At 39.3% G+C, this 116,072-nt stretch overlaps 2 long non-coding RNA genes across 2 annotated transcripts; both read left to right on the top strand.

The window, feature by feature from the left end:
• The first annotated feature begins 3,843 nt into the window (after nucleotides 1-3,843).
• Nucleotides 3,844-16,212, top strand: LOC132695059 (uncharacterized). The gene is made up of 4 exons (XR_009617665.3): nucleotides 3,844-3,935; nucleotides 8,604-8,666; nucleotides 10,981-11,070; nucleotides 15,815-16,212. It is a non-coding gene; the product is annotated as an uncharacterized LOC132695059 (long non-coding RNA).
• Nucleotides 16,213-25,747: 9,535 nt separating this feature from the next.
• Nucleotides 25,748-77,344, top strand: LOC132695060 (uncharacterized). The gene is made up of 2 exons (XR_009617667.3): nucleotides 25,748-25,916; nucleotides 76,901-77,344. It is a non-coding gene; the product is annotated as an uncharacterized LOC132695060 (long non-coding RNA).
• Nucleotides 77,345-116,072: the final 38,728 nt, after the last annotated feature.

The following is a 116,072-nucleotide window of genomic DNA, read 5'->3' as shown; positions in this document are numbered from 1 at the left end:
CCCCAGACCCCAGGTCTCTGTAGAAAAGCCTGGAACATGGAGGCTTTAGTAGCTATTGTAGCTTCCTCCAAGGATAACGGATCAGAGGGGCTGCACTGGCAGTTTGGTATCTTGAACAGGATTTGGATAATCATTCCGAACGCAAAGCGACTTTGGGTTGATTTGTCCATTGTTTCATGTCCCTGGACCTGAGGTTTCTCATCCTTACCAGCAGAGTCTGGACGCTTGAAGTGGCCCTACGCTTCAGTGTCAACTGGCTTAGGGAAAGTGAGTGCACCTGTCGACCAAACCTAGTGCTGGGAACAGTCGCGGCGATACAGGATGATACCCTTAGGTATTACACTGTATTCAATTAATTTTGTCCTGAATTCTGGGGAAAAGAGGATGAGTACTCAGATGGCAAGAATCTCCAGGTGTCGTTTGGAAGGAAGGTAAACATTTAATAATTAACGATAATAATACTTCCTGAAGCCAATTCTCCTCCTCTAGGTACTGTGTGTAGGTTATCTTGCTTAATTTTTTAGAACAGCCTACATGTGGTGGAATCGTTTTCTCTTCCAATTACGGATAAGAAAACAGATCCCGAAAGAGAAGTCCCTTGTCCCAGGCCAGGGCTAGAACGTGCTTTGGTCGATGTCACTACACCACACCTTCCTGGTAGAGAACAGGGCACTTTGGTAAGACGCTAGGTACTAAACTGATATATTTCAGTCAGAAAAAGAAGAGAAAAGGAAATGAAGGTGTGTGTGTGTGTGTGTGTGTGTGTGTGTGTGTTTGTGTTTTAAGGAGGTTAAAACTATAAGTTGGTTGGTAAAGGACAGGCAGGGGGACAAGACTGAAGGAGAGCAATGTTCCTTAAGGAGGTGGCTGCTTAAATCCTAGGAACAGGGAAGGGAATAAAAATAGGGCCCAAGAGTGAGAGACATAAGAATAAATGTAGAGGTTAAGAACTCCAGAGGAAAGAGTATTGAGAGAGTTCAATATCACTAGGGATGACTGGGGCTCACACGGAGATTGTATAGTGAATAGATGGATGGAGGGAAGCTTCTAGAGAGATTTCAGTGCTGGCTACCCCTTTGATTGCCCGTGCTGCAACCATGAAGCCATATAAATGTGTACCTGACAATGGCTGTTAAAGAGAGGACTAAAAGTCCATCATTTATAATGCTTTGCATCTTACTAGTCTATGCTGCCAGAAGTGAAATTATACACAAGATTCATGTTAAAAAATGACGTCAGCTTTTCTTTATGGAAGTTGCTAAATCCTGCACCACCCACACTGCACCCATTGTACAAGGTTTGTGACGGATTTCACATGCAGGCTCTCACTTGTATGGCTTTACTCCCTAAAGACGGTGTTAAAGAGAAAGTAGTGTAGATTTTATTTCTCTTTGAAAGAAATCGCTTCAAGGAAGCTTCCAATTAATACGTAGAAGTCTTATATTGGGAATTTTATCCAACTATTGTGAGCACATCTGTTTGAACAAAGGGAGAGAAATCCACAGCAATCCAGTGTGCAACAGTGAAAAACGTTGATGTCATCCACTATTTGAGTATATACTGTACGATTCCATTTCACATCATAGGTGATTTAAGCAGTACTGGTGGTGAAGCAGCAAATGCTGTCTTACTGAAAAATAATTAAAATTGTCCCGTGCTGGCCCCCCAAATCCGCTAGCCCTGAGGACAGGCAGGCAAGAATGGATGAAAGGGGTCCTGTATGGTGTTATGCTGTCCAAAATGATAATGTTATCAAGCCGTGTGCCCAACTTCATTTTTCAGCCTTTCCTCCTGGAAAAGCTTAACTTGGAGATAGTTTTTGAAACCTAGAACATCAATGTACTGCCATAGCTTGTGATGAAATAGCTGAGTTAAAAATCATATTATTAAGGAACCAAAGGTTTCCAAATCAATCTGTCAGAGAAGGGTTTAGTTCAAACGTGCTCTCATATCCACAGTACCTGCTTTTCATTTTCATGGTATCTTTGAAGTTTGGTAGTACTTGTACTCAGAAACCCTAAATTGGCAGAGAGAATGAAATCAAAACCAAACATCCAAACCCCTCGCTGGTTGGATTAAACTTCTGGAAAGCACTCAGGTTTTCGTCACCTTAGTTAGTTGTTTTAAATATTTACACAAAAATTGTCCAAAGGGAAAAAGAAAAAAAAAAAACCCAAAGAGGTAAATATAAAGTAAGCCAGATAATTATCGGATGAGCAGCAGAAAAAAAAAAGCACAGCCAATGATATCAGTTTGTAAATGGTGTGGCTGTCGGGTTTTAACTGTTAATTGGAAGTTCAAGTTGACAGTGCTACAGAGATTTTCTTGGTTTAATTTTTAGTCATGGTGTGATAAACTAGTCCCATCATTTCCAGGAGATCTATTAGATACCAATGTCACAAGAGGGCTAGGACAGAACTTTCATCACACATTTTTCTATCAAATTCCTATTCTTTATACCTCCCAGAGAACACAAGTAATTACTCAGTATATTTTGGTACTTCATTTAGAGGCAAAGGAAGAATGAAATCAAAACTTTTCTAGTTCTTAAAGAGCTAAATTGAAAACACATAATCCCCCAATTCCAGAGACTTTTTAATGGAGACTCTCCCTTTACAAATCAGCCTTTACAACCTTTTGTAGAAGCCAATGATAAGTTGGTCTTTGGAACTGTTACGACTTTACAGCCACTGTGAAACACAGTAGAACAGTTCCTCAAAAATTATTAAGCATGGAATTAACAAACGATCCAGCAACTCCACGTCTGGGTGTATATCCAAAAAAGGTGAAAGCAGGGACGTGAACAGGTATTTGCACACCCAGGCTGGTAACGACCCAAGTGTCCATTGGTGGATGAATGCATAAACAAAATGTGCTCTGTGCATCCAGTGGAACGTTGAAGACGTTATGCTACGTGAAATAAGTCAGACGCTAAAGGACAAATATTGGTTGCTTTCACTTCCAGCGGTCAAATTCATGAAGACAGAATGTAGAATGGTGGTTCTCCGAGGCTGGAGGGAGGGGCAAGGAGGAGTTCGTGTTTAATGGGTACAGAGTTTCGGTTTGGGAAGCTGAAAAAAATGGAGGTGGAGCGTGGTGACAGTAGACCAACAGTGTGAGCCTACTTAATGCTGTTGAACCGCACACTTAAAGATGTTAAATTTCACGTTGTGAGTATTTTCCCATAATAAAAAATTTTGACCCTGAGACAGCTGTTTGTAAGTACCTTGTAAAAAGATGACGTGAATTTAGAACACCTGTTACTCTCACTAGATTTGCTACTATAAATAAAAGGTCATAAGGTTCAATTTTATCGTCATTAATTTCAAAAAAATCATTTATTTATTTATTTATTTATTTATTTATTTATTTAGAGACACACACAGAGCGTCAGTAGGGGAGGGGCAGGGAGAGAGGGAGACACAGAATCCGAAGCAGGCTCCAGGCTCTGAGCTGTCAGCACAGAGCCTGACACAGGCCTCGAACTTACAAACCATGAGACCATGACCTAAGCCGAAGTCGATGCTTAACTGACTGGGCCACCGAGGTACCCCCCCCCCCAAAAAAAAAAACCCTTTTAAATTGAATTTCCTTTTGTTTTTTTTTTCCTCTTACCTAACAATTTCTTTTGGTGTTTATGACAGACTCAATTTTATTCAGTGGCTAGGTGCTCACTAAAGTCATGTCCTCCTTCTCCTGGGCAGGTAGCTATACTACATTTCCCAGCCTCCTTTGCGGTTAGGGGAGGTCTTGCCACTGGGTGCCAGCCAATGGGATGTAGTGGAAGTGGCAACCAGAAGCAGCCCCTGGAAAAAACCCCCACCCACCCTGCATCCTCCATTTTTTCTCCAGTGAAAAGTGTACTAAGCCATGGAGATGTGGGGATCATTTGTTACAGAAGATAGTCGACCCTGATTAATATAGTGTTTGTCCCGGTAAGAGAATTGGGCGGTTCTATATGCAAATTAAAAAACCACTCTCCCTTAGCCAGCTAGTATTAATGACTAATATTAGATGGCTTCCATTATGGCTTCCCAAATCCTTGAGAGAATTATTTAAGTGTTAGAGGCATCTGTTAGCACACAATAATGTGATTATTGATCTCTAATAAATACGGTGTTGAGAGCTAAGTTGAACAGAATGAAATTAAATCCAAAAAACCCAGCAGGAAGCTATTCATTAACTGTAAGTCCAGGCATGCGTGTCTGTGAAGAATACCAAATAGTAGTTGTCTCAGTCTTGAAAAACAAAACAATGTGGACTTGAAGCAAATGTTAAAGAGATGGCTTGAATTTATGATTCAAATAATTCGACTTCTTTTCCTTTACATAAGATGAAGAATTTCTTTGTTTTCATTTCAGGATCTTTTTTGATTGTGCGATTTTTTTTTTTTTTTTTTTTTTTTTTTTTTTTTTTTTGCTATGGAATTAGTTTAAATTGCTATTCAGAAGCCTTGTTGAAATCATGGTTTGATATATTTTGTACTATGGGAAGACAACCTTTGCAACTTTAGTCCTTGAATTCTTCTGTGTGAGTTGTTGGCCAGATTGTGTCACTTAGTAAATATTGACAGAAGTGACAATATACTGGGATGTCTGAAAACACAGTAGGGCATATAACTACCCTAAAATAACTGAAGAGAAGAGTTTGCTTCAATCTTCAGGTAGAATATGGCGGGAAATCGGGGACAAATCGCCTGTCAGAGAGTGCTGGAAGCAGCTATGCTCTCAGTGAACAGTGTGGTGGGGAGGCACCAGTGACAAGTACCTTCAGACGTAGCTCCAGAGTCTGAAAGGCCTGACTTCAGTTCCTGGCTCCTTGTCTTTCTTACTGTGCAACCTCTTAATTTCCCTTAGTTGTGGTGCCCTCTATAAAACGAAAATCCTAATACCTCTCTCTGGCAGCTTGCTGGCTGTCCTGAAGATCCGTTCTGACTTTCTTTCACCCTAATAATTCAGCAGCGTTCGTGGCCACCCTGTTTTTGTTTTTGTTTAACTTTATTTCTTTATTTTGAGAGAGACAGAGACAGTGCAAGTGGGGGAGAGGGAGAGAGAGAAAATCCCAAGCAGGCTCCACACTGCCGGTGCATGAACCGTGAGATCGTGACCTGAGCCGAAACCCCGAAGTCACCCAGCGCCCCCATGGCCACCCTGTTAGAGGTACGCTTTGCAGCCTCTCTTGTGGCTGGCCACGGCCAGGTGACTTTGCGGGTTTGATATGTGCCTTATCTGGCTGGGAGATGATGGGAGCTGTAGGGGCAATCTTGGGACCAGAGATGGAATCTGCGTGTTGAGGATGGCAGAGATCCTGTACCTCCATAGGTTTGTATGAAGTCCCCATAAGCATTAGGGCTATGAGAGTGTCTTATCTGGAGTCTCGAGAACAATATTGGGGGGCTTTGCTAGGCAGGTGGCATAAGGAGGCTTTAAGTACAGAGAAGTCAGACACAGCAAATGGAACAAAGGAAACAGTGTGAAAGTGTAGATGGGCCTCAGGGTACAGCCCTCTGGGGAATCCCCCATGTGAGAAGCCCAGGGTCAACAGGTCAGAAGGGATCTGACACCCAGGCTGGACGTAAGAAAATCAAGCGTCAGAGTCACCAGTGAGGAGCCTAGGAGCAAGGGTTCAGGAGTAGTGGTCTGGCAGTATTTTTCACTGGCAATAATGTTAATAGTAACAAAAATAACACTAACAATAACAAAAATAGCAAAAACAACGTCGACATTTATGGCGGTCCGTGTGCCAGCCTCTCTATTCTCGTAGCCCTTTGTAAACACTTTTAAGATTTTATATTTACGTAATCCCCATTTTACAGATGTGGAAACTGAGGCTAACACATGTGAATTCTTTTTGCTCAAGGTCTCATAGCTGATAAAGGGCTGACCTGAGATGTCAATCTAGGACTAGCTGACCCCAAAACCCAAATGCTAAGAACTAACGACCCAGTAATCCAAGTTAAGTGCTTAGCACAGGGCATAGCAAAGGGATCAAGAAATGTTAGCTGTTGTTACCTGGACAAGGGAAGGAGTCTGTGGCACACATCAGCAAAAGCAACATTAGACTGGAGCTGAAGACTGTGAGGCCAGGCTCCCCATACATATTCTGTGTGTGTGTGTGTGTGTGTGTGTGTGTGTGTGTGTGAAGTGAAGTCAGGGAGCAAAATAATTCCTAATTCCATGCTTCTTTTTCTTTAATTGTCCTAAGAAGGAACCAGATGCTCTGAGAACAGGGAAGCTGGAAAGGCAACCTAACACGTTCCTGGATTGTCACAGGATCAGATTTTTAGAGCCAGAAGAAGATCTTAAAAACAATCTAGTATCCAACTCTCTTCTCTCGGAAAGAGGCAAAGGACATTCACTGGGATTTTAAAAAGTCACCGACCGCAGAGAAATAAGCAAACTCGAAAGGGCTTTTAACTCAAACAATCTAAAGTCCCAGAGAAAGGTTTTAACTTCAGAGAAACAGAGTGAGTGAGTCAGAAAGCACTCTACAATCATGGCATATGTGTGAGATTAAGGTTAGAATGTGTTAATAGTAACAGATGTAATAGGAAAACATCTATATTTGATCTTGGCATTCTTTTTCTTAAATTCCCTTAAAATAGAGCATTTCATTATTCTGATGTTTACATGGTAATAGGATGTGAGGATGATGTGGTCGTTTTAATACAGAACTATCTTTTTTAACCTAAGGTGCATAAATGTGTGGAAGCTTTAAGAGTCCTGTTAGAATATCAGGCACATGACATTTTTAATTGATAGAGAAGAACATATTCAATAAACCTTATGGAAGTTATAAAGCCTTGTAATAAACATCTATGAACCCACCACTCAACATTACCAATACCATAGATGCCCAGTGCATACTCCTCTCTGGTCTCAATTACCCTCTGCTTTCACCCCCACTCCCCCCACCCCAGGGGCAGCCACTCTTCTCTGGTCTCAATTACCCTCTGCTTTCACCCCCACTCCCCCCGCCCCAGGGGCAGCCACTCTTCTATACCTAGGCATCCAATATTTCAATATTTCAGGTACCTTCACCACACCATAGCCTGGATGCAGGATTCCAAAGAGTAGGGAAAGTATTACTGTTATAAATCAGGGTTGCAAACTGACAGCAAACGCCATATTTCTTAACACAGGTTTGCCAAATTTAGCTTGTCTTGAAAATTAACTAATGATACTCCTTCTCCGAGACATAGCAGATAAGGTAGAAGTGACTTATAAAAGTTCTTTCACAATAGAATTAAGCACACAGGATGCTAGTTAAATTCCACAACACATGAGTAAACTTGACTTGGCCTCAGCCTTGTAATAAAGGATTATAATTCCCCAAGGAATAATGTCCACACTAGGTATATATTGAGAAGGCTATTTTAACATTAATACTCAAAATCCTATAATGTTCAAAACATGCAAATTCTGTATTTGTGAGAAAGACGGTTCTGTACTCGGCAGATTTGGGGTGAAGAGGCTCACTCCTCTTCTTAAAGATCTGAAGCTTTTCCTGGTAACACACTGTGACGCTTCTCACAAAGACCCCCTTTTTATCGGTGTGGTGCGGGGTGAGGTCGTTATGTGGGGAGGATGCTAAGTTGATGGCAGCCATTCTGGCCTCACTGGCTTCCCTGCTAGAAGTAGGACGGGCAGATCCGGAGAGCCCGAGCTTGGACAGGCACCCAGAAGGACTCAGTTCCAAGGCAGGTCATAGGTCATGCTGGACCTTGGTCAACTCCATGGTGTCCCACGATGGGATGGGTTCCATCTCCCTTCTGCTCAGCCTCTCCCTACTAGACCCAGTCATTAAACAGAAAGAAACTTGATAACTAACTAAGAGCCCTGGGGCCAATGAAAAAAAGGGGGTTCAGTCTGTTAAGCGTCCGACTTTAGCTCAGGTCATGATCTCATAGTTTGTGGGTTCGAGCTCTGCGTCGGGCTCTGTGCTGACAGCTCGGAGCCTGAAGCCTGCTTCGGATTCTGTGTCTCCTTCTCTCTCTGCCCCTCCCCAGCTTGAGCTCTGTCTCTCTGTGTCTCTCAAAAAATAAATAAATGTAAAAAAAAAATATGTAAAAAAGCAGCTGTGTGCTATTGAGAATGTGCCATACAATTCCTCCATTTGATCAGCAGAATGGATAGAAGTCCCTTTGCCTCATCCGGGATTTGTTTCTTGCCTGCGAATTGCATGAAAACCTATTCTGGGTCTTCATTGCTCACACCTGACTTTGCAGATGTACCCACCCTGAGTCATTCCTGTGGCTCAGATTCATGATTCTAAACCAGCCTTACATGAAGGTGACTTTGTAATAGGTTGGGGATAGACAGAAAAGTAAAGAGGAAAAAAGGTGGAAAATACAGGTTTTGAAATTAATCAGGGATTTATTTAAAAGGACAAGCTACTGTTACGTCACTGATTATGGCAATAGAAAACAACATCATATTTTTTAACATGGGGCAAATTCAGTATTTTAAAATAAATCCTGTAGGAATAAAATATCACTTAGACTCCTCAGAGGTGGGATTATTACTTTCCTTCTGGCATGGGTGAAAGTCATGGGAATGTTTATTTCCCTAAATTTTTTTTGCTTGCCTTCTTTCCTCTTTCAGATAACAGGACAGTCTGACTTATCAGCATAGAAAATATTTCTGTCAGCATTCGGAGAACGTGGGGTAAGTGTAAAAGGAGAGTGGTTATGTCAGGCTGCACTTTTAACCTAAGCCTAGACACCAAGAGCTGTGCTACATTTAAAAAAAGAAAAAACTTGCTAGGCTGTCACTCTAATTAACAGTTGATAAAGTACAAACATCTTAGCACATCACATAATAGGCAGATTGTGCCCTTTGATGGGCAGCAGAAACCTCACAAGAAAATATTACATTGAGGGGGCGTGTGAGTGGCTCAGTCGGTTAAGTGTCTGACTCTTGATTTTGACTCAGGTCACCGTCTTACAGTTCGTGGGATCAAGCCCCTCGTCGCGTTCTGTGCTGACAGCTTGGATTCTCTCTCTCCCTCTCTCCCTGCCCCTCCCCCTCACAGACACACAGACACACACACACACACACTCTCTCTCTCTCTCTCTCTCTCAAAATAAATAAAATCACTTAAAAAATATTTCATTGAATGTGAGGATTAAGGTGGAAAACATGACTTTAAGTGGGAAGGAGGAGATAAAACCCTCTTGCTATGGCAAGACACCTTTTTCCTTCAGCTGGAAAACGATACCGTTCAAAGTAACAGTCCACTCATGTATCATGTCTTCCTTGAATTATGGTTCTGACATGATATGCTCATCTCCCAAAATAGAGCGCCTGTCACCACCTTCGAACTATATTCAGCTCTAATGAGAGGCAACGCACAAAAGTTGCTCTTAGGTTCAGTCGAATCCCCAATCATTTGACATGTTTGAGCACTTTAATTTTAAAATAAGAATGGTGTTTATGTATGAATTCAAAAGCCTTGACTGAAACTTCACTTTTCAGTAGAAATCAATATCTCCTGTAGTAGAAAGTAACATCCCTAGGAGCTGAATCTAAAACTCTCAGCACAAGAATACATACAAAATACAGAATTAAAAATTGGGTTTTTTTTTTCCTAACTATTCCAGATACACACTTTTAACCAATGCCCTTGTTTTTTTGTTTTTTTTTTTCTATATCTCTTTTTAAAAAATTTAATTCCAGTGTAGTTAGGATACAGTGTTGTATTTGTCTCAGGTGTACAATATAGTGATTCAACACTTCCATACACCATCAGGTTGCTGATCGCAGATGTACTCCTTAGGTACTTAGGTACCTCACCTACTTCACCCATCCCCCCACCCACCTCCCCTCTGGTAACCATCAGTGTGTTCTCTCTAGTTAAGCATCTGTTTCCTGATTTGTCTCCTTTTCTCCCCGCTTTGTTCCTTTATTTTGTTTCTTAAATTCTACATATGAGTGAAACCGTACAAACAGTGTGTGATTTTGAGCAATGATTTTTCAAAACGTGAAATGGGGGGATGCCCGGGAGGCTCCGTCAGTTGAGGGTCAGACTCTTGATTTCTGCTCAGGTCGTGCATGACCTCATGATTCCTCAGATCGAGCCCTGCTCAGAGCCTGCTTGGGATTCTCTCTCTCTCTCTCTCTCTCTCTCTCTCTCTCTCTCTCTCCCTCTCCCTCTGCCCCTTCCCCTCTCACGCACTCTCTCTCCCAAAATAAATAAATAAATAAACTTAACAAGAGAGTGACATGAACCCATTTTCCGTAAAAGAAAGGAGGCGTTCAAATGCGTCTGGCGTTCGCAGTGTTGGAGGGTCACGGTATATTATTGCATGTTGGGCATTAACTTTGTGTTGCTGGAGGCCTCCGCCGTTTTGCACAGTGCCACTGTGCCCCTTATGTTTGAGTGCAGAAAGAATTCCATTTGGAAGACTTTGAAACAGGGGTGGCTATCATGGCTGGCTGCCACTGGAAATTGAAATCGTGACCTTTTTCTCTTGGTAAAGGTAGTCCGAACCAAAGGATTTCCACGAACAAAATGTCGCTGTAATGTCTCTCTCCATTTTCCCTGTTCGCTTCCATTCTGGTCTGTTTGGAGATTCTCCCACCTTGTCTGGACTCCACATCGTGCACCCTGGCCTCACTGGGAGAGGGGTAGTAGTAACTCTTAGTGTGCTGCACCTAAGTCCACCTGCCAGACACTAGCCCTCACCCCTGCCAGCCCCCTCTAGGTAACACTCATTCTCTTTCCTTCACGCCCAAACATAAATCCCTTCTTGCTGCAAGTTTCTGTTCTCTGGAGCTCCTGAGTTGGATGTGGTTGGGGGCGGGGAGGTAGGGAGCCATGCTCAAGTATTCATGAATGATAATGAGTTCATGAGTTGTCCATCTTGCTGGGACATTTGCATACTCTTATGGATCATCTGGGAAAGATGCATTTTCTCGTCTTAGAAAAACCTGAAAGTTTAATAAGGTACATTGTTTTTGTTTTTTTTTTTTTAAAAAGGGTGTCCTATGGCCAATCACATTTGGAAAAACTACCCATTTATGCCCGTTATTGGAGATTCATAAGACTTTGTAGTTTTTCCAAGCCCGGGTAAGTTCTACAGTAAAGACAGCTGTTCGTTTAAACTTGGGATTTCCCCACATTTATGAACATTAGTGAAAATATCTGTCTGTGTGCATTTTTTTTCTTAGTATAACGACTATTAATGCTCCCTGGAGAACACACTTAGAGATATACTTCATTATTACAAAGTTGTGATTTGTCTGTTGGTGTGAATTTCAGATACCGCAGTGGCACCTTGAGTAAGCATTTTGGAATTAGATTTTCTTTCAATTTCTCTCTCTTTTTAAAAAGTTTTTATTGATTTATTTGAGAGAGAGAGAAAGAGACAAAACGAGCAGGGTTGGGGCAGAGAGGGGGACAGAGGATCCAAAGTGGGCTCTGTGTTGATAGCAGGGCTCAAACTCAGGAACGGTCAGATCATGACCTGAGCCGGATGCTTAAAAGACTGGATCACCCAGTCAGTTCAGTCTTTCACTTCTTCTAACATCACTCTATCCACACAGCTGTCTCCTCTGCCTCTGAGTATTTGGCTTTCTTATCCAGTTTACTATGTGATCAGTTCCGGTTTTACGTTTATGTAGACAAATCATTCACCTGTTATTGATATCATCACTGTACTTAAAGTTCTCTTCAGCAGCCCATTTAGGAAGAGGAGTGTGTATTTAGACAAAGAAAGCGTCTATTTTCTGCCTACAGACAAAGGCCTTACCTTGTTTCCTCTTGCCAAGTTTCACCCATTTCTCTTCACGTGGAAAAGGGGGTCTGTGATGTCCAGGGTTGTTGCCTCGAGCATGTAAACACCCCCAGATCGAATCCTGCAGGACCAGCGATGGTGGCTGTACTGTAGAAAAATGAGGCAGACCACATTTTCCTGGCTGAGAGTCCCCACTGTTGGAAAGCTGGGTGGGGGGTGCCATGGTTGCTTCTGATGGGATCAAGTTGCCATTTCAAAGCTGAGCTGGTCAAACCTGCTGGCCTCCGAAACCACTTGCTTTGATTGAGGGCAGTTTCTCTGCATTGTTTGGGGACAGAACAGAAGGGCCCCATGCAGGACATCACATCTTTCTCAGTGCTTCTGACCTAGCAATGGCAGTGCCACTTTTCACTTAGGATCTTTTTGACCAGTCCATCAGCGACCCAGTCTGGACTGTGCACCTCCTCTTGACCTTGGGGGTTAGTGTCACCTGGTGAATATGAGCCTTCTTGGAGAGGTCATCAGGAATTTTATTCCTCTGTAAATTAGGCTGGAAAGAGGTTGGAAAGAGGAACATGAATAGAAGCATAAATGTGGGGCGCCTGGGTGGCTCAGTCAGTTAAGTGTCTGACTCTTGATTTCGGCTCAGGTCGTGATCTCACAGTTGTAAGTTCGAGCCCCACATGGGGCTCTGAGCTGAGTGTGGAGCTTGCTAGGGATTCTCTCTCCTTCTCTGTCTGGCCCTGCCCCACTCACATGCTCTCTCACTCTCTCTCTCTCTCTCAAAATAAATAACCATTAAAAAAATAAAAGCGTAAATGCTATCAGTTGAAACTAGGATGTATAATTTCTTGTGTAAAAGTAAGTAGTGTGTCCTGCTTCATAAAGAAAATAATGCTCTAATAATTTACTGAAAAAAGGTAGTTTTGTCCATCAAACCATCATTTGAGAATATACAGGGGAAGGTATTATTTTCCAAAACTAAACCAAAGCTAAAACAAATTAAAAACGCAGGAATTAGAGAAAAAAAAACACACATTAGAATCTTAATGTTTGTCCTAAAACGATGAAAAAGGTAGATCTGTGTACATTTTTTTTTTAGCTTTAACACAATTTTTAAAAAATATTGCATAGGGGCACCTGAGTGGCTCAGTCAGTTAAGCATCTGACTCTTGGTTTCGGCTCAGGTCATGATCTCACATTTTGTGACTTCGAACCCCACGTCCAGGTCTGTGCTGACAGCACTGAACCTGCTTGGGATTTCTCTCTCCTTCTCTCTCTCTGCCCCTCCCTGGCTAGCTCTCTCTCTCTCTCTCAAAAAAAAAAAATAAACGTAAAAATGTTTTTAAAAAGTATTGCTCAGAGATTTCAAACATTACTCGTAAAAGCAGATTAGAGACAATGCTTAATTTCTAAAAGTGTAGCTTAAAAAATTTTTAATTTTAAATATAAATTTAAAAATGTATAGTATTTAACTAACTGAAAGTTCTGATGAACTCCACTGAGTCTCAATTTGCTCCTCTGTAAAAGAGAATGTAGACTGGGCATAGAGTAAGTTTCATAGTTTGTAATAATGTGAAAGCATTTTATAACAGAAAAAAATAAGCAGATAAAGTTACTATTATTATAATTCAATTTGTTTTTAAGGGTAAGTTCTAAGAAAGCAAGCTATTCTACTTAGAAAAACATGACAAGACAAAACAAAACACATCCCCATATCAGTACATCATCAATCCATCCAATGCCTTCTACATATAGTCTAGGTGCTTTTCCACCTGCTGTTTTTTCACTGGGTCTCAAGGTAAGTGAGATGTCACTTGAGCCCTTTAAAGGGTGAATCTTAGGGATGCCTGGGTGGCTCAGTTGGTTAAGCATTAACTCTTGATTTCAGCTCAGGTCATGATCTCACTGTTGTAAGTCCCAGGCCCAAATCGGGCTCCATATTGACAGTGAGGAGCCTAGCTGGGATTCTCTCTCCCTCTCTTTCTGCCCACCCGCCCCTCCTGCCTCTCTCTCTCTCTCTCTCTCTCTCTCAAAATAAATAAAAAAACTTAAAAAAAAAATTAAAAAGTGAAAGGGGAGTCTTCGTTTTCTACTACATTTTGGGTCCTTTGGACATTAGTCCCATTGGTTTTCCAAGCCAGACATTTTGGGCGCTCATGTCTCCAATGTAGATCCCAGGGGTGGGGGTGCCTGATGAGATCCTTCGCTGTTGTGGGTTGCCACTCTGGGGCCGGGGTGTTGATGAGACCATGTCTCTCTGCCTCTCCTACCCATCTGGACATGGTCTTTTTATCCTTTGTTGTGGAGAAGCAATTCATCTAGTTTTCAGATCCTTTTCAGAGCTGTAGCTATAGATTTGGTGAGTCCGTAGAAGGCCGTGAGTTCAGGATCTTCCTACGCTGCTGACTTGCAGGAGTTTCCCCCCAACCCCCACTCCCACCCTGGAGCATTCTTTATAAGAACCAAGACACGGAAATAGCCTAAGTGTCCACCACCAACAGATAAATGGATAAAGAAAATGTGGTATGTATAAAATGAAATGTTTCTCAGCTGCACAAAAGAAGGAAATCTGGCCATTTGCAATGACATGGCTGGAATTTGAGGTCATTAAGCTCAGTGAAACAAGATAGACAAATACCACATGATCTCCCTTATATGTGGAACCAAAAAAATAAAATGAGCTCGTAAGTATAGATTGGTGGTTGCTAGAGGCAGTGGTGTTGGGGGGTGGGCAAGATGGGTGAAGGTGGTCAAAAAAGCCAGATTTCCACTTCTAAAATAAATAAGTTGTGGGGATGTCATGTACAGCATGTGTACTATAATTAATAATACTCTATTGCATAACTTGAAAGTTGCTAAGAGAGTAGATCTCAAAATTTCTTATCACAGGAAAAAATTTCCTAACCGTGTGTGGTTATGAGTGTTCACTCGAATTATTGTGGTGATTATTTCATACTGTCTACAAATATCGAATCGTTACATAGTATGCACGAAACTAATGTGATGTTTATGTCAATTATACCTCAATTCAAGAAAAGAAAATAATAGATTTTACACTCTTGCTCTTCTCCATCTTCCCTGCATAAATTTGCTGAAATCTAGCTTCTAAGTGCTCCTATTATTTCCACTTTTCCTCCTCTGTATTTTTTTTTTAATTCTGTTCATGCGAACCAAGAGTATTCTTGGTAAACTCATCCAATACAGCGCACAAGCTCACTTTCTTTGTATATTTTCCCAAGGTTACTAGATGACTGTGTTGATCATCTGGGTGCTTGTTAAAGCAAAGATTCCTGGACCCTTCTGTAGTCCTTCTGTATCAGTGTTTCTGAGTGTGGCCTCAGAATTTAAATTTCTAGAAGATTCTTGCACATACTAAAGTTTGAGAGCTACTACAAAGTTTTTTTTTAACTTACTTTTCTCAATAGTTTCTTTTGCTAAAATGGGAAAAGAAAATTTTGCAATCCACCAAGAGCTTGTTTTCTAGATGACAGAAAACAGAACAAGTACTTAAGAGTATCCACATACATTATAAAATCAAGTCCTTGTATTTTTTTTCTAAAAATCAAGACCTGTGGTCACTTTGAAGTGAGTCTGGACACAGTCTCTTTTTTAGTATCTTGATGAATTATTCCTGAAGAAAAGAGAAGGTACAAGAGAAGGGCAAGAGGGTGAACCCTTCTTTCTTTTGAGGAGGTGAGAGCTAGATGCCCAAAGACCTGACTGTTCTGTAACCTTAGATGGATCCCTTTGTTTACCGGAAGTGGGGTCGGGGGGCAGTTTCAGGTACCTTATGTACGGTTGAGCAAAAGAATCTCTAGTTTCCTTTGAGCGCTAACAAACAATGTATCATTCTGGGGCACCTGGGTGGCTCAGTTGGTTAAGTGTCTGACTCGATTTCCACTCAGGTTATGGTCTCACAGTTGGTGAGATCAAGCCCTGCCTTGGGCTCTGTGCTGAGAGCATGGAGACTACTTGGTATTCTCTCTCCTTCTCTCTGCCCCTCCCTGCCCCTCAAAATAAATGAAAAACGTTAGAAAAAAATTTAAAACCCAGTATATCATTCTTCTTCTCTAGGGGAAGTATAAAGCTGAACCAAACACTAAAATGGAAATGAAGATAGAAGTTCTCTTAAACAACAAATACTGAAGATGTATGCTTATAGCCAACTTTCCTCCTTACATTTTCTTTAAAAATAAATGATGTAAAATTACCATACAGCAGTGAAAAAGAATAAAATACACATCACGTTGGATACATCTCGGGAAATAATACTGAGTGAAAAAAAAATCAAGTTTCAGAAGAATTCAGCAATTCCATTTATATCAACTCAACACATTCAAGACTAAACTATGCATTGTTTGAAGATATCAACATATATGCCAGACTACAAAGCAAAACAAGGGGATGATAAACCAAAATTCAGAGTAGCGGTTTTCTCCAGGGAGAAGCCCCACAACATTATGGAGCGGCACATAGGCCCCCTCAAAGGGGTGGGCATGGGGGGGCACTCTATTCCTTATCCTGGGTGGTGGTTTCATGGTCCTCAATTTTAGTGTAATTCATCATGCCTTATACACACATCACAATTATTCCCTTGTATCCAATCAGTTTTTCATAAAAACAATTAAAAACCAGTCAGGAACATATAATATTTTGATACATGGCAAATTTTGCTCCTCTATTGTGTGTGTTTCCATGCCGTTTCTTTCTTTCTTCACAGACTTTCATATTTAAGTAAATAGGCATTTCATGAGAAACATGAAACAGAACCCTGTACCTCGGGAGTTCTTAATGTAAAAACAAAACAGCATCAACAACACAAGGTAAGAGAACATCAACAAATATGTAACAGGTACCTTTGCTAAAGTAAACTAGAACTGTATAAACAGGGATTGTGTAAGGCATGCATTTCTGCAAACAGAGAAATTTGGTGCCAGGTTTCCAAGTCATCATCCTGTACCACTATTATTAGCTCCTTCCATTTGAATAGCAAAAGTTCTTTTATTCACAAATATTAAAAATTATGCCTTATTCTTCCCCATCCCCTTGGTCACAAATGCAATGATTCATTTTTTAAATATCATTATCCAGGCACTGCTCTGCAGGAACTATTCTCCAAAAGAACACCAGGTTACGTGGATGTTGAGGCTGGATTTCTTGGCCACACTGTTGAGCCCAGGAGTCTCCCACTGGTAGATCAGTGATTTTGCAGCTTTGGAAAATGTTAAATTAGTCATCAGGCACCTTTACTGCAGTTGGCCAGGCTTCCCGGCTCATAGGAGATAAAATGCCTAGTGAGGTAGGGAAAACAAAACAGTGAGGTCCAAGATTTTAGAACTTGTGAACTTTCTCCCAAAGCTAAACACCACCAACAATGACCACCCTGTTCCCCAACAGACAAACACACTCTACCTCGCTCCCTCCTTCACTAAATCCCAGCCATGATTCAGATCCTGGAGATCACACAGCTGTGTGTGTTGGGGGGTAGACAGAAGGAGAGGGCAAGGGCAAGGGAGAGAGATCGGCTTCCTTAAGCATGTCTAACTTCTCCATTCCCCGGATTATACATGAAGTAAATCATTTCGTATGTCATGTAAGTGCACAGTGCAAGAATTTTGCTTCCCTGAAATTCGGCATCTAGCAGAGGTCACAATTAAAGTTGTAGTTACAAAATAGAATTTACTCAGTTCGTTTTGAGAGACGTGCAATAAATTTTGGGATTTGTTCTCTCTGCGAATGCGATGGAAATGCATTTAAAAGGCAAAAATCAAAGTAGCTCATAGGCGTTTATCCTAGAAAATGCAAAAGAAAGCCACATCCTTTCTTGTATCTTGTTGCTATGGAAAGCTTCACAGTCTGGATATGCACCCTAAACTGTCTTCAAAAATGGAATAGACAATCCAATAAAAGTGAAACTCATTGTTGGCCGAAGCATTTAAAACAGAGGCGGCATCTGATGATAAAATTCAAAAGTTTGCTCTTCTATTAAGATGGAAAATAAGTTTTTCCATTCATAATTTTTATAAAGGCAAGGTCTCTTTTGTAGTTGTTCGAAAATAGAGTGACAAAACTGGATACAACAGGGCTAACATACATGATGCCTAAAAATGGATGTGGAGACATTCAGAGCAACTAAAGACGCATGGCTGAAAAGATGTGCACGGAATAGCGACTTGAGGAATCTCATCATTCGGTGGCTTGTTACCAGATGCACATTTGTTGACACTGAAATGAAAGCAGAGAAACAGTTAAGTGCGTAAAGAAGGAAGACAATATCTTGTAGGAGCCCAGCCTTATATACAAGTCCAATTAGAGGACCCCATCATTAACATGATCAAAAGCAGCTGACATTTCTAACACAAGTTAAGATCTGAAAATCTGGGTGGAATTGCTTATGCTTCTATTCAGACTCCCAAAGAAAGACCCTATTAAGCCCAACTAAATTGCACCAAGTGGCTTAAAGAGGTGCCTGTCCGTTTTAATTTTCCTGACACTCCTCTCTGAGGCTTGGTCTAATAGTGATTGTATAGCACTATTAGGGATGCCTCTGCTAGGAAAACACAGTTGTCAGCGACCTGCTTTATTATTTTGATGGTATGCAATAATTTCTCTCAGGGCTGGTGCTCCAGAAAAGGATATATGGGCCTGCTCTCTCAGCTCCTAATTAAGCAACGGTGAAATTTTATACTAATACCGGACTTAAAGGGAAGATTGGAAAAGCATTTATCTTCCAAACTGACCTAATTATCATTAGTGTACTATTCTAAACATAAAGAAATCAATCCATTTTAGAAATGGATTTAATAATGCAATGCACTTTGTATTATGTTTCTGAAATCTCATTCTTGTTGGGTATTTAATACTTGCTTTCCCTTTTAAAATCTACACTGGAGTGACTTTACGTGGGACTGTGACATTTTCAGGCACTTTTTTTTTTTTTTGCATGAATTGCAAAAGTAGGTGCTATACAAATGTCATATTTCATCAGTAGCATGTTTTGATTTTGAGGTGAGGAGCCACTTGGAGAAACACTGAACGGGTATAAATTAATCTCAAGGAAATCGGGAGTTCTTTTAGAAACAGGGGACCATTTCAAAATTAGCAAGACAACCAATGTGAGAGAAGTAGCTGGGGAGTGAAATACAATGAAACAAACGCACAAACAAAATGGATTGATCACCGATCTGCCCTTTGGGGTATTTGTGTCAAATGTAGGCACAGGTCAGTGTTCTCTCTCAACACCAGCTATTTTTATTCCCGTCTTTGTTTGCCGAAATTTGGTGTTTTCCTGGCCCTGACCACTAACCTGTTGCAAATGCCCAGGGTAATCTGATTCCTCCCTATTTCTCCTGACCGCCCCGTCCTTCCCAGTACTGCTGACTTTGATTCTTATCCTAGTTGATCAACTACCATTTCAGTTCCCACTGACCTCCTGTCGTTACCCTCAGATCGTTTCTTCGGTGCCTAAGCAATGTGTTTCTAACTTTCCAAGCTACTCTGAAACAAGAACCTCCAGACGCTGACAGGGGCTCTCCGTACAATAGTTAATCAGCACCTTTGCTGTAGAGTGGACCTCACAGCTGCCAAGTGGCAGAGGCAGGATTTGAACCCAGGGCCAGCAAACTGCAAGGAGTCCTCTTTCTCCCTTTTGAGGCCACAGTCTCTAGGGAAAGACCTCAAATCGGTTTGGTGGAGTTATCCGCCCAGTCCCTAAGAAAGCGAAGTGGTCTGCGTAGGGACCATCTACGGGAAATAAAGGGTCAGTCGCTAAGGATGGAATGAATTAACACATTTAGAGGTGAGGCCTGAGATACGTGAGAAGTTGGTGATGATGTCACAAGAGTCTTTTTTTTTTCTTTTAATTTTTCATGTTTATTTGTTTTCGAGAGAGTGCGCGTGGGGCAGGGGCAGAGAGAGAGAGAGAGAGAGAGACACACACACACAGAATCCGAAGCAGGCTCCAGGCTCCACCCAAGGTGTCAGCACAGAGTCCAACGAGAGGCTCTAACTCGTCCAACTGTGAGATCACGACCTGAGCCAAAGTCAGACGCCTGACTGAGCCACCCAGTTGCCCCGGTGTCAGATGAGCCTTATCCGGTATCTGAGTGGACAGCAGACTCTGGATCAATGAAAAGCCGAGCAGAGTTTAGGGCAGCGCTTCTCTACTGGGGGTGATTTTCATTCAGCCCTCCCCCACCTGGGACCATTTGACAATGTCTTAGAGACGTTTTTGGTTGTCACGACGCGGAGGTGGTGATACCAGCATCTAGGGGTTAGAGGCCAGGGTGCAGCCAAACCTGCTACAATGCACAGGACAGCACCCTCTGCCGCCGACAAAAAATGATCCGGCTCCAAATGTCAATAGCTAGAAAGCCCAGGCCAGGGTGAGCTGAAGGTATCAGAGGGGGAGAATATTGCCTCAATATGGTGCATTGCATCACACTGATCTTTCTTTGCAGGGCCACGTGTTTTCACTTCATTACGTTCAGGGGGGTTGCATTTCAATGATCTCAAAATGAATGAAGTGATTTTCAGCTTGTTCACTTCTGACGGGATGACAGCCGATTCGCTGTTCCGCTACAGACGGAAAGTCTTGGGTAATCTATCTTCGCTCGATGTCCTTTGACCCCGATGACTTTGAAGTAACGCCTCACTTACAAAGAGCACTCAGCTTTGTCTGTGATGGACGGAACACCTCCACCCTCTCCGTTGTTTTTAAAGCAGAAGTAAAACAGTGCTTCTTGGCATCCCCTCTTCTGTTTGTGTCGAATCCTATAGAACCTGGGATGCTGTTTTGGCTGGTGACAGGAGACAACTTCTCAGAACCTGGTATCACGCTCGCCAGACTTATCCTTTTCATCCTCTGTGGGTTTCCTTTCAAAACACCACAATGAAATCATTCCTTTTCCCTCCAAGATGGAATCTCAGATATAGAAGAGTATTAGCGGCTCATATATTCATCAGGCTTTTTTTTTTTTTGAAGATAAGGCTTCTTCTGTGTCGAATATGAAAAGGCATTTTAATGCTATCTCTCTGACTTATTCTCCCGTGCTTTTCCCTTCACACATTCACATTATTCATAGCAACACCCGCTCTTATTTCTTTTTAAATAGTGTGGCTTTTAAGCCGGGCAGACCCTGGTGGAAATGATCAGGGAGGATTTCGCAGAAATATTGCTTCTTCGGGAGAGCATTAGCTCCCCATCCTAACAGATTGAAGGAAAGCAGTGTTTGTCCTCACTCAGCTCCACGGCGCGGAGCATGTTTGCCCCTCTTCCTTATCAAAATCCCCTCCTCTGGAGTTCTTGAAAGATGAAACAGAAATAAAGTTGCGTTTTGTTTTCCTTTTCAGCCACTGATAGCCATTCAGTGCTAAAGGATATCGGTTCTGATCTGGGGTAGAGAATGCAGCAGGGTGGAGAGGGCCGTTCTGGGCTGCCCTGCTCGTCTTCCCTCTGACACGCTGGTGCCTTCACGGAGCAAAGTCACCCGGTGGCATCTCACCGGGGGCCTCCGGGTCCTCATCCGCCAGATGAGGCCCCTCTGGCCTCCTCCATCGCTCTGGCAGGTGCTTGACACGCCACAGATGAGGGCGCGGATTAGCTACAGGATTGTCAGGAAGATGAGCTAGCCCTTCAGTAAACGTTGATCAAGCCCTCACTAATAAGCAGAGTAACGAAGGTGGTGCCCAACTGTTCACGTGCAAAGGATGTGGTTTGCTCCAGGTCTACACCCGCCATCGCTGCCGTTGTAATTAAGCTCAAAAGGCCAGACGGGGTGAGAAATATTGTAAGGCTCCGAGATCAAGAGGAGGTACATCGCGCTGAAGTGAGAAAACTTTTCATTTCCGGGTGACCCCGTGAACCAAAGCTGATAGGAGGGAGCCAGACCTGTTAGCGAGGTTTTCTCCATTGTTCTTCTGCTACCAACTCCCTCCTACCCACCTCTTCCCCAAAGATTGGCTCCAGTCCAAACAGGCGAGCTCTCTCCGTAGAACATTCTCCCTTGGCTTGAGTTTTCGCTAGCAATGTCTTACCTTTCTTCCTCTATTTAGTAAGCGTCAGTTGCATACGAGGCTTCAACATTATGACATGTTGACAAAGGAAATACTTTTATTAGCTTTCATTTCATGGGTAAGAGACTTTGATTTGGATGGTCAACCATGTGCCCAGGATCACACAGGGAGGAAGTGGACGCACCAAACTCGGAAGCCCTGTGGGTTAACTTCAGACTCGGTTGTGTCTACTCGGACAGACTGGCTTTCTTCTTCCACCACCACCAGAGCAATGAACCGGTACTTGGTGGACATCTTGCTCTCAGCACCATCCTGGTCCTTATCACTATGGGGACCTGGAAATGGTATGAGCCACATCCCTACCCTCCCTGAGTGTTGAAGGTCATGCTACTTAAACAATACTGAACAGGTAATCATTTTCTTAGTAAAAAGAGCTGAGCCCTGACTCACAGTAAGGAGTCACGGAACTGGAATTAAATTAAAATTTTAGGAAAATGTTGAGCTCTTTTCAAAAACAAAGTGCACCAGGAAGAAATTAGGGATGATTCCATTCATTTACGGACTCATACTTAACATTAAGTAAAAGCAGAACACAGGGGCTCCTGACTGGAGCCTGGCTTCCTTGCCAGTCCCGTCTCTTGAGAGAATGAGGTAGCTTTCTTCTCCACTTCCCGACATGCCTTGCAGTGGCTTCCACATTTTACTTTCTGGGATTTTGCGGTGGAGGGTGGGAGTGGCCCCGGGTTTCTGTCTCTTGCGTCTTACATATGCTTGTTTTCCTACGCGCTTAAGTGGAGTGACTTTTTTTTCCCCCGTCTTTGGTCCCTGGTTAAACCTTCATTTTGCTTAGAGAAAATTAAAGGCTCCTGTTGCTAAAAATAAGAGAGATGAATTGATAGTTAAACGTATTAAATAAAAACATTATACTTGGCTGAATGTGAGAATAGCAAAAAAGTACCATTATAATATATTCTACTTCTCTTAATTTGACACTAAGCTGCTTGCTTGCCTTTATACATAGTCAACATCGGTTCACCAGAAGGATGGTAGTTAAGAAACAAGCTGTTAAATATTAAAGCTGAATCTATGTAATTGAATGTTTTGGGTATGGCTGTGTTCTAAATATATGCTATTAAGATACTGTTCCAAAAAGATATTTAATTACTGACATCTAATCATGTTATTGCTGTTTCTTTAACCAAGCAAAAATATGAAGTGCTGGAAAGAAAACAGTTTCATTTTAAACAGAAACATTTTATTAATTTCAGCAATAAAACCGAACTCCAATCTCCAAATGAAATCATCCCATTTTTAAAGATAGCACTTCTCTGTTTGGTAAGCCTTGTGTAATGCTGAGATAGATGGTCCTACTTAACGTGTTCAAACATTCCCACAAATAATGCACGCAATAAAAGTTAATTATGCTCGTTTATTACATCAAAATAAAATCCAAACCATGGAATTCACAAAGGAGAATTTCATAGTCAACTGTGGAGCATTATTATGGATGTTTATGACCGTAACATTTTTAATACCAGAGACAATTTGGGAAGATGTTAAGGCGACAATCAGAAAATCATAGTATCTTTCACTGGTATAGTGCCTGCACAAATTCACAAACATCGCCACATTTTATCATAACAGCAGCACTATGAATTAGGCAAGGAAGATATTGTAATAATAATTTCACATATGGGGAAATCGAGGCCACAGAAATGTATGTGACTTGTAGCTCACCTAGCAAGTTCAGTGGCAAAACTGGAATTGAGACCTGAGGCTCTTAATTGCCATTCCTGGGAATTAGAAGACAAGTTAAATGTAAGTGGTTTCATAATAGTAGTTTCCATTTTTTTTTTAATTAAAAGGACATTGTTTAAAATGACGTGGCTAAACTGATTTGACCAAGAATTATTTTCTCCTGGACCAAACATACTAAACGTTCTGAGTTTATGCAAATACCAAAATAGTGGCGCTTTTTTTCCTGTTTTTTTTTTTTTAATTTTTGATTTTTTTTTAACTTAAAGCTATCTTTGTTAAAAGGCAATATTTCAGGGTTTTTTTTTTTTTTTTTACTTCCTGACTCTTCTTCTCTTCCTCATTTTATTTTCTCTTACAAATAGGTCAGTTTCTACTAGGAGAATCGAAAGGCTATTTCTCTCTAGTGTCTGTGAACGCATTCAGAGAGGCAAGCCAAAAGTAAAAATGAGGCATCTTAGCTGCCGACATAATTTTCTAGGGATGCTACCTATGTTAAGCAGTGACAAGACGACTCAGTCCACGTTCATAAGGAAGGAGTCAGGAAATTTTAAATTTAATTTTTTTCAATTGTTTTTTTTTTTTTTTTTTTTGAGAGAGAGACAGCATGTGCAAGCGGGAGAGGGGCAGAGGGAGAGGAAAGGAGAGAACCTTAAGCAGGCTTCACATTGTCAGCACAGAGCCCGACTCAGGGCTCTTATCTCACGACCCTGGGATCACGACCTGAGCCAAAATCAAGGGTCGGACACTTCCCTGCCTAAGCCACCCAGTCGCCCCGGGAAATTTGAAATTTGATAATTGCATAAAAGATTGGGTACACCACTGTCATATCTCAGTTCTCAGACATTCAAAATAAGTCAGCTGACCAGCTTTATTGTTTCATAACTGGATTCGAATATCAGCCTACTCATCTAATAAGTAAGAGGGAGCCCAGCTAGACAGTTGGGTGTTCAACTGCCATGATGGGTGAATGTGTGAATTCCTCTTTCAGAATGGTTGGTCCAACCTGTCTGGAGCAAAATTCTGATTTAATCATTTTCATTTTCTAGACCAGGAGTCAGCAAACGTTTTATGTAAAGAGCCAAATAGGACATATTTTAGGCTTGCGGGGCATATAGTCTCTGTTCCGACTATTCAACTGTGCCACTGAAACACAAAGACAGATACAACCAATATGTAAACACACGGATACGACTGTGTGCTGATGAAGTTTTATTTACAAAAACTGGGGGCCACAGGCTGTAGTTTGCTAACCCCTGATCTAGACCAGTTGGATGTCATTGTTCTGCGATTATCTATGAAACGTTATGTCAAAATGCTGATTTTGATTGTTTTCCCAACCATTTGTTTTGGCATCCATGTAGATGCAAAACTTCATTTACTATATTTTATTGTCAAATAATAACCTTAAAGTTAAATCATCTTTGCTGGTTTTTTGGTTTTTTTTTCCTGAGTTTCTTTCCCACAAACATTCCATCCGATTTCTTGAACAGCTGCAGAGTAATAAGCAAAATTCTTGGCATTGGAGAAATAACTTAAAGACCCAAAAGTATCTTCTTCTGGGAGACAATAGCCTGTTAAGGTGACTGTCATATACAAAATACACCTGAGTGTGATGCAGCTAGCGTGGACATTTGACAAAGGAGGGTGGGACTTCAAAAGGAGGTGTGGTTGACAGAATAACACATCCCTGACCAAAGCAGTCTAAGTCCTGATCCCCAGAACTGGGAATATGTTACCTTACATGCAAAAGGGACTTTGCAGATACGATTAATTTAAGGCTCTTGGGATAGGGAGCTTACTTGGGATTACCAGGTGGAGCCAATGTCATCAGAAAGGCCCTGAAGAGGGAAAGAGGGAGGCGGGGGGGTGGGTCTGTGAAGAAGAGGGAAGCAGAGGTCACAGTGATTTGAGGGAGAGGTCATGAGCCAGGAAATGCAGGCAGCCTCCAGATAAATGGAAAAAGCAAGGAAACCAAGTGTCCCCTGGGGCCTCCAGAAGGAATACAGTCCTACTGGTGCCTTGATTTTAGGACTTCTGACCTCAGAATGGTAAGATGGTGTTTGGGTTTGTTATGCCCAGAATTCATGATCCCCAAAGACCACCAGGGAGCCGAGTCCGATGCAAAAGCAAAAGAGCCTTTATTCGAGCTAGCTCGAGCTCAATCCCCTACCTGCACCGATGCAGCAGTGAGATACCGGGGAGAGAGAGTGAGATTCCAAAGGACAAAGGTTTTATTGGGGCCTAGGGGCAGTTGGTGAGGTAATGGCTGTGGCCTCAGCCGATTGGCTGGGGAAGGGTCGGAGTCCTGTTACGCAGGTCGCCGGGCGTGTTTTGATTGGGAAGTTACTCAAGGTGGAGGACACAGAACAAGATGGAGTCAGCCGGCCTAGGTCCGCCCTTTCAGGTTGTCATAAGTCACTAAATGTATGGTAATTTGTTACAGCTGCAATGGGAAGTTAACTGGGGCAAGGGTTCATTCCTCTGACGTGGGGGCGGACACAGAAAGGATCCTGGGGCGGTGGTTCCTGCCCTGGCTTTTGAAAGATCACTTTAGTGTTCTGGAGGCAGGAGAGGGTTGGGGAAGGAAAGGCCATTCCAGGTCGAGTGAGCAGTGCAAACACAGACCTGAGGAACAAAGGGCTTGGTATGTCTGGGCTGTTGGGGGAGATTTGCCAACTGACTGGCTAATTCACCATCCAGGTTCTATGCAAGCAGCGCTATGGAGAAAGAATGAGGTAGGATGTGTGTGGCGGGGCAGGGGATACATTTACAGACTATTGTGGTGATAAAGCAAGAATGCCTTCTCTCACATGCCCGGAAGCCCTCAATGTCACAGCTGCAAAAGGGGACCAACCCAGCACCTCTGCTCATTGTTGCTGAAATTCAGTAGCTGGAGGCTATACTGTGACCCTTCATCTTCCCAACTTGGTCCTCTCTCAAGGGCAGCTTGTAGCAGCAGGGATGGAGAGAAATGTTACAGAAAGTGTATTCTGATCTTAGGCCCAAGTTACCGAGTAAACTCTTTCGGACCAAACTAAACTCTTGGAGCCCTACTTGAAAACAAAAGATAGCCAGGTGTCAGGAGAGTGTTCACACGCTGAACTATTACTTTGCTTAGAGCAGATCTCGGACACTTAAGCAGAAAAGGTGAAAAAGGGGTTAATGTTATTAATTGAGGACATTATCAGGTATTTACTAAAAAATAACTGTATACCTGACACTGTGCTCATGTGAGATACATCCTGCCATAAAAAGGCAATCTAAAGTTTTGGTCATGTGTGTGGAGATAATTTTGTTTTCAGAAATGTATGCCTCTCTGCTCATTGGGTATTTCTGCATCCATGATAAAAAATGAGTTAAAGTCTAATTGATCATTTGGGAAATGACTTTTTGCTGATGATGCTATTTAAGAAATGAAAGTGGATTTGAATTTTTGCATTTCCAACCAGGGACCTGGTCCCAGGAAAACATTTTCAAGTGGGCACAGCTCTGATTTAGGCATATACCATGAAAATAGACGAAGCAAAATATAATTTATCAGTGTTTAGTTTGGACATATGCTCACTTTTCCTTTTATAAAGATGGAGTTATGGTCCCCAGAGTTTAACAAAGTTCCAGGATACTGTATTTGAGTGTATACTACTTGAAGGTGAGAATCCTATTCTTCATGGTTTATCTTTCACAGTTCCTAGTACAGTATCTTATACACTGAAGATATTTGACAGTAAATGAATGAATGAAGAAATAAATTAAGAATAGATGAAGGAGGGGGAGACTGGCTGACTCAGTCGGTGGAGCATGCAACTCTTGATCCCGGGGTGGTGAGTTGGAGCCCCACGTTGGGTGTAGAGATTACTTAAAAATAAAATCTTTTTTTAAAAAAGGAGTGAGTGAATGGTATATACTAGTAGAGTTGAAATGGAGAAAAGAACATCAATGATGGTAGCATTTTAGCCCTACTGCTTATTGCCATATTATCTTTTCCAAATTGTCTTGTTGGATTGGATTTCTTTTTTCCTTTTGCTTACTCCCTTCTTAGGAGACTAGCATGGTCTTTTCCAGGGATAGGTGAAAAAAATATCATGAGGTTCGCACCAGGTTTATAGGACTTTAAACAGGAATTCAAACCAACTCTAGCAAACCATTGAAATTCTGATCTCTTTCCCCATGCATGTCTGTGCTGTATGAGAAGATCTCATATTGCTGCACTTTTAATAAGATTCAGTCATTCTGATAAATATAAATTATTTATCACTTACTTCCCATTTTATGGCCTTGATGGTATTTAGAATTATATTACCCGGCATCATAATGCTCCCTTTTCCACTTCTTACAGTGCTGAGCCCCTCCGCTAAAGGGACAAGTTGGCAAATGCAGCATTAGAGTGACAGCCTTTGGAACAGATAGATGACGTGATTGTATAATTTAATCCTGGCCACTTACTGCATAGAAGCCTTTATGAAGGAGAGAATCACATTAGCCATTTCTCTGCTTCAAGGATATAAGCAAAGGGACATTAATCTCGTATGACTGAGGCACTGGTTTGATTACTTGGCAAGAATGCAGCACCCTTCACCAAAAGTGGAGTACACAGCATGAGCTATGTGGGTTGTTAGTCTCCCATAACAGCTTGATGGGGAGCCCTTAGATAGTTCAAATCAGAGACTGTCTGGGAAGAGGTCCCCTGGCAGATAGCTGAGCATCTAATTGCAGGGAGAGAAATATGAGTGCACGAGGAGACTAGAGATCAATGCATAGTGGCTTGCCGAGGTTATTAACTCAAACACCCTCCCAGTTGACCTCCGGAGCCCAACTCTGTTCCTGTAGGTGAACAGAAACGAACAGAAACCAGAAATAAAAGCAGAGAGAAAGTAGGGAGTTGATCTGATGATGTATGACTCTCAGAGCTAAAGCCAGATGCCTGTGGGCAATGAAGAGATAGTCTACCTTAGAAGATACAAATGTAAACTGGAATTGAGATTTGGCAAGTTCTTTGAAGTTTTTCTAAAGCGAGGTAAACAGAGCCAGTGTTCAAGAAGATCGTTTTGTCAGAGATAGGAAATAGCACCTGTATGACTTAAGCAGCTGAATGTGTGGTTCAGGTGGACAGTATGGTCTCAGGAACATCAAAGACGTACGTGCTGATAGCACCAACCATAAATTAATTGGAAAGGAGATTCTGGCCAAAAGACAAGAAAAATGAAATAATCAATATGTCAAGGGGAACTTGTTTGCGGTGATGGATGTAACATCTGGTAGGTGGTGACCTCTGTGAAGAAGTCAATATTGATAGACTTAGATGGTCACTTGGGGATGTTTAAAAGGAGGATGGGGCCAGAAAACGTGCTGTCTAAATGGACAGATTGCAATGCTTTGGAGAAGTTGCTGAAATCTTAATATGAAATAGACTCCATTGATAAGCAATCTTCGGGTTTGTTTCGACTGAAAAGTGTTCATTCAAATAAGTCCTTCTTGGCACAATTAGGCTTCCTTTTCACTCCTCATGGTTTCTTTCACTTTTTCCTCTGTTCTCATAGCAAGAGAAAATTGCCAAAACTCCTCTCGTGTCTTCTAATAGTACACTTCTATTAGTATAAGCTCTGTGAGGACAGAGGTTGGGGTTGGTTTTCTTCCCCTGCCACATCTCCAGCACCTAGAAGAGTTTGGCACTGAGTATGTGCTTCATATGCTTTCAATGAGTGTCTGTAAATCCTTTTTGTTTTTCCCTTCTGCTCCTAGTTGCTCTCTGCACATTCTTCTGCTTCGGTTTGCTGCTAGAACCCTGAGCTAGCTGAGATAGAACAAATCACAGAAACTTTTCTTTGGAGTTGAAAGCATTTCAGATTTATCACTCTGCTCTCCAAACAATTTCAGTAGAAAGAACCTATTTTGTAGCAATTGGGACTGAGTCGTTACTTAGTGTTTGATTACCTTTACAATGGGGAGCTCACTTTCATTCTCAATTCTCCATTGCATTTTTGGAGCTATTTAACTGTTCCTTGTCTTATAGTTAACTAATTATGCCTTCTTACAACTTTCACATACTCAGCGTTTTGCCCAGTTCCAACAATGTAAGTCTACAGACAACCCGTTATCTAAAGAAAGGTCCTTTCCCCACCGCCCTCCAAACTATCATAGGAAGTATATGTTAGTTTGTAGACACCTCACCATAATAGCTATATATCCCTTTTTTGGCTGCATGGTAGTTTGAGGATTTCTTCTCTTAAAATGTCATGCTCAGAATATATATGGTTTGACCAGCACAGAATAGAGTAGAACTATTGTCCTCCAAGAATTGAAAAAAAATGTACACATGAGTGGCAGTAACAGTATTAAACAGAATTTTATTGTTGGTTCAAACAAAACTTGTACCAATGATATCTTGTGGAAACAGTTCTGATGTTTTTCTTTTCATGCATGCTTCCATAGACTCCATGATCCTTTTTGTCCTTGATTCTCATTCCAACCTGTTGGCATTACTTTGTTGCTTGACTGTTATCCTTTTCTGGGCATTTATTCCTTCCATGTTTTGTATAATCTGCATATTTGTAAGCATGCTTCCTAGGTTTCCATCCAAGTTAACAATGACAAGGTTGACCAGGACAGAGCCAGAGAGCAAGCATTTTGTCACTGGAAGCTTTGTTTTAAGCTTTCAGGAGCTAAGCCACCTTCTCTGGGAGGATTGTATCCCTCTGTACAGTAGATCCACATTTTAGCTAGTGTTAAACTACCTTATCCCCAGGTGTGTAAAGAGATACCTTATCTTGATGAAATCGCAATAAAAGTGATATCTGTGTCTGAATAGCATGCTCTTTATCTATAATTATAGTAGACCTATCAAGTACGAAAATGCACAAATCAGATACTCACCTCTAACTGTGGAAGGGAAGGATTATAGAGAATTGGTCCACTTCTGAGCCAGGCAGGAACATAGGTGGAATCCTGAGAAATACCCCATCACTTCCTCCCTGTTCAGTTGTAAGCAGGGGTTCCTAAACTAAACGGAATTCAGAATCACCTGGATGGGGTAGCTTATTTATAAAACAGAATCCTGGGTGCTACCTCCAGATGCCCTGATTTAGTGGGCTGGCATAAGGTGGAGGAAATTGTGCTTTCACTGAGGCTCCTGAGGTGGTTCTACTGTAGATGGATGGCAAGCAAAATTTGGACAGTGTCCTACTGAGTCCCTGGAGAGTGGCATTCTTGAATCTTGTTCTTTATCTCCCCCAAACCCTCCAGGAGCCCTCCCCTTGGGATGCTTGCAGATGGCATCCTTTGCTCTTGACTTTCACACTCGTTCTTTGACATTGAAGTTGACCCATCCTGCGATGCATTTGCTTAGGGCCTAACTTTCTAATATACCAAATCTGGTTACACATTTAATATTAAGGTTGTAGCCAAATGTGTTGCTAGAGGTTGGTGCACGCATCTCACCAGGCTTCAGCATGGCATATTGTAAGAAGGGTTGACCTCTGTATAACCTGCCAGCAACACCATTATGTAGGAGCCTTCTCTGCATTTACTTAATGCTAGATCCAAGCATATGGCCCGTGAGTCTGGTGAAAATGATACCATTTATTGGACCGTTGCTATGGGCTATTTATTTATTTTTTTTATTCTCCTGTTTAATCATTGTACAAGGATAGATCCAAGATTTGTGGGGCCTGAGGTTGAGAAGCTCTGTTTAAGGAAAGGAATAACACGTGCAAATACAGTAAGAGGTACAGGGCCTGGGAGACATGCATGCCAGGGAGCAGCTCTGAAGATGAAGCTTCCTCAGCTCCATTGCACAGCCACCTGGGTCTCTGACAATGCTAAAGGACAGATGTGTATAATCGATGGCACCGTTATGGACACTGAGACTCCGCTAGTTTGAACACCTCGCCAGAGACCACACAGCCAAATACAGGAGAACGGGGATTTGAACCCAGATCTGCCTCACTCCGGAGGTCGTGGCCCCCACGTAACAACAGGCCTCTTCACATGAAAGGTGCCCATGGTTCTCAGTTGCTGTTAGTTTTGGTAGCAACTTGTTTTAGGATGTCCCTGTACACCCTCAATTGAAGATAAAGAAGGATGAAAGAAATTTGGAAGAAGAAAGGACATGTGGTCGTTCTGGAAGAAAGCTTTGTCTGTGATGAGGTTTAGAGATGGGTATGTTCTGCTTCCGTCCCAAAGTGAATTTGGTGAATTCCCAAAGATTCACCACATTATGGGTCCAAGGATTTAAAAACGATTTCTTTTGTACGTTGTATTCATGAAATAACAGAAAGAACTAAAATGGAATTGTATTATTTAAGGACACTTAATATCAAGTTGGGACAAAAAGATTGTTAGTGACTAGGAAAGAGCGGTAACTCATATTTTTTGAGAAACTATTACACACTGAGCATGGAACCCTTACTGTGAACCCATGGGATAAACACACAAATCTCAGTTTCTTCGATGATTGGGAAAACAGAATCAGAGATTAATAGGTTAAAATCCATACTACTATCCCAGGAAAGAAGAGGCTGCTCTTTATTTTAAATGGCAGCAGTTTAAAATAAAGATAATTTCTACAAAACGCCATATCAAACCCACACTTGTTTTAATGCAAATTAATTTAACATAAGATAGTGGTTTTCTGAAAAGGAAAAAAAATGATGAATTTTATTTTCACAGAAAAGGGATATGATTTATCCTATATGGTACAGCATGGTTGAAATTCTTTAATTGCAGTCTATTTAAGGGGTTGGCTAAAAAGAGTTTGAAGGACCTATTAACACCCGGTACAAAAAATGTGACAGAAAAGTAAGAGAACAGACCATTCTAATTGTGAAATCATTTGGCGTTCGGGTTCAGTGTGATTTGCAGTAAGCTCATTAAAGTCCTGTGAGGGACCATCTCTCTGCCCAGAACTGATTGCATGCAGCTCCCCCCGGCCCCCCAAGAAACAGTCTGACTGCTTGTCCACGTCTTTCTGTCATATGGGGCTACATGTCAAGCCTCTGACCTTAGAAGGGTGGGACCTGTCCACGAGGGCTTAGAAAATATATTTCCCCCGTGATTGTCTATAGAGAACTGTCCCTAGATTATTCTCAACACTAAAAGTCACGCTTGTGAGTACTTGCTTTGGAGGCCTTTGAATGTGCAGAGTAATAAAGAGAAGTATGTATGTGCCTTACAACGCATACATTAACTTCTGCCGAGAACAATTTTATCCCAGCTTTGTACAGCGTGAGTGCACCAACTTCACACATGAGTGGAAAACTAGATTTTTGGTCTTGTTGGGCACGTTGGGCATTTATCATGCGACAGAGATTATGCAATGCAGAAATATATGTTCTTTTTTTTATTAAAAGATTTTTGATGTTTAATTTATTTTTGAGAGAGACACGGAGACAGTGAGAGCAGGGGTGGGGCAGAGAGAGAGAGAGAGACACAAAATCTGAAGCAGGTTCTAGGCTTTGAGCTGTCAGCACAGAGCCCGATGCGGGGCTCGAGCTCACAAACCGGGAGATCACGACCAGAGCCGAAGTCGGACACTTAACCAACTGAGCCACCCAGGCACCCCCAGAAATATATTTTCTTGTGTGTTTCCTTTCCTCATCTATTATTTCTATAATTCTAATTCTTTTCAGAGGATGTCCTAGAGAAAAGTCCCAAACCTATTTTGGGGCAACGTAGAAGAAAAAGTACTTAGAGTTCCTCCGTTAGTAGTTAGAGTCTCGACAAAAGGATTATAAAAATCTAACAGTTTACCATTACAGGTAGGCTCGCATTAGTTTCTCTACCAGTTTCATGGGCTCATGTTTCCTGGATTGTCCCCCTCTTGTATTGCTAGCGAAGTGGTTTACTGATTTCAGTCCCGTGGTGTTTCTGCAGGTATCCATCGGTCCCCTTTCCTGGGACTGAGTAGGTCTTACTCACAGAATCCTGACCCAGACCACCTGAGCAGAGGCATGCTCAGAAGCTGGCACGTTTTCCCTACTGGGTCTCCAACCATATGCCTCGTTCCACACTCTGGCACGGGCCCCGCATGTGTGTGTAGAGCAGCCTAATGGGCAACAGCAGCCCCTCTAAAGAGACAGCCCTTCTGAGATAATCAGATAAGCTTCCTCTACGGCCATGTGGATTTTACCTTGCCCCCGGATAGGGTGAGAGCCTCTGATTATTGCCATGGTGATCAATTTGTCGCCCGGGAACCAGCCGGAGGCCATCAAACTGACTCTATGCAGCCCATTAGGTAATGCCGAGAATCTTGGAGAGAATTGCATTTTTGTATGAAAGGAATCCCTGTGGACAACCAGCACTAGGTTTAATTGGACTGTGTAGTTAATACTGACTGAGAGGGGACAAAGGGTCTGCAGAAATAGTCTCAGAAGTGACCTGACTGATGGGTTAGTCATATTCTGCTCCATTGTCCTTTTCCTCCCTTTTTAGATATTTAGCAGGAAGGAGGTGAATCTCCATGTTTTAGGGCCAAAAGCTATAGGCTATTTTCAACTAATGGATTTGCAGATAACAAATAGTTGGGAAATTTTTCGAGTACAGAATGTATGCCGGTCTTCATTGACAGGACACCTGAAAAGTAATTGTTGCTTCTTAGAGACCAATTACCAGACATCAGCCCAGCTGGAGACCACATTCCCTCCCTCCTCAGTTCTGGCTGAGATTCTGCCAGAGAGAACTAGCCATTCCTGAGGACCATTCTGGACTTGAGGAACCTCACCCCCATCTTTGCAGATAGTACTTAGTCAGCCCTGTTCTGCCAGAAAGTCCATTGTGGATTTGACTACCATGGCCCTCTGGGAGCTCCTACTCAGTCTTTGGTGATTTCTGGATGGATCCTTAGGCTGCTAATGAGAGCTTCGGTGGATACACAGACTTGATGCTCGGTTAGCTTCTCTGCCGTTCCATGTATGCTGTTCCAGGCTGTGTTTTGTTCGAGGCCCTGAGGAAAAAGTCAGTGACTTGCCCTGACTGGTCATACAGCCAATTGGAGAAGGACTTGAAGATTACTATTAAAGTCTTTGGGCTTAAGCCAGATGTCCTTGAGGGTCATAGGTTGCATGTGCCTTGGTTGCTATTCTTTTCTGTTTAGATATTCCAACTTCATTGTGGGCCAGGCTAGCCTAAAATAGTCCCAATTATGCTGACCCCTAAATTCAAATGCTTTTTTTCAAATGCGGGGATTTCCATGCCACAAGAAAATAAGATTGTCAGCAGAGAAGAAGAGCATCACATTCGGGAAGATTCTAAGCCGCAGTGCCAAAGCCCGTCCTCCCATGTGGATATTGCAGTTGAGGTAGTGTTACCTCCATCTTCTCATGCCCCAGCAACGGCCGCCACTTACCTCAGGCAGCTGCATGGAGGGTCAGGTCTGTCATTAACACACCTACTTCAGTTGGCTGAAGCCCTGTCTTGAGCTCTCCACTCCCCCGGGAAACGATGTTGTTTCTCTTTCACCCAATCACTAAAATGCCCTTGCATTTCTTCCTCTCATCAGGCCTCCCAGAGATAAACATAGAGTTCACCATTTCCCCTCACAGCGAGCGTGTTAAACTTAGTGGCTACCTTGCCTGATGCTGTCCTGATTACTTATGCCTTCATTTATGTTTCCAAGATGCGTCATTTGAGTAACTATTCAGTGATATATTTTGGGCCATTTCTGGTTATTTTTTTTTTCTTATTCTATATTCCTACACGTGATAATCTTTGTCAGTCTAACAAAACAGCTAGCAAACTATTGTGCATTTAATGTGTACCAAAGTGACATGCTAGGTAAAAACTAAGAATATGAAATTTTCTTGGAAAAAACCCAATACCTCGCCAGCCATGCTAAACTGACATTTACTAGATGCTTCCGGAAGATGATGGTGATGGTTTATGACATTCGGTTAGCAAATCACACCTGTTCAAATATGATTGAAAAAATACCTAATTTTAGTTGATGGCCTCAAAACTCTTTAAATTGTGGATGTCATTCCTATGACTTATTCTGTGTTATCCAGAAATTTCTCTCATTTTGTTTAATGTCCGTAAAGTTTTATTCTTTCTCCTGAAGGCCCAGCTTTCTTGAGTTCTTTTCTCTCCTTGGATTTTACCTTTATTGTTGCCTTCCTAAGACTTAAATTCTATGTGGTACTCATTTTCCCATAGCCTCAGTACTTCCTGCAAAATGCTTTTGTAATCACTCAGCCACATCCTGCCACATCTCTGTATTCTGGTTGCTATAGCATTCTCCCTTGGTGCTGACAGTATAAGTCGCAGAGGAAGAAAAAATTCTTGACTCGTTAATCATTTGCTCAGTCTCCAAGTCCACTGAACCCATAGCAGAGGTTAATCATGAAGCAGATGTCCATCCATACGGGACAGTGCTCATGGACAGCAGTCAACAGTGAGTCACTTCTGAACCGGGAACTTCTGTAAATTATTATTTACTTTTCATGTAAAGGTCAACCATTTGGTCTGGGTTACATCACTGGTGGAGTCTAGTTACAGAAAGTAGTGTACAGGTCAAAAAATGGATGAGCCGTGTAGTAAAAATGGCTTTAAAGCGGTCCTTGACTGTTGCACCCCTCAGTAAATATTTTCTTTGAATGTACCTTCCTACTTCTTTGCCGAAGGATTCTTTGGACTAAGGGTAGTTTCAAATAACCCCGAAGTTTTGCTTCTAATAATTCATCGAATCATACTTCAGTTTGTTTTATACCTTATGAGAATCTCCACTTAATGAAAATTTCATCACTTTTTAAAGTTAATTCCATTAATTTCCAAGTCATTCCTTGATCTTAGGAGATATTAACTATTGTTATGAGTTCTTCTCTGTGGAGAAATATGTTTATATCTCTTTAAATTCCTTGTTAATTTCTATTGAAATATGCTTCAAATGTGAGGATACAGAAAAAAAGTTTCTCTCTCTCTCTTTTTTAAAGGCACTCTATATCAGATGAAGCTAGATTGGTTTTGATAAATAGGTTGGCACACTGTACTCACGTTAAAAATTACAAAAATAATAATTTGAATGGGTAAACAATTGAAATAGAAATGGAGTTAATGGAGGGAAGCTCTTCGAGTGCGACATCGAAGACACAGGTATGTCCTGCAAGCCAAAAGTGACAGATCAGAATGAGCTCTGAAATCTCGCATAGTCAGGCATCTCAGTTAAGTCACTTACTAGCTATGTGACTTTGGGCAAGAAAAGCAGCTACTCTGTCCTTCTTGCCTGTGAAATGAAGGTGATAATAACACTTTATAAGATGGTTCTGAGAATAAATGAATAGAGCTTGACACACAGCATTACTAAATATTTTCTTTGAGGGAGGGTTATTATTCATGCTCTGCTTTTGTTTATGTTTAAAATCTAGATAAAAGTCTCTTGATTGTTTACAATGCTTATTAGGAGTCAAAAGATATGACTCAAGATCTTCCCACCTTCAGGGGAAGACAGTAATAGATAAAATTCAGTCCTGACTACCCAGGAATTAGCAGTTTTCTTTGACCCTAAGTTAAGCTTAACCTAAGCTAAATACCGATTAGCCTTGAATAAAGAAGTTTTGGAGTAAATGAAGGAATGGTTTCCTAAGTCTGGAAATATAAGCAGGGTCAATATAAGCAGAAATTGATAACAATCCGAAAGGATATTTTTAAATTTATTTAAATCTTAGCTGAATAATAAATCATATCAGATAGTGCCTTCCACATAAGCTTCATTGTAGGAGAGTTGATATTCAAAAAGATCTTATATTAGCTTTGTTGAGCTGTTTGGAACATGGTGTCACAAGCTGGGCATTATCACCCACCTGAGAGTAACATTACTGAATTTCAGGGGTAATGACAATGAAAAGTAATGGCTTCTGGGTAATATCCTTGAAAACTCAAATATATGGAGTGATTAAAAACATTCACTGTTTTTTTCTGGAAATGTATGTATTGGTTGAATTGTGTTGTTTCAGTTGAGACGGGAACCTGGGGAGTTATTTCCTGAGTTCCACCTATAAGCATTACATCATACGTTAAACATGCAACATACACCATTGTTATTGTAAAGAAAATTATTTTGTATGATCCAATAACAATCTCACAGGATGGGTCACTGTTGTTTCAGCCAACAGCCCAATTTGGCCAGGTAATTTGTTTTTTCAGCTTTATCGAGGTATGATTGACAAAAATTGTATATATTTAGGTCGTACCAAGTAGTCTTTTAAAATGTTTATTTGTTTATTTATTATTTATTTTTGAGAGAGAGAAAGAGACAGAGTGTGTATGTATGCAAGCAAGTGAGGGGTAAAGAGAGAGGGAGACTGAGACTCCCAGGTAGGCTCTAAGCGTGCCATCAGAGCAGCCATGAGATCATGTCCTGAGCCGAAATCAAGAGTCAGGTGCTCAACCAACTAAGCCACCCAGGGGCTCCTCAAGTGTCTTTTTAAATGTATATGATTTGATGATTTCATAAATGTGTACATTGTGAAACGCTTACCACAGTCAAGTTAATTACATATCCATCCCCTCACATAGTTACCATTTGTGTGTGTGTGTGTGTGTGCTGAGAACACATAGAATTTACACTAAAATGTTTGCAGTTGAATGCCTTTAGATAGGAATGATCTTCCTAGTTGGTTACAGGCTCCACCATTGCTACTGTGTTACCCTTCTCCTTCTTCCCATATTTCTCCAATCCTTTCTCCTTAATACAAAAACAGGTTGTGTATTTAGTGAACCCAATTAGTTTAAACTTTTTTGGTGTGTACATGGGTAGGGTTGTAGTGAGGCTGTAGTTAAATTCTAGCCCTGAACTTTAGGGGACCCCGTGTAATCCCAAATACCTACCACAAATAAATGCTGGTGCTCAGCACCCAGTACAGCTACCTCCATAATCCTGAACATCTGCTGCGGTGACTACCACCCTTCAGGTTCCAGAGAAAGTTTATCCATTTTTCATATTCTTGGACCTTAAAACAAAAGGTGATTGCACTTGAGTGCCCTCAGGGTTTTGTGGGTTTGCTGACTTTGGAATGCTGGGTTGCAGAAAGGGCTGGCAGCTGGGCTGGGTTTTGAATAGAAAGGTTACATTAAGGGAAAGACAAATTAATTGTTACCAAATTTTTCTTCTACGATGGCATGAATTTAATAGATTCTCACATAAATGTAATTTCCCTGTAGAACCTTCAGTGCAGTTTTCAGCTTTCCTTCCTAATCCACAGTTTTGGATATACTCACAAAGTTTTATAATATTCGCAGTAGTTACAGGTGTTGGCAGAGGAATATTTTGTGATGTTAAATAGTTCCTGCCACTCTTAAATTTGTATCTGTGTAAGTCTATGTGTGCAAAGCATGATAGCAGTTCTTTACAATGGCAATTAGATGAACAGTGAGCCCTAGATTATAAGTAGTTTTGTTTTTTATAAATATATTTAATGAGATTTACATTTTTCAAAAAATAAATAAATATTGAATTTTGCTTAAACATTTCAGTTAAATTGATCTAATTAAAAATGTTGCTGTGCATTAAATGTATTTTATATTTTCCCTCTATTTTAATTAATCTGTTAGAGAAAAATATATTTTAAAATATACAAACAATGCTTTTGGATATTTTACATTTACATTAATTTGCATTTCAGATGAAAATGTATTCAAATTGTGTCACTGAAAATCACTACAGTAAACAATTCTTAAGGTGATTAGACAAACAAAAATTAGATCAATATCTTCATTATAGCCACATAATTATTGATTTTTTTAATGTTTATTTATTTTTGATAGAGAGAGAGAGAGACAGAGAGAGACAGCATGAACAGGGGAAGGGCAGGGAGAGAGGGAGACACAGCATCTGAAGCAGGCTCCAGGCTCTGAGCTGTCAGCACAGAGCCCCACACAGGGCTTGAACTCACAGATCGTGAGATCATGACCTGAGCCGAAGTTGGATGCTCAACCGACTGAGCCACCCAGGCAACCCACATAATTATTGATTTTGTAGAAAGGAATATAAGAAAAATTTTATGCAATTATTTATAATTTATATGTAATTTGTTTTCGTCTTATTACCAACTGGTGCATCAACAAAATATCCTGACATATACAGAAATAAATTTAGTCATTTGCTATTTTACTGATTTTCAGTGTCATCAAAGCCAGCGCTTTATATGCATTTTCCATTTTATTACTATGCACGTGTATTTCTTAAGGTGGGAGAACCTATTTTATTTCCTCGTTATTAACCTGATTTTTTAATATGTAAATATGTAGACAAATAGATGTCTCCATGTGTTACCTTCTTCCCCATCCTGCAAATGTTAGGGTAGGTCTCGCCTGAAACAGAGCAGAGCATCCACAGGGAAATGGTAAATTTCACTCCCTTTCTGAGCTCTAGAGATGACTTCTAGACCTGACCCTTATGGACACATGACAAAAATCGCTTCCTCTGCACTGCCGTAGAAGCTGACTCATGCGCCCCTCTACGTCACTTAATTGTGCTTCCATAGTCAAGCTCCTTGATCTTAGAAATTTCTATAGCTACCCCTCCTTATTTCCCAGGCTTTGTCCATGGAAACAGATCCTTTCCTAGTAGAAGTGTGTCAAACCCAGATCTAGAGAAATTAGAGCATGGAATTAATAATAGCCCTCTTCTAAAAGAATTGATGTCTTATTGTGGGGAAAATTAGAAACATTTAAAAAATGTCATTTTACCTAAAATCGTGCTTACAGTTTGTGTCATTTTGGTGATGAACATATTTATGGACTATTCCTATACAAGAACGTTATGCATCTACTTACTGTGGTATTTAAATGAAAAAGGAGGCATTGTAGATGCATTAGTAACTGTCTCCTCATATGAGGTATGCATCATACTGTTATTACGTGAATTCAAGATAAAAATAAATTCAAAGTGCATTCTTTACAGAATTTATGTTATAATTTCAGTTCTGTTTTTTTCCTGTTGAATACTTTAAACAGAGTTTTCGGTACTACCAAAAAAATACATCTGTGAAAATGTGACTGCGTCTGTGCTGATGTTGGATTTTGCTGACTTTTTCTCACCTTACTCTATTTTGTCAGTGAAATTAATCTGGAGAGTCCTTAAGTGCAGACCGTGTGACTTGCCATTAGGGAAAAGTCTGGAACTTTTCTGCCTAGCACCTGAGAGCAAGTGCCCTTCCTTGTCTCCTCCTTCTTGGCCTCTCTCATTCTATGGAAAGTCTCAGATTGAAGAAGGGAGCAGTTGAAATACTCGGGGAAGTGAGTTGACTCCTCTTAGTTATTCCTAGACACCCCACTTCCCCCGGCAAAAATAAGTAAAGGATGACTGAGCAAAACTGATTGCATACACCCAACAGCTGCTGCCTTTCTGGGATGACATCCCTGCCCATGACTATCTGATGACTGTATCATCTTATCTCTTCAACAGTTGAATAGCTTGACTTTGCTGATTTCTCATGTTTCTTGTGATCTTCAGGGCTGCTCTCCAGGAAGTGTCAAGGGTAAGGACCTGAATCGCAAGCTCCTTAACTCCCAGAGGGTATGCTCCTTCTCTCAGAGAAGAAGGAGCCTAATTTTATGTTTCCAATACCCAGCTTCCATACTTGAATTTTCTAATAGTCCTTGAAATGCCTTTTGCCTGTAGTGTTGGTTTCTTCAGATACCCAGGAAACATGCATCATAAATATTCAGTGTTTTTTGGGGCTCCTGGGTGGCTCAGTTGGTTAAGCGACCGACTTCGGCTCAGGTCGTGATCTTGCAGTTTGTGAGTTCGAGCCCTGCGTTGGGCTCTGTGCTGACAGCTCAGAGCCTGGAGCCTGCTTCTGATGCTGTGCCTCCCTCTCTGCCCCTTCTGGGCTCTCTCTCTCTCTCTCTTTCAAAAATAAATAAACATTAAAAAAAAAAAGTCTCTTCGATGTCCTGAAAACCACTCCATTCTTGGTCGCTTTGGTCTTAAGGTGATAACCCTCTGGGTTACTGTACTTTCCCTTGCAGTTTTTTTTTTTCTCTATATTCTGCTCATGTCTTGCAAATAAGTTATTTTATTTAATAATAAATTCTCTTATTAAAATGCCTGAATATTGTCTAATTTGAGTGTGTCACATCATTTGCTGGACTCCTGATATGGAGTTCAAAATATCCATCTAAAATTTACAGAATCTCTTTGTTCCAGGAGATAGCCCATTGCTATGTATCATTTACACTGAGTTTATTTAGAATGAGTTCTCTTTCTGCATATGCTTGTAGCTAGTGATTTTTTTTTTTAATTTTGACTTTTGACATAAAATTTATTGTACCCATTTTAAGCATACGGTTTGAGTATTGAGAAAAGTATCTACCTGTATAATTACCCCAACGATTAAGTTAAAGAACATTTCAGTCACACCAGAAAGTTCTCTGTGTCCCTTTCCAGTTTATTTCTTCTCTACTCCAACTCCAGGCAAAAGCTGATCTACCTTTTGTCACTAAAGATTAGTTTGCCTTCAAGAATTTTATATAAATGGAAATAAACAGGATATAATCTCATGTCTGTTTTTCCACGCAAAATGCTTTCAGGAGGCATCCATGTTTTTGTGTCTGTCAGTGGTTTGTTCTCTTTTTATTGCTAAGTAATATTTTATTTTATTTTTATTTTATTTTTATTTTTAATTTATATCCAAATTAGTGAATCCAGTGATTCATCCCCTATGTATAACCCTCAGTGCTCATGCCAACAAATGTACTCCCTAATGCCCCTTACCCATTTTGCCCATTCATCTACCCACAAGCCCTCCAGCAACCCTCAGTTTGTTCTCTGTATTTAAGAATCTAATGTTTTGTCCCCCCCTTGTTTTTATATTCTTTTTGCCCCCCTTATTTATGTTCATCTGTTTTGTATCTTAAATTCCTCATACGAGTGAAGTCATATGATACTTGTCTTTCTCTGACTAATTTTGCTTAGCATAATACCCTCTAGTTCCATCCACATAGTTGCAAATGGTAAGATTTCATTCTTTTTGATCGCCAAGTAATACTCCATTGTATATATATATACCACATCTTCTTTATCTATTCATCCATCGATGGACATTTGGGCTCTTTCCATACTTTGGCTATTGTTGATGGTGCTGCTATAAACATGGGGGTGCATGTGCCCCTTTGAAATAACATACCTATATCCCTTGGATAAATACCTAGTAGTGCAATTGCTAGGTCGTAGGGTAGTTCTATTTTTAATTTTTTGAGGAACCTCCATACTGTTTTCCAGAGTGGCTGCACCAGTTTGCACTCCCACCAGCAGTACAAAAGAGACCCTCTTTCTCTGCATCCTCACCTACATCTGTCATTGCCTGAGTTGTTAATGTTAGCCATTCTGACTGGAGTAAGGTGGTATCTCATTGTGGTTTTGATTTGTATTTCCCTGATGATGAGTGATGTGGAGCATTTTTTCATGTGTCGGTTGGCCATCTGGATGTCTTCTTTGGAGAAGTGTCTATTCATGTCTTTTGCCCATTTCTTCACTGGATTATTTGTTTTTTTGGGTGTTGAATTTGATAAGTTCTTGATAGATTTTGGATACTAATCCTTTATCTGATATGTCCATTTGCAAATATCTTCTCCCATTCCATCGGTTGCCTTTTAGTTTTGCTGATTATTTCTTTTGCTGTGCAGAAGATTTTTATTTTGATGAGGTCCCCATAGCTCATTTTTGCTTTTGTTTCCCTTGCCTCCAGAGACATGTTGAGTAAGAAGTTGCTGTGGGCAAGATCAAAGAGGTTTTGCCTGCTTTCTTCTCAAGGATTTTGATGGCTTCCTGTCTTATGTTTAGGTCTTTCATCCATTTTGAGTTTATTTTTGTGTACGGTGTAAGAAAGTGGTCCAGGTTCGTTCTTCTGCATGTCACTGTCCAGTTTTCCCAGCACCATTTGCTGAAGAGACGGTCTTTATTCCATTGGATAGTCTTTCCTGCTTTGTCAAAGATTAGTTGGCCATACATTTGTGGGTCCATTTCTGGGTTCTCTATGCTATTTCATTGATCTGAGTGTCTCTTTTTGTGCCAGTACCATACTGTCTTGATGATTACAGCTTTGTAATACATCTTGAAGTCTGGGATTGTGATGCCTCCAGCTTTGGTTTACTTTTTCAAGATTTCTTTGGCTATTTGGGGTCTTTTCTGGTTCCATACAAATTTCAGGATTGTTTGTTCTAGCTCTGTGAAGAATTCTGGTGTTATTTTTTAAAAACACTTTTTTAACATTCATTTTTGAGAGACAGAGTGCAAGTGGGGGTGGGGCAGAGAGAGAGGGAGACACAGAATCCCAAGCAGGCTGCAGCCTCTAAGCTGTCAGCCCAGAGTCTGATGTGGGTCTCAAACCCACAAGCTGTGAGATCATGACCTGAGCTGAAGTTGGGTGCTCAACTGACTGAGCCATCCAGGCACTCCACTGGTGTTATTTTGATAGGGATTCCATTGAGTATGTAGATTGCTTTGGGTATTATCAACAGCTAAGCAATATTTTAATATATAAGCATATCACAATTTGTTTATCCATTCTGCTATCAGTGGAAATTTGAGTTATTTCTAATTTTTGGCTATTATGAATAAAGATGTTATGAACATAGGTGGATGTCTTTGTGGATATTTTCATTTCTCTTGAGTAAATACCTGAGAGTGGAGTTGTGAGATCATAGGGTAGATAGATGTTCAGCTTTACTATCTGACATCTTTTTAATATTGCTTTTATAATTCATAAATGGAATATTTTATCCATTTATTTAATTCTTGTTTAATTTCTCCCTGTAATGTCTCAAAGTCTTCAGAGTAGAAATCTTGCATATCCTTGCATACATTTAACCCCAACTTATTTTGTGTTTGGTGATGCTGTTGTAAATGGTATAATTTATAAAATTCGATTTTTTGGTGCTAGTCTTTAGAAATCTTTTAAAATAGTGACCTTGGAACCAGCAACTTTACTGAATTTACTGACTAATTCTAATAGCTTTATTTTCTTTTGCATTTTTATGTGCAAAAATCGTGTTAATTATAAATAATGAACACTTATTTCTTGCTTTCTAATTCTTAGGCTTTTTTTTTTTCTTGCCTTATCACACTGGCTAGAACTATATAATTTTTTTTTAAATGTTTATTTATTTTTGACACAGAGAGAGAGAGAGAGACAGAGCATGATGGGGGAGGGACAGAGAGAGAGGGAGACACAGAATCCGAAGTGGGCTCCAGGCTCTGAGCTGTCAGCACAGAGCCCGACCCGGGGCTCGAACTCACGGACCGTGAGATCATGACCTGAGCCGAAGTCAGACACTTAACCAACTGAGCCACCCAGGCACCCCTAGAACTATATAATTTTAAGTAGAAATATTAACAGGCATCCTTGTCTTTATTTCAATTTGAGAAAAACTTGAATATTTCATAATTAAATATGGATTTGGGAGAAACATTCTTTATCAGGTTAGATAAGTCACTTCTATGTTCACTTTTTATATGTTTCTTTGTTGTCTTAAATAAGTACTACATTTTCACATATGCTTTGTTGGAACTATTTAGGTGATTATATTTCTGTTACTTTTTATAAATTTGTTATTTGCAGACTCATTAATTTTTAAAGAACTTGCTTTTATTTTCTGTCTCTACTGTCACTTGGATAGCTTAGTCTGATGCTTTTCTTAAATTTATTTGTGTATTTCTCCCAAACCTCTGGAAAACCCTTATCTTAGTATTATGAGTAAAAACAAAAAAAAAGTATGTTTATTCAATTCACATTTTATAATTCTTATAAGCTGATTAAAGCCACTTGCACTTTTTATGGGAAATACCCTAAAACATATATTTATACTCTCAAACCTACTTACATTTTTAATCTGCTACAATCTGCATGAGTTGTTTTATTTCCTGTGAACCTACAACTCAAATAATGATTGTACTAATTTTATTTTGTTTTATTTTATTTTTAAAGTTTATTTATTTTGAGAGAGAGAGAGAGAGAGAGAGAGAGAGAGAGAGAGAGACAGCATGAGTGGGGGATGGGAAGAGAGAGAGAGAGAATCCCAAGAAGTCTTTGTGCTGCCAGCACAGAGCCTGACGCAAAGCTCAAATTCAGGAAACCATGAGATCATGATCTAAGCCAAAACCAAGAGTCAGATGTTCAATGGAATGAGCCACCCAGGTGCCCCTGTACCTAATTTTAGAATAAATAAAGCTAACAAAATAAGTGTGAACTATATGTGACTGAAAGTAGGGAGATAATAATATGTAAAAATGATTTTATATCTACATAGTTCTTATACACTCAAAATGCAAAATTGTTGATGACTTTTGGGATCAATTGGATACTTATGTCATTGGTTACATTCCCTTGTAAACAGGCCTTGAAATGGAGATTAGATTGCATGAAGTTTATTAATAATCTTATCTGCAAAGGAGTGAGGGAAACCAAACTGGATCAATGGAGAAGTCCAACTGCAATGCGGTTACAACAGAGACCTCGGTGTTTTTCTTTTCTTGTATTATTGAAGTATAGTTGACCTACAATCTTACATTAGTTTCAGGTGTACAATATAATTATGTGATAAGTATTTATAATTATGCTATGCTTCCCACAAGTGTAGCTACCATCTGTCATTATACAACACTTTTGATACAATACCATTGACTGGATTTCCTATGCTGTACCTTTCATTCCTGTGACTTATTCATTCCATAATTTCACCTATTTTTTGATTATCCCCTTACCTTTCCTCCTCTCTGGTAATCACCAGTTTATTCTCTGTGTTTATGGACCTGTTTTTGCCTATGTTGTTTGTTTTGTTTTTTAGATGCCACACATAAATGAAATCATACAGTATTTATCTTTCTCTGACTTATTTCACTTAGCATAGTACCCACTAGGTCCATCCATGTTGTTGCAAATGACAAGATCTCATTCTTTTTTATGGTTGAGTAACTTTCCATATCTTGGCTATTGTAAATAATAATAACCGTATCTTCTTTATCTGTGTATCTATCTATGGGTGCTTAAATTGCTTCCATATCTTGGCTATTGTAAATAATGCTGCAATAAACATAGGGATGCATATATCTTTTCAAATTAGTATTTTTGCTTTCTTTGAGTATATACCTAGTAGTGGAGTTACTGGATCATATGGTATTTCTATTTTTAACTTTTAAGGAAATTCCATACTGTTTTCCACAGTGGCTGTACCAATTTACATTCCCACCAACAGTGCATGAGCTTTCCTTTTTCTCCACCTCCTGGCCAACACTTGATATTTCTTTTGAGGAAATTTTTGATAATAGCCATTCTGACAGGTGTGAGGAGATACCTCATTGTAGTTTTTATTTGCATTTCCCTGATGATGAGTGATATTGAGTATCTTTTCATGTGTTTGTTGACCATCTGTATGCCTTCTTTGGAGAAATGTCTACTCAGATCCTATGCCCATTTTTTAATTGAATTGTTTTTTGGTGTTGAGTTATATAAGTTCTTGATGTATGTGGATATTAACCCCTTGTTGCATATATCATTGACAAATAGCTTCTTCCAGGGGCACCTGGATGGCTCAGTCGGTTAAGTGTCCGACTTTGGCTCAGGTCATGACCTCACTGTTCGTGAGTTCAAGCCCCGTGTCAGGCTCTATGCTGACAGCTCAGAGCCTGGAGCCTGTTTCAGATTCTGTGTCTCCCTCTTTCTCTCTCCTCTCCCATTTGTGCTCTGTCTCTCTCTTCTCAAAAATAAACGTTAAAAAAATTTAAAAACAAATAGCTTCTTTCATTCACTAGATTACTTCTTTGTTTTCTTGGTGGCTTCCCTCACTGTGAAAAAGCCTTTTATTTTGGTACAGTCCTAATTTTTTATTTTTCCTTTTGTTCCCTTCTCCTGAAGAGACACAATGAGAAAAATGTTGCTATGGCTGATGTCAAAGAGATTGCTACCTATGTTTTCTTCTAAGAGCTTTATGGCTTAATGTTTTACATTTGGGTCTTCAATCCATTTTGAGTTTATTTTTGTGTATGGTGTAATAAAGTGCTCCAGATTCATTCTTTTGTATCTAGCTGTCCATTTTCCCAAGCACCATTTATTGAAAAGGTTGTCTTTTCATCATTGTTTAGTCTTGCTTCCTTAGTTGTAGATTGATTATATAAACATGGTTTTATTTATGGGCTCTCTATCTTGTTCTCTTGATCTATGTATCTATTTTTCTGCCCATCCCATAGTGTTTTGACTGTTATAGCTTTGTACTATATCTTGAAATAGGGGATTGTAATAATTTTAGTTTTGTTGTTTCTCTAGATTGCTTTGGCCCTTCAGGGTTTTTGTAGTTCCATATAAGTTTTCAGATTCTTTTTTTCTAGTCTGTGAAAAATGCTACTGGTGTTTTGATAAAGATTGCATTGAACCTGTAGATTGCTTTGGGTAGTATGAACATTTTAACAATATTCTTTTAATCCCTGAGCATGGAATATCTTTCCATTTGTTCATGTCATTTCTGAGACTTCAATGATTTCCACAGGGACTTCTACAACTGAAATGGAATCTTCTCACCTTGAGGCAAGTGGTTAACTTTATTTATTTATTTTTCTTCAAAGTTTTAAAATTTATTTTTAGAGAGAGAGAGAGAGAGAAAGCATGTGGAATAGGGGCAGAGAAATAGGGAGAGAGAGAGAATCCCAAGCAGGTTCCATACTGTCAGTGTAGAGTCTGACTCAGGGCTCTATCTCATGAACCTTTAAAATCATGACCTGAGCCAAAATCAAGACTCCACACTTAACCAGTTGAGCAGCCCAGGCACCCCAAGTGGTTGACTTTATAATTCATTTCTGAGTCAGTCTTTGGATATGGGCTGCTCTCTGGAAGGGCATGTGACCTTGGACTAATGGTAGTTCTTAGAGAGGGACTGACCTAATAATGCAGTCACCAATACTTCCAGAATTTGGGGAATCAAGGCCTCCTCAGTCCTTGAATAAGACCTGGATAACATACCACAGTATCCTCTGTGCTTCTGTGTTTAAGAAAATATAATATTGGGGCACCTGGGTGGCTCAGTTGGTTAAGTGTCTGACTCTCAGTTTCAGGTCAGGTCATGATCTCGTGGTATCATGAGTTCGAGCCCACAATGGGCTCTGAGCTGATAGCAGGGAGCCTTTTGGGGACTCTCTCTCTCTTTCCCTCTCTCTGTCCTCCCCCTCACCCCCATTCGCTGTCTCTGTCTCTCTCAAAATAAATAAGTAAACTTAAAACTATGTATAATATTAAACCAACTGATTTATAATTGGGTCAGTCCATCCACCTTCCTTGATAATGTTTTTGTTTTGTTTATATAGTGCCCTGCAACACAGATTCAACTGTGCTATGATGTGCTATGACAGAAGGAGGTGGAATTTGAAGGTGGAAGGCTGTTGTTTGAGTTTAGGTTCTGCCATTTTGCAGCTTTTTGTATACTTATACGTAGGGTCACACAAGGAATCTGCCTCTCAGTTTCCTATTGTGTTCAATGAAAAGCATATTATAGTTGACTCTTGAACGACATAAGTTAGAATGTGTAGGTCCACTTATATGCAGATCTTTTTCGATAAACACAGTTCAGTACTGTAAATGTAACTTTTCTTCTTTTTTATTTTCTTAATCACATTTTCTTTTTTTTCTTTATTAAAATTTTTTAAGTTCATTTATTCATTTGGAGAGAGACAGAGAGAGCAAGTGGGGGAGGAGCAGAGAGAGAGGGAGAGAGAGAGAGTCCCAAGCAGGCTCTGTCCTGTCAGCACAGAGCCCAATGCAGGACTCAAACTCACGAAACACGAGACCATGGCCTGAACCCAAACCAAGAGTCAGACGCTTAACCGACTAAGCCATGCAGGCACCCCTTAATAACATTTTCTTTTCTCTACCTTACTTTATTGTAAGAATAGGGTATATAATATATATAAAATATGCATATATTTTTATGTATATATAATATATACAAAATATGTGTCTACCAACTTTATTTTTTTGATAAGGTTTCTGGCCAACAGTAGGCTATTAGTTTAAGTTTTGGGGGAGTCAAAAATTATACATGGATTTTTGACTGTGTGGGAGGTGGGTGCCCTTAACTCCTGTTGCTCTGGGGTTAACTATATATCTCTTTTTTTTTTTTTTTTTAATATATGAAATTTACTGTCAAATTGGTTTCCATACAACACCCAGTGCTCATCCCAAAAGGTGCCCTCCTCAATACCCATCACCCACCCTGCCCTCCCTCCCACCCCCCATCAACCCTCAGTTTGTTCTCAGTTTTTAACAGTCTCTTATGCTTTGGCTCTCTCCCACTCTAACCTCTTTTTTTTTTTTTTTTTTTTTTCCTTCCCCTCCCCCATGGGTTTCTGTTATGTTTCTCAGGATCCACATAAGAGTGAAACCATATGGTATCTGTCTTTCTCTGTATGGCTTATTTCACTTAGCATCACACTCTCCAGTTCCATCCATGTTGCTACAAAAGGCCATATTTCATTTTTTCTCATTGCCACGTAGTATTCCATTGTGTATATAAACCACAATTTCTTTATCCATTCATCAGTTGATGGACATTTAGGCTCTTTCCATAATTTGGCTATTGTTGAGAGTGCCGCTATAAACATTGGGGTACAGGTGCCCCTATGCATCAGTACTCCTGTATCCCTTGGATAAATTCCTAGCAGCGCTATTGCTGGGTCATAGGGTAGGTCTATTTTTAATTTTCTGAGGAACCTCCACACTGCTTTCCAGAGCGGCTGCACCAATTTGCATTCCCACCAACAGTGCAAGAGGGTTCCTGTTTCTCCACATCCTCTCCAGCATCTATAGTCTCCTGATTTGTTCATTTTGGCCACTCTGACTGGCGTGAGGTGGTATCTGAGTGTGGTTTTGATTTGTATTTCCCTGATAAGGAGCGACGTTGAACATCTTTTCATGTGCCTGTTGGCCATCCGGATGTCTTCTTTAGAGAAGTGTCTATTCATGTTTTCTGCCCATTTCTTCACTGGGTTATTTGTTTTTCTGGTGTGGAGTTTGATGAGCTCTTTATAGATTTTGGATACTAGCCCTTTGTCCGATGTGTCATTTGCAAATATCTTTTCCCATTCCGTTGGTTGCCTTTTAGTTTTGTTGGTTGTTTCCTTTGCTGTGCAGAAGCTTTTTATCTTCATAAGGTCCCAGTAATTCACTTTTGCTTTTAATTCCCTTGCCTTTGGGGATGTGCCGAGTAAGAGATTGCTACGGCTGAGGTCAGAGAGGTCTTTTCCTGCTTTCTCCTCTAAGGTTTTGATGGTTTCCTGTCTCACATTCAGGTCCTTTATCCATTTTGAGTTTATTTTTGTGAATGGTGTGAGAAAGTGGTCTAGTTTCAACCTTCTGCATGTTGCTGTCCAGTTCTCCCAGCACCATTTGTTAAAGAGACTGTCTTTTTTCCATTGGATGTTCTTTCCTGCTTTGTCAAAGATGAGTTGGCCATACGTTTGTGGGTCTAGTTCTGGGGTTTCTATTCTATTCCATTGGTCTATGTGTCTGTTTTTATGCCAATACCATGCTGTCTTGATGATGACAGCTTTGTAGTAGAGGCTAAAGTCTGGGATTGTGATGCCTCCTGCTTTGGTCTTCTTCTTCAAAATTACTTTGGCTATTCGGGGCCTTTTGTGGTTCCATATGAATTTTAGGATTGCTTGTTCTAGTTTCGAGAAGAATGCTGGTGCAATTTTGATTGGGATTGCATTGAATGTGTAGATAGCTTTGGGTAGTATTGACATTTTGACAGTATTTATTCTTCCAATCCATGAGCAGGGAATGTCTTTCCATCTCTTTATATCTTCTTCAATTACCTGCATAAGCTTTCTATAGTTTTCAGCATACAGATCTTTTACATCTTTGGTTAGATTTATTCCTAGGTATTTTATGCTAGTTGGTGCAATTGTGAATGGGATCAGTTTCTTCATTTGTCTTTCTGTTGCTTCATTGTTAGTGTATAAGAATGCAACTGATTTCTGCACATTGATTTTGTATCCTGCAACTTTGCTGAATTCATGTATCAGTTCTAGCAGACTTTTGGTGGAGTCTATCGGATTTTCCATGTATAATATCATGTCATCTGCAAAAAGCGAAAGCTTGACTTCATCTTTGCCAATTTTGATGCCTTTGATTTCCTTTTGTTGTCTGATTGCTGATGCTAGAACTTCCAGCACTATATTAAACAGCAGCGGTGACAGTGGGCATCCCTGTCGTGTTCCTGATCTCAGGGAAAAAGCTCTCAGTTTTTCCCCGTTGAGGATGATGTTAGCTGTGGGCTTTTCATAAATGGCCTTTATGATCTTTAAGTATGTTCCTTCTATCCCGACTTTCTCAAGGGTTTTTATTAAGAAAGGTGCTGGATTTTGTCAAAGGCCTTTTCTGCATCGATTGACAGGATCATATGGTTCTTCTCTTTTTTTTTGTTAATGTGATGTATCACGTTGATCGATTTGCGAATGTTGAACCAGCCCTGCATCCCAGGAATGAATCCCACTTGATCATGGTGAATAATTCTTTTGATATGCTGTTGAATTCGATTTGCTAGTATCTTATTAAGAATTTTTGCATCCATATTCATCAGGGATATTGGCCTGTAGTTCTCTTTTTTTACTGGGTCTCTGTCTGGTTTAGGAATCAAAGTAATACTGGCTTCATAGAATGAGTCTGGAAGTTTTCCTTCCCTTTCTATTTCTTGGAATAGCTTGAGAAGGATAGGTATTATCTCTGCTTTAAATGTCTGGTAGAACTCCCCTGGGAAGCCATCTGGTCCTGGACTCTTATTTGTTGGGAGATTTTTGATAACCGATTCAATTTCTTCGCTGGTTATGGGTCTGTTCAAGCTTTCTATTTCCTCCTGATTGAGTTTTGGAAGAGTGTGGGTGTTTAGAAATTTGTCCATTTCTTCCAGGTTGTCCAATTTGCTGGCATATAATTTTTCATAGTATTCCCTGATAATTGTTTGTATCTCTGAGGGATTGGTTGTAATCATTCCATTTTCTTTCATGATTTTATCTATTTGGGTCATCTCCCTTTTCTTTTTGAGAAGCCTGGCTAGAGGTTTGTCAATTTTGTTTATTTTTTCAAAAAACCAACTCTTGGTTTCGTTGATCTGCTCTACAGTTTTTTTAGATTCTATATTGTTTATTTCTGCTCTGATCTTTATTATTTCTCTTCTTCTGCTGGGTTTAGGCTGCCTTTGCTGTTCTGCTTCTATTTCCTTTAGGTGTGCTGTTAGATTTTGTATTTGGGATTTTTCTTGTTTCTTGAGATAGGCCTGGATTGCAATGTATTTTCCTCTCAGGACTGCCTTCGCTGCGTCCCAAAGCGTTTGGATTGTTGTATTTTCATTTTCGTTTGTTTCCATATATGTTTTAATTTCTTCTCTAATTGCCTGGTTGACCCACTCATTCGTTAGTAGGGTGTTCTTTAACCTCCATGCTTTTGGAGGTTTTCCAGACTTTTTCCTGTGGTTGATTTCAAGCTTCATAGCATTGTGGTCTGAAAGTATGCATGGTATAATTTCAATTCTTGTAAACTTATGAAGGGCTGTTTTGTGACCCAGTATATGATCTATCTTGGAGAATGTTCCATGTGCACTCGAGAAGAAAGTATATTCTGTTGCTTTGGGATGCAGAGTTCTAAATATATCTGTCAAGTCCATCTGATCCAATGTATCATTCAGGGCCCTTGTTTCTTTATTGACTGTGTGTCTAGATGATCTATCCATTTCTGTAAGTGGGGTGTTAAAGTCCCCTGCAATGACCACATTCTTATCAATAAGGTTGCTTATGTTTACGAGTAATTGTTTTATATATCTGGGGGCTCGGGTATTTGGCGCATAGACATTTATAATAGTTAGCTCTTCCTGGTGGATAGACCCTGTGATTATTATATAATGCCCTTCTTCATCTCTTGTTACAGCCTTTAATTTAAAGTCTAGTTTGTCTGATATAAGTATGGCTACTCCAGCTTTCTTTTGGCTTCCAGGAGCATGATAAATAGTTCTCCATCCCCTCACTCTCAATCTAAAGGTGTCCTCAGATCTAAAATGAGTCTCTTGTAGACAGCAAATAGATGGGTCTTGTTTTTTTATCCATTCTGATACCCTATGTCTTTTAGTTGGCGCATTTAATCCATTTACATTCAGTGTTATTATAGAAAGATATGGGTTTAGAGTCATTGTGATGTCTGTATGTTTTATGCTTGTAGTGATGTCTCTGGTACTTTGTCTCACAGGATCCCCCTTAGGATCTCTTGTAGGGCTGGTTTCATGGTGACAAATTCCTTCAGTTTTTGTTTGTTTGGGAAGACCTTTATCTCTCCTTCTATTCTAAATGACAGACTTGCTGGATAAAGGATTCTCGGCTGCATATTTTTTCTGTTTAGCACACTGTAGATATCGTGCCAAGCCTTTCTGGCCTGCCAAGTTTCAAAGGAGAGATCAGTCACGAGTCTTATAGGTCTCCCTTTATATGTGAGGGCACGTTTATCCCTTGCTGCTTTCAGAATTTTCTCTTTATCCTTGTATTTTGCCAGTTTCACTATGATATGTCGTGCAGAAGATCGATTCAAGTTACGTCTGAAGGGAGTTCTCTGTGCCTCTTGGATTTCAATGCCTTTTTCCTTCCCCAGTTCAGGGAAGTTCTCAGCTATAATTTGTTCAAGTACCCCTTCAGCACCCTTCCCTCTCTCTTCCTCCTCTGGGATACCAATTATGCGTATATTATTTTTTTTTAGTGTATCACTTAGTTCTCTAATTTTCCCCTCATACTCCTGGATTTTTTTATCTCTCTTTCTTTCAGCTTCCTCTTTCTCCATAACTTTATCTTCTAGTTCACCTATTCTCTCCTCTGCCTCTTCAAGCCGAGCCATCGTGGATTCCATTTTGTTTTGCAATTCGTTTAAAGCATTTTTCAACTCCTCGTGACTGTTCCTTAGTCCCTCGATCTTTGTGGCAAGAGATTCTCTGCTGTCCTGTATACTGTTTTCAAGCCCAGCGATTAATTTTATGACTATTATTCTAAATTCACTTTCTGTTATATTATTTAAATCCTTTTTGATCAGTTCATTAGCTGTTGTTATTTCCTGGAGATTCTTCTGAGGGGAATTCTTCCGTTTGGTCATTTTGGAGAGTCCCTGGCGTGGTGAGGACCTGCAGGGCACTTCCCCTGTGCTGTGGTGTATAACTGGAGTTAGTGGGCGGGGCCGCAGTCCGACCCGATGTCTGCCCCCAGCCCACTGCTGGGGCCACAGTCAGACTGGTGTGTGCCTTCTCTTCCCCTCTCCTAGGGGCGGGATTCACTGTGGGGTGGCGTGGCCCGTCTGGGCTACTTGCACACTGCCAGGCTTGTGTTGCTGGGGATCTGGCGTATTAGCTGGGGTGGGTAGGCAAGGTGCACGGGGGCTGGAGGGGCAGGCTTAGCTCGCTTCTCCTTAGGTGATCCACTTCAGGAGGAGCCCTGTGGCAGCGGGAGGGAGTCAGATCCGCTGCCGGAGGTTTGGCTCCGCAGAAGCACAGAGTTGGGTGTTTGCGCGGAGCGAGCAAGTTCCCTGGCAGGAACTGGTTCCCTTTGGGATTTTGGCTGGGGGATGGGCGGGGGAGATGGCGCTGGCGCCTTTGTTCCCCGCCAAGCTGAGCTCTGCCGTCCGGGGGCTCAGCAGCTCTCCCTCCCTTTGTCCTCCAGCCTTCCCGCTTTCGGAGCAGAGCTGTTCACTTCTGACCTCCCAGACGCTAAGTCGCGCTTGCTGTCGGAACACAGTCCGTCCGGCCCCTCCGCTTTTGCCAGCCAGACTCGGGGGCTCTGCTTGGCCGGCGAGCCGCCCCTCCGCCCCGGCTCCCTCCCGCCAGTCCGTGGAGCGCGCACCGCCTCGCCGCCCTTCCTACCCTCTTCCGTGGGCCTCTCGTCTGCGCTTGACTCCGGAGACTCCCTTCTGCTAATCCTCTGGCGATTTTCTGGGTTCTTTAGGCAGGTGTAGGTGGAATCTAAGTGATCGGCAGGACGCGCTGTGAGCCCCGCGTCCTCCTACGCCGCCATCTTCCGGAACCCCCCAACTATATATCTTAAAGTTTAAAAGCATAAGAAGTTTGTTGGTGAACTGTTACCTTTTACATTCCTTTTGTGTTTTGCTAAATAACTTTCTATAGTCATTTGCAGATTTATTTTAGTTATTTACAAACCCAATCCCATGGAGTAACTTTACAAATATTTGACTGCAATTTACAAGCAGGGTAAAATGGCTAATTCTGAAGACCTCTGAATAAATTAATCAGTCTCACATAGACTTAACTTTCCCTAAAATAGAAGCTAAAAGGCACTGGACATTTCAATAGAACATCTACTTGAACCCCATAAAGAGCTCAGCCCTTATGATTAGCATTCCATTTAGTTTCAAAAACAGAGACTGTCTTTACTAGAAGAGCAAATGAACTCTGAAAGTTGGTATTTTTACTATTCAGTGATGCATTTTTGCACCCAAACTCAAATGTTAATATAAACAAGGAGCAAAATGGAATAATACAAGCTAGTGAGTTACTCATTTCCAGAAAAATCCCCTCTAAAATTTCCTTGCTAAAGGTGGGGTAGTGTCTTCTCTTTGAGTAATCTTTTCCTTGTCACATAGATACAACGATTGTTCTTTTCCAATAGGACATATATGGTCTTTCTTTTTCTGCGGCACAGACTATCAATTCACAAGGAGTGACTGGGACTGGATTTTTATTTCCCTCGGACTAAGGTGTGTATTTTTACTGTGGTTCATCCTTAATGAAGATAATGAACATGGAGGCTGTATCCAAGTTCAGAAGGTGGAGGGCAGTGGGGAAACCTACCTGGAATTAAATAAGGGCTACTAGTCAATCGTCCACCTTTGCTTTTCTACATGAGGGTGAGATGCGTTACATCTCCTAAAAACCTCCACCACATTGCATTTTCTCCTTTTCTCTCCCCTTGCCCCTGAAATGACATTATGTGATTTCCTCTTGTATGCAAGTTAGTTAATAGCTGAGTTCAGTCAAAATCAATTTGTGAATAAGTAAACACCTCGTAATAAATAACACACTTTCAAAGCGCGTGTTTTTTTGGATTGATCTTACATCATCCAATAAGATCTGCCAATATCATTTTACATTAACTCCTGTCATGTTTAAATGCTTTTATAGGCTAATGGGGCGGTTTGTAATTCTACGATACCTATGCCATTTCTCAGATATATGGCACATAACAGATAAATAAGATGTCTGCGAAGGTATTTGTATCGAATGTTCACTGAGGGTTTCCTCTCTTACTGCCCTCACACACAGAAGCTACCCTGGGAGATGAATGTGCCAGGATAAGTTATCCGGGGCTCATAAAATCTTTTTCAGAAGATTGAAATAAAGTCAGTGCTTGCAGAAGACAAATCAATTGTGACATTTCTGAATAGAGTGCGATGCATTTAATTAGCAGCAGACATACTGGCAAATGCTGAATTACCCAATAAATCACTGAATGCTGGAACCCGTACAGAGCAGGGAATCAGCTGTCTTGTGAGATGTACAGCAAGTGATAATAGGGAGATCTGGCCATTTGTATTGTCACTTTGCTCCGTTGTCTGTTAATTTTTTTTCTGTGTTGACATTTGCACATGGAGCCCCTTTAATTATTTGAAACTATCTGCGAACCCTGTCCCCACCTACTCTGAGAATATTTTACAAATATTTGCATTTGCAAAGGACATTCGCTACTGTTGATGTGATATGGCAGATGTGGCATCTAAGGTCCTCAGTGGAGGGAGAATTCAGTGTAGCCAGAAATCCTCAGCACAGACGTTCTGAAGAAGCAAGGAACAGGGTCATCGTATTACAGTTCATTGAAAATATTGGAGGTGTTACTTTAGTCATTTTTAAATCTCACGAAGGTATCTACCAGTTTAGGCAGAAAAATGACTTACTTTAATGTTTGACACCTTTGGTTTAAAAAAAAATTTTTTTTTTTAACCTGTAACTTAGACGCGTCTTCAGTCTACCTTTTTGAAATGCTACAGCTAAAAAGCATTGAGGCTTAAATCCAATGTTTTGGCTATGGAGAATCTGGGAAAAAAGATTGAAGATGAATTCTAAATGAGCGTTGCTGGCTCTGGAAGAAAAGGCAGAACATTCCCTCCCCCAACTGAGGGATATTTTATACATAAATTGATGGTTCTACTAGTGAGCCTTTTATTGACTAGCCTTCTATTATACAAACATTAAGGTAGCTTCTCATAGAAACACTACATCAGGTGTAAGATGCCTGTCCCACACCCACTCCACATGACCTCTCTGCCTCTGATACCGTATTAAATGTGACATTTCAACCTTTTGATGCTAGATAGGGCCAGGGATGCTACTGACTATGAAAATATGGGGGTGAAATATAAAGAAACAAGCATTCCTTTATTTATAATAGTCTTTCAAGCTAGAGTCTGATTTTCCTGGAGTGCAGCAACTTTAAAAAGACTAGCAAGGCTTGCCTGAAGTCATGGAGGTCCAGCTTGTATTGCTATGGCTTCTAGTTACGATGTAGAGGAGTGGAGGAGTCTTAGAATCACGTAGGGAGGTCCCACTCCTTTCCTCTACAACCCCCCCCCCCGCCATTTTCCTAAAATGTGGATGGGAAAGGGACCTCCTTACCCCCAAGGAATCTATAGGGGTGGAGAGGCAGGCATAAATTAAACAATAAAATCCATAGGCATCCCGCAGTCTGCTGCACAGACACTACCCAAATCCTTCAGCACCCTGTACCTTTCTTCATTGTTCTCCTCATTACTGTGCATTGAGAAGATGACTTCCCAGCCCCAGCAGGCTGAATCTTGATTAGGTTAAGCCCAGGAGGCCACTGCCATTTCCTTTGCCAATAACTGGTTGAGGAAAGGGGATGTTACACAGTTTGACTGATGGGATGTTGGGGGAGTCTTTTGGACAGATTCCATTTGCTGTTATATAGAGGCATAGAAAGAGACATTTGGTCTTATATACAGGTGTAGAAAGAGACTTTATTTTTTCTGTCTCTGAATGCATTAGAATGAAAAAAATTAGAGCTGATGTAATCATCTTTAGGAACAGGAACATAGTCTGAGGACTAAAGCTAACGCTTGAAGGATAGAGAGGTTAATAGGGTGACCAACCATCCCATTTGTCCAGGACTGAGGATGTTTCCAGGACTTTGAACTAAAACCAGGAATGTCCCAGGCAAACTGGGACAAGTTTATCACCTCAGAAAAGACAAGATTAGGTCTTTGCTGCTATCATCTAACCACCAAGTTAGTCAACTATGCAAAAGACCTACTTCTGGACTTTAATGATTGTGATGAGTATCCTTATTGTTTATGCTATTCTGAGTTGCATTTTGTTTAATGCAGCTGAAAGTGTCCTCAATGACCAGTATAGAAGGAATTTTATTTTAAATGAAACTCAGCAAAAGATGGCCTTTTAAAAATGTGTTCTTAATCCTAAACCTTTCACCTAAAGTCATTAACTAATTCATGGACCCGTTAAAATGAATGTAATAGGAATTAATAGTCAATTAATCATCAGCCAAATCATTTTGACTTCACATTTTATATGGCCATTCTTTGCTCTTACAGTATAGTGATTTCTTATAAATAATTATAAAACAGACCAACCATGTGCTATTGTTCAAACATCTTCAACATCAACAGCAATAAATGTCAAATGAACAGATAAGAATTCAAAAAGTGAAATATAGTATTGATTTGCATCTTCAAATGACCAGAACAGCAATATAGCAAGCAATGGCAAAAAAAAAGGGGGGGGCCTTCATATTATCTTCTTAAATTTAATTTTTAATTTTTAAATAACTCTAGATTGACTATTATTTTAATTGTCTAGAATTGTATTTCTCGTTGTATGCTTCCAGGAAGAAGGGTTGCAGTAGCAGTCTGTCTCAAAGTCTAAGCAAAGCATGAGACAGAGATTTGTACACTGCAATTTGTTCCTCCTTGACTTTATCCCAAACACCATCGAGTATTTGTGTGGTGATTGTTGAGTACTGACCTTACGTGTGACCTCAGACAATCAATTCTGTCATCTATTTAAGCTCGAGAAGGATGGTAGAATTCTGCACCCATAGAATTGCTTCATCGTTTAGGTATCACGGAAGTAAAAACTCTGGAGAAAGCACCACAGATAATTGGACATTATAACAGTTGGCAATGGTATTTCTGATCTAGAGAGTTCTATCTCAGTGAGTGCACAGGGGATCCATTTCCAGCCATCTCTCTGGTTAAAATGTGCTATGATATCACGCAGGAAATGAGGAAATGTTGTTGGCAATGGAATCATCAGCTCACTGACCGCACTCAGCTATTTGTTTTCCTTTGTCAGGGCTGGAGGGTGGCAGGTTTCAATGTCTGGTCAATTGAGGCATTGAATCAGTACAGGCGGGGCTAGTGACTGACAATCAGTCATGGTAGCCATCTGGGGGAAATCCTCAGCAGGCTTAAGAAGGTCTCACACTGGGTCAAAAGATACAAATTGCATTTTGTAATTTGTACAACTTGAAAGGATATTTCTCCTTTGAAAATGTTGAGAATATTTAAAGGAATCCAAAGTAAGCCCTTCTTCTACCTCCATATTTTGCCTTTTCAAGCCAAATAAGAGAATCGACTAGTGAGAAAATCTGATTTCCAAACTAACAGATTATTTGGAATTGCTGCTTTGCAACTGAGTTTTGATTAAAGTCGTTCCTTGCCTTCAAATATTGTAGCTTTTTCTTGCAAAATGTTTCGCTGATAAAAAGGCATAGTCACAAATGCTTGATTATATCCATTTGTCAGACTCAACTTACCCAGAGAAGCTTCACTCAGCCTAATTATTTTTAAGAATGGATCCATTAAGCAATCTGGTATGCCCCATAATAAGTAGAGGTTTCTATTTCTGTAAGAGAATTAGAAAATAAAAAGCAAATATCAAGTCAAATATTGCTTCAGGAAAGATTTACGAAAGGATCATATAAACCATTTATAATCTCCAAAGAAACTCAGAAGTATCCTAAATTTCCATCTAAACCAAGACTCTAGGACTTTCCTCTCACCCCTCTGCCTCCCTTGAAATGAGACAGTAGAACACAGAAGCCTAGATTTGGAGCAAAGATTTTGTAATCCTACGGACTTGAAATTCAAAACCTGGGGTTGCCACTTGCCACAGTGACATGCATGTTTCAATTTGATAGTTTAAACTTTTAGAGCTTCAGCTTTTCTGATTTGAATATTGGGATCATAATATCTACTGCATAGGGTTTTCTCCAATTAGATGATGTAAAGCAATTAGCAGGGTGCGGGGTAGTTCTCAATAGATGGTATCATTGTAATTAGTAGTGATTCGGGTTTGTGTTGTTTCTAACTACATGTGCAATTTCTTCACTTGACTTCATGTTGCCCTCTCAGGCCTGACACATTCATCAACCTGCTAATTTGTCAGACAGTCTCTTTCACCTAATATTTTTGGAATTCTTATTGTCACAGTCTTTCAGCCACGTACCTTAGCATCACCTTGGACTCTCTATTATTTATTTATTTTTGTTTTCATAGTTAGAAATTTGATTCTTCTTTACTGATACCTCTGATAAACAGATATACAAATGATCCTTCCCTCATACTATAAATTATTAACGATTATCAGACAGAAAAACAGAAGAAAAACAAAACCAGAGAATTTTCTTGCTTTTTTCTCCTCTGTGTTGTTTTAAAGGAATTAACTACTATATTAGTTTCCTAGGGCTACCTTAACAAATTACCCTAAGCCGGGTGGCTTAAAAAAAACCCAGAAACTTATTCTCTTATAATTCTACAGTCTAGAAGTCCAATGTCAAGGAGTTGACAGGGTTTCTTCCTTCTGAGGGCTCTGAAGGAGATTCTATTCCATGTCTCTTTTCTAGCTTCTGGTGATTGCTGACAATCTTTGCCATCCCTGGCTTGTATCTGTATCACTCCAATCGCTGCTTTCTCCTTTACATGGCCTTCTTTCCTGTGTGTCTCCTCTGTGTCTCTGTGCATCTTCAAATTTCCCTCTCCTTCTAAGGACACTAGTCATTGGATTTGGAGCCCACCCTAATCTAGGATGACCTCATCTTAACTTGGTGACATCTACAAAGAATCTATTTCCAAATAAGGTCACATTCTGAGCTTCTTGGTAGACATGAATTTTGGAGGGGGGACACAGTTCAGCCAGGTACAGCTCTAAATAAAAATTCATTTTTGAAAAAAGAGGAAATAAAGGAAGTTTGCACTTTCCTAAATAATCTGCCTTTAAAGCAGTCTTTTGTATTTTGTATTTGCCCACACACTCTCTCTCTCTTTTTATTCCATTCTTACCACCCTACATAAGGTTCTAGTGTATAAAACTAATATTTTTAAATGTGTAATCCAATTTTTGTTTCAGGTATAAAAATTTGACTCTAATTGGCCTGGGATAGCCATCTCCTGGTTGTGGGAGCTGGGGATTAGGATTTGTTACAGGTATAGAAATAATGTCAGCTTTTGACATTCAAAATATGTCTTTACAGCCAAGATAATTATCTTGTAAGCCTATCTATTTAGTTAAAAAGGAATTTAATCAATTCTTTTGGCACTAATCCCCCTACATTTTGGCATATAAATTGCTAAACCAGGGATTCAGGTCACAGAATACCCTGAAAATATATAGAAAATACCAATATTTGTGATTAATGCTTGGGCAGGCACTTGGAATTAGAAAGAAAGATGTATATAAAAACACTTCTGTTTCCTGGAATGTGGGAAGGAAATTGGGAGAGAAAAGGAGGAAAGTTAAATAAGAAGATAAAGATCAAAAACTCATCTTCTAGCTAAGATGAAAAGTGTATGAGGGGGCACCTTGGTGGTTCAGTTAGTTAAGCATCTGACTCTTGATTTCAGCTCAGGTCATGATCTCATGGTTTGTGAATTTGAGCCCTACATCAGGCTCTGCACTTCCAGCATTGAGCCTGCTTGGAATTCTCTCTCTCCTCTCTCTCTGTCCCTCTCTTGCTCTTGCTCTCTCTCTGTCTCTCAAAATAAATAAATAAACATTTTTAAAAAGTACATGACAGACCATTACTCCTGCCATAATAGAATAAGTAACTATAAAAGCTCTACATTTTATGGATAAAGAAATTGTGGTTTATATACACAATGGAGTACTACATGGCAATGAGAAAGAACGAAATATGGCCCTTTGTAGCAACGTGGATGGAACTGGAGAGTGTGATGCTAAGTGAAATAAGCCATACAGGGAAAGACAGATACCATATGGTTTCACTCTTATGTGGATCCTGAGAAACTTAACAGAAACCCATGGGGGAGGGGAAGGAAAAAAAAAGAGGTTAGAGTGGGAGAGAAACCAAAGCATAAGAGACTCTTAAAAACTGAGAACAAACTGAGGGTTGATGGGGGGTGGGAGGGAGGGGGGGGGTGGGTGATGGGTATTGAGGAGGACACCTTTTGGGATGAGCACTGGGTGTTGTATGGAAACCAACTTGACAATAAATTTCATATATTGAAAAAAAAAAAACAACTGGGAAATGATGGGGAAAAAAAAAAAAAAAAGCCCTACATTTTAAAGCTAGCAGAGAGCTATGGATGCAAAGAAATCTAAAGGAAATACGTTACAGAAAATGGCAAACCTTTCCCAAGTGAATAAAGCCAATTCCATCTCAGGGGCAAATTGTCATGTCTGAATATGGGCAGGACAATTATATATAGCAGGGTCTGCTATAGACAGAGGAACTTTCTGGGGTAAAGAGAGGCCAGCACAACTTTAAACCATCTGGGGACAGATTGGAATGTGGAGCTACCTGAAATTCCTGCTTACTTTTCTACATCTTTCTAGCATTTTGTTGAGCACAAATTGTTATGAGAAGCTAAAGGTGGAGATAGGAGTCAGAGAGAGATCAATACACACAGAGAAGATCTTGCCTTCAAAACATTTGAAACCAGAGGTGAATCAAAACTAACTAATGGGGAAACTCAGCTTCAAACCAGTGTTGTTCCTTTTTGGATCAAAGAAATCAGTTACTCACACTAGTTGCCAGGCATAAGAAAATGTATTTCCTCTCTGAGAGAAAACACTACGTATTCCAGTTTCGACAGTTCTGTAATCAGAATACTGGGCATACAGAAAAAAAAACCAATATGAGACACGCAAATGATTATGAGAAAATTACCAAGAGGAAAAATAGTTAAAAGAAGCTGACCCATGGATGACTCGGATATTGGAACAAACAGGTTAAAGACTTCAACAATTCTGATTCTTTTAAAGAAAATATACGAAAAGAAAGGAAAAATCAATGAAAAGATGGAGAATTTTAAAAGAACAATGAAATGCTATGAACTAACCAAATTGATACTCTAGGACCAAAAAATGCAATATCTGAAATTAGAAATTCACTGGATAGGCTTCATGGCCAAACTGGACACAACAAAAGAAAGGACCAGTAATGTGAAGATGAATAGAACTGAAGAGGGGGTGAAAAAAATGGAGAAAAAATAACATTTATGACATGAAGAACAATAACAAATGGTCTAATAATTGTGATAGGGATCTCCTGAAGGAGATGAAAGAGAAAATAAGGCAGATAAATGTTTCAAGAGAGAATGGCTGAAAATTTTCCAAAATTGATGATAAATATCAACTTACAGATTCAAGAAGCTTATCAAACTCTAATACGGAAAAATATAAGAAAAGCTGCACCCTGGCACATCTTGGTCAAATTGTTAAAAAGCAAAGCATAAGAGAAAATCTTAAAAGCAGCCGAAGAATAAAAAACGCATTATATTCAGGGAACAACAAATAAATGAGATTGACTTCTCATCAGAAACAATGGAAGCCAGAAAACAATGGCATGACTTTTTTAGAGTACTGAGTAAAAAATATGCTCACCTAGAGTTCTTTACTAGGTAAAAATAAACTTTAAAATGAAGCTAACATAGAGGTGTTTTCAGACAAACATAAGTTGAGATAATCTAATAAGAACTAATGCAGAAAAATTGTCACGCTAAAGGAGAAATATTCCCAAATTGAAGAATAGATCTACAGAAATGAATGAAAAGTAATGTAAGAAGTAATTTAAAAAAATTTATTTATTTTTGAGAGAGAGAGACAGAGACAGAGAGAGCAGGGAAGGGGCAGAGAGAGAGGGAGACAGAGAATCTAAAGCAGGCTCCAGGCTCTGAGCTGTCAGCATAGAGCCCAGTGCGGGACTCAAACTCACAGACCGCGAGATCATGATCTGAGCTGAAGTTGGATGCTTAACTGACCAAGCCACCCAGGTGCCCTATAAGAAGTAATTTTAAAGGATTTTGAATATTTTGTACTGATGTACTTTATTGCATATGTAAAAGGAAAATACATGATAGAAGTAGCACAAAGGATAGGAGGGTTTAGTGAAATTATATTTGTAAGTTTCCTTAAATGAAACGATAGAGTAACTCAAGGTAAACTTACAATGTCATATACATATAATGTTAAGAGTAAGCAGTGAGTAAAATGCAGAAGCATATAGTTAAAAAGAAAACTAAAAGGAAAAACTAAAATTTTTATTTAAAGGAAGGCAGAGAAGTTTGAACAAAGGAACAAAGAACAGAGGGTCAACTAGAAAATCGCAAGATCATAGACTTACGTCATCGTATCAGCAATTGCATTAGGTGCAAAAGGAATGATTACTCTGTTGTCAGTTTCTGTTAGTCTGAATAATAAAACAAGATCCAACCATGTCCTGCTTATAAGAGACACACTTTAAGTATAAGGACACTGAGAGGTTGAAAGTAAAATGGTTTAGGGATGCCTGGGTGGCTCAGTTGGTTAAGTGTCTGACCCTTGATTTCGGCTTAGGTTGTGATTTCGGCTCACAGTTTGCGAGTTTGAGCCCCGCATCGGGTTCCGTGCGGACAGTGTGGAGGCTGCTTGGGATTCTCTCTCTCTCCTTCTCTCTCTGCCCTCCCCAACTCAAAATAAATAAATATAGTTTTAAAAAAAGAAAGTAAAATGATTTAAAAAGTTGTACTATTCAAACACTATAAAAAAGCTGATATGGCTACATTAATATCAGACAATAGAATTCAAGACAAGGAGCCTTATTGGAAGTCAAGAAGGACATTTCAAAATGATAAAAGGGTAGTGTCATTAAAAAACCAATAAAAACCTTAAATGAGTTTGCATCTAATAATGTAGCTTTAAAAATCTCTGCTGTCTTATGAGAGAGATCAGTAGGATTTGACATGAATGATCGCACATTCCTCCCGGATAGCTTCTTCACATAGCTTCCAGAACACACATTCTCATGGTTTTTCAGAGGTTAATACTGCTTACTCATTAATAATTCTTCAGTACCTTTTCGTCAACATCTCTTCTCTCATATTCCTGCATGTAGACATGTCTTAGGGTTCAGTCCATATTCCTCTTCTTTTCTGGGTCTTCATTGATGTTCTCATCCTCTGTAACAGTTTTAAATATCACTACACTAACAACTACCAAATATTATATCTACAGCCCAAATTTCTCTCTCAAATTCTAGATTTGTACATCCAAATGCCTATTCGAATCTCTACTCAAGTTGTAATCGCCTTAAACTCAACTTGGCCAAAACTAAACTCTAATTATTCAACCTTCCTATTAATTGAAGGCAAGTGTATTCTTTCACTTGCTAAATCCACAATCCTTGGGATTATGAGAGCTTCCTAACTCTATTTCACATCTCACATCTAATCTCTAAGGACTTCCTGTTGGCTCTACCTTCAAAATACACTCAGAATCTAACTACTTCTTACAATCTCCATTGCTATTACTTCTGGGTTTCTGCCTTAGGGTGCTAACTGAAGTTCATATTTACACACCACTACACAGAATTTTTTCAACACAGCAGTTGGAATGGTCTTTTTTTTTTTTAAGGAATGAGATTCATATTTTTTTATTTGGATGAAGCTAACATAAACTAACCATTTTAATGTGTAAAAGTCAGTGCCATTTGGTACATTCACGATGTTCTGTAACTACCACCTTTATTAAGTTAAAACATTTCTGTCATCTCCCCAGAAAACCCCACACCCATTAAGTAGTTACTCTCCAATCCCTGTTCTTCCTACCCCCTTGCCGACCACCAGTTGCTTTCTGTCTCTATGGTTTTACCTGTTCTGGATATTTTATATGAAAGGAATCATATGATATGTGACCTTTTGTGACTTTTTTCACTTATACTGTTTACAAGTTTCAACCAGGTGTAGCATGTATCAACACCTCATTTCTTTTTATAGTTGAATAATACCTCATTGTACACATCACATTTTATTTATCTCTTCGTCCAATGATGGACGTTTGGTTTGTATCCGGCATTTGTCTACTGTGAATATTGCTGCTATGAGTGTTTGTATACAAGTATTGGTTTGAGTGCCTCTTTTTACCTGTTTTAAAATTTTGAAACAAGTACAAACTTACAGAAATGTTTAAGAACAGTACAAAAAACTATTTATTTTCCTGAATCATTTAAAAGTATGTTGCTGTCCTTATGCCCCAACTTCTTCTAATACCTTAGCAAATATTTCCTACGAACAAGGATATTCTCCTAAGTAACCATAACACAACCACTGGGATTGATATATTACTACCATAATTTCCTCAGACCTCACTCACATTTTGCCAGTTGTCTTAATAATGTCCTTTATGGCAAAAGGATTCAGTGCAGAATCATGTGCAGTGTTTTGTTGTCATGCCTTTTTCAGAGTCTTTAGTCTGAAATTGTTCCTTTGTCTTACATATAAAACTTTTGAAGATCATTTCCTAGGAAGTCGCTCAGTTTGGAGGGTCTGGTGTTTCCTCATGATCAGATTCAGATTATACATCTTAGTCAAGGATTACATAGAAATGGTGCTGTATCTTCTCAGCTGCTACATGATTTTGATTGCTGGTAGTGAGTACTCTTGTCCTATTTCTAATTATCAAGAATTTTGCAAAGAAGAGGTGCTGTGAAACTGTGTAAATATTTCATTTATCATCAAACTTTATAGTTATTCATTTAATATGGATGGATTTAAGATTCCCTATTTTATTTAATGAGTTATATTATCATACTCACATTACCACATATCTGGCCCCTACAAATATGGAAACCCTTTCAAGCTAATTTCGGTGTTGTTTTAACATATTCTTTTAATACCTTTTGTGATTTCTAGTACAAGGAGATATCCAGACTCAGCATGTGTATTGCTTGCTCTGGGGTTGGAATCAGCTACTTTTCCAAGGAGCCCTTATAGTGAAATACAGCATTTAGAGGCCATGATCCTAATGCTAACAGTGCTCATTGCTATTGGGGTATCATTGTTCCCAGTGCTCTCAATGAACAGAGTTAGGGAGTGTGTGTGTGCATGTAAGTGTGTGTGCATGTAAGTGTGTATATACACATATAGCCACATCTAGATTATTTTCATGAGTTTATATGGCCACATATATACATATATACACATAATATACCATATATAAAATATACATATATATATATATATATATATATATATATATATATGTGTGTGTGTGTGTGTGTGTGTGTGTGTGTGTATATAAGCAAGAGTTGTATTTTTTTGACCAATTACCTGCCAACACCACAGGGTTTACTCTAATCTTTCTCCCCCTCATATTTATAACTCCCTTCTGTAACCATGAGAAACTTGGATCCATTATTTCTAATATATTTTGCTATTTGTAACCACTATTCCATCTGCACCACCATCCGCTCCCTTGCGTAGACACCCTCCTCACCCAACTTGGGCTGTAACAGCACTTTCTGGGCTGCACCCCACGCCTCCCACACACAGATGCTCTGATTCCCACAGCAGACCACCTCCCTGTAGAAGTGCCTTCTACAGACCCTCAGACACTGATCCTTCATACTGGGTCTCCCATGTGGTGGTTCTCCTTATCCCGCTTGGACCCCAGTACCCTGTGCCAGTTCTCCACATAGATGCCCTCCCTACAATGCTTGATCTCTGACATCCTGTGCTAGGCAGGCTTCCTATGTGGTTGCCTTTTGCACTTCACTTGGTCTCTGACACCCATTCTGGGTCATCATGACCCTATCCCTCTATTCAGCTGGCATAAATACCTACCTTGCTTTGTGCTACCTGGTGACTTTGGACTAAATGTTTAGGAAGAGAGGGAAAGAAGAAGAAAAGAATGATTCTTTTTTAAAATGTTTATTTATATTTGAGAGAGAGACACACACACACAACAGAGTGTGAGTGGGCGGCGGGGGGTGCAGAGAGAGAGAGGGAGACACAGAATCTGAAGCAGGCTCCAGGTTCTGAGTTGTCATCATAGAGCCTGATGTGGGGCTCAAACTCACAAGCTGTGTGATCGTGACCTGAGCCAAAGACAGAGGCTCAACCAACTGAGCCACTCAGGCACCCCAAGAATGATTCTTTTAAAATCCAATTCTGACTAAAATGGGTATACAGTTTGCATTGCCTTTACCAGTTTATGAGGCATCTAATTTCTCCACAGCCTCCTAAAATGCTTCCTGTCCCATTCAGAGAGAAAGCCAAAGTCCTCATTATAATATTCTAAGTCCTACTTACTGTTTCTTATTACTCTGTTTCTTCAACTCTATCTAACTTCCCTCAACCCACTTCATACTCTAATTTTCCTTCAGACAACTCATTTCCTTGCTACTCCTCAAATATATAAGGCAAGCTACTGATTCAGGATTCTTTATTGTGGCTGTTTCCTCTATTTCAAACATTCCTCCCCCAGATTCTCCTATAAATATCTGTGCAAATCTCGTCTTCTTAGTGAGGTCTGACCTGATGTATTTGTTTGCTTGGGCTGCCATAACAAGATACCACAGGCCGAGTGGTTTCAACAACAGAACTATTTTCTCTCAGTTCTGGAGACTGGAAATCCAAGATCAAGATGTCAGCAGGTTTCATTTCTTCTTGGCTTATAGATGGCCACTTTTTACTGTGTCCTCATGTGGTCTTTTCTCTGCACATGCACTTCCCTGGTGTCTCTCTGTGTGTCCTAATCTTCCCATCTTATAAGGATACCAATCAGATTGGATTAGGGTCTACCTTAAGGACCTCATTTAAAATTTTTTATCTAAAGGCTCTATCTCCAAATATAATCACATTCTAAGGTATTAGGTGTTAGAGTTTCAACATATGAATCTTGAGATGACACAATTCAGTCCACAACACCTGACCACCAGATGTAATATTGAAATTTACGCCAACCTGGTACTTCCAATTCCCATTGCATTGTACATTTTTATTTCCAGAGTTCTGATCAGTTTCTATCAGGGTATATAACTTGATCTATGCCTGTATATTTTTTATGATCTGTCTTCTCCAATTGGAATGTAAATTCTACAAAGCACTACAACAGTGCTTAGTGCATAGGAAGCAATCCATGCATAGTGTTGAATGAATAAAATTTATCCATGTAGTATTGATGAACATTTGGGTCATTTCCAGCTTAATGCTGTTAAAAACAATGCGCTAAAATCATTTTACACATGACACACATGTATAACACATGGTAGATAGATAATATAGAAAGATATAGATATAGATATAGATGATATAGATATAGATATAGATATAGATATAGATATAGATATAGATATAGATATACATTCTATACAATATATCCTAAGAGACATTGGGTATGCATTTATTGCTGAGTCATAGGGTATGCATATTATATTAGTTTCCTGTGGTTGCCATAACAAAGTACAACACATTAGGTAATTTAAGGCAACAGAAATTTATTCTTTCACAGTCTGGAGGCTAGAAATCTGAAATCAAGATGTTAGCAAGGCCGTGCTCCCCCTAAAGGCTCTACAGAAGGATCCTTTCTTGCCCCTTCTAGCTTCTGGTGGTAGTCAGAAACCTTTGGCTTGTGGCAGCATAACATTCTGTTTCCATTTTCACATGACCTTCCCTGTGTGCCTGTGTCCCTGCCCCTTCTCTAGCCCCTCTCTCCTTACTCTTACATAGATATCAGTCATTGAATTAGGGCCATTCTAATCCTGTATGACCTCGACTTAATTACGTTTGCAAAGACACTATTTCTGAATAACCTCACGCTCACAAATACCCAAGGTTAGGATTTGAACATAACTTTTTAGGGTACACAATTCAACCCATAATATGTATTTATCTACTCTTAGTAGATAATGCCAAAATATTTTCCAAAATGGTTGTGCCAGTGAACACTGCCACCATGGTATTTGAGAGACTGCATTCCTCCATACCTTCTCTGATATTTATTACTGTCAGACAACTTACTTTTAGCTAATTTGTTGATTGGGGTAATAACTCATTGATGGTTTCATTTGAGAATTAGCCTGCTAAGTTTCACAGGATAATTTCTGTGTTTGGATTTTGATTGAATTGTAGGTATAAAACAGTTTGGCAGTAATATCTTTATGGTATTGTCGCCAAATCCATGAATATGGTATATTATGCCATTTATCTGGTCATCTTTAATGTCACTCAATAAAGTTTTATGTTTCCCCATTACAAAAATAACTAAAGTCCAAATTCTTTCTAGTCTAGTGTAGGTTCTGACAAAGCAGGCAGAGCTGCCTTATGTCAACGTGGACTCTGTCCACAGCACACTAAACTAGGTCGCATGACATATTAGACAGAGGGAGGATCTGAGAGTCAGTGTCCTCATGCTTTCCATAGTCTGTCCAGAGCCATTCTCAGCTTTGGCCTGGTTAAACTCTGATCAGAAAGCCATGGCTGCCACTGGGCACTGCATGGTAGGAAGAGGGGCTGGCAGCAGAGGTTAGGGACAGATCAGTGGGCAGGTAGACTGGTAGATGGTTGACTGACACTGTTTGTGGCTGGAGTAAGTAAAAAAATGAGGCCAGGTGAGCTGGGGTGTCTTCCCAGGTTCTAAGCACACTGAGAGAGATCAAGTTACAAGGTGCATAAAAGGCAGGTTGCAGATGCAAGTCAAGCTGGGGAAGTACCATATTAGGAAAAAGACTGGCCCTTAAGTCAGTGGATGCAGGCCAGTGCCCACTCCAGGACCAACACAAAGCTCTTCCCCTCCTCCCCAATTCCACAGGGACACAGAAATCACCCTCCTCCCTCCATACACCTGAACAACATCTTAGAAAAGAAGGGGAGATGGAAATGATCTTAGAGGCTGAGTGCCATTGTCCGAGAGATATTCAGCGAGAGATGTAAGGACTGTGTAGATGGTTGGATAGAACTGTGTTTTAAACCAGACTCGACATTTAGTTTATCTTTGCTCCACGGATAGCTGTGCCAGTATAAAAAGGCTGAGTTAAAGACCAAATTTAGGGGTACACTTTCTCTGCATAAAAGAGTTATGATAGGAGTTTGAAAAGTGAAGCCCCACAATGGACTCTTCCCACTTTCTGCCTCTTCTGCTACTACCCCATTCTGCATATGGGTAATTTTTTAAACATTTGCTTATTCTCTTGCTCCCTATGCATCAGGTGCGGTCATTCAGTGCTCTCCGTGGTGCTGCCCTAGCCTACATATTTAAGCGTGGTCCCCACAACCTTGTAGCATACCTTTAATCCGTATACAGTCAGCACCCCTCTCCCCCTACCAACCTATGTCCCCAAATGGTTCAAGTTGCTGTTTCTCTCCAAATCTATGGTCATAATGTTCTTTTTGCTAAGGATACTCTTCCTCCTTTTTTGTTCAAGCCCTCTGACCCCATTTGTGGTCAAGTTTAAACCCAAAAGTCCTTTCCAACTAGTATAATTTGTTCTAAAGCACCTTATTATAAATGTTATTTTTTCCCCTAATTATTTGATGTGTATCAGCCTATCTTATGTTTTGGGAAACTCCCTTATACAATTTTGTATTTCTCCATTATAGTTACCATGGCAGCAGGATATAGTATAGATATTCAACATGAAGCTGATGATGGTCTAGACTATTTAAAAAGTAGAGGAGAAAAAAAAATAGGACCTTTACTTTCAATTATAGGTTGCAGTTATACGTTTTAATTGTTCCATTGTTGTTGACCTTAACTTAGACTGATGTAATTGCTTTCACTCACTTGGGACTTGTTTTCACATATATATATATATATATATACATATATATATATACATATATATATACGTATATATATATATACGTATATATATATACACGTATATATATATATATACACGTATATATGTATATATATACGTGTATATATATATATATATGTGCCTAGGTAGTAAGAAAAATGTCCTTAATTTACCCCTCCTTAGTCTAATAGTATTTAGAAGGAATGTGAATATTGTTATCATTTACTGCATATCACTTCGCTCCTCTAGGTGTGTGCCTCATTTAGCAGATGAGGAAACCGGGGTTTTGATTGGTTATTTGTCTAGTCACACCATGAGCTAAGTGTTCAGGAATAGGGATTAGAACATGGGTTGGATAACTCTGAAGCCTAACCTACATAGCCCCCTCTATAATGAAATGAAATTGAGAGCTTAAGAATTAGAATCAGACAGAGCCAACTGAGCCAAAGATTTATGAAACTGGAGAGAAGGTGAAGGGTGGGAGTTGGGACAGTTGAAAAAAACTTTCATTTGCTGTACTGTTTATTCCTGCACCTTTGCTGGCTATGAAGCTATGGTGTGCCTTTTGGAGGCACAAAGTAGTCTTTTGAGAAACTCTTCCAGAAGCTCGTAAGTCTTCTAAGTCTTCTAACTCTAACTCTAAGTCTCCCCAGAGTCCTCGTGACACAAGGGGGAATACTCTAATTTTAATTTAAGAGATAGTGAGACTGAAAGACAAAGGAATGCAATGATTTTGCAATATACTATCTCATGGTGAAGGCTAAAATGAGAAATAAGAAGCAACCCGATAACGTTCCCTATCACTGTGAGTCCAAGAAACCATTGTTCCGCCTGCTGAAGCTGAGGATTCCTATCAGGTCCTTACTTCAAACTAATGTGATATCACCAGCTCTTTGCTAACTGATAAAGTTAAAAAAGTAAATAAATAAATAAATCAGGGGTATACTTGTATATAACTGTTTGGGACCATGAAAGTACATTCAGAAACATATCAAAACAATCATAACATAAGTGGCTCTCTATGACGCAAGAGAATGGGAGAAACGAAATGCCACGCTTACCTGCCCATGCTTTTTACTGTGCTAGGGTTCACATTAATTATTGTGCATGCTCAGTGTAAGAAGGTTAAAGACTATGAAGAATGTGAAGCAAATATGATGCTGCTAAAGTGGTAGTGGCTTGATTTTTTTAAAGAGGAGCCTGGAGTTTCCCTCCTGGCATTGTGCAAATCTAGGGATTCCATGCAGCCAGCTCATTCAATGTTCCTGACTTAGACATCTGTGCAATTCATGCCTCCTGAGCCTCCAGAGCCACACATCAGGCAGGAGTGAGTATGTACTGCCTGCTCATGAGAAGATCACTCATCTGGGGAGGGGGCAGAACTCAGTAACTTGTAGGAATTGAAGATCTCATAGAAACCTAGAATCTTCACTTTGGATACCAGAAAGATGTAAGATACTAATAGTTTATACTGAGTTGTTAGATTGTAGGTGTTCAATTACTATTACGTGTACTTACATATAATATTGTGATATTCATAGCAGGTACTACAAATACAGGGTGCTACACTAATATATACTTTTTAAACTTTGTCTCTGCTGAGCAATTATTTTGATCCCTTCCATGACTTCTATTCAGAAGCAGATTGCAGGTCCATTACAAAATGGGGTAGTACTAGGGCAAACACAGGAGGCAATTTCAGAAAATAGGAATCTAAATTTGTAACTTCCAAGAGACAGGAAATAGAAGTCATCTTCTCACTGACTTAAACAGGAGAGAGAGTGAAATAAAGACACACACCAACTCATTCATGCATTTATTCATTCATGCAACATATATGCACTGAGAACCCACTCAGCTCCACATGCTGAAGCTACCAAGGTGAGGTAGATGACCGATCCCTGCCCCCACGAGGTCTAGTGAGGCTGGGGCAATCTTGACAACACACCATGTAGCCCACTAAAGATGTGTATGACTCATTTGAACAACACGTGGGGTAGGCACTGTGGTTATACCTGGAATGGGGAATTGGCAATTCTTAAACTGAACTGGTCATCTACACTTCAAGTATCTCACCCACATTTCACAAGCAAAGGAAGGATTCCTATGTAATCCTACCTTTTGGATAGACCTCCTCCATCTCCTATAAAGGAGTTCACAATTTTAGAATAAAATGTTCCCTGTAACTTTTTTTTAATGTTAGAGATTTGGGCAAAACTCAGGGCCAATGTTCACTTTGCTATGTTTTGATTTCTGTGCCTTGGCAAAGCAAGGGATTTTTGTGGGTGAAAATTCCTCTGAATATTTTTTTCTGGATGAGACATGCCACCTACACTATCCTTCCCTAATCATCACACTCTCCTATTAATTTTTACTTTGAAGTTCTTAATGTGTATGAATACATTTTCTCCATTTAGGTATGAACTTATTTATCCTATCCTCCATTATTTGTGATAGCATTACATCATACATCCATAGCTTTAAAATACCCATTCCTTTCAAATGCAATTTGAATTCACTAGTATAAATATTTTGGCATAGGGAAAGCATTTTTAACAAGAGGGTGGCATTTAAACTATTTTATGAAGATGGCATGAGCCCAGAAAGCTTGTTGGAATTTACAAATAATCTTTTGATTTATATTTTACTTTGTAAACCAGGACCAGGAGAACCACTAATTAGAACCATGACTCAAAGCTATAAGGAGTACTTATTGATTCAGATCATGGAAAGACTGGAATGATCAAAAGCAAACATCCATCTCCCTCTTCATCCAGAGTTCAGGGGGTTAAGTGCTATTCGTCTCAAATCCTTGGCATTAACTCCATCTTTGTAACAGAGAAGACAATTAACATCTCTGTCTAGTCACAGTTAGGATGTAGTATATTAATTAGCAAAATCATTCAATTAACAGCACTCAGTGAAATACACCACTTGTTTCTCACCTTTACTCATCTGTTTGAACACACAAACAATAGTCACATTGAAGAAAGTGTCTAAAGCCCTAGAATGTGTACCTACTAATGTTTCAACTGCACTAAGAATATGTGGCCTGGTATTTAAAGCAAGGGCTGGTAGGGTGTGTGTGTAGGCATAATCTATGTAGACATGATCTATTCACTCTTTACTAATTATATCACACAATTGTAAACTTGTACCCACAAATAAGCATATATAGAAATGTCTTCTCCTTTTATACATTTCTGAGGCTCAAAAAAGTTAAGTAACTTCCTCAGGACACATAGCTATAGTTAGTAGCAAAGCTCAACTTTTAACCTAGGATGGGGTGTCTTCAGAATCTGGAATTTTTCTCTTACTGCTATGCTAGATGGCCTCCCAGGAATGCATAAAAGTCACAGAATAATCAGAGATGTGGTTAAATATTTATGTACAGGATTAGTCATCTTAGCATTACTTCAAGTCGTGAAAAATTAGAAATCTCATAAATGTCCGACAGTTGAAAATGGCAAATGATTTATGGTACAAGAGAATATTATTACCCCATTAAAAATCATGTTTTTCAAAAACAGCCATTTGAAGAAACTTGTTGTACAATGCAAAGCAGAGAAATAAAAACAGGTTACAAGTCAACAGCAGCATTATGAGTCTATTTTCTTAAAAAAATGCACATAAAAAATGCATAGGGAAAAAAAAAAACAAGACTAGAAGTAAATAGACCAAAACATATTTAGATATTATTTCTGTTTCTTGATTTGAAATAATGAGTGATTTTAATTCTGTATACTTTTCTGTATTTTAAAAATTATCTACAATGATCATATATTAGTTTTATGATTAGATGATGGTAAATTACATGATCTAAAAGAAATGTACAAGTAACTCTTTAGCTTACTGAAATCCTTTCTTTAACTCATTTGGCAAAGGGGTGCCTAGATGGCTCAGTCAGTGGAACGTCCAACTCTTGATTTCAACCCATGACCCCAGGGTTGTGAGTTTGAGCCCCGCATCAGGCTCTGCTCTGGGCATGGAGCCTGCTTAAGATTCTCTGTCCCTCTCCCTCTCCTTCTGCCCCTTCCCTGTTCTCCCTCTTCCTTAAGAAAAAAACAAAACTAAAACTAAAACTAAAACAAACAAAAACAAAACAAAAACCCATTCAGCAAATATTTACTGAGTCTCTACCATCTTCCCTGTTCTATGACTCAAGACAGGGTACAGAATTGTAATACATGGGCTCTGCCTTCAAGGATCTTCCAGTCCAGTTAAGAAATAGAGAAGGGCATACATGTTGAGTATGAAAATACATGCACTAAATATATACTCAACATATCCTATGTTCTGTTCTGAGTTAATCATATACTCTTTTATTCCAGACCACTGTTCTGTGAAGCTGATGTTTTGATTCTCCTTTTACTTAAGAACTGAGGTACAGAGAAAGCTGCCTGAAGTAATGGTGGGCTGGAATTCGGAGTCCTGGCATTCGGAGTCCTGGCCGAGTGGCTCCCAAATGTCTGCTATTCCAACTGCTCGTGTGGCTTCTCGGGCTGAGATTCTGGAGCCCAGAGAGATTTATCTTCTGGTGAAACTACAATCGCAGTTTAAATGGAGAGATTGATCAACTTTGACAAGTTTAATGAACTGATCCCTACTCCCCAACCGTGGCCCCTATAGCATTAACTGAGTCGACAGTTGTTTTATTGTCACCTGAAAGCCAGAGATGGATAGGAAATGAGTGAGTAGGTGTGTGTGTCTCCTCTACAACCTCTATAGAATGACCATGGGATTATATTTAATCATTGGCTTGTCCATTTATTCAATCAATATGTATTTTCCACCTTGTGGATAGCAACAACTGGGAATGCTACTGGGGATACAACATATATAAGATGGAGTTACTACCCTCTAGATGCTCACAGAGTGGGTGATCTTCTAAACAATTAGTTATACAGTGTATGTGAGAAGTGCTATGACAGAAGGGTATAGATGGGCTGAGACCCCACCAAGAAGGAGGCCACTAACTCTTCCTGGGGAAATCACCTCTATTAGAAGCTCCTTGAGAGTAGCAGCTCAGTTTATTTACTCACCTATCTTTGGAACACTCAGTTTCACATCACAACAGAAGCTCAGCAAATGTGTGTTAAACTATTGAAGTTGAGGAAGATAAGAGTCAAGGAAGGTCATCATTTACATTTACATAACCACTCTAAGCACTTTCCCCTTGGTGAGTTTCCATTTCCCCACACTGCCATCAGTCCACGTCTTCTGAAGATAAGACAACTCAAGAATAGCATCAGGAGACCCAAAAGAACAATGACTTTTTCTTCTCTCTTAATCTCACATCAGTCACAGAAGCAGGGAACGTGTAAGTGTTATGGTCTTTCACCCTACTCTATCTGGATCCATGGATATCATGACCTTTTCTATGTTCTATAAACCTACATTACCATTCTCCCAGTTAAATTACACACTTACTTTGCTCCAGCCCACTCGGTGTTGGCACTCAATCTTAGGCATGTCATTGAGGTTCCCACTCTGAGCCTTTGCTCAAATCATTTTTATTACAAATGCCCTCTTCTTTCCCTTCTCTCACTCTTATCCATGATATCCACTTTGCTGTCAAATTTTAAAATGCCTATAGTGCTTGACCCACTGCTAAGAATTTACCTTAATAATTTACTTCCAAAAGTTTGTCAACATACTTACATCTATTACAGAAGCTTTGCCTGTAAACTAGAAAATCTGGAAATAGCTGAAGTACCACCCACTGAAAAGAGTTAAAATAAATTAGGAACCATCATGGTGAAGGTATTGTGCAGTCATCAAGGATTGCCATTTTGTCGCCTTGTGTATTTTAAATTGAATTATCTTAACTCTCTCAGGCCTGATTTGTACTGTGTAGATCCACCCCCCTCCTTTATCTCTGAATTCTTCCACTGACTACCCTCTAGCTACATTAGCTTTCTTTTTTTTTCTTGGAATATGTCATTCCCATTTCCACTGTGAGTTCTTTTTATTAGCAATTTTTCTCCCTACATCTCTCCATGGCTGACTCTTCTTTTGCTATTCAGTTCTCAGTTTGATCATCTCCTCCACAGAAAGTCCTATCCTGTCACCTGATTTAGGGGTCTGCAAGCGTTTCTGGTAAGAGCTAGATAGTGAAGCAGTTAGGCTTTGCGGGCCAAGAGGCAATGTCTTCAAAGCTTTGAGCAACTGTTCTCATGGAAAACCAGTGATCTTTTTTGCATTAAAAATTGTAAAAACTGTTGTTAGTGCATGGGCCATACAGAAACAAGATGGCAAGCATTATTCAGCACAGACCGTCGTGTGCCTGATCTCGGATTTAATTTAAAGAAGTGTCTCTCGTCATTCTTGATCACAATGTCTTACTATGTTTTTACCGTAGCTCTCATTACTACCTACTATTTTATTTGTTATTTAATTGTTTATCTTCCTGCAGTAGAGCAGGAGCATTGCTTATCTTTTTTTTTTTAATGTTTATTTATTTTTGACAGAGAGCGAGCGAGCACGAGCAGGGGAGGGGCAGAGAGAGAGGGAGACACAGAATCTGAAGCAGCCTCAAGGCTCAGGGCTGTCAGCACAGGGCCTGACGTGGGGCTCGAACTCACAGAGTCATGGGATCATGACCTGAGCTTAAGTCGGACGCTCAACCAACTGAGCCACCCAGGCACCCCAGAGCACTGCCTATCTTGTTCACTGCTATATGCCCAGTACCTATGAGAGTGGTTCGCACATAGTGGCTACTCAACAACCATTTGTTAAATGCATAGTTAAATTTCAAGGCAGACAATACGCTCTTTGGGGACAGGGGCCATAAGAGAATCATCTCTGCATGATTCAGAGTACCTAGGAGATTAGCTTGGATTTTGATTCTATGAATGAAGAGCTCTTCAAATTTAGCCTGTGCAATGATTTTGTGTAAGCTCACTTCAAATAAATCGCTCTATTTTCAAAAGAAACAAGACTAAAACCTTTGTCTTCATGAATTTAACATTTGTGGTAGTCTCTTTGCAGGTAATGCATAAGTTCATGACATGAGATAATTTGCAATTTTGCTGAGAGATTAATTTGAATCCTAGAAGTTGGTGAAAAGGACTCACTCTCTTAGAGACTAATGTGGCCAGAAGCCAGTATGCAACCCAGGATGTGCGTGTTTGGTGATGGGGTGGGTTCAACTTACCATCTTGTGTGTGTAGGAAAAGATTTTTCTTCTGAAAGGTAATATATAAATGTTGACTGAAATAAAGAAAACTTCTAGAATGATAAGGTAGGTGAAGGAGACTAAAAAGGTATTAGTTCTTTGCCAGAAAATAGACTTTTGGATAAAGAGTGAAATGTTAAATTCCTTGGTGACTAGAAGCTATGATAGAAACAAGCCAGCCATATGTTCTTTATGAAAATACAAAAAGCAAGATTTGTGAAATGGATTTAGTAAGTGTTTGCAGCCAGGACATAAGCTGATCATCAAGAGAGTTGGATCATTTACATATACTTTTGCAGTTATATGAAACTACATTGCATAGAGAAAATGGTATACCATGATGGTCTTTATGAATTTGCAATTTCCAAGGGTTTCAGGAACTCTCCCTCATGAGTTAAAGAATCTGCTGTTGTTTAATAAGCACACAAGGAGTTGGCAACTTTATAAACAGGAGGTAGAGATTAACCTATAAAAATAATTAATTAGGTAGGATGGTAACACAGGCAGGATTTGAAGCTAGGGGATGCTCTGCCCTGTTATTGAAGTATCTATTTCTCTCTTTCCTCAGCCCCCTTCACATTTCATTCTCCTTACTGCACACTGTTGATCCCTGCCCCTCAATTCTCCTGCCAGCCATTTTCCCCTGGAAATGTTCTACCATTAGCAAATGCCTTGCTGTTTAATGTTCTCTCGGAAAGTTCAGAAAATGACATACACGACGTCCAATTATTAGCTTGCGCAGTGTGACCAGTGTCAACATTGTTAGGTTTTGCATAATTTCGTGGACAGTATCTGTTTTACTTAAATACCATCACACTAATTTACTCTGGATCAATAGGCAAACTGATAACAATTACAAGATGATTGTGCAGATAGAGCCTATTCCAGGGGCAAATCTGTTTCATCTAAATGATCAAAAAGTAACAACATAATATTTGATACGTTAACTGGTGTATTTCATTCCTGGCATTCTCTTGAACCACTTGCCTTTCCCCAGTTTGGTCACTGGCATGCCACGGGTTAATACATTAAAATATTATCCTGCCATATTTGGATCAATGGATTTAAACTCAGAGAATAAAAGTATGATTCCTTGTTGTTTTTTTAAAGGTTTATTGTTAAATAATCTCTTCCCCCGATGTGGGGCTCAAACTCATGACCCTGAGATCAAGAGTCATAGGCTCTACCAGCTGAGTCAGACAGGTGCCCTGAGAGTATGATTTTTAACTCTCATATTTTCAAAGCTGAAAAACAAGCATAAAATCTTTGGATTTGAAAGACTATACAATTAGGCTTTTTTTCCCCCCTGGAAATAGACAAAAGTTGTCTGGACTGGTGGATGGAAAAGGATAGCTGGAATGGAAGCCAGGGAGCTGAGATATGTGTCTCAGAGAATAGAGCTAGTACTCTCCCCCATACTAGACTGGCAATCCCTGGATGGGAGTGAAACAGGGCGAAAGAACTTCAGATGGTTTGGGAATCTGCAAGCAGACACTAATTTTGCCTTGTGCTTTCTGACAGCAAGCAGCAAGACCTCAGGTTTTCTGCCCTGTAGGGATTGTATTTAATTATCCATTCACTCATTTGCTCACTCAGCGTGTATTTTCTGCCTACCTGGTGGTGGGCACTGTATCTGGGAATGGGAATACCAGTGTGTAGAAACCCGGGATAAGAGCAAAAGTGTAGGATCTAATGTTGCTCAACAAAACTCTTTGCCCATAGTTTGCCCTGTCAGGCTGATGGTAATTCACTCCTCCAGTGCTCGGGATACAAATCTTGACATCATCTTTGACTCCTCTTTTTCTCGTACTCTGTGTCCAATCCAACAAGAGATTCTTTTGGTTCTGCTTTCAAAATGCATCCAGAATCCAAAAACTTCTCTCCACCTCTACTGCTACTGAAATGAGTCTCCTTGCTTCAACCTTCCTCTCATAGTGTGATCTCAACATACTAGCGTGGTCACTCTTCTGCTCAGAATTCTCCCTGAAGTCCCCATTTCACTCAGAGTAAAACCAAACCCAATTGCCTTTCTGAATGTGTCTCTTGCTTTTCTCACCCTTGCTCACTGTGCCACAGTGACTTTCCTGCTATTCCTTGAGTAGACTCACTCCTATCCCCAGGCCTCTGCACCTGCTGTTCCCTGTGCCTGCAAAGTCCTTTTCCCAACGCCCCCACTTGAAGAACCTCTTCACTTCTCTCATCTGCCCACATATTGCCTTCTTAGTGAACTCTATTCTGGACAAACCTGTTTAAAATTTCAAACCACCATCCCTAGGCTGCACTCCCAAATCTCCTTTGCCCTCCTCTGCTTTACTCCATAGCACTTACCAACTTCAAGCATACTGTGTTGTTAGACTTATGTATTATGCTTATTATTTATCACTTATTCCCTCATCACTTATTCCCTCATCCAAGAATGCATGCTTCATGACGTCAGAGGCTTTAGTTAGTTTTGCTCACTGAAGTTTCCCAGGAGTCTAGAAAAGGGCTCAGAACATAATAGGTGCTCAGAAGATACTTGCTGGCAGAGATGGTTGAATGAATTCTTCAAAGTATAGTGTAGGAAGCACTGGAATGATTGCTCAAGCACATAAAAGCACAATTGTAGTGGCAGGTCTTAGTCCCATGATGTTCCCTGACCAGCGAGGCATGGAGGAGGGCTAAGAAATGGCTGAGGGTTGAACTGAGAGATTGTGAGGTCAGAACAAAGGGTGTGACAGTGGCCAATGCTGTGGATTAATGATGGGGACCAAGGGAATGGGGGTCATTGAAGTAAATGAGTGTAGGGCAGGGAGAAATCAGACAGGGTTGGCCCCCAGTAGTCAGACAGCTCATACCATGGCAGCACTCTGTAAGATTCCAGTTATCTAGATGCAACTTTGGGTGAAAGGCAGATTAATTTTTCTTCCCCTGGTAGAATATGGGTTATAAATAGAAAGTAATATGACATATACAAAACATTACATGCTTTGTGCACTTGAGTTGTATGCAGATTTCTACCTTCTACCAAAACAACCTGGCTGATTTCTGTGATTCCTCAGTAAACTTGGATCCAGTTAACTATCACGCAGCAGACACATGAACTGTGTGACTGAGAAATGAATACATGAAGTAGAGAGAAGAACTGACTGCCTTTTACCATTTTTCCTTCGTGCAAAAAGTCAACCTTTCATGTCCTGCCCTGTTTTAACAGTCTCGTTATTCAGATTTTCAGGTTGTGGTGTAATTGCAGAAGTCTGGTAGTAGAATTGTGTCATTAGGTTTTTATCCCAATATCCTGCCTTGCTTGTTCCAATAGTGTGTTTACTTTGGAGAAAATTAAATAGGAAGTTTGCTTCCATCTATGCATTGAAAAAAACCTTACTAGGGCCACTTGGGTGGCTCAGTCAGTTAAGTGTCTGACTTTGGCTTAGGTCATGATCTTACAGTTTGTGGGTTCAAGCCCCGTGTCAGGCTCTGTGCTGGAGAGCTCAAAGCCTGAGCTCCAGCTCAAAGCCTGGAGTCTGCTTCGAATTCTGTGTCTCCCTCACTCTCTGCCCCTCTCCTGTGCTCATGCTCTGTCTCTCTCTCAAAAATAAATAAAACATTAAAAAAGTTTTTTTTTAAACCTTACTAAATACCTACCACATATGAGACATTCTCTGCAAATGAAGCACATACAAGCTGAATGGATTTCTCCATCCATGTTTCATTGGGACATCAAGAATAACATATCTAAAATGAAACTCATCCTTCATCCTCTAAATCCACTTGCCCTCTGTTCCTTAACTTGGCTAAAGTCCTCTCCACCCATCTAGTCATCCAAACCAGAAACCCTGGGGGCCTAGTAGTGCAGGACTACTCAAGGTGTGGTCTACAGATAAGTGTTGGACCACAGATTACCACTGTCACGAGATAAACACACAAATTGAAAGTACGCATTAGAAACTCTTAGAGGGATTTGACATTTCTGCAACATCCAAGCACATGATCATTTTCTTTTGTTTTGTTTTACAAAGGTATTACTCCACAGTGTTTATGAATTCTCTAAACTGGACTTCACTGAGACAGTTTGAGAAGCACTGTTCTAGACTGCTTCTCTGCCCTCACTATCTATCCATGCAGACATCAATTCTGCGATCCCATCCCAAATATATCTCAAATTCATTCTCTTCTCTTCGTTCAGTTTAGGCTCTCATTGTTTACCTGGTATATGACAATGGTTAGGTAACTGCTTTCTTTCTCCTTAAGCTTCTGTGTTCTTCCAATCATGTACCATATTGCTTCCAGAGAAATATTTGGAAATTCAAAGATGATCATATGCCTCTCTGTTTAAAATTTGACAATAGTTCTTGACTAGCCACCGAATGAAGTACATGTTCCTTTACATGATTTTCAAGCTCCTCCACAATCTTGCTCTTTACTAGTTTTTAGTTTAATCTTCTGCCATTCTTTGCTCTGTAGTATATACACGATCCATATCAAATTTATTTGGGGGAACTAAACCCACCTTACTTTTTCACACCTTTGCAACTTCAAACATTACATTCCATGCAACTGTAATAACTGTCTGCATTTGTTCCTTGGAAAAATCTTTCTTTTCCATAACACTCCATTCAACAGTATCAAATTTGGATTGCAACAATAGGACAAAGGTACAAGTCGTTGGCACCTATAGGTCAGAAGTAAGGAGGTGAGCATATTAGAATCAGATAAGAGAAGATCTAAAGCTTGGGGTGAGGGTTCTGAACTAAATGGAAAAGTCAGCATGGCTCTAGGGAAGTCCAGAACTGAAAGAGAAGAACCAAGTCAGGTCTAACAAAGAATAAGTTGTGATGGTATTGAGGCTCCAACCCTGAGGTCAAGAGAAATGTCACAAGACATTCCCAAGAAGCGAAAGCCGGGAACCAAATAGGATCCAGATCAAGATACTTGTTGGAGATCTCCAACAAGAGCAGGGAAAATGTACACTCTGCCCACCCTGGGGTCTGCTTAGTACCTTTGTTTTTGTTTCTATACGTCCATATGCAGAGGCTTTCACTCTGGGATGCTTTATGTCAAGGAATCCAGTCTGTTCTGCTCAGATACCACCTTTCATCTCCTTGCTACAGTTTGCTTATGTGTGTACGCTTATATATTCATTAGCTGTTAACTCACTGAATTGTAATTATTTATTTCTTTGCATATTTTCCCACTCTGCTAGACCACGAACTTCTGAGTGCAGCACTGTTTGTCTTCATGTTCTTAGTGCCTAGCACAGTTCATTGGCGTATAGCTGGTATTTAGACACATACTTGTGAGATGAATTACTAAGTGAAAACATAAGTGCTTATTTAGGACATTCAAGTAGTAGACTTAGAGCAACCTTTTTGACTGTCCATTAGTATGCTTCATGATTCACTGTAAAATCTTGGGTCATGTCACACACCAGGCCGTGATCATTGGATCTCAAGCTTCCATAACCTACCACTGGTACACAACACAATATTGACCTGTTCTAGGAAAATAAGTCCGGGACGAGATTTGTATGAGAAATTCCGTTGTCCACGTTATAAATGAATCTAGTTCAGAGGTCAACATGCTTTTTCTGAAAAAATCCAAAAAGTAATATTTTTAGGGTTTGTAGGCCATACAGTCTCTGTTGCAGCTCCTCAGCTCTGCATTTTAGTGTGAAAGAAACCATAGACAATTCATAAATGCGTGAATGGGGTAGTGAGCCAATAAAACTTTATTTACAAAAACCACACAGTGGGCCATATTTGGCTTGTTGGCTGTAATTTGTTCACCCCGATCTTGTCACTTCTAGTAATACTTCGTTATCAGAAGGGATCAGAGTAGGAGAAACAAATAGACACTGATGGTTACTACAAATCCTGGGCTAGATACTTGAAATTAGTTATCTCTTTTATCTTTCATAGCATCCTGTAAAATACATAGTATTATCTTGTTTCATGGATGAGAAAAGTAAATTGTTCAAACTATCTAAGTAGTTTTGTAAGATTGTATAAACAATAGCTGATGAACCCTCTACTGCAACCAGATCAAGGTGACTACGAAACTCATGCTTCCTTCATTCAAATACACTGTCTCTACTTCATTCAGTTGACCCTTTGTTGTGAGAGATGTAAATTGTGAGAAGTTTAAAGTTGTCTTTTATCCATCAGGAGAGGTGTGGCTGTACTTGGTAATAACCCCAGTAATCTCAAGTATCTTAAATGCCAGTGTGGTCTGTGAAATATAGCACAGCTGTGAAAGGGTGTTTAGACCTTAGGGCCGTGTGGGCATTTGTGTGTATGTGTGTGATTCTTAGGAAGGTTTAGTCATTCCCAGAGAGAGCAGAGAAGGTAAGCTGAGTGCATGTAGTGTGGTTCTTACTCATTCTGCATGTTCATTTCAGATTAGCATATTGTCCTCACTCTGGTCCCAGGCTGAGGGTGACCCAACCTCTAGAATATCACTGGTACCTATGGCAGGGAGTTGGGAACAAAGCAGATCATGCATACAGCAGCTTCAGCCCAGAATTGATACATATTAGTTCTACTCACTCTTCAGTAGCTAAAGTAAGTCAGATGGTTTTATCTGACTTCAGGGGGACATGTAGCTTGCCATGTACCCAGGATGAAGAAAACTATAAATATATGTGAATAGCACTAATGACTACCAAGGCTTTAGTAGGAAATTAGGATTTTTGCTAAGTAGATTAAATGTCAAAAGTTTTTGTATCTGAAATTATGCCAATGTGTGTGGGAGAAAGTGAAGGTCCAAACGCCTTCAGAACATATTAATGTTAATATCACCTTATGTATTAAATACAAAAACATTCTTTTCTGGCTTATTTACTCTGTTGTATATTTGGATGGTGAATATCATCTCCAAATATTTTGGCAATGGGAAATGCAGGCATTCTACAAAGCACTAGATATTATTTAACATCTTGTAGAATTGTCAAATCAAAGTTTAAAGAAAATTTAGTAATGTTAGAACTAGCATTTATATGATAATAAATATTGTTGATTCTTCTATTTGGAAAGGCAGAATGAAAATAATATAGCCAATTTGGAAACAAATGATAATTAGGAAACTGAATATGGGTAAACTTGGCTTTTTGTATGTGTTTGATACCAAGCCAAATTCTGTCCTCACTGACCCCCTACACAATTCTCATCATCAGAACTGGGTCCTTTATTACTATGTATAAATATACCTAAGGCTATGTCCAACCTCTAACACCAAGGAAATTAATAACTGCTGGAAAACTGGAGGGTACTTTGCAAGGGCTCTAAACCTATGGCCCTTTTCCACTGGTTACAACCCACAGGGGGCTGTTCACACATTATGAGACATGGCTTCACTCATCACCATGGCCACAGGATGATGAAGGATCTCCAAGACTTCAGGGTTCATGCTAATCTTAGTGCTGCTTCTCTATTGTGCTTATTAACATTTAGGAAGGAATGAATTGGAGGATTAAGGCAGCAGAACTTCTTGCTTTCATCCAGTAGCTGAGGTGGAACGACTACATTCCAGGGTTTATGTTTCAGCGTGATAGTGTTGTTCACACTGATTTCATATTTCTACCCCTGGAGCTTCTTTTTGTACAGGTCAATAATGCTAAAGGGATTCAGCATATATAGTGGGGGTAGAAGTCTGAGATGATTCCAAGTTTAGTGATTCTGTATACTGTGGCCTAGTATACACCAAGGGTGGATGTGACAGAAGTTGGTCAGAAGTTGTAGCATCTCTTTAGATCAATGGCACTTTTGACTAAGAGCTGTCAAAGTATTTGTTTTTTGTTAGGAAGGGTAAATGTCTTCTAGTCAGTTTAATGCTAGTAAGTGTATTAAATTTACTACCTTGGATTCATTCATTCTTGGTCCTTAGGTGATTTCATTGTCTATCTTTTATTTTCTGTAGGTATAACAGAAAGTTCATAAAAATTTGTCCTACTGCAACATTAGAAGGCCCAGGAAACAAATTTCAGTAAAATTTTTGTTATTTCTTGGCCAAAAAATTATAATCCCATAAATCATAGCACTATAAGAAACGGCATGCTGGGTCAGACTAATGGTACATCCAGCCATCATCTTATCTTTGGCATTGGTGGTTCTGACCAACATTTTTTGAGGAGAATGCAGGGTAGTGCCCTTTTATTAAACTAATCTCAAATGTGCCAAAATATTCTTAACTTTAAGGAAGTTTTGTTACCATCTATGTTTTCTGAAACCATTTTATGCATTGATAGTAGTAGAAAGAGCCTTATCCAAATGCTTCTGAAATATTTTTCATTTTCCCATAACATGTTATCTTTCCACTATATAAGTTAATAGCAAGTCCATTTGACCTCTCATATCATGGAAAAGGGGAGAAGGGTCTAGTGAGTTGAAAAGAGGATGTTGCATTTCTCTGTTTGGTCTTCCAGATTCATGCCTCTCCCTTCTCTCCCAGATCTGTGCCCTGGAAGGTTGACCTTTGTTGACTACATAAAGTAATCTTGCTGCCTTCTGACTTCCATTAGGTTTCAGCCAATGGGAGGAACTAGTAGGAAACCAGAGTGTAGGAAGAGAGAAAGGTCAAGGTATTTATTCCTCTGGCATCCTCTCTCCATGGTCTGTGGTTGGCTCGAGCTCTATTTGTCTCTCAGAGCCTATAGCTCTTGCCAGACCATCTTCTCTACAGCATCAGGTCTCCCTGAGTTTTGGGAATGGCCTCCATGCCTTGTCCTTTTAATCCTAGGCTTAATTTCTCTCTATTGCTCATCCCTGGGTACTTTATCATCCCTTCTTTAGTACTATTTCTAACTCTGCCTATCCTTTTGCAAATAGTCATTTTAATAAGCTCTCTTCAATTAGTCTTTTTAAATGAACCATCTGTTCCCTGCTACACCCCCTGACTAATACAAGGTGGTTTGTACCTTTTATTTGGGTGCTATGCTGCTTAGGGTGGGTACAGAAACACTGAGTGACTGATGGAGCTAGATGGGTCTTAAATCCTAAATACCGATTTTGTTGAGCTGTCGAGTATTTGCTGGGGGAAATAATTGATGGGAGTTTTTCTCCTCTGTGCCTAGCAGGAGGAAGCAAATTTAGTGCCTTCCTATACACTAAAGAGGAAATTGAACTGAATACATCCTTAGACAGTGTGTTAGTTTCCTATTACTGTTGTGACAAACTTCAGTGACTTAAAACAACACAAATTTATTATCTTACAGTTCTGGAAGTCAAAAATCCAAAATGGGTCTCAGTGGGATAAAATTAATATGTTAGCATGGCTGCATTCCTTTGAGAATTCTAAGGGAAAAACTATTTCCCTGCCTTTTCCAGCCTCTAAAAAGTGCCACATCCCTTCGTCCATGTCCCCTTTCCATCTTCAAACCCAGCAATAGACAGTTTAGCCTTTCTCACATAGCATCACTGACTCTCATGCCTCCTCCTTATATTTATAAAGACACTTATGGTCACACTAGCTCACCTGGATCATCTAGGATACTCTACTAAGCTTCAGGCTAGCTGATTGTCAGGAACTTTAATTTAGAAAGTATGGATTCTGAGAGCTATTGCATCTCCAACCAGCCATGACCCCTTGAGAAAGCAAGAATTGTACCAGCCCAGCTCTGGATTTTCTCCTAACTCTGACAGATAGTGATTGTCTTATTTTATTTTATTTTTAACAAATTTTTAATGTTTATTGATTTTTGAGAAAGAGAGAGAGAGAGTACGAGTGCAGGAGGGGCAGAGAGAGAAAGAGGGAGACACAGAATCTGAAGTAGGCTTCAGGCTCTGAGCTGTCAGCACAGAGACCAACACTGGGCTCAAACCCATGAACCATGAGATCATGACCTGAGCTGAAGTTGGAGGCTCAACCAACTGAGTCACCCAGGAACCCCTATAGTGATTATTCTAATAGATTAAAGTAGCATTTTAAATTCTAGTACTTTGAAAGAGGACCAGAATTTCTGTTATTTACTTAAGATTTCGGCAAAAAGTTTCAAAACTTACGAGCCATGTTTGCCAATGTCTTCCAATACGACTAATAACACAAGCCAGGAGTTATGGTGGTATATTTATGGGACCAAAAGTAGTGGTTACATGGACTCTGACCTATGAGGTTTTCCTATGCCACCTACTTACTGACGTAGAAGCAAAGCCAAGTTTTGCTAGAAACTTGATTTGCATGTATTCAGTGAGATTGTTACCTTTGCTTAAGACCAGAATATGCCATTCAAATAATAGTTTGACTGGTTTTTCCTCCTTAATAAAAGATTTCCAAGGCTTAGGAATCAGTTCTCATCTCTAGACTCCCCAGTAGGAACCAAAAAAGCAATGTGATAGTGTGAAAATAATAAAACAAAAACAATCCTAGAGCATCTCCAGGAGTGAAAAGTATTTTCCAATTCTCTTAACACATCATCTATGAATTAGATGATGTGACATTAAGACTGCTGACACACAGAAAGCTGGGGCCCTTGTCCAACATGCATTGAAATTCAGGGCCATGTTTTCTGTGCTGAGATAGGTGCTGAGAATTTGGAACATGTCTATTTTTTGAAAAAAATGATATCATAACTATTTCCCCAACCATTTATTTTTACTTTCCAAAAACCATAGTAATAACCTTTTCTAACTACATAAAAACTGCATTCATGCCAAAAAATTGCAACAGCATATGCTAATTCAGTGCTGTAGTAACTTTATGACTTGGTACTGCCTTAGAAATGAAGTAAGCCCTGATACAGGGTTTGAATTAGACCCTCGGAGAAAATTCTAGCAAGGAAGGTAAGTGGTGCTGCCTGTATCAAAGCCCAGGACTCCATCTCCTGGCCAGGGATGGACAACATTCCTTTGAAGTGTCTTGTCACACTGGAGAAAGAAAAGGCCACAAAGAACACAGAAAATGAGCAGAGGCACATGTCACATGTTTGCATGAACATATTCTGGTACTAGCATGCTGACATGTCATGACCGGTAACTAAATCCTTTGGGATTTGGAGGTAGCTGTAGGACCCCAATGGAAACACTTTGACTTTGAGGGTGCTATAGGGTTTCTTTCCTTGAATACTGGAAGGTGGAGTAGATCTTACCTGCATGTATTCTCTGAATTAATCTAGTCCAATCTGGATTTCGAATCCAGCCATTTGATGCACGTACATATGACCTTGTGTGTCATTTGATGTGCGAGTAACAGGAGATTAAACACAGTCTCTGTGGCTGTCAAGTAGATGGGGAGATAAGATGTGAAAATGAATAGATGATGAACAACACAAGGCCATACCTAACTCTGCTAAAACCAACAGAACTTGTGTTTTCCTGTCTTACTTTGTGCTCTTGGTCAAAATGCCATCCGTCCTTTAAAGCCCATCCTCCAAGAAGTCTCCTTTGATCCTGCTGAAAGGAGATCTTTTCCCCTTTTACAGCTTCATGGCTTACCTACAGTACGAGTCCAGTAAGTACTTATTAAATGGAAAAGTGATACATTAATTCTTGTTAAATGAATAAGTGAGAGATGTAGTAAGAACTTAGAGGTTAAGGTGATTGCTTCTGTTCGGAATGTTGAGGGAAAAAATTTAATGGAAGAAGTAACATTTAATTCCCTTTTGGGATTGTTACAAGAGTAGAGTCTTTGCTAATATGTCAAATTCGCGGTACATAAAAGGGTAAGATTTATACATCTCTGAAGAGACATCCACGGATAGTATCATGCTCCTTCTCTATCAACACCCCCCCACACACCCCCACCCCCACACACAGCAAGGATTTCTGACTTGGAAGATTTAGCATGGTATCTGGCCCACAGAAAATGATCAGTGCAAGTTGAATAAATGATTGAAATATTTTGAAGAAAAAAAAGTTCATCTTACATCTATATTGCCAGTCAATAATTCTTCATCTTTAAAGAACAAAATTAAGATTTCTTAAGACCTCTGTTGCAGGAAATTTCATACGTATCTCCTAATTTCAGTTCTTGCAACAATGCTGGGAGTCTGATATTATTCCCACCATTTTTGTAAACAGAACGTTTGGCTCAGTGGGATCAAGTAACTTGCACAGGTCACAAAGGAAGTAAAAGAGTGGCAGTTCAAATCCGAAACATGAGCTTTCCATTATTCAGAATATGTGGAAAACGCAGATAACATAGGTACCCTGTGTGGTTGGTTCATCCTTTAAAACAGCGTTGTCATTTTTATTTTTAACCTTGCCCGCCATGAATTAAAACTTTGTTTAGTCCTCTCCTTAAGAAGCTATTGTGGTCTTTCTGGTGAAACCACCCGAGTCTCCCATCTTAACCAAACCCATTGGGTTTGGAGAAATGTTCCTGAAATCTTTCCATCTTTTCCCCAGCATTATTGCAAACCTGGTTTCATTTTTACATTAACACATCCTCTGGTATTATATATATAAATAAAATAAACTAAATCCGGTGCTTCTTGTGCATCCTGATTGGCCAGGCCAGATGGAGTGATTTCTGCACTAGGATTGAAAATCAAAACACAGTGCTTTTTAAAGAGGTGGAAGTTTAGAAACAACTGTTCATGGCAGACTTAGCTTTAATTCTAAGGGGGTTAAGGTTTGTTTTCAAGCCACGTTTGATGATGGAATATTGGGATCTCCACCCTGGAGCTACTATATATGTATCACACGTCTATATTGCCCTTGACAAAGAGGGGGGCATAGCTAGAGCTGAGCTGTAGAGGGTTGCAGAGCAATGTAGCTGCTATTATCACAGTCGTGGCGAAGTGACGGTTGTTTTTACTTTTGATTTTTAAGAGCCTGTATGGAGAAACCAACGGATGAAAAGTCGCTTTGTTGCATAGGTTCTGCCCGCCCCCCCCCCCCCCCCCCCGAAGAACAAATTCTGAAGAGCACTACATGCTTATTTCCAAGCACTTACTATGAGTTAGGGCCCTTGCACTAGCTATCTGATTTAATCTTCAGGATAATCCTATGAAATTAGCATGACAATTCCTGTGTTGAGGATACATGAGATCTTTAGGGTCACACAACTAGTGTAGAGAAAAGCTGGGGTAACTAGCAAATTTATGGTTCCAAAACCCTTACTTGATTGCAGCGCCAGCTCTGAACGTACCATCAGGAATGTAAATGCATCAGAAGACAGGTTTCCTCTGTCACCGAGAAGACAGGGCCTAGAATATCTCTAAGTAACAATATTAGCATTTTGGGATGTATACAGGTTGGGGATATCCGATGCTTGTTTTCACTTTTCACCAAGAGAAGACAAAGGATGTCATGCAATAGGACAGTGTAATAATGATGAAACCAATATGGAAAGCATTGTGGCATAATAGCTTATATATAGGATTTGGATCCAGAAAGTATTAAAGGTAGACTTCCACTTATTTTCCTAGCTAGATAACCTTAAGCAAATTATTTACCCCATTTACCTGTTTCCTCATCTCTACAATGAGGATAATACAGTCAATGATTAATATACAACTAATGGTATGATTAATGCATTAAAAGCAGTTGATATTTAATGCATACATCTGGAGCTGGGAGATAAATATACACCTGTGAAACCATTTCCACTATCTGGGACATAAACATATCCATTACTTCCCAAAGTTTCTCCCTAACCTCATTATTGTTATTGTTTCTGTTATTTGAATGCACGAATACCTAACATAAGATATGCATTCTTAGCAATTTTAAGTATACAATACAGCATTGTTAGCTATCAGCACTGTGGTATACAGTAGATCTCCAGATCTTACTTATCTTGTATAACTGAAAGCTTCTGCCTTTCATCCATCACCTCCTCATTTCCCCAGCCCCTGGCACCCATCATTCCACTCTCTTCTATGAGTGTCAATTTTGGATTCTATATTAAAATGAGATTATGCAGTATTTGCCTGTCTGTCTTATTTCACGAAATATAATGCCCTCCAGGTCCATTCATGTTGTTGGAAATGGCATAATTTCATTCCTTTTCAAGGCTTAATAATATCCCATCATACCACAATTTCTTTATCCATTCATCTTTTGATGGACACTTAGGCTGTTTCTATATCTTGGCTGTTATAAATAATGCTTCCATAAACATGGCACTACAGATATCTCTTAGAATGCTGATTTCACTTCCTTTGCATATATACCCAGAAGTGGGGTTACTAGTTCATATAGTTGTTCTATTTTCAATTTTTTTGAGTGTTTTCCATAATGAATGTACCAATATACATTTCTATCAACAGCGTCTGGGAATTTCCTTTTCTCTACATCCTTGCTACCACTTGTTACCTCTCTCTCTCTTTTAATAATGGCCATCTTAATTAGAGTAAGGTAAAATCTCATTGTGATTTTGATTTATAGTTCTCTGATGATTACTGATGTTGAATATCTTTTCATGTACTTATTGGCCTTAGTTTTTGGATACTAACCCCCCATCAGACATGCGGTTTGCAAATATTTTCCCCCATTCTGCAGGTTGCCTTTCCATTTTGTTGATTGTTTCTTTTCATATGCGGATGCTTTTTAATTTGATGTAGTCCAACTTGCTTGGTTTTGCTTTTGTCTTCTGTGCTTTGGTGCCATATCCAAAAAATTATTGCCAAGACCACTGTCAAGGAGATTTCCTCCTATGTTCTTCATCTAGGAGTTTTATGGTTTCAGGTCTTGAGTTCAAGTGTTCGATCCACTTTTTTTTACTTTATTTAAATTCTAGTTAATTAACATACAGTGCAATATTGGTTTCAGGAGTAGAATTCAGTGATTCATCGCTTACATACAACAGCCAGTGCTCATCATAACAAGTGCCCTCCTTAATAACTATCACCCATCTAGCTCATCCCCCACCGACTTCCCTCCATCAACCCTTAGTTTGTTCTCTATCATTAAGAGTCTGTTATGGTTTGTTTCCCTCTCTCTTTTGTCTTTGATCCATTTTGAATTGATTTTTGTCCATGGTGTAAAAGTCCAATTTCATTCTTTTGCATCTGGAATCCACTTTCCCCAACAGTATTTGTTGAGAAGACTATCTTTTCTCCATTGTGTGTTCTTGGCACTCTGGTCAAAAATTAGTTGACCACGTATGCACCTGTTTATTTCTAGGCTTTCTATTCTCTTTCATCTGTCTATATGTCTGTATGCCAGTAGCATATTGTTTTGATTGCTTTAGCTTTGTGATATAATTTGAAATGAAGTTTTGTTCTTTTCATTTAAGATTGCTTTAGTATTGTTTTTTCTGTTTCTGTGAAAAATGCCATTGGGATTTAGATAGAGATTGTATTGAATCTGTAGATCCCTTTTGGTAGTATGGACATTTTATCAATATTAAGTCTTTTAACCCATGAGCACTGGGTATCTTTCCATATATTTGTGTCTCCTTTAATTTCTTTTATCACTGTTTTATAGTTTTTAGTATACAGATCTTTTACCTTCCTGGTTAACTTATGCCTAAATATTTTATTCTTTTTGATTCATATTACCCCCAAATCAGTGCTTGTTTTGAGACCACAGAGCTGCAAATAATGTGAGTTGCCTCCTGTGCCCATTCCCTGCCAGCTGAGGCTGAGCAAGGCAACACTCTACCTTCCTGTTTCAGCATTCATACCGTAAACACGTGTCTTTTTCATGGTATGTTTAGTGGCAATTATTTCTACAATTTTTGCTTTTCATGCTTGTGCTTTCTGGCGATTTTGCTGTTTAAAATGGACACTAAGCATAATGTTGAAGTTCTGTCTAGTGCTTCTAAGTGTAAGGAAGTTACGATGTACCTTACAAGGAAAAATGTGTGTTAGATCTGCTTTGCTCAGGCATGAGTTAGTGTGTTGGCTGTGCGTTCAGTGTTAATGAATCAACAATAGAGTACCTCCAGCAAAAGGAGGAAGACACTTTCCTGTCTTGATGTAAGTCCACTCTGGAAAAAATGCTAAAGTAGTATCTGGAGTGTATGCTGAAGCAATGGGAAAAGATGGAAATACAGATACATTTGTGGATTCATGAGTTAACAATCGTGGCCCCCACATATTTCTATTGGTTAACGGATGCTCCCCTCATCAAAAACATTACTCTCTCAGTTTGTAATTTTTCTCTTTTAGAGAATTTGTATCACTAGAGCAGTTGAATTGATTGGACTAGTTATTCAAAATTCAGCAGAGTCTTTGGCAAATAGATTATAGGAGGGATAGATCTGGCAAATATCTGGGTCACTGACCCAGGGTAGTGATAGAATGTGCAGTTGAAGGAGTTTTTTCAGAAGGGGCAGGACAGCTTTGAGTGCCTATTATGGGTTGGAAGGCACAGTTTAGAAGGTGAGGAAAGAACACATTGGTAAATAATAAGAATTTAAGAGGACACATTTACTTGCTTTATTTCACAAGTTTGTCCAGAGTCTCGTTGAGGCTCACAAGAAATTATTTTATTGACATGCCTCATGCAATGAAAACTCAGTCCATTTGGCTCAAACTAACAATCATGGTTGTTCAGAATTCATGCTACGTGCTATTGGTGTTGCATCAAATTGCTTTATAGTCATTAATTAAACAATTACTCAAATTGAAAATGTCTCTCTTAGGGGAATGTTAAAACATAACGATAAAGAACATAATTCTCATTAAGAACTATTAGTCCAAGTGTGACAAGCTTCATTTTTGTCTTATAGAAAACAGAGATGTGATTTGGTATTTAGTCAAAATAAATGGGTTATGACACATTCCACCCTTTGAAATGTTCCAAGGCTGGTGGGATAAAAGAAGGAGATCTGCAGATGGTATGCCGAGCAAAGGCATCTAATGAACCTAGCGTTGCTACATAGCAACAGCATTAGCATTTCATTTGTTGGAATGAATTATTTGAGTTTTTCACTTTTTCAAAAGGTTTATGCACTGATCTTCATGCAACGGTATAACTAATGATTAAAAATGAACAAAGGCTTGAAAAATAGGACTTATTAACAAAGGTTACAAGACCTGAAATAATTAAATCTGCGAGAAGGCTGATGGAATTATTTGGTCAGGAATTTTCAGTGCCTGAAGGAGGACTGTCCAGAAGATAGTAACTAGCTGTTCTTTCTCTCCATGGAATATATTAATAAATCTCAAAGGATGTCAATCTGAACTACAATAGGAGTTATTGGGGTGAGTTATGAGAAAGAACTTCCTGCCTGTTTTGGCAGGAAAGACTAAAATAATTTAGCAAAGAAGGTGTTCAGTCTTGTTCCCCTAAGAGTTTTTCCTGTCCCTCCCCGCAAATTAGAATCAATTCTCTTTGGCCTGAGAGATATCGGAACAGCCCTGTCTGAAGATAGGGGACCAAATGGTGTTTTGATGTCTCTGTTTTCAATAGGTTTGGTTATTACAGTCAATGTAGTGTGCTCAATGCTATATAAGCCTACTACTATTCTAAGACTTCACGGCTTTATTCTTTTTATAAGAAAGATCTCAAATTAGAGGTTGAAAATGTAAAAATAACAATTGCTTTAGCCCCGAGGAATTCTTAAAGCATGTCCATTTTCCTTGCCTCCTATAACTACGAGTTCATTATTAGCAAAAGCAGTTTTATTCATATTTCCTCACTTGCTTCCTCCTCCTTTGTCCCGCTCCTTTTTCCTCTCTCCCTTAATCTAACCCATGCAGGGTGGTTACTTGAGGGAATGGTTTTATGAATAAAGACTGTATCCTTTGCTCAAGAGCCTTGGTGTGTGATTATAGATTAAAGCTTTCATTTTGGAAGTCAGAGCAATATACATCCATAAAAATAGCAGTAGCAGCATTACTTTAATTACTGCATGTAGGAAGCATAAGAAGGATTCAAGACAAATACAGCACTGTAGATTGTAGGCTTTAAGAGCTGCACTCTGGCTAATTGTACCAGTGTTCATGCTGGGGCCAAATGGACACCTCTTGGGGAAAGTCACCGAGGTTATTTCCATGTCACACATACGTGGCTCTGATTCTGTGCGTGTGATCATCCCTCTGTCCTGTTGGCTGGTTTTGTTTTAGATCCCTTTAGTGACTCATTTTCCTGCCACATGTAGGCATTGTGGCCTTCTAATCCTTCACCATAAGAATTTACTACGTGGTCCTCAACTGCAGTTTCCGGGTGATCATCTAAGATACGTAGGCCCCGTGCAATATTTGGACCGTATCTATACTAAGAAATTACTTGTTGTTTATCTGAAATGCAAATGTAACTGGGCGTCTGTTCTGTATTCTTATTTGCTAAATTTAGCACACTATTCTAGATGGCATTTTCACTAATTTGACGGTGTTAAATGGGATTATTTCATATGGATGGTGTCTACTGCAACTCCATTAATAGCGAATGCTGGAAATTCCTCAAACCAAACAATGAAGGGCAAACTCAGAGTTTAATTTAGAGGGATTTAATGATTTAAGAGTGAACATCACACCTTAGAGTGAAAGACAGTTTGGTTTTGTTGGCTAACCAAACAAAGCAGACTAAGAGAATACAATGTGTGGATTGATCTATAATTTTGGTCTGGAGCACAGATTTTCCTAGCAGAGTAGGCACTTTGTGATTATAACTGTTTAAAGAACTTTGTGATTGTATTTGTTTTTGTCTATTAAAAAAAAAAAGACATCAGAAAATACGTGGCTCCCTGTGAGCCAGAGTAGGGAGGGTATCATGTAATCGTTGAATGCTCTTGCCTTGAGTTATGCAAATGAGGTATGTATCCAGTTTCAGTGAATGTTCTGTGTGCATTCAAGAAGAATGTGTATTCTGCCTAGAGCATGCTTTTTTTTTTTAATGTTTATTTATTTTTGAGAGAGTGGGGGAGGGGAGAAAGAGAGAGGGAGGGGCAGAGAGAGGGGGACAGAGGATCTGAAGTGGGCTCTCTGCTGTCAGCACAGAGCCCAATGGAGGGCTTGAACCCAAAAGCTGTGAGATCATGACCTGAGCTGAAGCTGAATGCTTAACCAATTGAGCCACCCAGGCGCCCCCACGTAGAGCGCTCTTTAAATGTCAATTAAATCAAGTTAGTTGGTGGTGGTCAAATCTGTGTTCTTGTTCAATATAGTACTTGTTGAAACATTTATTGAGAGAGAGGTATTGAAATATCTGATTCCCTGGTGAATTTTTCAATTTCTTCCTGCAGTTCTATCAGTTTTTACTTCATCGTTTTTGAAGCTGTGGTTAGAGGACTAAACATTTAAGATTACTATGTCTTTTTAACAAAATGATCCCTTACCCTTTACTCTTGATGAAACGACCCTCTTTTTCCCACAAAATAAGTTTTATTCTGGAATTTACCTTGGCTGATATTCATGTAGCCACTCCATCTTTCTTTTTAGTGTGTGTATGTGTGTATGCACATCATATCTGTCTGTCTGTCTGTCTGTCTATCTACCTACCTACCAACCTACCTACTTACCTACTTACCTTTCTAACAACTCACATCTTTATCCACATATCTGTTGATGGACCCTTAGGTGTCTTCCATATCGTGGCTATTGTAAATAATGAAATAATGCTGCCATAAACATAGGGGTGCATATAGCTTTACAAATTAATGGTTTCATTTTCTTTGAATAAATACCTGGAAGTGGAATTGCTGGATTTTATTTGTATTTTAATTTTTTGATGTAACTTCATTCTGTTTTCCACAGTGGCTGCACCATTTTGCATTCCTGCAAACAGCACATGAGGGTTGCCTTTTCTCCACATCTTTGACAACACTTGTTATTTCTTACCTTTTTGATCAATAGTAATACTAGCAGGTGTGAAGTTCTGTCTTATTGTGGTTTTGATTTGCATTTCCCTGATGATGAGTGATGTTGAGCATGTTTTCATGTGTCTTTTGGCCATCTGGATGTCTTCTTTGGAAGAATGTCTATTTAGATCCTTTGCCCATTTTTTAAAATTGGATTGTTGGATTTTTTTTTGATACTAAATACTATGAGTTTATATATTTTAGATACCAACCTCTTATTGGTTATATCATTTGCAAAAATCTTCTCCCATTCAGTAAGTTGGCTTTTCATTTTGTTGATGGTTTTCTTCAAAAAGCCTTTTAGTTTCATGTAGTTCCATTTGTTTATTTTTGCTATAATTGTCCTTGCCTGAGGACACAGGTCCAAAAAATATTGCTGTGATCCATGTGAAAGCACTTAATTCCCTATGTTTTCTTCTGAGGGTTTTATAGTTTCTGGTCTTACATTTAAGTCTTTAATTCACTTTGAGTTTATTTGTCTGAATGGTGTATGAAAGTGTCCAGTTTCATTCTTTTGTGTGTAGTTGTCCAGTTTCCCCAGCATCGTGTATTGAAGAGATTGTCTTTTCCCCATTGTATGTTCTTACCTTATTTGCTGAAAATTAATTGACCATGTAAGTGATGGTTTATTTCTGGACTCTATATTCTGTTCCAGTGATCTATGTGTCTGTTTCTGTGCCAGTGCCATACTGTTTTGATTACTGTGGCTTTGTTTAGGGTTTGAAATCAGGGCGTGTGACATGACTGGCTTTGTTCTTTCTCAAGATTGCTTTGGCTTTTTGGTGTTTTGTGGTTCCACATAAATGTTAGGATTCTTTGTTCTAATTCTGTGAAAAGTGCCATTGCTATTTTGATAGGGATTGCATCGAATCTGTAGTTTGCTTTGGGTGGTATGGCCATTTTAACAATATTATTCCAATCCATAAGTTTAGGACATCTCCCCATTTATTTGTGTCATCTTCAATATCTTTCATCAGTGTCTTATGATTTTCAAAGTACAAGTATTTCACCTCCTTGGTTAAACTTATCCTGGATATTGTTTTTTAATTTGAGAGACAGATAGAGAGAGAGAGAGAGAGAGAGAGAGAGAGAGAGAGAGAGAATCCCAAGCAGGCTCCATTCTCAGCATAGAGCCGGATATGGGGCTCAATCCTACAATCCTGGGATCTTGACCTGACCTGAAATGAAGAGTTAGATGCTCAACTGACTGAGTCACCCAGGTGACCCCCTAGATAATCTTTTTAATGCACTTGTATAAAGATTTTCTTCTATACTTCTCTTTCTGATGTTCATTATTAGTGTATAGAAATACAAGATTTATATATATTAATTTTGTATCCTGCAACTTTGCTGAATTTATTTATCAGTCTTAATATTTTTAGGTAGAGACTTTAGGGTTTTCTATATATAGCATCATGTCACCTGAAAATAGTGAAAGTTTTACTTCTTACTTTCCAATTTGGATGTCTTTTAAATTTTTTTTTTTAACGTTTATTTATGTTTGAGACAGAGAGAGACAGAGCATGAACGGGGGAGGGTCAGAGAGAGAGGGAGACACAGAATCTGAAACAGGCTCCAGGCTCTGAGCACTCGGCACAGAGCCTGATGCGGGGCTTGAACTCATGGACCGCGAGATCGTGACCTGAGCCGAAGTCGGACGCTCAACCGACTGAGCCACCCAGGCGCCCCAATTTGGATGCCTTTTATTTCTCGTCTGACGGCTGGGGTTAGGACTTCCAATACAATGTTGAAGAAAAGTGGTAAGACTGGGCATCCTTCTTGCTCCATATCTTAGAGAAAAAGCTTTTAGCTTTTCATCATTAAGTATGATCTTGTCTCTGGGCTTGTCACATATAGCCTTTATTATATTGAGGTACATTCCCTCTATACCTACTTTATTGAGTTTTTACCATAAATGTATGTTGAATTCTATCAAATTATTTTTCTATGTCTATTGAGATGATCATATGATTTTTACCCTTCTTTGTGTTCATATGGTGTATCACATTGATTGATTTATGGATATTGAACCGTCCTTGCATTTCCAGAAAAAAATCCCACTTGATTATGCTGTATGAGCCTTTTAATGTATTTTTTGGTTTGGATTACTAATATTTTGTTGAGGATCTCGGTTCATTAGGAATATTAGCCTGTAATTGTGTGTGTGTATGTGTGTGTGTGTGTGTGTGTGTGTGTGTGTGTGTGTGTGCGTGTGTGTTGCTTTTGTCTGGTTTGGTATCAGGGTAATGCTGGCCTCATAAAATGTTTGGAAGTATTTATTTCTCTTCAGTTTTTCCGAATATTTTGAGAAGGATAGGTACTAACATTTTTTAAATGTTTGGTGAATTTACCTGTGAGATCATCTGATTCTGGTCTTTTGTTTCTTGAAGGTTTTTTGATGACTGATTCAATTTCATTGTTAGTAATCAGTCTGTTCAGATTTCCAATTGTTCTTTATTAATTCCTGGAAGATTGTACATTTCTAGGAATTTATCCACTTCTTCTAGGTTGAGGCATTTGTTGGAATTTAATTACTCATAGTAGTAGTCTCTTATAATCGTTTGTATTTCTGTGGTATTAGTTGTAACTTTTCTTCTTTCATTTCAGATTTTATTCATTTGATCCCTCTTTTTTTCTTAAGGAGTTCTGGATAAAGGCTTATCAATTTTGTTTATCTTTTCAAAGAACAAGCTTTTCGTTTCATTGATCTTTTCTATTTTTTGTCTCTATTTCATTTATTTCTACTCTGATCTTTGTTATTTCCTTTTTTTTTTTTTTTTACTAACTTTGATCTTTGTGCTTTTTCTAGCTCCTTTAGGTACAAAGTTAGATTGCTTATTTGAGATTTTTCTGGTTTCCTGAGGTAAGCCTATATTGCTATAAACTTCCATTTGTTGTTTCCATTTTGATTTGTCTCAAGGTATTTTTTAAAAATGTTGTTTTAACGTTTATTTATTTTTGAGAAACAGAGAGAGACAGAGCCTGAGTGGGGTGGGGGGGCAGAGAGAGAGAGAGGAAGACACAGAATCCAAAGCAGGTTCCAGGCTTCAAGCTGTCAGCACAGAGCCCGATGTGGGACTCCATCCCATGAACTGTAAGATCATGACCTGAGCAGAAGTCGGTACTCAACCAACTGAGCCACCCAGGCACCCTTCAAAGTATTTTTATAATTCCTCTTTGATATCTTCACTGATCCTTTCGTTGTTTAGTACCATGTTGTTTAGCCTCCACGGTTAGTTTTTTTCCCCCAGTTTTCTTGTAATTGAGTTTTAGTTTCATACTTTTGCATTCAGAAAAGATGCTTTATATGATTTCAATCTTCTTAAGTTTACTGAGAATTGCTTTTTGGTTAAACATGTAATCTATCCTGAAGAATGTTCCATGGGCACTTGAAAAGAATTTGTATTCTGCTGTTTAGGGATGGAATGCTCAGTATATTTCAATTAAGTCCATCTGATATAATGTGTCATTTAAAGCCAAGTAGTCTTAGTGTTTTTCTGTATGGATGATCTATCTTTTGATACAGTGGGATGTCAAAGTCCCTCAGCATTACTTTATTCCTTTCCATTTCTCCTTTTATGTGTGTTAATATTTCCTTTGTGTTTAGGCCCCTGTGTTGTGTGCCTAGATATTAATAAGGTTTACATCCTCCTTTTGGAGTGATTCCTTCACCATTATGTAATGCCTTTCTTTGTTTCTTGTTACAGTCTTTGTTTAAAGTCTATTTTGACTGATGTGAATATTTCTACCTCATACTTCTTTGCATTTGCACGGAGTATCTTTGTCTATCTCTTCACTTTCAGTTTGTATGTGTCATTAGAACTGAAGTGAGTCTTTTGTAGGCAGCATGTAGATGGGTCTTGCATTTTTATTCATTTGGCCACCCTGTGTCTTTTGATTGGAGCATTTAATCCATTTAAATTTAAATTAATTATTGATATATATGTACTTTTGTATATATGACATATAGATATACCATTTTGTTGATTATTTCTTGTTGTTTTTTTTACAGTTCTTTTCTGTTCCTTTATTCTCTTGCTTTCTTCCCTTGAGATTTGGTGACTCTCCTTAGTGTTATGCTGATATTGTTTTTTCTTTCTTTTTTGTGTGCATCTGTGTAAATATTTGGTTTGTGTTCACCAAGAGGTTTTATATAACATGCTACATGCATAGCAGTCCTTTTTAAGTTGATGGTTGTTTAAGTTCAAATGTCTTCTAAAAGTAGTACATTTTTTTTCTTCCCTTCCACTTTTTGTGTTTTTGGTATCAAATTTTATGTATTATTATTTGTGTATCCCTTGACTAAAAATTGTAGGTCTATATTATTTTACTACATTTGTCTTTTTACCTTCAGACTATCTATGTAGATGGTTGATCCACTACTTTTACTGTATGTTTACCTTTACCAATGAGATTTTTCCTCTCATAATTTTCTTTTTTTTTAGTTATGGTCTTTTTTCCATTTAAAGAATTCCCTTTAACTTTTCTTGCAAGACTGATTTGATGGTGATGAACTAATCTCTCTCTTGATTTGGAGTGATAACCTTTCTGGGTGGACTACTCTTGGTTGTAAGTCTTTTCCTCTTTGAATAGATCCTGCTGCTCTCTCTGACCTGCAAAATTTCTGCTGAAAAATCAGCCAATAACCTTATGAAAGTTCTCTTATATATAAATAGTTGTTTTTTTCTTGCTGCTTTTGAGATTCTTTATCTTTAATGTCAATATTTTGATTATAATGTATCTTGGTGTAGCTCTCCTTGATTTTTTTTATTTGGGATTCTGTGCTTCCTGGACTTGGATATCCATTTCCTTTGCTGGGTTAAGGAAGTTTTTGTATATTATTTCTTCAAATAGATTTTATGTCCCTTTCTCTAGTTCTTCTCTTTATAGGACCCCTATGATGCAGATGTTAGTACCCTTGATGTTGTCTCAGAGCTCCCATAAACTGTTCCATTTATTTAAATTGTTTTTTCTTTCCTGTTCCACCCAAGTGATTTCTACTACCTTGTCTTCCAGATTCCTGATCCATTCTTCTGCATTACCTAATCTTCTCTTGATTCCTATAGTGTAGTTTTCATTGCAGTTACTGTATTCTTCACCTCCGATTGGTTCTTTTTAAATATTTTCTATCTCTTTGTTGAAATTCTCACTGAGTTCATCTACTCTTCTGTCAAGTCTGATGAGTGCCATATGAACTCTTTATGTGGTAATTTATCTCTATTTCTTTTAGATATTTTTTTAAGGTTTGTCTTATTTTTTCACTTGGAACATATTCCCCTGTCTCTGCATTTTTCCTGTCTGTGTCTGTTTCTATGTGTTAGGTCAGTTATATCTCCTGGTTTTGAAGTAGTGGCTTTGTATAGAAGTTGTCCTGTGGGGCCCAGTAGAGATCCCCCACTTTGGTCAGCCAAGCCAGACTTTCCAGGGGTGTCCCCTGTGTGAGCTGCATGTGTCCTCCTATTGTGGCTCGACTGTGACTGGTGTGGGCTCACTGATGTGCAAGGCTGCCCCCTGGTGTGGTTGTCTGTGAGCCCATCCACACCTGGTATGGGTGCACTGGTGAGAAGGGTTGGCCCCCAGCTGTCTGGCTGAGAGACTCAGCTGTTGAAAGAATGCTAGTGTGCAGGGAGCCACTTGTGGGGTACTTATGAGGTACCAGCTGAGGCCACTTGCTGAGTATGGTGGGATGAGCAGGTTGCCTAGGAGGGATGTTGGCCAAGGCTGGCAGGTTGGTTTGGGGAATCTGCAAGGGAATGCTGAGACAGGGTGAGGCATTAGATGAAGAATGTCAGAAATGGTTTCCACCAGCACTTAGGCCCACTAGGTAGAGGGGAGTGGGAAAAAAAAGGTGCCTGACAGCACTTCCATCTCTGGAGAACATTCCAACAGATCTCTGCCCCTCTGGCATGTGCCCTAAAATTAGTCAACGAATTTCTTTCACTTGTAACCCAGGTACTTTTCAAACTGCTGTCTCACTCAGTGTGAGTGAGATTTGTGTGCACCCTTTAAGAGCAAAGTCTTATTTTCCTGTTCCCCTCTGGCTCTTCCAGACACAGCCTTGCTGGTTTCCAAAGCTAGACATTGTGGGTGCTTGTGTTCCTGGGCTGGGAAGCCCAATGTGGGGCTCTGACCACTTTTTCCCACGTGAGTGTGTCTATGGTTGTGGTATTTTTCCTGCTTATTGGTCACCCCATGCTCATGTTGTGAATTCTAACTAAACTGAATCTCCATCCATCTTATCTATCTTGATGTGACTTTTCCTTCATAGGCATACCTCACTTTACTCTGCTTTACTTTACAGATACTGTTTTTTTATAAATTGAAGGCTTGTGGAAACTCTGCATTGAGCAAGTCTGTTGGTATAATTGTCTCCCAACATTTGCTCACTTTGTGTCTCTATGTCACATTTGGGTAATTCTTTTTTTTTCAAATGTTTTTATTTATATTTGAGAGAGAGGGACAGAGCATGAGCAGGGGAGGGGCAGAGAGAGATGGAGAGAGAATTGGAAGCAGGCTCCAGGCTCCGAGCTGTCAGCACAGAGCCCAACGTGGGGCTTGAACTCACGAACCGTGAGATCATGACCTGAGCTGAAGTCGGACGCCCAACCAACTGAGCCACTCAGGTGCCCCACATTTGGGTAATTCTTGCAGTACTTTAATATTTGTGATTATTATTATATTTGTTATGGTGGTCTATGATCAGTGATTATAATTTGCTGGAAGCTCAGATAATGGCTAGAAATTTTTAACAATAAAGTATTTTTTAATTAAGGTATATACATTATTTTGTTAGATATAATATTGTTGTACTCTTAATAGACTACAATATAGCATACACATAACTTTTACATGCATTGGGAAACAAAAGCTTCATTTGAATCAATTCATTGCAATATTTGCTTAATTGCAGTGGTCTGGAACAGAACCTACAATATCTTTGAGGTTTGCTTGTATATCCTTAGTTGTATAAAATTTGTTCTGCTAGTCTTCAATTTGTCCTCATAGTTGTTCTATATGTAGTTGTAGTTTTGGTGTATCTGTGGGAGGGGGTGAGCTCGGAAAGTTGTTATTGTACTATCTTGATCCTGCCTCCCAACAATCTGAACCTTTTACTTGAGTGTTTAGACCATTTATGTTTAATGTAATTATTAATGTGATTATGTTTGAGCTTATCATCTTACTATTTGTTTTCTATTTGTGCCATTTGCTCTTCATTTCCCTTTTCCTCTTATTCTGCTTTCTTTGGGATTGTTTTTGTCATGGTTTAATTTAATCTCTGTCAGCTTATGAACTGTAATTCTTCATTTTGTTGTTTTGATGGTTGCTTTAAGCAGTAATCAATTCAATAGAATTCTTCCTCATGTTTCCCAGATGTGTTAAACATGAGTCCAGTTCAGTGCCATGTCTGAGAGCTTCTCTGCCCTTATGAGGATATCTACATGATTCACTCTCTGATTTCATTTCGTCTCTGCTTAAATACCACTTTATCAGAGAAGCCCTTCCTGACCTCCTAATAAAGGTGGCTGCCTGAACCTGGATTATTATTGTCTTTTAATCCAGCTCAATTATTCTTCATAGCCCTTATTATCTCATGATGCATATCTCTTTGTTTATTGTCTCTTTCTTCCCACTAGGCTTGTAAGTTTTATTAGAGCAAAGGATTTTTGTTTTGTTCACTGCTGAATTTCCAGTATGTAGAAAAGTGGTTGACACATTAAGCCCTTAATAACTATTTGTTGAGTGACTAAATAAATGAATGATTTAGAGTTGGGAGGAAGACTGATGTCTAGTATAATGTCTAATTTGATCTGTTGCAATATCTGGTCACCAGCTTCCACTTACCTAAACTATCTGCCAAGGTGAGTGCCCTTCCATCTCAGTCACTGCTCTGACTGTAATCTTTTCAGAGTTGTACATTTGCTAGAAAAGGTTAAGCTTTCTAGACAGAGGAGGAATACCCACTGTTGAGGTAAACATTAGGAAAAAGTGTTTGTAGGGCATTTTTGTGGTGTTTCCTAGATTTTTGCATTGTATAGTCCACAACCCATCCTTCTCTTCTTCTTTCATATTCATATTCTAAATTACTGTTGTCACAAATTTTCTAGTACCTCAAAGCTCAGAGGTTCAAATATGTTCAGTATTTAGAAGTCAAGGATTTTTTTTTAAGAAAAATAAATATAGTGATGTGTGTGAGGAAGAAAGAGGAAGAGAAAAAGGAAGAATGATAAAATTTAACATTTGGGCAATCTGGGTGAAGAGCCGTAAAAACTCTTTATATTAATTTTTATATATTTTTATAAGCCTGAACTCACTTCCAAATAAGAAGTAAAGGCAGTAATATCAGGCATCTTTACTTCTACCCCTTCCGGTTATCCCTCCCTATAAGCTAATAGGGTTACAGGTCCTATTGTTTCAGTCTGTCATCTAACTTTGTACCCATTGCCTCATTTCATTTCCCTCTGGCCATACTCCACTTACTGTTCCTGCTGCTCTCATATCCTCTTACCTAGAATCTTGTAACAATCTCTGGAACTGGCCTCCCGAGACAGTCACTCCTGGCTGCCATCCACTCCACATATGGCTATGTGAATGCTTGGCCTGAATTATAGATCTAATCACACTGCTTCTCTGCTCAAAAGACTATGATGTCTCCTTGTTGCCTGCAGAACAAAGTGCCAGCCTTAAGCTTAGAGCTTAATAGTCCTACACAATTATCCCTAGACACTCTGGTCAGACTTATATTCCACCTCTGCCACCCCTCTGTGTCCATCCCATTTGAATACCTGCCATTTCAAGAAAACACATGCACTTTTCTTTTCTCTTTGCTTTATCTCTCATCTCTTTCCACTGAAGGACTTCTTCAAATTTTACTGCCCCTGGAGGTCTTCTACTTCTCCCTAGAGGTCTCCTAGTCAAGAGGAAATTTCTTCTGAGGACTGTAAGTCTATTATAGCACTATGGTTTGTACTCTGTTACAGAGTTTACATAGCTGGCTTCATTTCTAAGCTGTGAAGACTTTGAGAGAAAGCAACTTGTCTTACTCATCTCCATATCTTTCCGATTTAGAACACCTCTCTAGCCTTATGTATAAAGCTAACAAACATTTGCTGAATTGAACTAATTTTGAATCTCATTTTCACCACCCTAATGGCTGTTTCCACATAGCCCTTGCCCATCAAACTGTTTCATTTGAACCATATTCATTTTTTACCATAACTTGCAAAAGACCCAATCAGCTAAATTCTTTTATATACTATTTTGATTACCAAAGGCACAGAAATGACCAGTGTTTTGACCTCTTGAAGAAAATCATGTGGTCTAGGTTGGTGAATGACTATGTTCAGAATAGTTTAGTAAGGTTCTGCCACTGTTGAAATCATGCTTTTTCTTATATCCTTAAGTGGAAGTGCTTATGCAGGTTTCTATCTTTAAAACGCCTACTACAAAATATTGTCTCAAGCACCCTTTCTACAAGACCCGTGATTCACACTCTGCATGTTGGGAAGTGGCTAATTTCAAAGTCAAGGGAACGCATTTATGAAATTTTTGTTTGTTGACTTATGTTATTATTTTGTTTATTTATTTATTTTTTTGGTCACAGATTCCAATCACTGGAACCAGATGTTGTAATATGTCTTTTTTGAAGGGTGCATAAGGAAAATATACCATGATTTCTAAAATTCCTATCAGTTTTATTGGATGTAAAGATTTTCCATTCCCTGAAATATGTCAGAGTGATATTAATTTAAAGAAGATTCAGGGGCGCCTGGGTGGCGCAGTCGGTTAAGCGTCCGACTTCAGCCAGGTCACGATCTCGCGGTCCGTGAGTTCGAGCCCCGCGTCAGGCTCTGGGCTGATGGCTCGGAGCCTGGAGCCTGTTTCCGATTCTGTGTCTCCCTCTCTCTCTGCCCCTCCCCTGTTCATGCTCTGTCTCTCTCTGTCCCAAAAATAAATAAAAAAAACGTTGAAAAAAAAAAATTAAAAAAAAAAAAAAAAAAAAAAAGAAGATTCAAAGCAATATCACACAGAATAATTGCTGACATGTGTGCTATCTGGTTAAGAGCTCAAGTAGTTCATGGATGAAATTTTCCAGAATGTTCTTCTATAAGCAAATGTATGTGGCTTCATTTTGTGAGTTCTTCCCCTATGCAGACACAAGTTAGGGCTCTTTTAATCTGATTTATGATCTATTATGATAGCTTTTCTGAATTGAAAAGTTATAGCATTTTAAAATCAATTGAAATGTTTAATAAGTTTCCATTTGTTTTTATTCCTTCCGTCCTGGGTTTATTATTTTCTCTTGAAATGAATGCTATTTTTCTAACACTTTTATGAGATAGACATTAAATTCCAGGGAAAATCCATTTTTATTATATTCATTTTCCCTGAAAAGATCAAACATTTCATTTCCCCCACTTTTCTGGGGTCTAATTTAATTTTCAAACTATTAAGTATCATTATTTAATTTTGCCTTTGGATTTGTCATGGATAACTAGATTCATAGGTGTTTCTAATCATTCACAAAGCTGATCCTCTGCAGTCCTCCTAAATTTTGAAAGATTCCAGAAGCCTTTGTTACTAATTTCCATATATACTCCTGATCATGTTCCTAAGTGAGTATGCAGTTCTGTTCAATGCTGTGTTTCTCCTTACACAAGTCAGCATAACTTCACAGATAGGGCCAGACACTGACCAGAGGGCAATAGACGCATTTTGTTCATGTCTTTCAGCCCTGAGACAACCCAACATGATCTGACCATAGACACCCGACATGTGTACTTGCTGCTGACAACTTCATTGAATCCTTACAGTCTAGGGGACTTTTCTGCTTTCTGAGTTTTTGAATTACGCAGAGATATCTGAAGGACCCTTTCTGGGTTTTAACCACACATCTGATTTAGATACCTTGAATATACCTCAATCATTACTCCCCCAAACTACCTTCTAATTACTTTCTTATAATTAACTACTTTGTCCCTCCCCTCCCATGGCCTCCCCTTGTCAATTACACTTTGAACCATTCTTGCTGGATAAGTTTAAGCAATTTGGAAGCTATTTCTCAGTAATGATAGGAGAGAGCCTCATATGTGTTGAAACCACTTCAGTTCTTATCTGCTTGCTCTTATGGGATCACATTCTACCTGTTAATTTTAACTTGTTCTCACCCTGGTAATTGTGCCAACGTAATAATTGAATTTTGCTAATGATCCAGCAGTATATTTTAATAGCAGTACATTTATTTACTGGGACAAAAAAAACCCTAAATTACTTCTTTATGGCCCAGAAATTATACATAACCATTCTTATTAAATATTATACACATACCATCGTGTTTTCAACAGCACTTTTCACTCTGATTTTTTTCACAGACTGCTTCTTACAGAGCAGTCGAATCATTCCTATGTATTTCTTCTATTATGGGCTTACCACTACCTGCAAGGGCTCAGTCACCAACATTCCAGCAATCCCTACACTCTGATTTCTAAACTTTTAAGCCAGCTTGGCCTTCTAAGAATACCTTGCCCCAGGCACAGACAAATCCCTTCTCTAAGATCTGAGCCTGCTTACTCCCCAGTGACAGCTAACCCTTCTCACCAAGGAACCATAGCAAGGACTACCTCCAGATATTCATAATTATATGACAGTAGTAGTATGGTTCTTCGCATCTCAAATCTCAGAGTCGTCTTTGATTCTTCCTTCTTCCCAGACTCCATATCCAGCCATTCACTAAGCCTCACTTCAAACATGGAGCTAAAAAAGCATTGCAATGGCAATTGGGGACACAGGTTCTGACCTGGGCTGTGCTTCTAATTTAACAGAGGATCTCTGCTGTGCCCACATTCAGCTTTTTACACTTTATTCCAAACATGATTTACTCACCTTAACTGTAGGTTCCCAGGCTTAACTATAGGTTCCCAGGCTCTGCTCTTCCCTATTGGCCACCCATGCTTCCCACTAGACTACCACACTACTTGCTTCAAGTGCACGGAAAAACATTACTCAAGTGTGGGAAACTTCCAGCCTACAAAGTCTACATAACTACCGCAGGTCACAGGCATAGTTTCACATTAATCAGTTGTAATCCCAAGATGCTGTGTAGTAAAACCCAGAGTTCATGTGGAAGACACTGAGATAAACTTTCTTCCATTTTCAGAAAAGAGCCTGAATTGCCACTTGTCATGCTTTAGATGAGTGGACTATTATTTTACTTAAACTGTGTACAAATTTTGGGGCTTATTAGCCAACATTTTAATCAACTTCTAGATTAGAATTTTCTGTGTTGTATTTCTATATTGCTTTTGTAGTATTTCTGGTTTCTTCAATAAAATATTGATGGGAGTGATATTCTCCCTTCTTGATTACCTCTTAAGTTATACCCTACTATTTGTTCCTATATTTTCTCTCCCCACACAATTGTTAGGCACTTCTGAACTTTAATCTTCAATTTTTACTGAGCTAATAAATGAACAAAGTACATAAAAATGAGAAAAGACTATAGAGTCTTATATATGGAATTTTATATATAACATATAGAAGAAAATATGTTCTAATATTAATGAATTGGGATAGACTCAGAAGACAAATGTATGATTTTTAGTATTTTTAAGTTATTCTTCTTCAATTGAGTCACACTGGACATGGATAAATTTTCATCTTTGATAGAAAAGAGTATAACTTTCTCTGTTAAAATATTATGTTTAAATAGAGAATTCTATTAAAGTGTTTCCAACTGCTAGCATAGCAGAATGGTATGTCTCTCTTCCGGAAGTAATACGATCTTAAAAATTAGTGTGTAACTTGATTTATTTAAAATCATGAAGAGGGGCACCTGGCTGGCTGGATCAGTTAAGCATCCAACTTCAGCTCAGATAATGATGTTGAAGTTTGTGGGTTGAGCCTCATGCTCTGTGCTGACAACTCAGAACCTGGACCCTGTTTCAGAGTCTGCGTCTCTCTCTCTCTCTCTCTCTCTCTGCCCCTCCCCTGCTCGTGCTCTGTCACTCTCTCAAAAACAAATAAACATTAAAATACATGAAAAACTACTAGTGGGAGTGTAAACTGGTAAGCCATTGGGCAATATCCAGTCAGGTTGAAAACATGCCTGATCTATGGGCCCATGAATTCCCATTTTAGCCATATTGAGGCACTGAGGCATTGGGGCAAATATGTACTTTTTTTTTAGCAGGTAAACATACTTTCTACTAACTAAAGGAAATGTTCAAAGATTGAACATTGATACCTGTTCCAAGTACTTTACATCTATAATTTCATTTAATCCTATAGCAATTTGCTATCTTACAAAACTCTTATATTAGTTATAGTAGGTTTCAGTTGATTTTCCTGAAAGTAGGATTCCATGAATCTGCTCGTTATAAGTTTATTTTAAATATTTATATTCACACTGCTTTTTGGAAGTCTTAGTTTATTGGATAAAATTTCCAAAGTGGTATTCACTATAAAGGTGATGAAGCCATTCTGACATTAGCATGAATAATCCCAGTGTTTCACCATTATGAGTGTGTTGTTTTAGGGTCCTTATTTAGGTAAACAATTATACTACATAGGCATAAATTAAATAGAATATGTTGCACTTACATGAAAAAAGGCATACCACTTAGTCAATGGATGAAGACTTAATAATAATGTTTAATAGTATTAACAATAATATTATTATTATTTTCATATTATAATAAATAATATGTATTATTTATATATATTATATATTTAATAAAAATAATAATACTTTAATAACAAAATAATATTAAATAATAATAAAATAAGACTTATAAATGGAGACACTTAACCAAATGGACTGTATGCAAGTAAAAATATAAGTTTTCCTCAAACTTACATGTATTTTGTTTGCATTAAAATTTGGTGTTTTTATTTCTTAGATCTTGAAAAATTTTATCAAAAGGAAGAACATATGAAAATATTTTTAAGTGTTATAAAGGAAGATGGAAAGATGAATAACCGAGCCAGATATTAAATCTTGTTCTAAAGTTGCAATAATTAAAAGTGTGATGTTGATTCAATCAGAGAAAATGTAATGTTCTTTTAGGCTGCATTCTAGTCTAGTGACTCAAGCTTGTCCCTCACATCACATTTTTCCTTGTCTCATTCTGCTTCTTTCTTATTTCTATCGGCTTCATAACCATTTCTTCCCCATCCTTGTTACTAAGTTATCTCATCATGGCATATCTCATCTCTTATTTGATAACCATTGCTTTTTTTTTTCCTTCAAGGGACACATGACGAGCAGTTTGCTTCCATTTTCTGTCGTAAATCTTTCAGATGGACTTTTTTCTTTTCATCTCAGTGCAATGTTCTAATATTTTGATATTGCAGATTCTTTTCATGGATTCCATTTTTTTCTATTTTCTCACTCTCAGTGGAAGAATATTAACAGAGCATACAGTACTTCTATTCACAGATTTCTTTTTACTGTGAGAATCTTCCTGTAAGATCTTATGATTGACAGTTTATTGAAACAAATTTTTAGTAGCAGCAACAAAAAACACATAGAAGCCCAGAGCCATGAGAATTCTGGGAAAGAAAACTTAGTTCCTGTAAGATTTGATTTGTGTTTTACTAGAAACCTTCTTTGGATAGCCAGTTTTCAGTTTTGCCTGTGCCAGTTATAAAATATAGCTGTGTTCTACCAGATGAGTCCTATTGAAAATCCTTTGGAAGCACAGTTTTATTCTATGAATAATCCTTTATTTCATATATGTTAAAATCATCACGATGCAAACATCAGAGTCCAGGAAAATGTTAACTATTGACTACGACTGACTCTATAGTAAGCACTTTTCTCATTAATCCATGTAACAGCCTGTGACATAAGTATAATCCCATTTCACAAACAAGCAAAATGAGTTTTCAAGACGATGAGAGAACCAGTATCTAATAAACTCATTTACCTAGATTCATCCTCTAAGGGGCAGAAAAACTGAGCTTTCCATGAAACGAATAGAATTCTACAAATTCCCCTGACAGTCGTTTAATGTAACCTCTTGGGCAAGGCCTGAATGCCCTTTAGAGCATCCCTGTTGAGCAGTCATTTCACACGTGTTTGAAACCTCTCCTTGACAGGAAGTGTTTTATCTTCCAAGACACCCTATTAATCTGTGATCAGGTCAGAGTTCTCGTTCATATATCATGGGGTTCCACCTCCACAGACCTTGGAAATCATGTCTAGATTCTCTCAAGTAACTACCTTGTAGTTATTAACTTGAACAATGATCACACCTCCTTCTCCAGAAACTAGTTCACTAAGAAGACTTCAGTTTGCCTGTGGGTTGAGATCATGTAGGAAGAAGGGCAGATAGTAATGGGAAGTTACCGGCAGTTCTGATAGATCACACTGAGCACACTTTCTCCTTGGCAGAGCCTCTGAAGACTGACGAGGGGCGACACTGAAGGAGGCTGGCTGGCTGCTCTGGTTTCAGTAAATAGGGCTCTCAGAGCCTCTTCATCTATAATTACCGAGCCTTCTCTTTTGTTTTGCATCAGTACGTTCTGGGTATGTTGCTTTATCTTCAACAATACTCTGTTATGGTTTGAGTTTTAGTGTTTCCCTAAAAGCTGTGTTATTTCTTCATACCATCCTACTTGGATACATTTCACTTCATTCCTTTTCAGTCTGCAGTGACTTCATTCAGAGATCCATAATACCAATTTGCATCTTTAATGAAAACTCCCACTTGCCAAGGGAAGTCTCCTCAGTCTCAAATATTTTAACATTCGTAAGACATATTAGACAGGAAGCTCAGACCTCAATCTCCCCAATTTCAGACATTTTAGAGCAATCATATTTAGTTTGTGATTTTGTGATTTCTAAGAAAGCAGAGAGTTCCTTGAGGGTAGATGTCACCTCTGATGATTCTCTGTCCTGGAGCCAGAACTACATCATTGCTGTACTCAGCACATACTTGTTAAATGAAGAAGTACATTCTACTCCATTTTGTGTCTTGCTATTCGAATCATGGTTTGGGGGGGTTTGTTTTCACTGAAGTGGTAAATAAAATGTCCGTTCTTATAAACACTACTGAAATGATCCCTTGACAGGAGGAAGAGGTGAGGATGTGGGGTTGGGTTAGAGGATAGAAGGAGAGATGAGAGTTAAATTGCGGAACTGGATTAAGAAGGAAGGATTTACACATTGGATGTTGGAGTAGCAAATGGATCTGAGTCACAAAGTGAATGGCAGAGGGGAACATGCAGGTGGTGGCAGCAGTGGTGTGTGTGTGTATGTGTGTGTGTGTGTGTGTGTGTGGAGAGAGAGAGCGAGAATTAGTGAAGGTGGAAAGATACCAGTAATGGGGTATTGAAAAGGAAACAACAGCATAAACCCAAATGGGATAAAAAACTCCATGAGTAAAATAGTGGCACAGAAGGACAGAGAAAGATGTGGGCTGATCCTGAAATAGAGAGCCAATGGAATAGCCAACATGACACCACCCCCCCCAATGAAATTCTTATGAAAATAATGAAGAAATGGAAAAGAAGAATGTTTTAGGTGAATGACAAAATATGAAACAGAATAAGCCAATGTTCATTTAAGGAAATCTCAGAAATATACAGGACAAAAAATGAACATAGTAAAAAGGAAATTGGAAATGCAACTGAAATGAAGAAATATAGCAATCCAATGAAGATCA

Source organism: Panthera onca, chromosome B4 (genome assembly GCF_046562875.1).
Source record: "Panthera onca isolate mPanOnc1 chromosome B4, mPanOnc1 haplotype 2, whole genome shotgun sequence".
Classification (NCBI taxonomy): domain Eukaryota; kingdom Metazoa; phylum Chordata; class Mammalia; order Carnivora; family Felidae; genus Panthera; species Panthera onca.
The sequence above is the reverse complement of the archived record's forward strand: the minus strand, read 5'-3'. Positions and strand labels throughout refer to the sequence as shown.